Source organism: Triticum aestivum, chromosome 3B, assembly GCF_018294505.1.
Source record: "Triticum aestivum cultivar Chinese Spring chromosome 3B, IWGSC CS RefSeq v2.1, whole genome shotgun sequence".
Lineage (NCBI taxonomy): Eukaryota > Viridiplantae > Streptophyta > Magnoliopsida > Poales > Poaceae > Triticum > Triticum aestivum.
Genome location: NC_057801.1, coordinates 189345619 through 189489797, shown reverse-complemented (window position 1 = coordinate 189489797; position 144179 = coordinate 189345619). Strand labels below are relative to the sequence as shown.

General features: G+C 44.7%; 1 protein-coding gene and 1 pseudogene across 1 annotated transcript; both read right to left on the bottom strand.

Moving 5' to 3' along the window:
- Positions 1 to 30344: 30344 nt before the first annotated feature.
- LOC123067448 (cis-zeatin O-glucosyltransferase 2-like) lies at positions 30345 to 31724 on the bottom strand. The gene has a single exon (XM_044490236.1). It carries the CDS (start codon positions 31722 to 31724, stop codon positions 30345 to 30347), a length of 1380 nt encoding a protein of 459 aa, XP_044346171.1.
- An 11210-nt stretch (positions 31725 to 42934) lies between these two features.
- On the bottom strand, positions 42935 to 128989 carry LOC123067447 (uncharacterized; annotated as a pseudogene).
- Positions 128990 to 144179: the final 15190 nt, after the last annotated feature.

Genomic DNA, 144179 nt, shown 5'->3' with positions numbered 1-144179 from the left:
CAATCAAAAATTATAGATGTGTTGGAGGCGTATCAGCATCCCTAAGCTTAATTCTTGCTCGACTACGAGTAGGTAAATGATAAAAAAAGAATTGTTGAGGTGGAATGCTACATATCATATTCATCATGTAATCTCTTTTGTGGTAATAATATTAAGATCTGAATGATTCAAAGCAATAGTCTATAGTTTGATATATAGAATTCAATACTCATGCATACTAACAAACTATAATGCCTTCCAAAAATAAAAATGCTAAAGAAAGTTATCCCTACAAAATCATATAGTCTTGTGATGCTCCATCTTCTTAACACATAGTATTTATCATGCACAACCCCGATGACAAGCCGAGCGATTGGTTCATACGTTTTGACGCACTTCAGCTTTTTCAACCCCATGCAATACATGAGCGCAAGCCATGGATATAGCACTATGGGTGGAATAGAATGCGGTGGTAGAGATTGATAAGGAGAAGTCAAAAAAGTAGGATAGTCTCAAATTAACGAGGCTAATCAATGGTCTATGGAGATGCCCATCAATTGATATCAATGCAAGGAGTAGGAATTGCCATGCGACGAATGCACTAAGAGTTATAAGTGTATGAAAGCTCAAAATAAAATAGAAGTGGATGTGCATCCAACTTGCTTGCTCATGAAGACCTCGGGCATTTGAGGAAGACTATCGTTGGAATATACAAGCCAAGTTCGATATTGAAAAATTCCCACTAGTATATGAAAATGAAAGCATAGGAGACACTCTATATGAAAAACATGGTGCTACTTTGAAGCACAAGTGTGGAAAAGGATAATAACATTGCCCCTTCTCTCTCTTTCTGTCATTTTTCTTTTCTTTTCCTCTATTTCTTTTTTTCTCGCTTTCTCTTTTTTTTCTTTTTTTTTCTTTTTCTTTTTTTTCTTCAGAACTTTTGGCCTTTTTTTAATATTCCCTCACCGGATCAATGCTCTAATAATGAATAATGATGATCATCACACGTCTATTTACTTACAACTCAAAATTATAACTTGATAGTAAAACAAAATATGACTCTATATGAATGCATGTGGCAGTGTACCAGGATGTGCAATGATGCTAGCGTAACATGTACAAAAATGATGAATGGTGGCTGAGCCACAAATACTATCTCAGCTATATGATCATGCAAAGCAAACATTGATTATGTGTGTCATAAAAAGGAATAGTGGAAGTTGCATGGCAATATATCACAGAATGGCTATGGAATGCCATAATAGGTAGGCTTAGTGGCTGTTTTAAGTGAGATATAAGGAGGCTTTGTGGTAGAGTGTATCATATCACGGGTTTGGATGCACCGGCAAAGTTTGTGCCAACTCTCGAGGTGAGAAAGGGCAATGCACGGTATGGAAGAGGCTAGCAAATTGCGGAAAGGTAAGAATGTGTATAATCCATGGACTCACATTAGTCATAAAGAACACATATACTTATTGCAAAAGTTTATTAGCCCTCGAAGCAAAGTACTACTAAGCAAGCCCCTAGGGGGATAGATTGGTAGGAGAAGACCACCGGTCATCCACGACCGCCACTCATAAGGAAGACAATCAATAATAAATTGTGCTTCGACTTCTTAGTATAACGAGAGACCATACGTGCATCATTTGGGAATCACAAACCTTAACATCAATATTCTTACTAAACAACAATCCTTCACTAGTACCTCCCACACATTATCATTTTAATATTGCAAAACTATTGCAAAGAATCAAACTTATCATATTCAGCGATCTACATAATAGTTTTTATTATATCCCTCTTGAATACCTATCATATTAGGACCAATTTCATAACTCGTGCATATTGCCATTACTATTTATGAAACTCTCAAAATGATATAAGTGAAGAATGAGAGTGCAACTATTTCTTTAAAATATAACCACCACCGTGCTCTAAAAAATATAAATGAAGCACTAGAGCAACTGCCTAGCTCAAAAGATATAAGTGAAGCACAAAGAGTATTCTAAAAAGTCATGAATGAGTGTGTGTCCTTGTCAAAAGGTGTATCCAGCAAAGATGATTGTGGCAAACTAAAATCAAACAAATAAAGGACTCATATAATACACAACACTCCAAGGAAAACTCATATCACGTGATGAATAAAAATATAGCTCCAAGTAATTTACCGATGATTGGTGGATAAAAGTGGGGATGCCTTTCGGGGCATCCCCAAGCTTAGATGCTTGGGTCGCCTTGAATATTACCTTGGGGTGTCTTGGGCATCCCCAAGCTTTGCCTCTTTCCACTCTCAATTCCTTCATCATCGCGATCTCACTTAAAACTTGAAAAGTTCAGCAAACAAAACTCAACAGAAACCTTCATGAGATCCATTAGTATAACAACCAAATAACAAACTTTAGGTATTGTTATGAACCCATTCATATTTTATTATTGCATAATACCTACTGTATTCCAACTTCTCCATGACTTATAGCCCCCGATACAATCCATAGATTCATCAAAACAAGGAAACTATACAACAAAAACAGAATCTATCTAAAACATGACAATCTGTAGTAATATGAATAATGACTATACTTTTGTAACTCTATAAATTCTGAAAAACTACAAAATTGTGGAAAATTTGTATATCAATCATGTGTAAAACATTCAGATGAAAGACACATTTCAGTGAATTTAAACAATTTTGCTACAGGGCACGAAAGTTTCTGTTAATTCACAGAATTGAGTCAACTATCAACCAACTCATCCCAAAGGTTTTACTTGGCACAAACACTAACTAAACCACAAATACACAACCATAACAATAGCATAATTGTGTGCACACCAAAAAACAAGAAATGATAACTATCAGGTTGTCTCCCAAGTCCCAACAAGCTTTTTCTTTATAGCCATTAAGATAGGATTGAGATTTTATTGATGCTCACATGAAAAATAATAATTGAAACACAAAGAGAGCATCATGTGGCACATGGAAAGAACATTTAAGTCTAAAATAATTCCTATGCATAGGAATTTTATAAGCAAACAATTTATCATGACAAGAAAAATCTAGTATGTGCAAGGGAGAAGAATAAAACATTGACGATCTCAATGTGACGAGAGGTAATTTAGTAATATGAAAATTTCTACAACCATATTTTCCTCTCTCGTAATAATTACATGTAGGATCATATTCAAATTCAACAATATTGAAATCACGTAACATATTCTCTTAACATGCATGCAAAGTTGACACTCTTCCAAAATAGTGGGATTATCATCAAGTGAAGTCATGACCTCTCCAAACCCACTCTATCAAAAAAGTCACAAGATCGATAATTCTCCAAAATAGTGGGATCATTATTGCCTAAAGTTGACGCTCTTCAAAACCCACTTTCAATGTTTTTGCAAACATTATTATCAATAGCATATTCAGCATGAGGCTTAAATAAATTTTCAAGATCATAAGAAGCATCACCCCAATCATGATCATTACAAAAAGCGGTGAACATAGCAAAATCAACATCCCCAAGCTTATAGTTTTGCATATCATTAAAACAATTGACATGAATTGAATTTCTACATTGTTGCAATCATACTTTTTATTCAAGGAGCTATCATGAATCACTTTATAAATTTCTTCTTCTAAGACTTCATCACAATTTCCAAATTCATGAATTTCAAGAAAAACTTCATAAAGATAATCTAGTCCACTCAACTCACTAGCAATTGGTTCATCATAATTGGATCTTTTAAAAAGATTCGCAAGCGGATGAGGACCATATTATTTTTATGTTTTCTTTTCTGTTCTTTTCAGTGTTGACATGCAGATAATAAAAGCAAGCAAGCAAACAAGCAAACAAAAATATTTTTATGTTTTTTGTAAAACTGTTTTAGAAGTGGGGGAGATGAAAACGAGACACAAATGGCAAATTGAAGTAAATACAAGTAGATGACAGTTTGTGTGCATGTACTTGATAGGTTTGGGTGATATATCCCCTGCAACGGCACCAGAAATTCTTCCTGCTACTTGTGAGCTGCGTTGGGATTTCCTCGAAGAGGAGAGGATGAAGTAGTACAATAGATATAAGCACTTCTAACAGGTAAGAACCAATATTATCAATCCAATAGGAGAACCACACAGAACATTGTTATCAGTACCTACACACACAAAAGCAAAAACTTGCACCCAACGCAAACAAGGGGTTGTCAATCCCTTGACGGTTAATTGCAAGGATCAAATCTCGTAGTGATAGATAGATAGATTAAAACACAAAATAAAATAAGGGTAAATAAATTGCAGCAATATATTTTTGGATTTTATATATGATAAAAGTAGACCCCAAGGCCATAGTATTCACTAGAGTCTTCTCTCTTGAATAAAAGCATACGTTGGGTAGACAAATTAATGTTGGGCGATTGATAGAAAAGCGCATAGTTATGATGATATTCAAGACAATGATCATGTATATAGGTATCACATCCGAGACAAGTAGACCGACACCTTCCTACATCTACTACTATTACTCCACCCATCGACCACTATCCAGCGTGCATCTAGGGTATTAAGTTAGTAAAAACAGAGTAACGCCTTAAGCAAGATGACATGATGTTGGAAAAATAAACCCAATCAATATGAATAAACCCCATATTTTTATATTTAATGGCAACGATACAAATATGTGGCATGCCCCTTTCTGTCACTAGGATTGAGCACCGCAAGATCTAACCCGTTACAAAACACCTGTCCCATTGTAAGATAAATCAATCTAGTTGGCCAAACCAAACGGATAGATCGGAGAAAAATACAAAGCTATAATAATCATGCATATAAGAATTCCGAAAAAACTCAAATAGTATTCATGAATAATCTGATCATAAACCCACAATTCATCGAATCCCAACAAACACAGCGTAAAAAATGATTACATCGAATAGATCTCCAAGAACATTGAGGAGAACATTGTATTGAAGATGAAAGAGAGAGAAGAAAACGTCTATTTACTAGCTTTGGACCCGTAGGTCTGTGTTAAACTACTCACGCATCATCGGAATGGCAGCAAGTGATTGCTGCTAACTGCGTTGGTATTTCCTCGAAGAGGAGAGGATGATGCAGCACAACAACGGTAAGTATTTCCCTCAGTTATGAAACCAAGGTATCAATCCAGTAGGAGGATCCACCCCAACTATGTAAGTAGTACCTTCACACAAATAACAAAAACTTTCAACCCAACGTGTAAGGGGGGTTGTCTATCCCTCCTCGGTGTTGAGATAGATTAAATTGTATGCGACTGGATAAATAGATCTAAAAAAACAAAATAAAATAAGTAAAGAAAAAGTGCGACAAGGTATTTTTGGATTAATATATCTGATAACAATATGATAGGAAATAAATCAGGGGACTGTAGATTTCACTAGAGGCTTCTCTCAAGAAAATAGCATGCAGCGGGTAAACAAATTATTATTGGGCAATTGATAGAAGAGGAAATAATTATGACGATATCCAAGCAATGATCATGTATATAGGCATCACTTCCAAGATTAGTAGACAAACTCCTGCCCGCATCTAATACTATTACTCCACGCATCGACCGCTCTCCAGCATGCATATTAAGTTCATGAAGAAACAAAGTAATGTAATAAGAAGGATGACATGATGTAGATAAGATCTATTGATGTAGGAGTAGACCACATCTTTTTATCCTTAATAGCAACGATATATGCGTGCCTCACTGCCCCTTCTGTCACTTGGTGAGGACACCGCAAGATCAAACCCATCGCAAAGCACATCTTCCCATTGCAAGAAAAATGAATCTAGTTCGCGAATCCAAACCAAAGTTTCGGAGAAGAAATACGGGCCTATAAGAATCATGCATAAGAGAGTTCAATAGAGACTCAAATAATATTCATAAATAGATCTGATCATAAACTCGCAATTCATCGGATCCCAACAAACACACCGCAAAAAAGAGTTACCTCAAATAAATCTCCAAGAACATCAAGGAGAAAATTGTATCGAGAATTAAAAAGAGAGAAGAAGCCATCTTGCTACTGCCTACGGACCCGTATGTCTGTGGTAAACTACTCACACATCATCGGAGGGGCAAGGGTGTTGATGAAGAACCCCTCCATGATCATTGACCCCCCCTGACAAGGTGCCAGAAAAGTCCTTTAGATTGGATCTCGTAGTTCTGGAACTTGCGGCGGTGGAAACTCTGATCTCTCTACTCCCTAGGGTTTGGGGGATTTTGGATTATTTATAGAACTAATAGGCGGTGGAGAGGGGGCCTATAAGCCCCACTACCCACCAGGGCGCGCCATGGGCCTTTGGCGCGCCTTGGTGCCTTGCGGGCCCCATGTGCCTCCCTTCGGGCACTTCTGTGGCTCCCAAGTTGTTTTCTGTCTGAAAAAAATTCGTGGCATTTGGACTTCATTTGGTACTGATATCCTGCGAAGTAAAAAACAAGCAAAAAACAACTGGCACCGGGCACTACGTCAATAGGTTAATCCCAAAAAATGGTATGAAGTTGCTATAAAATGAGTGTAAAACATCCAAGATTGATAATATAACATCATGGAACAATAAAATTTATAGATATGTTGGAGACTTATCAACATGGTTGATGTGGAAGTCCTCTGTGATCGATTTCCCCTCTGGCATAGTTCCAGAGAAGTCCTCAAGATGGGATCATGGAAGAATAGAGGCTTGTGGCACCCCCCCCCCCCCCCCCCCCCCGGGTGCACCTGGCAGGCTTGTCGCTCCCTCGTGACTCTTCAGGTATTCTCCCAAAGCTTCTAGGATCCCTTCTGGTCTAGAAAAAATTATCAAAAAGTTTCATAGTGTTTCGACTCCGTTTGGTACTGATGTCTGAAAAGCCAGAAACAAGCAAAAATTAGCAACTGGCACTGGGCACCAGGTTAGTAGGTTAGTCCCAAAAAAGATATATACTTGCATAATAAATATCAAAGATTGATACTATAATAGCATGAAACAATCAAAAATTATAGATACATTGGAGATGTATCAGCAAATTGTCAATATTTCTTAAGACGGTGATAATAGTTTATTAGACATGCGTAAAACAATATTTTATATGATAGAACAAAAAGCTTTAGCATGTAATAACCTCTATCACCTCCAACTTGGAGGCGCTTGCTCAGCCTGCAGAGATACCAGCACCTGGCCCCATTATGACAAGGGCTCGTAATGCCGTGATGCCTGTAAAGCTGGAAGATAATCCCAAGTAGGGAAGGGGGACGCCAAAAATAGAAGGCACAGAATGATAAGAACGTTGAGGTCAAAACTAACCTAGATAAGAATTTGTAGTTTGATATGTCGGCTATGCAAAAAATAGTGAATGTGTATCTATGAACTCTAGAAAACGAAGTCTTAAATGCCTACTTGGGCGCTAATCCTATAGAATTGGCATGTCAGTACAAGCATGAGTGGAATTCCTCCTACCAGAAGACTTGAAGAAGGTATGCTCGAATTGCACGGCGTTGCAGAACTGGTTCCTCAAGAGAAAGGAAGAATTTTCGAATGAACAAGGTTTCGATGTACACTTTGAGCATCAATTTTAAACAAGCCCGGGTGCGTTCATTGCATGCTATGAAGATTTGCTCTTACACTTCAACTTCAAACCTCTTGACACGAGCCTTATGAGATGCTTTGTCTTGTAAGTATAGTCCTCATCATTTTTTGTTGAAATGCCTCTAAATGATAAATGGTGATTCCTTTGTTCTCTTAGTCTAATGGTGACTCAGGCAGAGTAAAGATTGAAATAGCGGGTTTCTTCGACCTAGTAATTACCTCGAGAAATTTTATTAACATGCAGAAGACCATTGCCTTGAAACATGTCATCAGTACGCTTCATAACCAACAATTTGTAGATTTCTCGTCATTTTCATACTTTGAATAGTAAGTTCATCACACATCTACATTATTTTGTCTCCATTAAACATACATCTTTCTAATGAAGTTATTTCTTCTTTTAGTGACCATGGAATCTTGATTGTGATTGTGTCAAAGATTAGCAGAGCCTACGACCTTGATTCTCTCAAGATCTCTATCCATCATCTAGATTGGACATTCACTCAACAATTCTTGGGAGGGTATTGACAATTTTTCCTCATAACCCGTACACATCTCCCAGTTTGTAATTAATTACACAACTGTCCGTTTTGTTTTCTAGAGCACTTGCCAAGTACAGCCAGCGCTTAGGAGCGAACTCGAGGGCCATCGATAAGAAAAAAAGGGATGCAACACATAGTTGATATTAAGGCACGTGATATACCAATAGCTGATTATACTCCTCCATTCCATAATGGAACCAGATCCTCTGACTTGCACAAGGGATGCCAGGTAAGCTACAGTACCCTGACATCCCTTCGTCAGATTTCCCCAAAATGTAATGTAACAAAGGGTCTACAAACAGTAATTATCTATAGTAATCGACATGGAGTATTGGGTCTACAATGATTCGTGAACAGTGATGCCCTCCCTGACATCCCTTCTTTGTTTTGTACACAGATTTCACTATAACTTCATGACATCCCTTATGCAAGTCAGAGGATCTGGTTCCTTCCATAATGTAATTTATATAGATTTTTTGAAAAAACAAACTTTGTGAACTTTGCCAAGTTTATACAAAAAAATTATATCTACAATATAAAATATGTAGAATATGAAATTACATCTTATGTTGAATATAATGAGATATATTTGGCATCCTATATGTAAATGTTTTTCTCTACAAACTTGGTCAAAGTTTGTGAGGTTTGACTTTCTAAAAAAAATCTATAGGCACTACATTGTGGAACGAAGGGAGTACATTGTAGTTTATTGAAACCCTTTTCGTAATGTAGTAATGTGTTGAAGTTGCTTTGCAAACACATTTTTAATTATATGATTAAGTGTCAACTTTTATTGTATGTTCTTATTAGCCATATGGCATAACTCATTTTTTGCACATAATTTCAGTGACCTTAGCAGCCAGCGGGACCAGCCATTGTGGCTACTAATTTTGAAAACATATGACTTGAGTTGCCCAAATGCGAAGACGAGGACTAGAGACAACTTAATCTCGGTATGTCCATATCTCTAGTACTTGACTACTCTTAAAGCATGCATGGAAAATCTTAACATAATAATAGATCACAGATCCTAATATCGATGGACGAGCAACCAATGCATGATGATGACATGAGGGAGATGAAGACAAATAATGCTTCATTCCTCACCAAATATGCTATCCGTGGGAAGCATTGATTTACGATGTTGAATACTTCCTAATTAATTCTATGGTTGAATGTCTGCCCCATGTGCTCCTTTGGAACGTGTGGTGTCCTTCCTACATGACAGTTTTCCATCATAATTTCATTCTATGTTCATGTGGTTGTAAAAGTACCATATCATTACGTTAATTTATTTGATTCTATATGCTAATGTGTGATGATGGTGTACTGCACATGCTTTTTGCAGAACGGTGTGCAGTGCTGATAAATTTAAATTAATGCAAAAATGAATTCAAGCAGTCGCACACTGTTTCAAATAACCAATCGTGTGCGAGAATAAACAAGGAGCACATGAATGTGACTCCGCAATCGTGTGCGATGTAGAAAACAAAGACCACAAGTAAAGGTAGAACAATCGTCTAAACTGGCAAAGTTATATCACGCAGACAACATATATAAACCGTGTTCAATAAAACCTCATTGCATACAATCAAGATTACAAACTGTGTGTAACGAATAAACATCGCACAAGTTTTAAACCAAGAAATCGTGTTTGATCACTACGGCTATCTCCAACAATTTGTTCGTGGCAAATGTGTGCGATGAGTTGAACGATTGCATACATTTACATATTTCATCAGAGGCAGTCGTCCGTGTTTAACGACCTAATCACACAGAATTGGCTGCTACCGGCTGTGGTTAATGAGCTCATCCAAGACACATGATTTTCCTTACCGTTGGTGTCTGACCCCCCCAATCCCAACCCACTCGAGCACACGGTTCAGGAAAACTGTCTACGATTGGGGTAAAAACCGTGTGGAATAGTGGTCGAATTGACTAGTGGGGTCCGGTGGCTGCAGTGAGCCGACCAGCAGAGTTGGTGCTGCAAGAGGGGGTGGTGTGTGCTGATGGCAGCTACTTGCCGGAGTTGCGTGGATGATGCATGCGCGATACGTCTCCAACGTATCTATAATTTGTTATTGTTCCGTGCTATTATATTATCTGTTTGGATGTTTTATATGCTATTTTATATTATTTTTGGGACTGACCTATTAACCTAGAGTCCAGTGTCAGTTCCTGTTTTCCCCCCTGTTTTTGAGTTTCGTAGAAAAGGAATACCAAACGGAGTCCAAACAAAATAAAACCTTCATGATGATTTTTCTTGGACCAGAAGACAACCAGGAGACTTGGAGATGAAGTCAGAAGTGCCACGAGCCAGCCACAAGGATGGAGGGCGCGCCCCCACCCTTGTGGGGCCCTCGTACAACTCCTGACCTAATTCTTTCACCTATATATCCCATATATCCACAAACCAACAGAGGCATCCACAAAAACACATTTCCACCGCTGCCAACTTCTGTACCTGTGAGATCCCATCTAGGGGCCTTCTCCGCTGTCTTACCGGAGGAGGATTCAATCATGGAGGGCTTCTACATCAACACCATTGCCCTTTCCATGAAGCATGAGTAGTTTACCATAAACCTGCGGGTCCATAGCTAGTAGCTAGATGGCTTCTTCTCTCTCTTTGATTTTCAATACCATGTTCTCCTCGATGTTCTCGGATATCTATTTGATGTAATACTTTTTTGTGGTGTGTTTGCCGAGATCCGATGAATTGTGGATTTATGATCAGGTTATCTATGAATATTATTTGAATCTTCTCTGAATTCTTATATGCATGAGTTGATATCTTTGTAATTCTCTTTGAACTATCGGTTTGGTTTGGTCACCAAGATTGGTTTTTATTGCAATGGGAGAAGTGATTAGGTTTGGGTTCAATCTTGCATTGTCCTTTCCTAGTGACAGTAGGGGCAGCAAGGCACATATTGTATTGTTGCCATCGAGGATAAAAAGATGGAGTTTTCATCATTCATCATATTGCTTTAGTTAATTCCTCTACATCATGTCATCTTACTTAATGCATTACTCTGTTCTTTATGAACTTAATACTCTAGATGCATGCTGGATATCGGTCGATATGTGGAGTAATAGTAGTAGATGTAGAATCGTTTCGGTCTACTTGACACGGACGTGATGCCTATATTCATGATCATTACCTTAGATATCGTCATAACTTTGCGCTTTTCTATCAATTGCTCGGCAGTAATTTGTTCACCCACCGTATTATTTTCTATATTGAGAGAAGCCTCTAGTGAAACCTATGGCCCCCGGGTCTCTTTTCCATCATATAAGTTCTCTTTCCATCATATAAGTTTCTGATCTACAATTTTAGTTTTCGATCTACTATCCTTGCAATCTTTTACTTTTCGATCTATAAACCAAAAATGTTTACTTTATTGTTTATCTATCTCTATCAGGTCTTACTTTTGCAAGTAACCGTGAAGGGATTGACAACCCCTTTATCACGTTGGGTGCAAGTTTGTTTGATTGTTTGTGCTGGTATTCGGTGATTTGTACGTCTTCTCCTATTGGATTGATACCTTGGTTCTCAAACTGAGGGAAATACTTAACTCTACTTTGCTGCAACACCCTTTCTTCTTCAAGGGAAAAACCAACGCAAGCTCAAGAAGTAGCAGGAAGAATTTCTGGCACCGTTGCCGGGGAGATCTACACCAAGTCAAGACATACCATTCACCTTTCGTTTTCCTCTCCCCCACTTCTAAAATGATTTTCAAAAAGATTTGCCTTTTCTTCGCCCCTCTTCCAGTCGTCTTTCTTGTTTGCTTTTTGTGTGCTCGTGTGTTGGTATACCTACTTGTCTTTATGGCTCAAGCAAAGAATGTTAATCCTCAGTTTAGGAGGTTAGAAGAAATTGAAAATAACGTTAGAAGTTTCATGTCTTTACAATTTGAGCATAATAGTTTCTTTAGAAACGAGCTTAAAGAGCAAAAAAGTTTTATGGAGTATATGAATAAAGAGCTCGATAATATGTCTAAGGAATTTTAGGGTTTGAAATCTCAGTTTTCTCATCTTCAAAATTTAGTAGGCCAAATTTCTGATAAACATGCTACCTTAGTAAATAAAATGGCCGCTAAACCGGAAGCTGAAAATAATGATGAAGATCTTAAAGTGATTGATGTGACTCCTATTGACTCTTTGTTTTCTAATATAAATCTTGATAAAGATGGGACTCGAGATGAGTCAACTTTAGTTAAAAGGCATCCCAATGATTCGAAGTTTTTAGATCTTGATGCAAAAATTGATAAAAGTGGGATTGGAGAGGTCAAGACTATAACTAGCAATGAACCCACTCTTTTAGATTTCAAGGAATTTCATTATGATAATTGTTCTTTAGTAGATTGTATTTCCTTGTTGCAATTCATTTTGAATTCTCCTCATGCTTATAATCAAAACAAAGCTTTTACTAAACATATCATTGAAGCTATGATGCAATCTTTTGAACAAAAGCTTGAATTGGAAGTTTCGATCCCTAGAAAACTTTATGATGAGTTGGAACGTACTACCAAGATTAAGATTAAAGATTATGAGTGACATGATTTGTGTGATTTGGGTGCTAGTGTTTCTACAATTCCCAAAACTTTATGTGATGTGTTAGGTTTCCGTGAATTTGATGATTGTTCTGTAAATTTGCATCTTGTGGATTCCACTATTAAGAAACCTATGGGAAGGATTAATGTTGTTCTTATTGTTGCAAATAGGAATTATGTGCCCGTAGATTTCATTGTTCTGATATAGATTGCAATCCTACATGTCCCATTATTCTTGGTAGACATTTCCTTAGAACGATTGGTGCAATTATTGATATGAAAGAAGGAAACATTAGATTTAAATTTCCGTTAAGGAAGGGCATGGAACACTTTCCTAGAAATAAAATTAAATTGCGTTATGAATCTATTATGGGAGCTACTTATGGATTGCATACCAAAGGTGACAATACCTAGATCTATTCGTGTTTTTATGCCTAGCTAAGGGCGTTAAACACGAGCACTTGTTGGGAGGCAACCCAATTTTATTTTTGTTCTTGTTTTTCTTTGAATAATTCATCTAGCGTCTGGTTAGATGTGGTTTTATGTTTTCATTAGTGTTTGTGCCAAGTAAGACCTTTGGGATAGCTTACGATGATAGTTGTTTTGATCTTGCTGAAAAATAGAAACTTTTTCGCCCAGTAAATAATTTCCTGGATTTTATTGAAATGTGCTTTTGATATGATTATTTTTGATGTGGATTGGTGAACAAATTGCCCAGGTTGTCCTAATGTTTCATAATTTTTGCAGTTACATAAGTATTCGAGAGTTACAGATTGCTAGAGACTGTTCTGTTTTTGACAGATTCTGTTTCTATGTGTTGTTTTCTTATTTTGATGAATCTATGGGTAGTATCGGGGGGTATGAACCAAGGAAAAGTTGGAATACATTAGATATTACACCAATATAAATAAAGGATGAGTTTGCAATAGTACCATAAAGTGGTGATTTATGTTCTTATACTAACGGAGCTTATGAGATTTTATATTGAGTTTTGTTTTGTGAAGTTTTCAAGTTTTGGGTAAGGATTTGATGGACTATGGAATAAGGAGTGGCAAGAGCCTAAGCTTGGGGATGCCCAAGGCACCCCAAGGTAATATTCTAGGACAACCAAGAGCTTAAGATTGGGGATGCCCCGGAAGGCATCCCCTCTTTCGTCTTCGTCTATCGGTAACTTTACTTGAGGCTATATTTTTATTCACCACATGATATGTGTTTTGCTTGGAGCGCCTTGTATGATTTGAGTCTTTGATTTTTAGTTTGCCACAATCATCCTTGCTGTACACACCTTTTGAGAGGGACACACATGAATCATGATTTATTGGAATAATATATGTGCTTCACTTACATCTTTTGAGCTAGGCAATATCGCTCTAGTGCTTCCCTTATATCTTTTTAGAGCACGACGGTAATTTCATTTTATAGAAGTTGATGAACTCTCATTCTTCACTTATATTATTTTGAGAGTCTCTAAATAGCATGGTAATTTTCTTTGGTTAAAAATGTAGTCCTAATATGATAGGCATCCAAGAGGGATATAATAAAAACTTTCATATAAAGTGCATTGAATACTACGAGTAGTTTGATTCTTTATGATTGTTTTGAGATATGAAGATGGTGATATTAGAGTCATGCTAGTGAGTAGTTGTGAATTTGATAGATACTTGTGCTAAAAGTTTGTGATTCCCGTAGCATGCACGTATGGTGAACCGTTATGTGATGAAGTTGGAGCATGATTTTTTTTTGATTGTCTTACTTATGAGTGGCGATCGGGGATGAGGGGTGGTATTTTCCTACCAATCTATCCCCCTAGGATTATGCGCGTAGTACTTCATTTTGATAACTAATAGATTTTTGCAATAAGTATGTGAGTTATTTATGACTAACGTTGAGTCCATGGATTATATGCACTCTCACCCTTCCACCATTGCTAGTCTCTCTTGTGTCGCGCAAATTTCGCCAGTACTATGCACCCACCATATACCTTCCTCAAAATAGCCACCATACCTACCTATTATGGCATTTCCATAGCCATTCCGAGATATATTACCATGAAAAATTCCTCCGTTCGTTTATTATGATACGTTTCGTCATTGTCGTATTGATTTGCATGATCATGTAGTTGACATTGTATTTGTGGAAAAGCCACCTTTCATAATTCTTTCATACATGTCTCTCTTGATTCATTGCACATCCCGGTACACCGTCGGAGGCATTCATATAGAGTCATATTTTTTTCTAAGTATCGAGTTGTAATTCTTGAGTTGTAAGTAAGTAAAAGTGTGATGATCTTCATTATTAGAGCATTGTCCCAGTGAGGAAAGGATGATGGAGACTATGATTCCCCCACAAGTCAGAATGAGACTCCGGACAAAAAATAAAAAAAGAAGCCAAAAAATGAGAAAGGCCCAAACAAAAAAATGAGAGAAAAGAGAGAAGGGGCAATGTAACTATCCTTTTTCCACACTTGTGCTTCAAAGTAGCACCATGATCTTCATGATAGATAGTCTCCTATGATATCACTTTCATATACTAGTGGGAATTTTTCATTATGGAACTTGGCTTGTATATTCCAATGATGGGCTTACTCAAATTGCCCTAGGTCTTCGTGAGCAAGCAAGTTGGATGCACACCCACTTAGTTTCTTTTTGAGCTTTCATAAACTTATAGCTCTAGTGCATCCTTTGCATGGAAATCCCTAATCACTCACATTGATATCTATTGATGGGCATCTCCATAGCCCGTTGATACGCCTAGTTGATGTGAGACTATCTCCTTCTTTTTTCTTCTTCACAACTACCATATTCTATTCCACCTATAGTGTTATATCCATGGCTCACCCTCATGTATTGCGTGAAAGTTGAAAATTTTGAGTACATCAAAAGTATGAAACAATTGGTTGGCTTGTCATCGGGGTTGTGCATGATTTATATATTTTGTGTGATGAAGATGGAGCATAGCCAGACTATATGATTTAGTAGGGATAGCTTTCTTTGGCCATGTTGTTTTGAGAAGACTTAATTGCTTTATTAGTATGCTTGAAGTATTATCGTTTTTATGTGAATATTAAACTTTTATTTTGAATCTTACGGATCTGAACATTCATGCCACAATAAATAAAATTACATGGATAAATATGGTAGGTATCATTCCACATCAAAAATTCTGTTTTTATCATTTACATACTCGAGGACGAGTAGGAATTAAGGTTGGGGATACTTGATACGTCTCCAACATATCTATAATATTTTATTATTCCATGCTATTATATTATCTATTTTGGATGTTTTATATGCATTAATATGCTATTTTATATTATTTTTGGGACTAACATATTAACCTAGAGCTAGTGCCAGTTCTTGTTTTCCCTGTTTTTGAGTTTTGCAGAAAAGGAATACCAAACGGAGTCCAAACAGAATAAAACCTTCGCGATGATTTTTCTTGGACTAGAAGACAACTAGGAGACTTGGAAATGAAGTCGGAAGAGCCACGAGGTGGCCACAAGGACGGAGGGCGCGCACAGGGGGTAGGGCATGCCCCCTACCCTTGTGGGCCCCTCATGCACCTCCTGACCTAATTCTCTTGCCTATATATTCCCATATATCCCCAAACCAACAAAGGCATCCACGAAAACACTTTTCCACCACTGCAACCTTCTGTACTCATGAGATCCCATCTAGGGGCCTTCTCCGGATCCTGCCGGATGGGGATTCGATCACGGAGGGATTCTACATCAACACCATTGCCCTTCCGATGAAGCATGAGTAGTTTACCACAGACCTATGGGTCCATAGCTAGTAGCTAGATGGCTTCATCTCTCTCTTTGGTTCTCAATACCATGTTCTCTTCGATGTTCTTGGAGATCTATTCGATGTAATACTTTTTTGCGGTGTATTTGCCGAGATCTAATGAATTGTGGATTTATGATCAGCTTATCTATGAATATTATTTGAATCTTCACTGAATTGTTATATGCATGATTTGATATCTTTGTGATTCTCTTCGAACTATCGGTTTGTTTTGGCCAATTAGATTGGTCTTTCTTGCAATGGGAGAAGTGCTTAGCTTTGGGTTCAATCTTGCGGTGTCCTTTCCCAGTGACAATAGGGGCAGCAAGGCACATATTGTATTGTTGCCATCGAGCATAAAAAGATGGAGTTTTCATCATTCATCATATTGCTTGAGTTAATTCCTCTACATCATGTCATCTTACTTAATGCGTTACTCCATTCTTTATGAACTTAATACTATAGACGCATGCTGGATAGCGGTTGATGTGTGGAGTAATAGTAGTAGATGTAGAATCATTTCGATCTACTTGACACAGACGTGATGCCTATATTCATGATCATTGCCTTAGATATCGTCATAACTTTGCACTTTTCTATAAATTGCTCAGCAGTAATTTGTTCATCCATCGTATTATTTTTAATCGTGAGAGAAGCTTCTAGTGAAACCTATGGCCCCCGGGTCTATTTTCCATCATATAAGTTCTCTTTTCCATCATAGAAGTTTCCAATCTAAAATTTTAGTTCCCGATCTACTATTCTTGCAATCTTTTACTTTCCGATCTATAAACCAAAAATACCAAAAATATTTACTTTATCGTTTATCTATCTCTATCAGATCTCACTTTTGCAAGTAAATGTGAAGGGGTTGACAACCCCTTTATCGCCTTGGGTGCAAGTTTGTTTGATTGTTTGTGCAGGTATTCGGTGATTTGTGCGTTGTCTCCTACTGGATTGATACCTTGGTTCTCAAACTAAGGGAAATACTTATCTCAACTTTGCTGCATCACCCTTTCCTCTTCAAGGGAAAAACCAACAAAAGCTCAAGAAGTAGCAATGCACCAAGGAAAAGTTGGGAAAGGTGGTGGCGATGATTGATTGGGGAGGAATCGCGTGGCTCTAATCCATCATAGCAGTGCAAATCAGAAGGCTAGGTAGCAGCTGATCCGGCAGCCGCTTATCAGCGACCTGGGCCTCTAACAAGTGCCTAGCCTAGCTCAATGCTACAAGGGACTACAAATACCTCGGAAGCATCTACACACAAATCGGCTTAGATGGATGGGCTTCGGCCTAGGCTTGGTGAGGCGTTCTATCTCTGTAGCTCGTCTTCCTCCTCTGCTCTTCTTCCTCCCAGTTCTCCTCTGAAATTCAAGAGTTGTAACCGAACCCATGGCTAATAAAGTGAATTGGTACTAAGATCCTAACAGTTGGCATCTGAGCCATATGATCCTCCTCCAAATTCCACCAATTTTTTCTTCTCTATACTTCGCTTGCAACCTGTTTGACAGAATGACAAGCCACAAATTCGCCTGCCCCATGGGGGTTCTTCATGCCTGAATCAGCGATGTTCCTCAGGCACTCATCATCGAGACGATTTGCCAGCTATTTCGTTGCTCCGGTGATGGACATGTGATCTATGCGTACGACTGGGTGGTGGACGGGATGTGCGGCATGCAGGCGTACGTCAAGTTCTAGTCTCGATGGAGGGCATCCCGAGTGCAAGATGCCCTGGATGGCCATGCTATCTACGATGGTTGCTGCATCCTTGCCATCAACCTCGTCCCGTCGGTCTACACTACCATCACCATGCCGGATGACGACATGTTGGCGCCTTCGTACTTCTATGATGACTTTCCTTACACATAGTGGGCTACAACATTGGCTGCGGTCGAGCGTCATGATGAGGCACCCACTACATGCACCGATGACCTCCAAGTCGAGGCGTCCATGGGCACCATTAGCGCGACTCTGTCCAAGCTCATAGCGCCTACAACACCAAGTCCGTCCGCGACCACCAACAACACCGTCCAAGAGCTCACTTTGAGCAACAAGGTACTCGAAGTGGACAACACCAACGATGTTGCTTCGGCGCCCACCACCTGTTCGACGGGGTTCCCAATCCGCGACACGCCCGAGGTGTCAACGCACACCCGTCTGCAACACTATCTTCATCCACGATCATCGACAACGTCGCTCATGAGCATGGACTCGACCATGACAACGATAAGGATGAACCCATGGTGGCATGCCCGGCCCTTTGGAGTGTGCCAGTCATCTCTGCATTGACCATCGTTGGTGTCGTTCTGGAGTTCGCTACACCAGTTGATAGTGATGAGGTCATTAATGTTGTCAACACTATGTCGCTGCCTGGTTGTCTTCCCTATCAATGGCAATGTCAGCATCACCAACGAGCAAGCATAAGAAACTGAATCTGATGTCAATCACAACCTTGTGTTGCTTCAAAGAAAAATTGGAGAAGGAGTAGTCAATATTCAGTTCCCTAGAAGTCAAATGAAGGGCTCTAAAGTGGAGTTGCAATTCTTTGTTATCAATGGTGCATGTGAGTCATCACCACGGGATCCTCGCCAGTGGGCAGTTAGAAACTACCACATTGGTCAGGACAACCAAGCCCCTTATTTTGGAAGGAAAATTGCTTGGGTATCTTATTTGGCATAATCCGATGGTGAAGGAGACAAGCTCAGGCTACAATTATGTCAAGAAGGCAGAGAAGGTCTTATAGTGAATGGACTGAAAGCAGCACGTGTCATTAACAACAACATCGACATCACTAAAGGGAAAGCATAAGAAATGGGTATTATTTATCTGACCAGAGATTATTTTCTTGTCAATTTAGGGCTGCCTTGGGATCGAGGGACTAGCAAGTTCAATGTTAGTGGTAAAAAATCTGATGAGAAAGTATCTGTAAATCTTGTTTTGGACAAGGAGGGTTTGAGCGATAATGATCTTCAGTAGCACGGTGGTCTTCGTTCATATCTAGAGGAGGTGCATCATCATTCCTCATTCCTCATACAAAGTAGTTGCTGATCGCATGGGTTTGGTGCAGTCTACTCAACCAAGGGCCAATCATGTGAATGGAGCAAGTCATTTTTCTGATGAAGACATGCCTGTGCACTCACATGATGAAGATGACAACGAGGTTCAGAATGAACCAACTTGGGTGGGGGTAAAGATTGAGTTATCATCTCTCTTGTACAAACCGAAGGAGTTGGTTGACTTAAGACAATTTGTTAATTAGTACTGCCCTTACTACTCCGGAATCATATATCCTGCAATTATTTTGTAGCATTATAGGCATTCCTAGATTGTTGTTCTGTTTGGATAAAGTGCTTGGAAGAATTGAGAAATGGTGGTCACATCACCAATATTGTTGGGAAACGTAGCATGCAATTTCAAAAACAATTCCTACACTCATGCAAGATCTATCTAGGAGATGCATAGCAACGAGAGGGGGAGAGTGTTTCTATGTACCCTCGTAGACCGGAAGCGGAAGTGTTTAGCAACACGGTTGATGTAGTCGAAATTCTTCTTGTTCCGACCAATCAAGTACCGAACGTACAACACCTCCGAGTTTTGCACACATTCAGCTTGATGACATCCCTTGAACTCTTGATCCAGCAGAATGTCGAGGAAGTAGATGAGTTCTATCAGCACGATGGCGTGGTGACGGTGATGGTGAAGTTATCCGCGCAGGGCTTCACCTAAGCACTACGAAGATATGACCGGAGGTGTAAACTATGGAGGGGGGCACCGCACACGGCTGACAATTGTTGGTGTGTGTTCTAGGCTCCCCCTCCCCATGTATATATAGGTAGGAGGGGAGGGGAGCAGCCTTGGGCGCCCCAAGTAGGAGGAATCCAATTCGCCCCCCGCCCTTTGCTTTTACCGGAATGGGGAAAAAGGGGAGAGGGAAGGAGGAAGGAAAGGGGGGGGTAAACTCCCTCCTCCTTCTCCTACTCGACCTCCTTCCTTAGGGGGGGTGCCACCCCTTGTGGGCTGGTGTGCTCCCCTCCTATTGCCCATATGGTCCATTATTCCCCCGGGGGGTTCCGGTAACCCCCCCGGTAGTTTGATAAATACCCGATACTACCCGGAACACTTCCGGTGTCCGAATACTATCATCCTATATATCAATATTTACCTCTCGACCATTTCTAGACTCCTCGTCATGTCCGAGATCTCATCTAGGACCCCGAACAACATTCGGTCACCAAACCACATAACTCATATAATACAAAATCGTCATCGAACGTTAAGCGTGCGGACCCTACGCGTTCGAGAACTATATAGACATGACCGAGACACCTCTCCGGTCAATAACTAATAGCGGAACCTGGATTATCAATTTTAGTCCCATATATTCTAAGAAGATCTTTATCGGTCGAACCGTTATGACAACATATGTTATTCCCTTTGTCATCGGTATGTTACTTGCCGAGATTTGATCGTTGGTATCTTCATACCTAGTTCAATCTCATTACCGGAAAGTCTCTTTAGTCGTTCCGTAATGCATCATCCTGCAACTAACTCATTAGTCACTTTGCTTGCAAGGCTTCTTATGATGTGCATTACCGAGAGGGCTCAGAGATACCTCTCCGATACTCGGAGTGACAAATCCTAATCTCGATCTATGCCAACCCAACAAATACCTTCGGAGATACCTTAGAGCATCTTTATAATCACCCAGTTACGTTGTGACGTTTGATAGCACACAAGGCATTCCTCCGGTATCCGGGAGTTGCATAATCTCATAGTTAGAGGAATATCTATTTGACATGAAGAAAGCAATAGCAATAAAACTGAACAACCATTATGCTAAGCTAATGGATGGGTCTTGTCCATCACATCATTCTCTAAGGATGTGATCTCGTTCATCAAATAACAATAAATGTCTGTGGTTAGGAAACTTAACCATCTTTGATTAACGAGCTAGTCTAGTAGAGGCTTACTAGGGACACAGTGTTTTGTCTATGTATCCACACATGTATCAAGTTTCCGGTTAATACAATTCTAGCATGAATAATAAACATTTATCATGAATAAGAAAATATAAAATAACAACTTTATTATTGCCTCTAGGGCATATTTCCTTCAAATATGTGCAACCAAACAGTGATTTTTTAGGCTTCTCCTTGGCATTGTGTTATGTTCCTGGAAATTCCTTGCAAGTGATGCTATAATTTTAGCTTGGCATTTTCTGCCTTGGGCTAACCTATAGGAAGGTGGAACTAGTGGGTTTGTAACCATGGCATTGTTGGGAAGATTTTGTTTTGGCAGAAGAGTTTAGTTTGCCACATTATATACTGGAAGGCCTTCTCGATACAGTTCTGACCAATTTCAGTTCCTGATTTCTTGGTCAATGAATTGGGAATTCTTTGTTGTTGCCAACAAGGCGAGACAAGTACTATCTGGTTCAACATTGGATTCGTTTGTTGGTTGCATTTCTGGATTGCAAACGTCATGGGATCCTGGCAAGCAACACTTGTTCTTATTTTCCACACAAGCTGAAACTAATGAGTGCTGCTAGAAGGTTGTAAGCTTCACATTTGTTGCTGCTTGGTACATGTTCAGTTCAAGATTCAGAACTGAAAATGCATATTCTTGCTGAACTCCACAAGTTTGCCATATTGTACGCAGTTCGAGCGAGCATCTACACAACCATGAACTACATATATGGTGATGCTAATGTCCAAGAGAAGGAGGCGTATCATATTGAATACAATAGTACTTTGGTTACTTTGTTGGATATAGACCAGATGCGATGGAAAATTTCTGGGAGATTGGAACTTATTTTCCACTGGACATGGTTATCAAAATGATAAAATGGGCTCTGAGTTTGCGCAATTGGAAATTGCCTGGACCATTCGTCTCAAATCAGTGAAGTCTTGGTGCCCGACTGGTTTTGGTCTTGAAAATTTCCAGTGGACCATTGCTTGGTCTTTCGGTTCCAATTCCCATATACCACAATTTTGGGGTCAAATAGCATGTGGCATGGCGCAACTCAATTTTCCATCCAACTACCAAGGCAGAAGGTGTAGGTTTTTGATGCTACTCCCTCAAGCAACAACACTGAGTTCCATGGGGAAGAACATTGCTGTTACTATACATCGGTCACTGTTCCTACCATGGAATACTAGTGGCTGTGCAATTACCCAGGGACATATGCAAGATATCCCTCTACCCATGCAACACATTAACAAGGAAGGAAGAACATTGAGCAAGGGAACAACAGTACATACTCCACATTTATGCCTACCTTAGGACCCTGGGGATTCAAAACAGGGAGTCGAAGAAGATACTCTGAAGAGTCGCGTGCGAGTCCCAGGGGATCATGGTGGTTTATCATGATGTCGGCTTGGAGGCAAGCTGAAATTTATGAGGGAGGGATTGTCAACGACCTGGGCCTCCAACCAGTGCCCAGCCCAGCCCAAAGCTACAAGGGACTACAAATACCTGGGAAGCATCTACACACTAATCGGCTTGGATGGATGGGCTTCGGCCTAGGCTTGGCGAGGTGTGCTAGTTCTTCTCTCTCTGTAGCTCGTCTTCCTCCTCGGCTCTCCTTCCTCCGAGTTCTCCTCTGAAATTCAAGAGTTGTAACCGAATCCATGGCTAAGAGAGTGAATTGGTACTGAGATCCTAACACGCCCAAAATAAATTGAGAATACACGAAAGGTTTGCCCACCATCGCACTGATAGACAGGAAGTTAATACATACACATATCATCTTAGGTATTGCAAGGTTGATATTGATGCTCTCTCTATTGTACATTGGCGATCACTTCCACACAATTTTTTGGACCATGTTCTTTGTTTTTATTTTTGTGATTGCTTGGTTGTATGCTTACTTGATGACTACACTTTTCCTTTTTCTCTTTTTGCCAATGGTATATGATAATTCTTGACATAGTGTTCCCACAGAAACCAGTTGTCCTTTATCGAAAGATCTATTGCAGTCATGGAGACATAGGAACTTACTTAGTTGTGGTCACAGTTAGATAGTATTCAAAAAAGTAGAGAAATACACAAGCGAAAAATGTTGCAGAGGAGAAAAAAATATTTAAGATTAAAATTAAGTAACAAATAACACGCTTGAATGTTACACACAGATAAAATATAGTACAAGAAAGAAATACAATAAAAACATCGACATGATTTATGGACACTTGGTAACACCCGTGGAGACAGCTGCTAGGCTCACTAGTAGAGTGACCGTGCGTTGCCACGGGCTTTTGAATATATTGCTGGAATTATATAAACATAATACATGTTAAATTTCACATGAAGAGAATAGATAGCACATGCAAAATCAGCTAATAATTAAAGTCAACTTCACTTGCAACGTAAATTGATAACAAAAAAAGGCAATCTGAAGACTTATGCATATAGAGAGATTATCTAACTAAAACCAATTACAAATTAAGATCCATTTGATGCGCTTAAGAAATTCTCGCACAATATTAAGAATATTGACTTTAGCTCCATTCGCATGAAATTTGAACAAGTATAACTAAAAAACCCTTCCTCAACTCATACCCAACCTGCACAAGCAATATATGTAATTAGCACGAAGAATTCACGTCGGAGGTCTTAAAATGTGTAATGGAGAATACTCATTGAGCAAAGTGGATGAACTAATTCTTCACCGTTCCACCAAAGTATAAAATAATATAAATAGTCACACACATCCCTACAATTTTCGAAATTAATATTATTTTGAATGTTAAGATAATGCAATATATAAATTTATTGTTCGTCTATGCTCATTGGAATACCAAGCAGAAATTAGCATGTCCACATTTTGGTAGTTGACAGGTTAGTCTGCTGGGGTGAACATTTGACATGGGCCAGGTGATAGTTGTTGGTGCGCTAGGTTCCTCAAAAATAAATTAGCATGTCCACATTTTGGTAGTTCTATTATTCATGAATGCAATCTTTGATTAACCCTTTTTTAGAAATCACGTAAGAGGGATTTCCACCACATACCCAAACACTTGTTTTTCATTTTCAATGCTCAAACGTGAAAACAGTGGAGCACGTGTCCCGTTCTACCGTCAGAGTAAGTGTCAAGTATAATCCTTGGGCAGGAATTTACTAAAGCTAGTGCTTAACCTAACATTAATAGCTTGATAGAGATTTGCCTCAAAACCTCCATGGCCAATGAACTGCATAGTCCAAAAGAACAACTTTGCTACCAATCCCGCCTAGGAGAAAAAACAATAATTTATGATCAATCAATTTATGTTATGTGATCTTTTTTGTTTGTTATTCCCTTTATTTCTAAAAATAATCCTTTTTCGATATTTCAATACGGACTGCATACGGATGGATATAGAAAAATTTTAGAGTGTAGATTCACTCATTTTGCTTCATATATACTCTATATTGAAATCTCTAAGAAGGCATATATTTAGGAACAGAAGGAGTACAAAGCATCTTCAACATAACAAACTGAAGGCTTATATTTAGGAACGGAGGGAGTACAATTGACAATCAACAGCACAAACTATGCTCCATCCTACATCCTAAAAGCAAATGAATGAAAAATTTCAGGGAGTTAGAGCAACTGCAACACACCGACCCATTTCATTTATTTGTGTCCGTGCAGACGAAAAAGTTGGCCCAATGCAGTCATCGCCGCCGCAACGCCATCGCCTCCGCTCCCCCGCGCACGTAGGAATAACAGATGCATGAGCAGCATCTACAGTCACCGCTATCGCGCAAGCAGGAACAACAGCAGCCAGTCACCGCAGCAGCAGTTGCAGTCGCCGCCGCCGTGCTCGCCCACCGCGACGGCTGTCATGCAGTTTTGCCGCTGCGCTCTGGCTCCATGGATCCCAAACTGGACCTCGCGAGCGCCGTGACAGGCAGCGCCCGCCCATGACAAGGAGTCCCTCACGAGCTCCACGACGGACAGTGCCAGGCCACAACATCCCTCTGCGGGCGTGTGATCCTGGTCGACGCAGGTGGCAGCTGCGCCTGCCTGGTGCTCGCGAGTCTGGCCCGGCCCTGCCTCGCCGTGCCGAGCCGCCTCCCACGCCCGGTCGCCCACCTCCGCGCCCCTGCGCACGCAGGAACAATAGATGTGTGAGCAGCATCTACAGTCACCGCTGCCGCGCAAGCGGGAACAACAATGTTGAAGTATAAAAACAGATGCACCACATCACATAAGCATGTCCGTGATCATAGCATAACACAGTAGCATTGCGCAACACCATATCCAAACCATTTACGCATCCAGAAGTTAGAAAACCTCACCCACAAAAATGAAATATTAGTGGCACACAGTGGGAGAACAAACCTTCTGGCGCTTGAATGTACACATATTGCAGAAACACACATGTGGAGAAAGAAGAAAAAATCTTGTATAATCAAAAAGCTGGTAAAAGCTAATTATATATCCCCATGAGCAAAGCGAACTGATAAACGACTAAAAACCAGTTATGTTTCCTAACTTGTGGCAAACATTCATTACATATGGCAAAAAAAATTAATGACCACCTGTTACAGTTTTTAGGTTTCTTGTGAAACCTTCTGACAGTGGTTTAATAAAAAAATATAGTTCCAAATAGAAACTTTGAAAAAGAGTAATGCATATTGATCATCCCAAAGGGTACAGTGCAGAGAAGCAAGAAAAAACACATGGATAAAGTGAACTGCTCTGGTTTCCGAAACAAAGCAAAAATATACAAACAAAGCTGCAAAATTTGACTTCCATGAAGGCTACAAGACTAAATGGAGAAAATCCATCGTCCTACAAGAGCACTGTAACTATTTTTGCCCCCACTCTAACCTATCATGAATTTATCTTCAAGCAACATTTCGTCACAAACCAATCTACCAATTCTTACCATATCAATAAATTCCTGGTGAAACTAAATAGGAGAGTACTTAACAGTTCATTTTGACGTCCATCCGCAAACATTTCTTTCTAGCATGCACATGAGGAAGGTATTAAATCTTTCATACAATCACCACAATCTACATTGGCTAGAAACAATAAAAACGATTGGTGCCGGTAGAAATAATGAGTTGGCCAAGCTGCGTGCCCGACTTCTCAAAATAAGGAATCCTCCAACAGTGATAAAAAGTAGAGTAATCTCCTCAACTAAAGAAGGCAAGGGATGAGACTGACGTTTTTCTGTAACTGGCTTTTAGTTATATGTATGATAAAAAGAAAGGAACAAAGAACACAATAAAAGTGGCTACAAATATATAAGTATAAAAAACGTGCAACTACAGAAGTACCAATTATCTAACAAAAGTATGATGATACTTTCCCGAGATGATTGTCGATTGATACAATGATCTAATCCTCTAATTACCAACTTGACAACTAACCTAATGTCTACAGACACAAAGCAAATACTCTTGGAAAAAAATCGACACACAGAAAAATACAAATGTTCCTGGACCATTCAAAGTGTACATGAAAGCCATACATATGAGTGGACTCCCACGTCCATATGCAAATTTTCAAGCCTAAGATGTGGCTGTACCTTCTTTGGTCAGTTTGACAGCCCCAGCTTCATTAGTCTTTGGATCAGTCTAGGAAAGGCATCTAGGTGATTGGTTCCTATAAATAAATTGGACAATATAAATTTAAACAATTTGTCTTACCCATAAATCTAACAAATCTAAGCTGGAGCTGCAAGCTACGCTGAGACAACCAAAAGTTTAAGGATGAACTGATGAAGAAAAAGTAACCACTTGAAAAGGAAAAGAAATAGGAACAAAAACGATGTCGCTCTACTATCGTATCTCCCAACTCCATTCCCCTAGCTTGCCCTCTCACCTCCCCGCATATCAACCAAAATATCTGATCGAGACCAGACAAAAGCAATGGTGGGAGAGTGATGTGACAACAATGAGCTGGGCCAATGCTCCCAAGAGAAGAGTGTGTCAGTGATGGGCGTCGTCTAGTCGATCCCAGTGGTGATACCTAGGATGTTCTATGTAACAAGTTCACTGCACATTTTTTTTGTCTAAAGCATCACATATATGTGGAAATCATTTAAGAATAATTAAACTATTATAAATATATGTATTTTACAACTTTGAGTTAGTGTCATAAACATATTTGTGCTTGAAAGGAACTGTCGTAAACCTATCGAAATTGAAGAAAGAGTAACAAGATGTGTTAGCATTACCTTGCAGTTGGACCACCATATCCGAGCACATCCTTTGACTGCCCAGCAAAGGTCCTCCCTCTCGCTCAAACAGGAGGCACACACCCAGCTACCAGGCTGTTTCGCATACACGCTGATAATTTTGCCTTGGTTGTAGGCAAGTAGGCCGGTATATTCAGCTATCATCAGGAACTCCTCTTCACAACTGTATTTTGGCGGAAAAAAAATCTACTGAGACCAGATGCATAATCAAGGAGGTAGCTTAGTTTTCAAGGCATAAGATGGGTAAGCTATCCCAAAAAATGAACAACCATCATGCATATCCATATGGGGAGGGAGTATTAATTACTAACCTTGAAGAACTTTCTTTTGGAGAAAATTACTAACCTTGAAGAACTTTTTTTTGAACCTGATGCTGCGGAACGGTCATTATGCCTGCCCAAATAAAAGGAACTGCTTATAACTTGGCAGATTATGCATAGCTAAAAGAATAATTGAGTACTGGATGTTCAAGCATCAAAAACTTTTCAACTGGATGTTCCTTACCACACATCAAGTCAATCTTAACACTTTTCTGACCCCATGTCTTCTTCATTCAGCAGCAACTTAAAAGATTGTACTTAATTATAGAATAAATAAAATGCATATCAGACTTGAGTATATATTATATAAAAGATGTGAGTCCAGAAAGAAGTCCAATTTTAGTCCATGATGTGTAAATAGTCCAATTTTAGTCCATGATGTGTAAATAGTCCATAATGTAGTCTGCTTGGCTAGCGAGCTAGTGTCACCGCACCATTTGTCAACCTCACCCTTTGAGCGTCATCGCTCTCTCGTGATGTGGCTTCCTGGATGCCTTGCCTGCCATCGACCTAGTGCTTAAGTTGTGCACGCCGGAGGAACTACGCGAAGAGGCACTAAAGGGGTGCTCTCCCTCACAAGTATTCCATGGTCAACCACCATAGCGAGCCGAACACCACAGATGCAGGGACCCCTTGACTGACACGTCAACCATGCTTGTTTCAGTAAGAAATTTGCATGCACTTTTAGCGAGTCAAGATATAATTAACTGCCAGTATGCTAGAAGAATAAGTGCAGTAACTTTCGAATGTATTAACAATTTGTATATGGTATCATATTTATGTATTTAATAGGATTTTACACATAACATATCGAGGTTTGATTGCACCTGTGTGTTAAACAAGATACAGACAGATGAATGCAGAACCAACTGATTGGATGGACAGTGAGTGCAGGGCGGTTGGAGACCTCAGAAACAGCCTCTCGAGTGGCTTCCTGCCACCGATGGTCAAGATCATCCTCTGCAACAATGCTGCGTTCATGCTTCAATAACCTAACATTCCCATTTGTAAAGCTCTCCATCCCCTCCTAAAAACAAATATCAGCAACGGTTAATTGGTAACTATGCCACAAACACATTTGTCAGATACATTACGAATAAATAAAATAAGGATAAAAATTGCAGGTAACTTTTAACTGAGATCAGAGCCAGTGAAACATAATGGACCATTGTTTTGTTACATTACATGATCCAAGATCCCTGTACACCAGTGAGGTATGTAATTTACTACGGTATACTCATGGATAAAAAAATCTAGGGACAACGCACCTACTAAACAGTGTGCTTGTTACTCCCAGATTGCGCTCACTGCCACTATGTTGGCAGCAACAGCGGCCATGCCTCCGGTCACAAGTGTACTTCCAGATACTGAAATAGTCTCCATACACAGCTTTGGCAACAAATTTCTATTTTCTGTATCAGAACCTAGAAGTATAGGTTGAATCTATTCTTCAAGACAAATCTAACCAAATTATTTCTTTTAGACTAACCAAAATAATGATACAGAATACAGTCAAAATAATTTTACTGCACGCATTCTATGATGACATCTATCCCCACATGGAGGTTTACAGTAGACAAACAAAGAGCGAAATTCTGGCCTTCACGAAGCAAATCGTGAGGCAGGGATTTCTCTCATCGAACAAGCTTCCTGCTTTACAGGTCGGACACATCGGCTGGCGACCGGCGAGGAAGAGGGCGGAGGTGAGATTGGAAAGGTAGTACTCTGGGGTGGTGGGTGTCTGACGTGTCGAAGTGGAAGGACCAGCCGCGGAGGTAGGGGAAGGCGGGGACGGCGGGGGCGGCGAGCACCTCGACGCAGGAGGCGGCGGAGGATTGGAGGGACTGCAGCCTCGACGGGGCCGACACGGCCAGGCGAGGGGAGCCGGCGTCGTCCACGCCGCCGCCACGCAACTGGAGCGCGAACGCGAGGAGGGCGAGCGCGAGCAGTTGGGCGGTGAGGAGGAGCAGGAGGTGGCACCACGCCGCGGCGCCGCTGCCGACGCGGTGGAGGACGGCGACCGGAGATCGGGCCGAGGGCGACGCGCCGACGCCAGAGAAGAGCACAACCCTAGGTGGTGGGGGCGGCCGCGACGAGAGGTGGCGGGGGCGGCAGCGATGGGCGGCGGCTTTTGAGGGAGGGAGATGGGGGAGGGGATCGGCGGCGGCTGCGAGGGCAAGGGCGGCGGCGAAGGATCTGGTGGGGCGTCGCCAGGAGTGAGGGAGGAGATGGGGGCGAGTGAAGGATCTGACAGGTGTTTTCGATACGATGACGAAAATAAACCGATGTACGATGACGAAAAAAACCCGGTGATGGGAGTATGACGAAAAAAAACCAGCAAAAATTGACCGGACGACTATTCCAAATCGTCCATTAGGAGTAGAGATTCCCCTGGTCCCTTCACCTTGTGACGTGAACAATGAACTCCTGCATATCCTGCCACGACGAGCCGCCCTTGGAAACGGCTGCACGTGCGTCTTCGGCAAGCGCCTTGGCCGTGTTGCCCATAGCGATTCCTTGGTCGGAGTTGGACCCCATTGCCCTCTTGATGACCTCTTGGATGGCCGTGGCGGGCAGCGTCTCCCGGTTCTTCTCCCACGGCCGAACGATGATGCCCTCCCGGAGATGGTTGCACACGTACTGCGCGTTCCACGGCTGATCAGAGTGCATCGGCCATCCGAGGATTGGTTTCCCGTGACTTAGGCTTTCCAGTATCGAGTTCCAGCCGCAGTGGCTCATGAAAGCAGCTGTTGCGCCGTGCGCCAGGATCTCCAACTGCGGTGCCCACCCTGTGATCACCACCCCTCTCCCTTGGATCTTATCCCTGAATGCGTGCAGGAGATGGGCATGCCGGCTCTCGCCAGCCTCTCCCATTTCGTCCGCGCGGTCGGCGTCGCGCAGCACCCAGATGAACCGCTGCTCGCTGTGGTGCAGCGCGGTCGCCAGCTCCTGGATTTGGATGCTTGACAGCGAAGAAATTGTGCCAAAGGACACGTACAACACCGACGCCGGCGGTTGCGCGTCGAGCCACTCTAGGCAATCGTGGCGTAGGTTTGGGGCTTTGCCTAGCAGCCGGTTTAGTGGTCCGATTAAGAAGACCTTCTTGCCGCCAGCACGAGCCAGGCCCTTGCGGCAGGTATCGATGAACTGGCCCTCGAGGGCGTTGAACGAGTTGAGAAGCAGTCCAGCGCCGGATACGCGGAGCCGGCGCTGCCGCTGCATCATCTCCATGAACTCCTGGGTGAAGATGGACTCAGGGGGCGGCGGAGGCAGACCGAGGGCGCTCACCAGGGGGTGCCTTGGGTCCCTCAGCACGGTGCAGAACGATTGCCCCAGGCAACAAAGGGCGTACGACTCGCCGTTGGGGAGACGCGACGCCTCCGCTGCCGGGAAGCCCACCGTAATGTCGTGCACGACCACGACCCGACGGCGCGAGGCAGCGAGCTCGTCCAGGAGGCGCCTTAGCGGGGCCGCGGCGTGGTCACAGAACACGTCGAGGGCCGACTGCAGGTGGCATGGGAACGCGTGCCAGTGGTCGGGGTCGGGCGGTGCCGTCCCGTAGGCCCGCCGGATGTCGAGGACACAGAAGTGGAGCGAGGTGAGAGTGGCCGCGTCCCAGCCCTGCACGCGCGAACGCGCCTGGAGGATGTGCGGCGCGGGCGCTGCGTAGTGGACGTCCAGCCCACGTGACGAGAGGAGCAGAGACAAGTTGAGCATTGGGTTGAGGTGCCCCTGCACCGGGAGAGGCACGGCCACGATTACCACCCCCTCTTGCGACATGCCGGTTCCTGATGATGTGCTATTTCGATGTCAAATACTGTATTTGTAGCACCAGCGATGGCACGCGGCTCTATTTGTAGCACATGCCCGTACACAAGCTGCTGGGTGGATTCCAGCGCCAGGCTAGCTCAACAATTGTATGCAAATTTGTAATGGATATACCTAGACACAGTTTAATTGGGAGAAATGATTGCAGGCTTGTCGCAATGATACATATGCTTAGTCAAACTCATTGATGATCACATTATTAGCCTATACTTTAAAAAAAGTTTTAATGAATTTCATGCGGGATTAAGTATACTCCTGTCACTTAGAAAAATGGGCTACCGTACCTGTAGGTACATAGTCAAACCCATTGATGATCACATTATTGGGAAATTTTCAAGTGTTGCGACATGATAACACACGATCACATTATTGCGGAGTACTCCCTCCTTTCCAGTTTATAGGGCTTATCTCAAAATTTTAGTTTTTTCATTTTATAAGGCTCAATTTGGTTGTTTCCCATTACATGTTCAGATGCATTAAATCATTGCATGCAAGTATTGAGAGAAAATTGACCAATGCATGTACTTTATGCATGCATGCATTTCAATTAATGCATTGGTAAACATAATTTTTTGAGAAAAAAGAGCATTAATTAGGTGCTTTTGTAAACTACAAAAAATATTCCACCACTCACCATCTACCTTGGATGGTGAGATTTTTAAATTGAGCCTTATAAACCGGAAAGGAGGGAAGAAAGTTTGGGATTAGACTATAGCTCAAGCACCAGAATAAAATTAATGGACACTAATCCGCAAAAAAGTAATAATTAATGGATACACGTTAGACGTGGTTTAATTAGGAAATATATTGACCGCTTTGTCGAAGCGATATATTTATACTCCCTCCGTTCCAAACTATAGTGCTTCCCCTATTCCCGTGTTTTAACTTTGACCATAAATTTAACCAACGAGACCGACTACGGCCGGAGCAAAAGTTATACCAGTAAATTCGTATTCAAAAGAAGTTTTCAATTATATATTTTTTTCTTCCACCGCAGTCGGTCTCGTTGGTTGTGGACATGTGGTTAAAGTTAGACCTTAGAAAATATGGGCACACTATATTTTGGAATGGAGGGAGTACATTCTATTGGGCTAAATGCAGTCCAGACAAATGATACAATGAAGGGATAATTAGATTTATGCCCCTAGTTGTGTCCCACTCGTCTGTTTTACCCCTAATTCTCAAAAGTCACCGGTTCTGTCCAACTCACTTTGCTCCTCTTATGCTTTTGCCCTTTGACCGTTTGACTGTTAGTTTGAAAACTTCGTAACTAATTCATACTAAATCAGAAAAATGCAAATAAGATATCAAAATGTTCAGAAAAACATCACCTATATGTCAGTGTCATTTGCATTCATGAAAAAGTGTTAGAAAGTGCCCATCCGAGTTTTAGCTCTTATGCTACCACCATGAATAGTGAAATCTAAAAAAGTTCAAAAAAATTCAAAAAAAATTGGTGGCAAAGAATGACAAATGTTTTAAGTGCCCGCCAAGTTTCATCAGGGAATAACATTCATGGGTGCCGCGGCAAAAAAAACAATCAACACTCCAAAATAGATTATTATTTTGCCACGACTTCCATGAATGTCGTTCCCTAATGAAACTTGGCAAGCACTTAGAACATTTGTCATACTTTGCCACCATATTTTTGTTTGAGTTTTTTTGAATTTTTTTAGAGTTTACTATTCATGGTGGTATCAAAAGAGCTAAAACTCGGATGTGCACTTTCCAACACTTTTTTAATGAATGCAAATGACACTGACATATAGGTGATGTTTTTCTGAACATTTTGGTATCTTATTTGCATTTTTCTGATTTAGTATGAATTAGTTATGAAGTTTTCAAACTGACAGTCAAACGGTCAAAGGGCAAAAGCATAAGAGGAGCAAAGTGACTTGGACAGAACTGATGACTTTTGGGAATTAGGGGTAAAACAGACGAGTGAGACACAACTAGGGGCATAAATCTAATTATCCCTACAATGAACGCCGAGTGGGATGAATTATATTACTTTGAAAATAGGCGACCAGACCTATATATCTGTCGATATGCATAGAAAGTTCCTAAAATCTAAAAAGTGGCCGCGCACAGTTTAGACGGAACGAGCGGCCGGCTCAGAGCCGCTCGATCTCGTCCCGATCGACGATGCGTACGCTCCAGGTGTTCCCTGGTCGGATAGTGGGCCGCGCCGCTCAAACCAGCGCGTGGACCGGTTGCTTGGTCCGTTTGCGCCGCGCCACGCTATAATATACTCCCCGTGGACCCACATGTCATAGGGTGATGTTAGGCAGTTCCCAGCGTGTAGTGGGCGGCGGTTTCGAATTTCGTGCCATTACCCCGTCCACCCCTCACCTGTCGTCGCCCATTCCTCCTCTTTCCCCTTGCTATCGCCGCTGTTGGTGCTTGGAGGCGGCTCCAAATCCGTCGCTGGTTGTGGTCGACGGCGGGGCGCGCCGCAAGGGTCGTCGTCCGCAGCGGCACAGGTACTGCTCCTACCATGCGTTCCCCGGTACTCGTCCCCGACCCCTCCCTTTTTCCCGGTGAGGTCGCCCGTTTTCCGATGAGGTCGAGGTAGAGGTCGAACTCGAGGTCACGGTTGGGGTTAGGTAGGTCGAAGTCATTTTCCGGCGAGGTTGAGGTCACCCGCGCGGACTACTTCGTTTGGGAAACCGCCGGATTGGCAGGGACGGGGTAGGGTCGTGCTCATCCCGTCGTTTTTGTGTTGCAATAGGGGGAGAGTTCGTGTATATACATATGGGATGAGTGGTTCAGGGAGGATGATTGGTTAGCCCTGGCCATAGGTTCGTCTGTGGATTTTAGCCTCGCGGTGGATCTGGTGTTTTTAATGAGTGTTTTCCCCCCTCGGTGTGCAACTGTGTTTCCCCTTGCGTGCAGATTAGGAGCAGTAGTAGACAATTTTTGAGACAATATAGCCAATGTGTCAGCCTTGTGGTGGTTCTCATGGGTCATGTGTTTTTCCCTACTGTGTGCAATTAGGGACCATTTTTGTGCAAATCAGCACCTATGCTTGCCAATTTCCCAACATTAACTAGCCAAGCTGCCATCCTTTGTGATTGATCTGGTGGTTCATGTGTTTTCCCGCTGCTGTGTGCAACTAGGAACCCTTGTTTGCAAAGCACCAAGGCTTGCCATTTTTTGCAATATAGTGTACCCAATCTGCCAGCCTTGTTGTGGATTTGGTGGTCCACGTGTTTTTTTATTCTACTGTGTGCAAATAGATATAATCACTTGTGCAAATTAGTACTTCCTTGACGGCACGGGGGTGGCTGGCCAGGGTCAACGTGTAGTTGGCTAGGGTACACGGTAGTCGTTAGGTAGAAGGGATGCATGCCCACGACGCCCGTTGCGATTTTAGGGCGATTTGGCTCTTTAGTTCATGTTCCGCTCAATTTTTGCAGAGGTTTGAGATCTGTTCATGATTCTTAGTCATTCTGCAAGTTGTATTAGATGCGCACAATGTTGTGTGCAGTGCATTGGCTGATTTTCCCTGATTTTGTAGTTGGTTGGTGTTCAGTAATTAAAGTGGTTAGTTGCACAAAATTCTGCTCAGTTGGCTGCGTCCATATAGTACTTGGCTGTCCATATGCTCTGCAGTTGCAGCAGTTGTTTTGGTCAGTTGGCTCACTGTCTGTACTAGTTGGTTGTCTATACGATGTTCAGTTGCACAAGTTGCCTGCTCAGTTGGCTGCATCACTTTCACTAGTTGGCTGTTCATATGTTATACACTTTGTGCTAGTTGCTATACTTAGTTGGCACAAGTTATCTTACTGAGCTTGTTGCCTTTAGTTAACTATTTTCTGCCTAGTTATTACTTGTCACAGTTGGCAAGTAATAGCTAGGCATAAAATAGTTAGTTGGCTTATATGCTGTCCAGTTTGCACAAGGTTCACTGCCCAGTTGGCTACATCATTGTAGTAGTTGGTTGTCCACATGTTTTTTGGTTTTTTGCATTTTGTGTCCTGCTTATGTGTAGATGTCTGCAGATCAAAGCAAACCTTCTATGATTTTTCTAGTTTGTTTCCGCATCTTCTAACTATGTTTTCTTTTGTTGTATTTCCTCCCGCAGGGCAAAAATGGTTATAATAGGAGGAGATGTGGATGGCAATGAAGAAGATGTATTTTTTTTCACTTTTTCTATGTTTTTGAGCTGGTTCCAACTTATGCACGTATGCTAATGTCCCATTTTTATGTTTTCTTTTTGGGTTGCTTAATCAGCATTCTGGAAGTTAGTCGCTTCGCTGGAAGTCGAAGCGTCCTGCTAATCGCCAGCCACGACCTGCGCGGAGTGTTGAGCAGGGAGAGGATGTTGAGGTAAGTGGCATGCTGATGACACAAGCCCATTTTCGGTTTTGTTTGGGTCATATAATTTTTTTTATTTTTTTTCATGCTCATGTTTTTTAATTTTTTTTCTTAGGATGCTGATCAGTTCCGTGTTGTAAAGCGGACTAGACGTGCAACACTTGGAAAGGGAGTTGAGTCATCTTCTAGGGTAAGTAAATTCGCGATTATAAGTGTTTCTCGCTTTTTAGACGCTGATGAAGTTATGCAGCAGTACTCACCACTATTTTTGTGTCCTTTTGTTTTTAGTTTGTCAATAACAACCTTGTAGTTGACATCTCTAGTCATCTTGATCTAAATACAATTGACATTAGTTGGCATCTTGTAGTTGACAAGTTGGCTTCTTTATAGTTGACATCACTGGTCATTTTTTTGTGCAGGCAGCAGTTGCTGGAGGAGCTATCGCATCTTCCGCACCAGATGCTGAGGTATGTGTTTTTTTTCTGTTTATGAGCTATTGAACAGTTCCTTGCAAACCTTTTTTTAGTTGTCGTTATCTTGTTGCAATATCATTTCTTATTGTTGCACATACGCTAGAACTTTTTGTAGTTGCCACATATCGTATATTTTCTTAGTTTTTTTTGAAGGTTGCACACTGGCAGTCTTCAGTTGTCCTCATGATCTTTATTAGTTGCACAAATACATCATATTAGTTGGCATGATCCATTTTATGAATATATAGCTTTTCCCAATACTGATCCAAATGATGATTGCTAGAATTTTTTTCATTCTTGCTTTTTCTCTTGTTTTTAATGTTTTTATATTCTCATCAGCAGGCCAGCCGTGAAGGAGTTGAGGTGGTTGCAGGGGAAGTTGTGGAGCGACCATCACAAGCGGGCAGGATAAGGGCATCACCAGTGCGGTTTCCAAATTTCAATGCCTCTCTAACCCCACCACAGAAGTCATAACTAGTTTCGAGGTTGTTCGGGGGCTATTGAACTTATCAGACACACTTCCAGCGGACCTCACTAAGTTCCTGGTGCAGTCCTACCAGCCACAGACCTCTGAAATGGTTTTCCTAGGAAGGGGAAGGATCCGTGTCGATGCTGACAGTGTTCAGAGGGTATTTGATCTCCCAAACAGGGGTCAAAAAGTCAGATATTTAGTTGACAAGGATGCCACTTGGAGATTCAGACAGGCCTTCAACATACCTGGAAATTCTCATCCCCAGATCGCTACATGGCTCAAGATGATTGAGGATATGGATGGAAGAACGAATGACACATTCATTATGGCCTGGCTTGCGGTTTCCTTTAGCACTTTTCTAGCACCAACCACGGCCTTGAAGCTCAGCCCAAAGTGCTACGGACTTGTGCTAGATCATGAAATGATCAAGAACACAAACATCTGCCTCTTCGTAGCAGAACACATTAATGAAACTTTCTGGAACATGGACCAGGAGAAGCAAATTGTCTGCTGCTGCTTGTATCACTTGATGGTTAGTGAAAACGACCACTTCCATCTGTTCTTGTTCTTTTTGTGCAGTTATAGTTTGCTTAAATACTCATAATATTAACTGAACTTGGCTTTTCTTTTGGTGGGTTTGGTGAAGATACTATACCTTGATGCGCTTGTCCATGGCATCCCAGTAAGCAACTGCGCGATATGATCGAATGCATGTGATAGTGCTCTAATTGCCAAGGTGATCAAGAAGGATACCATCTCTCCTGGTGTGTTCGGCAAATTACAAGTGAGTTCTCTTTGTTTTTTCCAACAGTTTCTTCTTTTTATGTTCTTTTGATGTCTGGTCACTTTTTTTGGAAATTGCACAAAAAACTGTCATCAGTTGGCACAACGCATGTAGTTGCACAGCTTGTAGCTTTAAGTTTGGCATCTGCATACATGTTCATTTTAAATTGGCACACCATCTTTTTTAAGTTGCACAGTTTTACTAATCTTGTTGCACAGATGTGTGGCATCAGTTGGTAGAAACTTTTTTAGGTTCCATGTGGATTGCACAGTTTTTGTTTCTTTGTTCAGTTGCATATATGTATAATCGAATTGTCTACCCCAGTATCTTGTTGTAGTTGCACATGTTATAATGTTTGGTTTCGTTCAACACACAAATCTGTTTTGATAACCTTGTTATTTTACTTTTCTCCTTTTTTATATCAGCTTAAAGAGGAGTATAGAGGCACGGAGCAGACACCACTGTTTGATGGAATTTTGGAAGCTGAAGCATTCATGGCATCCAAGTTACCAATAACCTACAATCCACAGGTTAGTGTTTTGCATACAGAAATTTGTACCACTTACCAACATTTTCTTTTCGGCTGGGATGTATGTTCAGTTGGACATGTATAACTTTTGTAGTTGCGAGAATACAGGATTCAGTTGGCTGTGATGTATGCACATATAAGCTTCTATAGTTGCACATGTTCTTTTGGACATTCAAAGTATTCATTTACAACCATTGACATCAACTTGGCAGAATGCATGTTTTTAGTTTGTGCCACAGTGCATGTGTAGTTTGCTAGAATCATGTTTTTAGTTGGCTAGAAAGTGTGTATTAGTCGGTTTTTTCTTATCACATCATGGTCAGTTACAGACATTGTACTTTTTAATTTTTTTCTAACTGAATCTTTTTTTTGTGTTGATGTAGAAAAAGGCAAATATTGCGAAAGTGGTCAATGACCTGTGCAAGGCTGTAACTGAATAGGTTGGCACCTTCATTGAAGCAGTTACCAAGATCGATGACGAGGAACCGGATATTGATCCTTACGTACAGCAACCATCAATGCAAACCGGGGCGTCACGCCATGCTCCAAGCAGAAAGAGACGGGGGTCAACTATACAAGAAGAAGAAGAGTTTGTTGATGATGAGTCAGAAGAAGATGAGGAAATGGAAGCGGCGATAGATGTTGACGATGATGGGGACACAGACGCGGATGAATCAGAGGAGGACAAGGATGAGGATGACAGTGAAGAAGATGCAAAGGAGGAGGAGGAGGAAGAGGAGGAGGAGGAGGACAAACAAGAAGAGGACAAAGGAGAGGAGGAGGAGGAGGAGGAAGAAGATAGTGAGGCAGAGGAGGAGAAAGAAGAAGGTGAGGCCGAAGAGGGGGACAGGGACAAAGGTGCAACAGTTGATGGCAGTGAGAGGGGAGAAGACAAAGGCGCAGCTGTTGATGGCAGTGAGAGGGAAGAAGACGCCAATGAAGAAGACGAGGATGGTTATGGTGATGATGTTGGGGGATCCAATGGAGGCAGCGACAGCAGCGATGATGATGATGATGATGACAATGCCCCTAGTTCTGGTGGTACAGGCGGCAACACATCCAGGAGGACTAGCACTTCTGCCACCCCAGCCAGCAGCAACAATTCATTGAGTAGCAGGAGCACACTACAGATGTTAATCGACAAAACTTGCTGGAAAGACAAGGATTTGCCGAAGTCAAAGAAAAATGACGAAGCAGAGTCTCATGGCAGCATTGATATGTTCAAACTCTGCAACTTGAAGCCAGCTTTGGCAACCACCTTTCCTGTGCCAGATTTTAGCGACCAAGATATGTGTGAGAAGGTAAACTTTGCCACTGATAAGAGCCTGTTCTTATCAAGTGTTGCTGAAAAGAATCAAGTTGACATGGAGGAAGCAGGAAAGGGTCTTGACTAGGTTCATTCAAAGGAAAAATACAAGGAATATTTGAAGCAGCTACCAGACCTAAGCTCCGGCAAGAGTAAGGAAGCATCCATGGCAAACCCTCATGTGGTCCAGAAGCGTAAAGCAGTTTCAATGAAGAAGAATCTGTAGTTGCCTCAAACCAAGGAGAAGATGGTGAGTGCAGATGCTGAAGTAAATATGGTCAAGGAAGCTATGCTTCAAACTGATACGCTAACTGTAGTAAGCAGAGAGCCAACCACCATCATAAGAGTTCAACAGATCAAGGGGAAGACTCCCCTTTCAACAGTCCCACCAAAACCACCTAAGCAGCAAAAGATTGTCAAGTATGCCAGGGGCACAAAGGGGGAACAAGCCACAAAAGGTTTGGAGTTCAGAGACAAGAGAGAACTACGAGCCGCAGCCATTGATGCAGGGGTGCCAAGTTCTGCTAGGTTGCTGCCAACTTAGACTGGAAAGATGCCAGCTACAGATACCAGTGTGCCAACTGATGTGTCAGCTAGCAGCGTGGTCACAGTCAAAACCACCACAACTGCTCAGGAAGGCACCACTGCAACTACAAGCCCCAAGGTGCCTATTCATAGAGATGCTTCAATGCCAAACACAAAAGGAGATTATCCTACTACCAAATTGCCATCCCCAAGAGCCAGCACATAGCAGCCAAGCAAGCCTGCATCACCGAGAGCTGACTTTCAGCAACCACTAACACAAGAGGAGGTGTTCAACATTATAAGTAGGTGCAAGCCTCCAAGGCCGCCAACTACAACACTATTGCGAACCAAGTCAGTGAAAGATGCACCCGTATTTGTGCCGCAAGGAGATGCCCTGGTCCTTGAACCCATACGAAGATCAAAGTCTTATCATGGTGACGGGGTCTGCGATGCACCATCTTTTGACCTCGGCATAGATGGTCATGCTTCAGCACCTGCTCCAGCAGCAGAAACAGCGGAAGCCAGTGTGATTCGTATTGATGAGTGTGAGTTGGACCCAGCAGCTGTGAATGAAGGATGCGCTGCTGCTGATGCTGGCAAGGCAATAGCTCAAGAGCTAGATGTTGGATCACCAGAGAATTGCCACACCCCGACATGCGCAGAACCAGATGCTGGCACGAGAAGTTCTTCAGGACCACCTATTGCACGAAGACAGAGGAGGGTAATAAGGCCCGCAGCATCTCAAAGGTCTCCATTCATTGACTACAACAACAAGAAGACTTTCAGCTCCAATGAGGCAGTGGACAAGCTTTACGCTGCCCTCTTGTATTGGGTCAGGCATCACGAAGGAGCAAATGATGAAGCTACTAGGTAAACTAACTCCCCACAGCCTACATACATATCTTTTTCAATTGCATAGGACCAGCCACTTAGTTGCACAGAAAGCATAGCATGTTGCGCAAAACAGGGCTTTTAGTTGCACACTGTTCTGTTTTCAATTTCATGCACATTTTTTTTGCTATTGTGACGCTTCGAGCTAACTTGTCTTTTTATTGCTTTCAAAAAAAATTCAGCCCTGAGATAATCAGGTATGGTGCTTTCTACATTTCTTTAAAGGAGTTAGTTGATTCGATGAAGCCGGTTCAATGGCTCTCAAAAATTGTTATTGACACTGGAATCTTACACATCATGGATAACTTACCAGAAGGGTCAAAGAAGGTTGTTATGCCACTGAGGTTTTCTGTAAGTTTTTCCAAAACCTTCTTTACCCTCATCTTTGTTCTGTAGCACTTTTTTTGTTGACCAATTGAGGGACGCCTTTCATCTACTAAGGAGTTTGAGCCATGCTTTATAATCTTTGCAGATGAATTTACAGCAAGGGATCCACAACGTGAATGAGATAAACAAGAAGTTTGATTACAAGAACCGTGTCGACAAGAAAGAGTTGGTGAGTGTTGGGCCAACATGATCCATCTCTTTTTAGTTGGCACCCACAGCATGTTCAGTTGCACATGACACATCTGTTAGTCGGCACATACTTCTTGCAACCTATTTTTAACTTGACCAAGTCTTTTACTGTTTTTTCTTAGCTACAGCCTGTATCTGTGTCTGAAATCGTTCATGCTTGCAGGTCATACTGCCAGTGCTCGAGTGCGATGATGTAACCGATATGGAAGGAGGGAGGCATTATTGGGTCTTCAATGTCAACTTGAGGGACGGACGCTTCGAAGTTCTTGACTCAAACAGGACGCTGGACAACATTGAGCTGATGACCACCGCCTCTACCATTGCGGGGGCAGTACGCCGACTATGGAGGAAGCATTACCCAAAGTTCAGCATCGAGCACTTCTAGATTATTGACATTGACGTGCCGAAGCAGCTCGGCAAGTAAGACAATAAGCATGGCTCTCTTCTCAATTTCTTACCATCATTTTGTAGTTTTTAAATTTTTCTACATGTGCAATCTTTAGTTTTTTAAGACACAGTACTAGTATGTAATCTGTTTATCATTTTTATGAGTTTCTAATGGATTATCTAGCCAGTTGCAGAGTGGCACATAAGTAGTTGTACACTGGCACATAAGCAGTTGCACAATGGCACATAAGCAGTTGCACAGTAGAACATAAACAGTTGCACAGTAGAACATAAGCAGTTGCACAGAGTGCATTATCTTTATTGGTTTTAATTTTATGTGACAAATTTCCTTTTTCTTGCCCATCGCAGTAATGAGTGTGGGTTGTTTGCACTGCTTAACGCCACCGAGTGGAACGGTAGCCAACTGCCCAACTACGAACCCAAGGAAGTACTCAACATCAGGAAGAAGCTGGCATATGATTGGGTCACCAGCACGCACAACACCGCCCCATGGAGGAAATTGCTGAGATACGACAAGGACTAGGTCAGTACTCTTTTTCTTTCTCTGCTCTATGGAGGAAGTTCCTGGTTTGCACAATTTTTAACCAGATTTTGTAGTTGCACACTAGTAGTAATTCCGTTTGCAAGTCAATATCATCACTTTTGTTGATACATTAGGAGCACTGGACATACAATTGTTCAACAACTAAATATTTAACCAGTTGCCAACAAAGGCACAAATAGCAACCTTTTTTACACAGTGCATGAACTAATTCAAGGAGCATAAATTAGATGAAGAGAAATCATAGATGCTGAATGTGTCCACTTGGTCCCAACATTGCTAAAAAACATCATCCTTTTCCTTCTGTTGTCTCAAAGTTACAAACGATGAAACAGAATCACAGTAGCCTGAGTGGACACACACCAGCAGTGTGATCTGTAGATTGGCACTGGCTGCATTTGTTTTTATTCTTTGGGTGTAGCTCCAGTGCCGATTTGTACCGTCGACTCTTTGCCCTACCCTTTGTAGTAGACCTTGGAGGATCCCTAGGAACAAAATCATCAGAAGCTTGTGCAGGGGATGCAGCCTCCAACGGGGCAGTAGGACCATCACGATCACCTGTGTAATAATCATATAAAAAATTTGGTATTTTTTTGTTGTGCAACCAGCACTGATGTTCTCTACAACCACACAACCCATGCTGTGCAACTAACTGGTTGTTGTGTGCAAGTTAAGTTAAAAAAATCACCTGCAGTAGCACGACCCGTCATGGTACTTGGATTGTAATCGCCTGTGGGCAGAACAGGAAAAACAAGTTAGATTTTTAGCTTGATTGTCAAACTAACACATCGCACGCAACTAGGCAGCATGTTCTGTGCAACTGGGCACTATGATATGTGCAACTGAAGTCACACACCCTAGTTTTGTTGGGAGTTGGGGAAGGTATTTTACCTGGGTGATGAGCCCCCTGACTCCTGCCTGTAGGTCCATTGGTAGTAGCACGCAGGGCACTGCTAGTTGGGCCAGGCGGGGGAGGAGGTCTTTGAGGGTTGGCATAACCTATAGCCAAAACAAGACAAACAAGTTAGTCGTGTTATCTTTGATGTTCGAACTAACACAGCGTGCACAACTAGGTAGCCTGTTTTCTATGCAACTGAGCACCATGATGTGTGCAACTGGAGTTACAGACCTAGTTTGATGGGGAGTTGTGGCAGGTAATTTACCTGGATGATGAGCCCCCTGAGTGCTGCATGTAAGGCCATTGGGAGGAGCACGCGGGGGAGGAGGTGGCAGAGGATGCCGTGTACAACCAGGAGGTGGAGGAGGTCCTTGAGGGTTGGCATCACCGATATCTAGAACAGGAAAAACAAGTTAGTTGTGTTATCTTGATGCTTGAACTAACAGAGCATGCACAACTAGGCAGCCTCTTCTATGCAACTATCCACCATGATGTGTGCAACTGGGCACAATGATGTGTGCAACTGAAGTTACACACCTAGTTAGATCAGGAGTTGGGGCAGGTAATTACCTGGATCATGAGCCCCCTGATTGCTGCCTGGAGGTGGAGGAGGTCCTCGAGGGTTGCCATCATCTGATGGCCCCGTGGCAGCAGTCAGTTTTTTCTTTTTCTTGGACTTGTTCAGGTGGCTGATCTCGGTACGTGCTGTGTGCATATGCTTGTATACAATAGCTTGTGCTGGATCAGAACCACTCGCAAACTTTGCTAGTTTCCGAAAATCTTATATCATGTTCCTCTTCCTTATCTGCTTGTTTGATTGAGGAGGCATTTTATCTGGTTGCTCATAACCAGTCCCTGGCGCACTAGGTACAGCAGTAGGTGTCCACCGTCTTAGCAGGTACCTTTCCGGTATGACATCAACTCCAATATGTGTGAACACCTTGAGGATGTGGCAACAGAGGATGCCGTCCTTGTCCATTTTACAGCACTCACACAAATAGGAACCCTCCTCCACCCTTGCCTGCACCAAGTAGTTTCGAGAACCATATTTGGCAACAAATTCCTGGTTCGGTCTGAGCTCAAATATATCAGCACCAACTTGGAATGCATTATAGCGTCCAATCAGCTCAAACTCTTCTCTGAACTTGCGGTAAAGGTCCCTAGTGTAGGTTTTGTAAGCTTGCTTCTCTATTGGGAAGTTGGACCACGGCTCAATATCAAGGTGTTCTGTCCTGTAATCATTGTAGCCTTCCTTGGCAAGGATGTGGTTCTGGATTTTTTCATATTGCTTGACGAAGTTCAGCATTGAGTTGTGTGGGTTCACATATCTTTTCAGGACAGCGTTGAACCCCTCACTACGCTGTGTAGACTGTAGGAATGGGAAGTACCTGTGTTTGAAGTAGCACGGCACCCAAGTTGACCTATATTCGTACAACTTCTCAAAGTGCATGTGCATCATATCCTCGTACTTCACCATTAAACCAGCCCAATTCTGCTCAAACTCGTCTATAATGAAGCTGAAGTCAACACACTTGTTGAAATCATCAGAGAGTCCTGGATTCCGGCATAGCAGCCAACCAACTTTTTCCTGAACCTTTTTCATGATGTGCCATCAACAACAGTGGTGCACGGTGGTTGGAAAGATGCTCTGTATTGACTGCCTCGTTGCACCATCCTGATCGGTGATGAAGTTGTCAGGAGGTTTGCCATCCATAGCCTCTAGGAATGCTCCAAAGACCCAATCAACGCTCGATGCCAACTTCTGCCTCACAAACGCGCAACCCAGCATGAAAGATTGGCCATGTCGGTTTATTCCTATGAAGGGCGCGGACGGCATATTGTACATGTTGGTCATGTAGGTGGTGTCAAATGATATGCAATCGTGGTACGCCTCCGCATAAGCTTTTCAAGGTAAGCCATCCACTCAAAATATGTTGACAACTCTGTCCTCTTCATCATATTTCACCTTATAGAAGAAGTCTGGATCGGTTTTTTGTATATCCTTGAAGTGCGCAATTGTCTCAATCAGATCACCCTCCTTTGTGTCATCTCTACGGAAACTTGTACAAAAATTTGTTATTGCCTTTGGTCCGAATGGCACCATCATCTCAGATCCATAGAACTCTGCCATTATATGCATCATACGTCCTGCATAATACAAAAACAAACATTATATCCTTTTTTTAGTTGCACGAATGTGCACACCCAGCTGCACAGTAATAGGACATGTGTTGGCACAGAAGATAATCGCAGGAAATGGACACCTAGCTACACCTTTTTAAAAACAATTTTGCACTTTTTGCATACATGACATTGTGTAGTTGCACAGTAAAGACAATCTAGTTGCACAACAAGCACCAAAAGTGATATGCAAAACAACATGGGAAGTTGGACACCAGTTGCACAGTTAAGTCATTTTAGTTGCACAGTAGTACCATAACAGTTGCACACTGGACTGCCTAGAGGAAAACTTAATTCTTTAAAGGATGGATCATGTGCACAAATGTGCACATCCAGCTGCACAGTAATAGGACATGTGTTGGCACAGAAGATAATCGCAGGAAATGGACACCTAGCTGCACCTTTTTAAAAACACTTTTGCACTTTTTGCATATAGGACATTGTGTAGTTGCACAGTAAAGACAATCTAGTTGCACAACAAGCACCAAAAGTTGTATACAAAACAACATGGGAAGTTGGACACCAGTTGCATAGTTAAGTCATTTCAGTTGCACAGTAGTACCATAACAGTTGCACACTGGACTGCCTAGAGGAAAACTTAATTCTTTAAGGGATATAGAAAAACAACACACCTGTAGTCAAGTTGCGGTTATACAAGATGCGCAGAAACTCCTTTTCATCAGGTGAGATGCCTTGGTGGGATCTCAAGTATTTGGACATTGAAGGTTTGTTCACGAGCGGATGATTGTGGTCACGAACAAAGTGCGTCACCTCTCATCGCCCATTTATCAGCTTCACCAACATTTTCGCTTTGCACTGAGTCTGCTTTATTGTCCCACGTTTGCGCTTCTTCTTCTTCTTACTAGTACCAGCATCCTCTTCAACAAATATTGGAGGTTCTTCTTCCATCTCCTCGTCACTGTCAACAGATTTTGGATCTGGAATAGGGTCCAGGATAGGAGGAGCCTCAGCTCCTCCATCATCAGCTTTGGGCTTCTTGAACTTGTTGCAGCAAAAGTATTGTTTTATCAATTCATTGGTGCAGGGTGTCCGTCTAGATGTGTTCATCTTGATAGAGAAACCCATCCGTAGTGCGTAGCTGTTGTAGTGATCATTAGCAATTTGAAGGCTGTCAAACCTCATGCCAACATAGGGTTCCATAGGTTGAGAACCAGCCTCATCCTCTCCTTCTTCTTCTTGCACAGCTCCATCAACAGCCCCAGCTCCTAACTCAGTCCTGGTTGGACCAGGAATATTTGCCTCGGTTCCTGTGTCATCTAGAGTATGGCTCTCTGACTGCAAAGACACCACTACGAGGGCACCACGGCTTGATGGCTGGCCTGCCACATTGTCATGGCCCATAGGGTTTCCACCACGACTTGCCTGCGTGTAGTAAACAGATTGCCCATTTTCTGTCCAATTTCATTGTGGTATGCTGGGTTGCTGCTGATCCATATCATGAGGAAGCTCATTGAGATCAGGAGGCAACTCATTGAGATCAATCATTTTTTTCCTTTTTTGGATGCTGCCACACACTCACTGCACATATAAAAAAGAAGAAAGTGATGTCATCAGTTGTTAATCATAGAAAAGAGTGTTTCAAACAACCTAAAAACTTAGTAAATAGGCGGTTGCACACCATTTTATGACAATCTTAGTTCCAAAAGCAACATGTCTATAGCAGAATCTTTTATTATAACATGCATGCATTTTTTTCTGCATAGAGTTGTTATGTTAGTTGCACAGTTTGCAGTAAATAGTTGGTAAGAACTTGACTTATTTTTACTACAAAGTTTTCTAACTTTTTCCTCTGCTTTTGTTGCAATGATCCGTAGGGTTTCCGTTGGCAAGGAGCTTATTCAGATTTTTCTGCACATAATTGGGACACAATTTGATGCTACTTTTGCAGATGCAAAATCCAGGTGAAAGATGAAAGAAGAATTTGATGACAGACTATAGATATATGTTTTTAGTCGCCGTTTCTATTTCTACTTCCAGTATATTTGAACATATTTTTACCCTATAACTTTGCAATAGGTGTGCTACCAGAATATATGTGTGGGACAAGCATATATGCGTGACTACTTTAATGTGGTTTTATGGCTTCAATAACCTTTGTTTATTTATCTGTTGCACATATTGCTGTAGAAGTTGCTGTACTGCAGTTTTTTGGTTTTGGCTAGAATAGATCTTTGAGTTGGCCAGGATGCATATATCAGTTGGCCAGCATGAAAGTTTAGTTGGACAGACAATGTGTTCAATTTTGCTAGAATAGATGTTTTCAATTTCCCAGGATGCATATATCAGTTGGCCAGCATGCATGTTCAGTTGCATAGTCCATGTATTCAGTTGAATAGAATAGATGTTTCAATTTCCTAGGATGCATACATCAGTTGGCTAGCATGCATGTTCAGTTGCACAACCAATGTGTTTAGTTGGCTAAAATAGATGTTTGAATTTTCATGGATCCATATATCATTTTGGCCAGGATGCATGTTCTGTTGCATAGCCAATGTATTTAGCTGGCTAGAATAGACATTTCAGTTGGCCAGGATGCATATATTAGCTTGGCCAGGATGCATGTTTTTGTTGCACAGTCAATGTGTTTAGCTGGCTAGAATAGACGTTTTAGTTGGCCAGGATGCATATATCAGTTGGCCAACATGCATGTTCCGTTGCACAGACAATGTGTTTAGCTGGCTAGAATAGACGTTTCAGTTGGCCAGGATGCATATATCCAGTTGGCAAGCATGCTTGTTCAGTTGGCTAGAATCATGTATTAGTTGGCCAGAAAATATGTCTTAGTTGACTTGTTGAACACATAAAAGGGGGCAGGGGAAACTTGCTTGGCATGCATTTTTAGAAAAGCACATTCAGTTTCGATCTGGGAACCCTAAGTTAGTGTGCAGATGCACTCATAGGGTGATGTTTCAGATCTACTCTTTTTTTGAAGTAGATTCTCCATGGATTTGATGATGGATCCATGGAGGAGGGTGTTTTTATAGATGCAGTACAAGAAAGGGGAGAACTGAAGAGGGGTAGAGAGAAAGTACTTGCCTGATGTTTGTTGCCTGGTATGGGTATGATCACCCTGCCTTTTAGATCAATTTGCTGAAGCAGATTCATCTATCTTTCTGCTCCAATGGCGGCTATACAGGAGGAGGAAGAAGGAGCTTTGGATCCCTTTCTTTCGTGCAGGTCAAGAAACAAGAATAAGGTAGCATGGGGCGTGGGAGGCATTGGGTAGGTACGTGTGGGGACGCTGCGTACATACGCTGGGGCGTGGGGACGAGCGGGCGTTGGAGGCGTGGGAGCATGGGATGCGAGGCCTATCGGGCTGGCCGCTCAATCGGGTTTGGTGGCAGCCTGTCCCCTTCCTTTTCTGTACCACGGGGGGGGGGGGGGGGACAGGGCTTACCGTTTTTGGCCGGCCGCTAGATCGCACTAGTGGGCAGCAGGCCGCCCACTAGACGCGTCCTAGAAAGTTATTGGTGTTTACAATGACGGGAAAAACTTTATGAACCCGAATAACTGGGGAACATTCCCCTGAGTGTTTACGAGCGAAATATTCTTGGGGAATGTTTGGTTCCAGCGAATGAAAACATTTGCCAAAGGGAGTCCCTCCCAGCGAACCCCTCCTCTATATGTACCTGAGCCTCCCATTCTGCCAAAGAAAATACCATTTTCCTGTGATGCTGCTGAACCATAAAAAACTTATATATTGGACTTTATTTAACAAGTTAAAACAACATAGAAAAATGCCATCATGTATAAATCAAAATGCTGTCATGTTAGAAATTGAGTATACCAGAATTTTTTTTACAAAAAGAAAATAAAAAAGAATTTGACATGCTAAACACAATAAAATGTATATAGCAAAAACTACTAGTTGAAGTGTGAAAAAATAGTATTTTAACTAAAAATGCCATCATATAAAATGATACATGGTAAATTTGAACAAATGTATAAAAGGAAATTGTCATGATCAAGGATGATTCAAAATGGATATGTTTGAAAAACAAAAAGAAATTGCAATGATCGGGATAATATAAAAGCCATGCCATTAAAAAAATAAAATGCCATGATACAAATAATAAAATTATTGTGCCTTATATTTTCTTTGTTGAAAACAAGATATCACACAGAGAACTTTACATGATTAAAAAAAATAGAAAAACGAGATGCCATTAAGAAATAATTTACCATGCAATAGATTAAAAATTGGCATGCTATTAATAAAATAAAATGGCATGGACTTAATGATAAAATTGACATGATCTTAATAATAAAAATGGCACACTCTTCAAAATAAGAATGTCATGTTCTTCGGAATAAAAATTTCCATTATATAGATATAGATCTTAATAGCAAACTTTTATGAGCTTGCCATATGAACATAGCGGGGTTTATATAAGACTTGTCATGCTAACAAACAAGGTGGTACATATGAAACAATGCATTTTTGTGTACACGCAACATTATGAATGTTGCCATGTTCTTGTTACAAAAAATGACATGGCAAATTACAAAAAAAATAATAGAAAGGTTTTCTTTTTTTTTTTTGGAGTACACAAAAGGTATGAATTTTTCCATGTTATTGGTACAAAAATATCATGGAAAATTACAAAAATTGCCAAAGGTTTTCAAACACTTTCTATCTTTTATGATATTTGCCTTTTCTTCTTCCTACATACAATTCATAAATGCCATGGGTTTCCAATGTTCTTCCTACATACAATTTTTTTTTAGAAATTATTAGTCCATTTCACACAAGATTTTTTTTAAAATTCCATAGAATTTTTTCATTTTCTGAATTCTATGAAAAAATAGCATGAGCCAACATTTATATGATGTTTGTCACCTACATTATTTCTACAAGAAAACAAATTGCCATGTAAACAATTATAAACAATTATAAAAAAAATTGCCGTGCAAACGTATCTAAAACGTTCATACTATTATCCCATAGGAAAAGAGATATATACAGTTTGCCACGCAAGTTTGCATCACAAAAATCATGAAACTACTAGTGGCAAGATTATTGTTTTGCCATGGCAACAAAAAAACAGGATTTAGACACATGGGAGTAGATAGTTTAGATTCCATTGCAACATGATACTTTACAAAAAAATACCATGTGACGGAAAACCATTTTTTTTGTAAAAACACCATGATACTTTATGAAACACTTGAAATGGCATCTTTTTGTGGGATACACACTTGAAGTTAGAACAAATCATGTAGAAATTGCCATGGCAAAATAATGTTAAAAAATGCCATGTATTGAATGTTGGGAATCGTTGCATGGAAAACAAAAACTTTCTAAGCACACACAACGATCTATCCATGTAGATGCATAACTTTGAGGGGGAGAGTGTTTTCTACGTACCCTTGTAAACCGTAAGCGGAAGCGTTTCACAACACGGTTGATGTAGTCAAACTTCTTCGCGCTTCAACCGATCAAGTACCGGACGCACGGCACCTCCGCGTTCTGCACACGTTCAGCTTAGTGACGTCCCTCGCCTTCTTGATCCAGCAAGACGTCAAGGTAGTAGATGAGTTATGTCAGCACAACGACGTGATGACAGTGGTGGTGAAGTGATCTCTGCAAAGCTTCGCCTAAGCACTACGGAAATATGACCGGGGTGTAAACGCACTACTAGGGAAAATCTTATACACAGAATCTTAGCAGCAACGTCGCACAAAAAGAAGCACTACTGCTAATTAGCAGTAGCACGGGTACAATACACTCGCTACGGATACAAATTTATCAGTAGCGTGTGCTGGCTAAACCGCACTGCTACAAAAATTGACCGACAGTACCCACCAACCTAAGTTTAGTAGCAGCGCTGTGTCACGACACGCGCTACTGCTAATGCAATAGTAGTAGCGCGCTTTTTACTCCGGTCGCTGCTGCTAATTTTGAAATTGGCCACATGGTTGGCCCCGCTTAGCAGTAGCGCGTGTGTGAAAATCACGCTACTGCTATGCTCTTACGAGTAGCGCGTTTTCCCTCTCGCGCTACTAATAAGACGTAGCACACCACCATCTTTTCCCCCAGTCCTCCCCTCCCCCATCTCCTCTCTCCCCTTTCTCCTACCTCCCACATCCTCTCTCTCGCTCTTCTTCTTCCTCAATACTTCTCCCCCCATTACTCTCCCTCTTCTACCTACCTTTCTCTCTCTTCATTACTCCTAGCTAACTACACCACCTCCATTAATGCATCTCATTTCTATTTTTCCTTCCCCCTCCACTAGTTGAAGTTGTCTCCTCCCAAATTAGCTAGCTAGGTAGATGTAGCATTTAGTTAAGTGGTCTATTTTCCCCCTAACTAGATCTATCCTTGTCAAGAAGAGCTTTGTGCACTTTTGATCTCCCTACATCATCATCTCCACCGTGTGCTCGATCTCAAGATATATAGAGGTGATTAAAATTTCATGCTTTTGCAAAATGGAAATATGTGTATGTGTGTGATATGATAATTGGGAGATATGATGGAAATTGTGTGTATGGCATGAGTTGACGCTGAATTGTGCTTTTGAGTTGCCTATGTTTTGTCGAAATGTCGATTTATTTCCGTTTCGGCAAACTCCGGGCAAACTCTAGATCTATATATGTCCTATTTTTAGGGAAGGTCATGCCGAATTTTTGTATGACTTCGATGCATGCATGCATTTTTATAATCAATTTATTTATTATTACCGTGCAGACGTTCATTATGGTCAGTGGAACGATGGTGGCCAGGTGGTTGCGGTCGGCGGTGCAGGACATGAAAGAAAATAACCTGACAGAGGTTTTATGTCCGTGTCGAAAATGCAAAGGAATAGTTTGGCTTGACCCCTATGACGATGGTCGTGTCGAAGTGCACCTGCTCAAGACTGGTTTCATGGATGACTATACTCGATGGATAATTGAAGATGAGGATTACGATGTTCAGGACGCCGACGAGGTAGGCAATGACGACACGGGGCAAGACAAAGAGATGATCGATAATGGCGGCGGGGAAGAGGCCGGACATGGCGGCGGAGAAGGGGCCGGACATGGCAGAGGAGAATGGGCTGGACATCGCGGCAGAGAGAACATGGACTCCACGCAGCAGAGTTCGTCGGTACTAAGTCCAATCGTGCGGGGCCCTCATGTTCAAGCACTGCTTCGCAAGGAGACGAGTACTGAGAGAGCTGCTTCTAGAGAGGAGGCTAAGATGCAGCAACTGGTGGTAGACTCGAACACTCCATTGTATGATGGTTGCAATCCCAAGGTGACCCGCTTGAGTTTCACGCTCCAACTCCTGAAGACGAAGGCTAAAAACAAATGGACCGACGCTAGCCTCGACGAGCATCTCAAGTACCTAAAGGATGTTCTTCTCGCAGGGAATCTATGTCCTACTAGTGTTGATGAGGCCAAGAAGATCGTGTGCCCTCTTGATCTGCCACACATTAGATACCATGCATGCATCAATGATTGCATAATTTATCGGAAGGAGAACGCGGAAAAAATAAGTTGTCCGGTGTGCAATGCTTCTTGATACAAGAAGGCCGGGAAGAAATGTCCCTAGAAAGTTGTATGGTACTTATCGATCACTCCCCGTCGCTAGCGGTATTTCGTAGATCCAAGGAAGCAAAGATAATGCGCTGGCACGCCAAGAGGAAGAAGCCCGGTGATGGAGATGATCCGAAGCTGAGACACGTCAAGGATGGAAGCCAGTGGGGAGCGTTGAACATCTTCTACGGTATTTTTCTTCCTTTTATATGCAAATTTGAAGTGGACATGTGATGTTTTGGACATGTCATATTTGGAATTTGGACATGTCATTTGGACATGATGATTATGTGTAGGGTAAATGATCCAAGTGGCCTATGTTATGCCCGAATGTTGATTCATTTCCGTTCCGGTGAATTTCAGGCGCTCGATATGTCCATTTTTTAGCAAAGGTCATGCCGAAATAGTACTGGCGGGTGAGAGTGGCAGACGACGTGATGAAGGGGGTGCAATAGTACTGGCTGATGTAATCTGTCCCGTAGAACAGAGAATGGATAATGAGACGGAGGTCGACCCAATGGCTTTCCTCAAAACAAACGCGTCTGAGTGTGACTTAGATATGATGAGTCAACCATATGACGAATCGGGCTATCAGCATGCTAATGAGGATATGGATGATCTGCCCAGGCAGGAAGGTCGTAGCGGGGATTGCAAGAAGTCTCTCTTCATGAAATCCTCACAGGACATGGCTGAAGATGCCGCCTAAACACAGGCTCAACTAGCCGGGGGTCGTACAGTGCTTAACCCAGCAACACTGGGGCAGGGGTTAAGGAAGGTTCTAGAAGGTGTGCCCAAGAAAAAGGAGAGGAAGAGACCGGGGAAGATAGCTGCCTCCAAACAAGCCAGAGCACATAGTAGCCAGACGATGGACTCTGAAGAGTGTGTACCCGTGAAAGGTGCGACCATGTTCCATCTCACGGGCGAGCCGATGCTACCACCGAAACCGCTAGAGGCACTATCAGGGGATCTCAAAAGACTGCACGACCATGTGTTGTTGACTGAGAAAAGCCTACTAGCCTCGAAGGATCCAGGATATCCGACATAAGCGGCTCGTGTGCCTGAGGGGAAGTGCTACGTTGACACACGTCCTGCGAAGGTGTTCTTCCTGCAGTTTGACCATATCTTTGAGATGTTTCTGACAAGGCAGCTCGATTTTACAGTCGTCCGCCTTTTTGCGCTACATATGAGCTCCGTCATGAAGAGAGAAGAAGTCTCGCAAATATGTCTGGCGGATCCATACAACATGCATGAGTCTTTCTTGAGTCTCTGCGACTTTGAGCGTGAAACTTCTAGGGAGTACCTCCAAAACTTCATGGTACAGAATAAGGACCAGGAAATTGTCCTCCTGCCTTATCATCCAAAGTAAGTCAGTTCCGGACAACCCTTTCGTACATTTAAATCATTCCTTCTCGCTCATATGGAGAATAATTTGAGGTGTCTTTTCCTCTCAGAAATGGGCGCGCCGTCCTTATCGTTCTTTACCCGCGAGTCTCCCACGTCGTGTATTTCGACCCTTCCAGAGACTACGAGAAGGACTACACCTACATAATGAATATTCTATATGATGCTCTCCAAGGATTCAGCATTAGAGGTGGCCACGTGCAGATCAGGAAACAAAGAAACAAGAAGATGGGTTTCGCGCATAAAACTAACTTCTGCTGCATCCATGTCCCAAAACCAAGCAAGAAAGATGGATTCTACATCCTCCATCTCCTGATTGAGTTCAGCACCGATCACCAAAAGCTTCACATGACAAACAGAAATGATGATCATATCCACAAGTGGGTAAAATCTCATGGAGAAGCGGATGATAAACTTAGAGATGACTTATTTCGCATCCAAAGGGACATTGCGACGATCATCATGAAAGAAGTCGTTGATGAGAAGGGTATGTTCCACCACGGCCCTATATCCCGAGCTGACTTCTGAACTCGCATAGGCATGCAAGGTCATGACCTCACACCATTCAAGAAGCTAGGGTCCATCCTCGATGATATGGAAGGATGGAACTTCTAGTGATTTACGATGCCTATGATGATGATATGTGTCGGTTGAACTTGTATACTTTCTGTAGTGATGAAACTTTGTGATGTCCATGGTCCCTGCCGAACTTCCGTAACACTACTTTGTTAGTTTGGGTACGATGACCTGCGTACCTCTAGTTAATTAGTTTGCGTACTATATGTTGCATCCAGTTGCTAACCCTTTCTTTTTCGTGTTGCTCTAGTATATTTTGTTGCATATGATTGTACATCCTCTTGATTAAGATGCATCTCTAACAGGTACCTAGCTTCTTGATGGCGAGATGGCACTACTATGTCGTGTACAAAGGGAAGGTTCCGGGGGTGTACAATGAGTGGCCTAAGTGTCAGGCACAAGTGAATGGGGTCTCGGGCGCCAGCCATAAAGGCTTCAAAAGCAGACAAGAAGCAGAAGCTAGTTACTTGAGGTTCACGCTAGCGTGAGAGAGGACTCGTAACCGCCGCCTCATGTACTGCATAGTTCCGCTCTCACTCATAGTGATAGCTCTTCTTGCGTATATCATTGTTTACATGGATGACGTTTTAGTTGCAAGTATTCGAGACTTGCATGTATCGCTATTTTCGAGATGATGATGAGATATCACTTTGTGTAGGATGATGATTATGATGAGACTATTTGTATGTATATGCTATGATTACATCTGTGGTCTCGCAGCCATTTGTATGTGTCAGGACCCCGACTCAATGCCACATCGATCTAGCATGTAACACCTCATATCACTTTGCGGGCTCACGCACGGTATTCCCACGGGTGTCGCCTTACCTTTGCCCGGGACCGTTTGCGCCTTTTGGCACACGTATATGACAGTGTCGCTAGCATCCATATGATAAGGAGCTCGGGCTGACATGGCTAGTCGTAAACCCAAAGTGGCACAGACTTACAGGGACAGGCATCCATGACCCAGCATCGAACATGTCGGTCATCAGCGAGTGAATCCAGGCTGTAGCACTGGGCTAGCAGGACTCCGGTGAACCGGGCTGTAGCAGGCTAACAGGACTCCGGTATTCATCGCGTGACATTTCCCTGAAGGGATAGACACAAGAACGAAGAAGGACACATGCCGGCCAGCCTAAGTGTTCCGGAGCAGTAGCAAGCTACCATGGCTCGGTGGAAACACTAGGAGACATTTCCCGGTAAGAGAGGCTACCAAAGATAAACAACTAGATGGTCAGATCCCACACATACCAAGCATTTCAATATCATACACACAATATGCTCGATATGTGCAACTACAACATGGCATCACAACATGACTCTACGACTCAAGTAGTTTATTCAGTAGGCTCCGAGGAGCGAGATATTACAAACAGGGGTCTCATGACCCAACATTCAGAGCATACAAATCAAAGCACAAGCGGAAGCTATCATGTCTGAGTACAGACATCTATAAATGAAAAAGGCTGAGAAGCCTGACTATCTACCAAATCCTGCCGAGGCACAAGATCGTAGCTGAGGTAACAAGCTAAACGTCGAAGTCCACGCGGAACTACTAGCGAGACCGAAGTCTCTCTGCAAAAACATAAAATAGGCAAACGTGAGTACAAATGTACCCAGCAAGACTTACATCAGAACTAACTACATATGCATCATTATCAACAAAGGGGATGGTGGGGTTTAACTGCAGCAAGCCAGCTTTGACTCGGTGGCTATCCTAAACTACGACTGCAAGTAACTCTTTTGAGGTGGCGCACACGAGTCCACATATTCACCAACCAATACACCACTATGGAACCGCTCCCGTCTCCCTACGAGAACGCCATCCATAGCACTCACGCTTATCTTGCGTATTTTAGAGTATCCACTTTCACTTGTCTATGAACTGATATAAGCAACCCAGAAGTCCTTTTCCGCGGACACGGCTATTCGAATAGATCATATTAACCCTGCAGGGGTGTACTTCTTCACACACGCTCTCACCACTTACCGCCGTTTACACGACATGTACTCGGCAACCTTCAAGCGGAAGCCCAACGTGGGTGTCGGCCACGGCCTGCCTAAACACTCAAGTCTCTAGTCCAGGTTTATCGCCTATTCGGGTTCCATCCATGAGGAGATCCGGCCGGAGTTTCGCTCACAGCCCCAAACGATGTGAACAGGGTTCCGTGACACCAAACGGGCGCCCGGTTTACCCGGCCACGTGCCTACCGCATCACAGCCCACCCCTACGGTCAGCGCTGCGCACGGCCTCCAGCATACTACAAACACCAGAAACTACTTGCAACTCCTGGACAGAGGACAAGGGTGATTAAGAAGCCGAGAGGGTCCATTGGTTTCGGGCCCAATGCGTGGTAGTAGCTGAATCATGGATCACAAACACAGAACTCGGTTCCTGAGGACGGCTTCAATGAGACAACCCACCATGTACTCCTACATGGCCTCTCACCGCTACCTTTACCAAATCGTGTTCACACACTTAGCTCACACACAGTAGGACATGTTCACACACCTCTGATTCATCCCCGATGAATCAGACCTGACTCAACTCTAAGCAGTAGCAGGCATGACAAACAAGCATGAATGAGTAGGCACAACAGGGCTCAAACAACTCCTACTCATGCTAGTGGGTTTCATCTATTTACTGTGGCAATGACAGGTCATGCAAAGGATAAAGGGGTTCAGCTACCGCAGCAAGTAACAGATGAATCGTTGTTGTCCTAATGCAGTAAAAGAGAGCAGGAGCGAGAGAGTGGGATTTTATCGGAATGAACAAGGGGGTTTTGCTTGCCTGGCACTTCTGAAGATAACATTGAGTCTTCATCAGTGTCAACGATCACATCATCGGTATCACGTCTATCGAGAGGGGACAAATACCGGCAACACAGAAGGGAACACAATCAATGCAATGCACAATATGATGCATGATCATGACATGGCAAAATGAATGTGTTTTGAGCTAATGCAACTAGCAACAGATTAAATGAAGTTGGTTTGAATACAAGATTCAAATTCAAACTCCATATGTGATTATTTAAATGCCCTTTAATTGATTTGTGCTAAACAGCAGCTATAAGTTGTTCTAACATGCATGAAAATGGTACAGATGGATTCCTTGAATTTTTCTGATAATTTTTCATATATAAATTATTTAATTTGGAGTTACGGTTGAATTACTATGAATTTTTGAAGTTTTGAACATTTTCTGGAATTTCCTGAATAATATAAATCCAGAAATGAATTATGGCGTCAGCACCACGTCACGGTGACGTCAGCAGGGTCAACTGGGCTGGCTCGGGTCAAACCTGACGTGTGGGGGCCACACGTCAGTGACACAGGACCTAATCCCGGTCAAACCCAGCGCTGACTGGGGTTTGACCAGGGGTGGGGCCCACAGTCAGTGGCCTAGGGGGTTGGTTAGTGCGTCATTAGTGGCTAATGACAGCGCCACGTCACTGGCCACCGGAGTTCGGCCGGCGGCGACCCGAAACGCGGCGGATGTTCACCGGGGTTGCGCTACGGGCGGCGGCTGGACGCGCGAAGGCCACCAGAAGGTAGCCCGTACACGGCCGCACCTAGCTGGCTGCACGAGGGGCCGCGGGGTGGCCGGAGACGACGGCGGCGAGCACTTCCGCGGTGGCCGGAGTTCGGGCGCGAACGGTGGCGAAGCTACGGCGCACTAGAGGAGAAAACGAGGAGGGCTACGTGCTCCTGGGGGTTCACCGAGCACGGTGACGTGCTCAGGCGCGGGCTGCGGTGGCCCTGGCCACGGCGGCGCCATGGCCGGCGGCGATGGGGTTTCGGTCTTGGTGGATAACCTAGCTACGGCGCGCGAACGACGAAACAGAGAGGGGGAAACGGACGGAGAGCTCACGTAGACCCTGTAGAGGTGGACGGCGAGCTTGAGGGAGGCCGGACGGGGACGAATTTGACGGCGGCGATCCGCGGTGGCCGAGGAGGGGAACGGCGAAGCTGGCCCCATCCAGGGCTTCCGGCGCCTTCCGTCTTGGTGAGGAGGAAGAGGGAGGACCGGCGGAGCTTTGGGAGGCGTCGGGGAGGCGAGGCGGTGGTTGTGGCCGCGGCGAACGGCGTCGGTGGCGACGGGTCCGTTCGGGCGAGTGAGGGAGAGAGGAAGCAGAGGAGGGGGGGAGAGTTCGGGAGGGTGAGGGAGTTCCAGGGGGTGGCGTGGCACGCATGGAGGCGTCCGGGGTGTCGAGGTGGAGCGGCAAGCAGGAGGTGGCCGGGGCGTGCGCCGGCGTGCGTCGGCCACGCGCCTGTGCCTACTGGCGCGAGGAGGAAGGCGACAGGGGGGGGGAGTGGAGATGGGCTGGGCCGTGCTGCTGGGCCAGGTGGGCTACCAGGTGAGCGCCAGGTAGTCCTTCTCTCTCTTTCTATTTCTGTTTTTATTTATCTATTTTGTTCTGTGTTGTTTTAGTTTAGTAAAATACTAAACCATTTTATAAAATCCTGAAAATAGTTATGTGGCTAGAGTTAAAATATACCAAACCACATAAAATGTTCCAGTAATTATTGGACATATATTATTTATATATCAAATATATATCCAATGCAAATAGCTATTTATTTAATTCAAAGGCCCAAAATAATTAACTCTGAGATACCAAAAATATTGTTTTGAGTTTTACCTCTTTGCAATATTTTCAGAGACTAAGAGGAACATTTTCTTGGACTTCTTTGAGGAGATTTTAATGTTGATCATTTTTAGAAGGTTTCTGAGGCTTTGAAAAATTCCTCAATTCAAATTTCATTTGAATTAAAACATGATGCTCACATGAGGTCTAGCCTAGTGCATAACAGGACCAGGGATGTGACAACTCACCCCCACTAAACAAAAATCTCGTCCCGAGATTCAAGCGTAGGGTAAGGTGAAGGGGGAACGCAACTAGTACAATCTTCACGATCCAGGTTGCACTTCATAGGAACGTTGATTCGATCACCATCATTGTCTTGAAGTCTTGCTGTGAGAAATCCTGTCAACATGACATGGAGGGAAGAAGGAGACTCTAGAAGGGTCGATCTTCTCGAAGATCGAACAACTCACGGAATGAGACATAGGACCATCTCTCGGGTTGAGACACGAGATACACATCAAGAGGGGTGGAAAGAAACGGATGACGAAGGTTCACTAGGTGGACAACAATTCCACACTTAAGAAGGTGGTAAACGATTGTCAACATAGCAAGGAGTTGAGTTGCCATGATACCACAACGAGGCACCTTAGGGATGGTGACTCGTAGATATATCCCCTTAAGTGGCAAAAAGAATTACCTTTGATTCAGAGATCATTGAAACTCTTTAAACCAGCCTAAGGCAATTTTCGAGCGATCGTTTGGAGGGGGTCGGTAGAATGGCATATCCAGAGTTGGATGATGTGGATTACCTTGTTGAAGACAACGTAATGGATGATTTTGCTTGCCACCGGAAATGGAAGAGACCCATGGTAGAATGGCACATTGGCGGTGCAAGCTAGGAACAAAATGCAAATGCTGGGAATGATTCTGGTAATTGGGGAAGAACCCAACAATAGAGAGTGAATTCACTGTTTGAATAGGTCATAGCATTGCCGAGGAAACTGAGAGCAAACCCAGTTAGTGCCGATCATAACACGTAGCGCTTGTGCGTGCTCTCAAGAACTTGAGCATTTCCACATTCATCAAGGTTTTACCAATATCCGTGTCAAGGATCCTGGCAACAAAACTTGCTACCACGATGAATGATGATGGATGATGCAGATGCAAAGGAAGATAACACTTCTCAGATTTCATCTTAGCGAGGCCAAGGAAATAAAATCTGGATGATCGAGCAAGAGACATTTAGCACTCCGCTTCTAATGTTCTTCTTGATGTGCTAGTGTAACCCATTCATAGATATGGTTTGATATCTAGAACATCAAGTAAAGGTCGGACTTCGGGAGCACAAGAATCCATAAGGAACAACTAGGGAGGTAAATCCTACGAAATCCTTATGGGGAGGTGGCCAACTTCTCCAATCAAAATACTACAATATTAGGTCTCCTGGCGGGGTGTGTTGGCCATGACATCCACTTTACCGGTTTCCGAGGGACCGATATTATAGTTCTTGGGAAATGTTCCAAACCATCATATCTGCGTGAGATTCAGATCTGGTTGGTGTCAGGATATTCCAGACTCATCGAGTTCTAGGAAGAAAAACAAAATTTTGCAACACAAATCGACGAGATGACGTTGCGAGATTATCAGGGAATGAACTACGATAGTAAGCTCCAAAACATGAGCTGGTTCTGCTACAAACATGTGAACACGTTGTCCCAGACAAGCATGACCACGTGGTAGTCTTATAATAAAACACTGCCGAGTTCAGGTTGGGAACCATCAACGAGGGTATCGAAATCCCTACATAAGTCCGGATTAGCTCTTATGAAGGAACTCCTTCTCCTTGAACAAATCAATCAGTGGCTTGGTGTGCTCGGGACACCTATGGAATGGAGGTTGCAAGTCTCCGAACCACAGAATACTTCGCACGTATGCATGACTGATTTGGGATGATTCCAGAGGAAGCAAAACTAACTTTCTCAAATTCACGGTGGCAACTTTCACCAAATGCACGTGTATAAGAGGAAGTCACTCCTTACAACCGACATGCTTCATGAGCTAGCATGAAGAAATGCTTTCAAAAGTTTCCAACACTAGCTTAATGTTCAACAAAATCATGGAGGAGACAATGATGTTGTCGATGGGCTCAACAGCAATTCATCTGGGTTTCCTTATCACTGGACTTCCACCATCATGCGAACACGGTGATAGCATTGGTCAGACCCAAAAGATATAATGGTGTATGCTCGAGGGATCAACCACGAGTAAGACAACATTACGAGCATCGTTGGTACTGATTTGACTTGACGATAGCCCACACCCAAATCAAAGGTTGGACAAGATGATAGGTCCATTAACTGATCACAGGGACCAATCGATGAAGATATCATCTTTCCTCAACACACACTACACAAGAATATCCCTTTGGAACGAACTAAGTTAGGCAAGCTTTTATCTTCCAACTCTCCAAGTTGTTGTCTAGCTTAACCAACTAGTTCAGGGATATCTAACACCGATTCTTGGAGAGAAGGTGGTTCACAAGAAACCAACTTGATCACGAGCTCAACATAACAGTCAGGTGACAACTGGTGATACTTTCGAGAAGATATTCGGAAAATCACGAACCACCGATATGTTACTAAGCTCGAGAACAATCTTGCTTTTCAGGGCAAGACGATATAATCAAATGAGCGAGGACTTGACAAAATCCTAACTCATCAATCGAAATGTGCACCAGGAAGATGAACAAGGTAGCACGATCAATCTTAGAATGATGATTCAAGAACCAACACGTTAAGAATGAGGTTATTGTCCATTTAACTACCAAGCAACAAGGTTGCTAGGAGTATTGATTTCACACATCACGATTCACTTGTCGACATTCCAGTTATAACCACACGGAACCGAGGAATGAGTAATGATGGCGAGAAGTATCACTGTACCAAGAGTTCATAGGATGGTGTGCAATTCCTATAACAATCCCGATATAAAGATGGTAATACTCCAAGGTAGAACAGAGCAAAAGCTGGATTAGCAATTTGTTCTGCGGAGCACAACTTCTTTGACCCAATCCTGGATATGGAAGAGGTACTGGAGTTTGTTTCTCCTAGTCATTCCGGATAGAATGGCTTGACGGACCACAAGAATAATAGGCATCGATGAATGAATGCATACATACTCTTGACTATCAATTGATAGACGAAGGTCAGAAGGCAACTAAAGGGGGACAACTCAAAGGAACATATAATTTTCTGAGTTGTGGATGCATAGATTAGTATGTCGAGCGAGATCAACATTTCTTCCAGATAACCCATGCAGAGAGGTAGGACTGGCAGAGTCACGATTTATGAATGGAGATCTCCTCAAGAGTACTCTAATTGTGATCTTTTGATCCAATAAACATCTGCCATAAGCGGTTCATAGTATTTGGAAGAAGGAAATACCACAGACCTCGAGGACTATCGCAAAGTTACTAATATCCTGAAGGAACTAGCAAACACTATCAACATGAAGTAAGTAGAGTGAATCTCGGGTTCAAAACCCAGAAATAGAATGCCTACTAACTAATAACATCACGGGATGCTTTCAAAAATAATGGCCAGAATCATCACACTGGGGATACAAAAACATTGCTAAATTGCTAGGTGACTTCCTAAACACCTAAGGTCATAATAATAGCTCCAACATCTACGCCGAGGTAACAAAGTACCTCAACCTACCGATTAGTGTGCTTATTCCGACCAAAAGGGACATCGGAGACGGAAGGAAAGGATTTGCAAATGCATCAGACTGTTTAGAGACCTGGGATGACTCGGACAGCATAACGGCTGTAAATGCTCAAAAATATTTGAGACAATCACAAAATGGTGGCATAACCACTCAACATCACAGTATCAAGGTTCCGAGATCAACAGTAATCATACAGAAGTAGTAGGAACTGAAACGAGGCTTAAGTCCAACAATCTTATAAGTCTACAGATTAGTAACACGTGATCCTGATAGAAAGAAGAGATAGCCTAGTTCTTAATCCCCGTAGAAGAGAAGATGATGACTCAGATCAGAAGGCCATGAGGTATAAGGAGTAAAAAGAGCCTTACGTTCCATCCCACAATCAATTCCCTTATATAACTAAGAATTTCTAGACTCAACTTCGACCAGTTTGGCTTGGTAATCCTACAGGCAGTCAGGCTCTGATACCAACGCTGTCAGGACCCCGACTCAATGCCACATCGATCTAGCATGTAACACCTCATATCACTTTGCGGCCTCACGCACGGTATACCCACGGGTGTCACCTTACCTTTGCCCGGGACCGTTTGCGCCTTTTGGCACACGTATATGACAGTGTCGCTAGCATCCATATGATAAGGAGCCCGGGCTGACATGGCTAGTCGTAAACCCAAAGTGGCACAGACTTACAGGGACAGGCATCCATGACCCAGCATCGAACGTGTCGGTCATCAGCGAGTGAATCCAGGCTGTAGCACTGGGCTAGCAGGACTCCGGTGAACCGGGCTGTAGCGGGCTAACAGGACTCCGGTATTCATCGCGTGACATTTCCCCGAAGGGACAGACACAGGAACGAAGAAGGACACATGCCGGCCAGCCTAAGTGTTCCGGAGCAGTAGCAAGCTACCATGGCTCGGTGGAAACACTAGGAGACATTTCCCGGTAAGAGAGGCTACTAAAGATAAACAACTAGATGGTCAGATCCCACACATACCAAGCATTTCAATAACATACACACAATATGCTCGATATGTGCAAATACAACATGGCATCACAACATGACTCTACGACTCAAGTAATTTATTCAATAGGCTCCGAGGAGCGAGATATTACAAACAGGGGTCTCACGACCCAACATTCAGAGCATACAAATCAAAGCACAAGCGGAAGCTATCATGTCTGAGTACAGACATCTATAAATGAAAAAGGCTGAGAAGCCTGACTATCTACCAGATCCTGCCGAGGGCACAAGATCGTAGCTGAGGTAACAAGCTAAACGTCGAAGTCCACGCGGAACTACTAGCGAGACCGAAGTCTCTCTGCAAAAACATAAAATAGGCAAACGTGAGTACAAATGTACCCAGCAAGACTTACATCAGAACTAACTACATATGCATCATTATCAACAAAGGGGATGGTGGGGTTTAACTGCAGCAAGCCAGCTTTGACTCGGTGGCTATCCTGAACTACGACTGCAAGTAACTCTTTTGAGGTGGCGCACACGAGTCCACATATTCACCATATCAATACACCACTATGGATCCGCTCCCGTCTCCCTACGAGAACGCCATCCATAGCACTCACGCTTATCTTGCGTATTTTAGAGTATCCACTTTCACTTGTCTATGAACTGATATAAGCAACCCAGAAGTCCTTTTCCGCGGACACGGCTATTCGAATAGATCATATTAACCCTGCAGGGGTGTACTTCTTCACACACGCTCTCACCACTTACCGCCGTTTACACGACATGTACTCGGCAACCTTCAAGCGGAAGCCCAACGTGGGTGTCGGCCACGGCCTGCCTAAACACTCGAGTCTCTAGTCCAGGTTTATCGCCTATTCGGGTTCCATCCATGAGGAGATCCGGCCGGAGTTTCGCTCACAGCCCCAAACGATGTGAACAGGGTTCCGTGACACCAAACGGGCGCCCGGTTACCCGGCCACGTGCCTACCGCATCACAGCCCACCCCTCCGGTCAGCGCTGCGCACGGCCTCCAGCATACTACAAACACCAGAAACTACTTGCAACTCCTGGACAGAGGACAAGGGTGATCAAGAAGCCGAGAGGGTCCATTGGTTTCAGGGCCCAATGCGTGGTAGTAGCTGAATCATGGATCACAAACACAGAACTCAGTTCCTGAGGACGGCTGCAATGAGACAACCCACCATGTACTCCTACATGGCCTCTCACCGCTACCTTTACCAAATCGTATTCACACACTTAGCTCACACACAGTAGGACATGTTCACACGCCTCTGATTCATCCCCGATGAATCAGACCTGACTCAACTCTAAGCAGTAGCAGGCATGACAAACAAGCATGAATGAGTAGGCACAACAGGGCTCAAACAACTCCTACTCATGCTAGTGGGTTTCATCTATTTACTGTGGCAATGACAGGTCATGCAAAGGATAAAGGGGTTCAGCTACCGCAGCAAGTAACAGATGAATCGTTGTTGCCCTAATGCATTAAAAGAGAGCAGGAGCGAGAGAGTAGGATTGTATCGGAATGAACAAGGGGGTTTTGCTTGCCTGGCACTTCTGAAGATAACATTGAGTCTTCATCAGTGTCAACGATCACATCATCGGTATCACGTCTATCGAGAGGGGACAAATACCGGCAACACAGAAGGGAACACAATCAATGCAATGCACAATATGATGCATGATCATGACATGGCAAATGAATGTGTTTTGGGCTAATGCAACTAGCAACAGATTAAATGAAGTTGGTTTGAATACAAGATTCAAATTCAAACTCCATATGTGATTATTCAAATGCCATTTAATTGATTTGTGCTAAACAGCAGCTATAAGTTGTTCTAACATGCATGAAAATGGTACAGATGGATTCCTTGAATTTTTCTGATAATTTTTCATATATAAATTATTTAATTTGGAGTTACGGTTGAATTTCTATGATTTTTAGAAGTTTTTACAATTTTCTGGAATTTCCTGAATAATATAAATCCAGAAATGAATTATGGCGTCAGCACCACGTCATGGTGACATCAGCAGGGTCAACTCGGCTGGCTTGGGTCAAACCTGACGTGTGGGGGCCACACGTCAGTGACACAGCACCTAATCCCGGTCAAACCCAGCGCTGACTGGGGTTTGACCAGGGGTGGGGCCCACAGTCAGTGGCCTAGGGGGTTGGTTAGTGCGTCATTAGTGGCTAATGACAGCGCCACGTCACTGGCCACCGGAGTTCGGCCGGCGGCGACCCGAAACGCGGCGGATGTTCACCGGGGTTGCGCTACGGGCGGCGGCTGGACGCGCGAAGGCCACCAGAAGGTAGCCCGTACACGGCCGCACCTAGCTGGCTGCACGAGGGGCCGCGGGGTGGCCGGAGACGACGGCGGCGAGCACTTCCGCGGTGGCCGGAGTTCGGGCGCGAACGGTGGCGAAGCTACGGCGCACTAGAGGAGTAAACGAGGAGGGCTACGTGCTCCTGGGGGTTCACCGAGCACGGTGACGTGCTCAGGCGCGGGCTGCGGTGGCCCTGGCCACGGCGGCGCCATGGCCGGCGGCGATGGGGTTTCGGTCTTGGTGGATAACCTAGCTACGGCGCGCGAACGACGAAACAGAGAGGGGGAAACGGACGGAGAGCTCACGTAGACCCTGTAGAGGTGGACGGCGAGCTTGAGGGAGGCCGGACGGGGACGAATTTGACGGCGGCGATCCGCGGTGGCCGAGGAGGGGAACGGCGAAGCTGGCCCCATCCAGGGCTTCCGGCGCCGTCCGTCTTGGTGAGGAGGAAGAGGGAGGACCGGCGGAGCTTTGGGAGGCGTCGGGGAGGTGAGGCGGTGGTTGTGGCCGCGGCGAACGGCGTCGGTGGCGACGGGTCCGTTCGGGCGAGTGAGGGAGAGAGGAAGCAGAGGAGGGGGGGAGAGTTCGGGAGAGTGAGGGAGTTCCAGGGGGGTGGCGTGGCACGCATGGAGGCGTCCGGGGTGTCGAGGTGGAGCGGCAAGCAGGAGGTGGCCGGGGCGTGCGCCGGCGTGCGTCGGCCACGCGCCTGTGCCTACTGGCGCGAGGAGGAAGGCGACAGGGGGAGAGTGGAGATGGGCTGGGCCGTGCTGGGCCAGGTGGGCTACCAGGTGAGCGCCAGGTAGTCCTTCTCTCTCTTTCTATTTTGTTTTTATTTATCTATTTTGTTCTGTGTTGTTTTAGTTTAGTAAAATACTAAACCATTTTACAAAATCCTGAAAATAGTTATGTGGCTAGAGTTAAAATATACCAAACCACATAAAATGTTCCAGTAATTATTGGACATATATTATTTATATATCAAATATATATCCAATGCAAATAGCTATTTATTTAATTCAAAGGCCCAAAATAATTAACTCTGAGATACCAAAAATATTGTTTTGAGTTTTACCTCTTTGCAATATTTTCAGAGACTAAGAGGAACATTTTCTTGGACTTCTTTGAGGAGATTTTAATGTTGATCATTTTTAGAAGGTTTCTGAGGCTTTGAAAAATTCCTCAATTCAAATTTCATTTGAATTAAAACATGATGCTCACATGAGGTCTAGCCTAGTCCATAACAGGACCAGGGATGTGACAATATGTGTATGATGATGAAATTTGTATGTGCTAAAGATTCTTGTATAAAGCCTGTTCAAATACAAAAAAAATATGCAGAAAAAAACAAAAACTACTAAAATTAGCGGTAGCGAGTAGAGAAAAGTTAGCAGCAGCGTGACAGTAGTAGTAGCGCGTCCCAGAAAAGCGCGCTAGAGCTATTAGCAGTAGTTAGCTTCCATACAACACGCTGCTGCTACACTTGTATAGCAGTAGCGCGGGCATATACGTGCTGCTGCTACGGGTTAGCTGTAGGGCCTTATCAGTAGCGCCGGCCCCTGCGCTACTGATATACCTAGAACCCGCGCTGCTCCTAGGCTTTTCCCTAGTAGTGATGGTGGAGGGGCGCCGCACACGGCTAGGAAATTGTTTGTGGTGTGCTAGGGCGCCCCCCACATATATGTAGGTGGGAGGGAGAGGGGAGGCTGCCAGGAGGCACCCCAGGTAGGCCGAATCCTACTTGGGGTCCTCCCCAAGTGGCGCCCCTGCCATATTTAACCGAGGGAGAAGGAAAGAGGGGGGGAGGGAAGGAAGTGGGAATCCTAATCCACACTTTCCTTTCCCTTCTCCCCTTTCCTCCCCCTCCTTACACCGGCCCATATGGGGGGCGAACCAGCCCCTTATGGCTGGTGCGTTTCCCCTCTTGGCCCATAAGGCCCATATCTTTTGCCGGGGGTGCTCGGAACCCCTTCCGGTGACCCGATATGTACCCGGTACCCTCCGGAACACTTCTGTTGTCCGAATACCATCGTCCTATATATCAATCTTTACCTCTCAACCATTTCTAGACTCCTCGTCATGTCCGTGATCTCATTTGGGACTCCGAACAACATTCGGTCACCAAATCACACAACTCATATAATACTATATCGTCATCGAACGTTAAGCGTGCGGACATTACGGGTTCGAGAACTATGTAGACATGACCGAGACACCTCTCCGGTCAATAACCAATAGCGGGACCTGGATACCCATATTGGCTCATACATATTCTACGAATATCTTCATCGGTTGAACCGTTATGACAACATACGTAATTCCATTTGTCCATCGGTATGTTACTTGCCCGAGATTCAATCGACGGTATCTTCATACCTAGTTCAATCTTGTTACTGGCAAGTCTCCTTACTCGTTCCATAATAAATCACCTCGTGACTAACTCCTTAGTTATTTGCTTGCAAGCTTATGATGTGTATTACCGAGAGGGCCCAGAGATACCTCTCCGATACTCGGAGTGACAAATCCTAATCTCTATCTATGCCAACTCAACAAACACCTTCGGATATTCTTGTAGAGCATATTTATAATCACCCATTTACGTTGTGACATTTGATAGCACATATAACGCATTCCTCTAGTATCCGGGACTTGCATAATCTCATAGTCGAAGGAATATGAATTTGACATGAAGAAAGCAATAGCAATAAAACTGAACGATCATTATGCTAAGCTAACAGATGGGTCTTGTCCATCACATCATTATCTTAATGATATGATCCCATTATCAAATGACAACTCATGTCTATGGTTAGGAAACCTTAACCATCTTTGATCAATGAGCTAGTCTAGTAGAGGCTCACTAGGGACACATTGTTTGTTTATGTATTCACACATGTATTAAGGTTTCCGATCAATACAATTCTAGCATGAAGAATAAACCTTTATCAAGAATAAGGAAATATAAAATAACAACTTTATTATTGCCTCTAGGACATATTCCTTCACTGAATTTTGCCATCTCACCCAATAAAAAATGCTATCCCACTAACTAACAAAATGCCATTTTTAGAACAAAATGATGTAGAAATTTCCATTGCAAAAGTAATGTAAAAAATTCCTTGTTCAGGTAGTGTTTGCACCTACTTTGTTATCTATTAAAAAGCTAAAAGTTGCGATGGAAAAGTATATTTAGTTGACAATTCCCATGGTTTCTGCAATATAATTTGAATGTGGACACATGTTAAACTGCCATGGGAACAAATAGCTAAAATGCCATGTGGAAATTTAGAAAACAAATGTATAACATCAAGTAAAATACCATGGCGAGTTAGTTGTGTACATCATGGCAAAAAACGACAAAAACTACTTACATTAGGAGGCCCCGACGCCTGCATCCCCAACCAGCATCGGTGGACTTGTGGAGATGAGCCTTGGACGCCTTGGGCTGCCGCCTAGCCGATCTTGTACAACACCAAATCCGAGATCACTGGTGCTGCACGACACGACGAGGATGTAGTGTTGGGACGACCACCACAACTTACCGCTCCCGACTACATCTTGGCCCGAGCCCAAACCTCACCTACCCGGAGAACCACCTCGATCCACCTTGGGCCAAAATCTGGCATGTCCAAGCACAAACCCTAGGTCAGGGGAGCCGTCATCGTCCGCATAGCCGACCAGCCCCGCACGCCATCGACTTCAACCCAGGAGAAGGGAGACCTCCATGCCACCAGCCAGACCACAGTCGCCGCGCCGCCGAAGCCCACACTTCCGTCCTTGATGGCCCACAAGTATAAGGGATAATGACACAGTTCGAGGGTAGTATTTCACCCAAATTTATTGGTTCGACACAAGGGAAGCCAAAGAATATTTATAAGCCTTAGCAGTTGAGTTGTCAATTTAACCACACATGAGAATTACTTTCTCAGCAACAAATTATTAGTAGCAAAGTGAGATGATAGTTTTTATAGCAGTAGTAATGATAGCAATGGTAACAATAACAGTTTGTAGCAGTTGGAATAGTAGTAGCAATTGTAGTAACTTAGCAAAGACAATATGAGCAAAGAGTAGGCATGGAGTAGTGATGGATATTTGGATAACATTCGTCATGTGACAATCACAATCTAGAGCAATACACAATAGCTCCAATTCATCAATCACATGTAGGCACATATTTTGTATATAGTTATACGCGCTTATAATAAGGACTTGCATAACATCTTTTGTCCTACCCTCCCGTGGCATTGGGATCCTAATGGAAAGTAAGGTTAATTAAGGCGCTCCTTTTAATAGAGAACCGGAACAAAGCATTAACACATAGTGAATACATGAACTCCTCAAATTATAGTCCTCCCTAGAGAGTATCCTAGTTATTGTCACCTTGAGGTCTATTGTTCAGAACAATAACATGTGCATATAACTTGCATGTAGGATCAAGAGCTCAAATATATTCATGTAAATATAATAGGTTTAGATCTGAGATCATGACACTCAGCCGCTAGTGACAAGCATTAAGCATAGCAAAGTCATCGCAACATCAATCTCAGAACATAGTGGGTAGTAGGGATAGAGCCCTAAAAAATTACTTGATTACATGACGAATCTCATCCATCTCCATCTACCTCCAGTATGCCTACGAAGAAATTACTGACTCCCGGTGGTGAGCATCATGAGGTTGTTGACGGAGAAGGGTTGTTGATGACGATGACAAAGAATTGCCCCCTCCAAGGCCCCGAACGGTCTCCAGATCAGGCCTCTCGATGAAGAACAGGACGTGGTAGAGGCTCCATATCGTAAAACATGATGAAACTTTCTCTCTATTTTTTTTCTCAGGAAGAGGTACTTATGGACTTGGAGGTAGGGTAAACGGAGCCTTGTGGGGACCACAAGCTCACGTGGCGCGCCCTAGTGAGGTGGGGGGTGTGCCACCTGAGTTTGTTGCTCCATGGTGGCTCCCCTCTAGCAATTTCTTGCATCGGTATTTTTTATATAATCCAAAATAATTCTCCGTAAAATTTCACCCGATTCCGAGAATATTTTATTTCTGCAAAAAAACACCAAGGTTGTTCTGTTGAAAACAATGTTAGTCTAGGTTAGTTTCATTCAAATCATGAAAATTAGATTTCAAAACAAGAGCTACACATCACAATGGGTTGTGTGAATGAGAGAGGAAGGGGTCGCATGAGACGATTGGGGCTGGTCATCTTGCTGTGCGGCGGGTCTTGAATCCATTCCTCGCTGGCAAGGAGGACGATGCACACTGGTGTTCGCTGATGCCAAGCACCTTCCATGCATTGAGCTTCCATTAGCCCCACTCCACACCCCTGCCGCGGTTCCCTATTATACAAGGTCGGGGCATACACCTAGACATAGACCTAGATAGAGTTTAATCAAAAGAAACATTGGAAGCCTTGTCGAAGTGATATAGTGTTTTATTAGCCTTAATGCTATTTTAATCATTCTTATATTGAATTCCAAGTGGGGTATATTACTTAGTGATGAGGCCATGGGTGCCAATGCAAGTAGGCCCACGGAGGCTATGTGTGGCCCACTGGCCACACGGTAGAAAAGCACAAGGGTTCGTAACCTAGGCGGGGGCCTCAATGCACAATCTTGGAGTACAAGCCATGCCAAGATTGTTGAATGCGGATTCCAAGAGATATTCCTGATAACCGGTCAAGACCAGATCTAGTTTATCATGTTAGGGTTTAGTGCTATCTCAACCATCATGTAAAATGACTCAGCCTCCTTGTAATTAAGCCTAATTCCCGAAAAGTATATATGGGATAATAGGGGGCTATTGAGATGTACGGTTTAACACAACACATCCATCACCCTCAGTCATCATCCACCACCAAAGGCAGATCGAGCATACCTCTAGATTCCCAAGAGCACCGAAAGATAATACAAGACGCCACAAACATGAAGTAGGCTATTATCGGATGTTGTTTGTGAGGCCATAAGTTGTTTAGACCACTGTCTCATGTTGCTACCATCCCGATCTCGGAGTGCGAAGCCCGCATCCTAAACATATCAAATTTTACTTGTTTCATAATACATCCAATCATTTTGGCATAGTTTTTCTATCATTTTTTTAATTTTTCTAGACTAACCTATAACTCCGCCTATATTGTCTCAACATAGCCGGTCCCAAGCCCGGGTAAAGGAGGATGGCTGTGATAGGCTTGGCGAGCCCGCGTCAAAACTCATCCACTGTTATGGAGACGAAACCCAGAAGAACATTGTTGCGGTGTAACCCTCTTAGCGATGCGCCATATCAGTACCCGGGTGTGGTTTCAAATGCGTAAGGGCCGGGCCATCATCCCCTTGGTGGCATGCTGTATTTTGATCTGGATAAGGTGACAACTGAGCAAGGATTGATTCCACGTCCTTAGTGGCATGTTACATCGACGTTGTAACATCCCAAAATTTCAATTTGGAATGTTATATATTAGATCATTATTGCATATCATATTTCATGAATTTTGGTTGATCCTAGAAATTCTAAGCAACTCAAGGACCCGCGGAGAGAGTTAGGGATTTCGTTATTTTCATATTTTAGTTTTCTCACATTTTTAAAAGAGAATCATTTGGTTTTAATTATTTTTCTCTCTATATATTTCCATTATAAAAATAAAAGAGAGAAGATAAAATGAATTCTCCAAAATAAAGAAATATTGGAGGAAAAATATTAAAATCAAATAAGAATTTTATTTGGAGTTTTGTTGCTATTTTATTTGAATTAGGAAACAAATGCTTTTTTCAAAATTGCATTAGAGTCCCAAATAAAAGTTCACCTTGCCGGCCTTATTTTTAGAGGATGGTGAAAATTTATTTCAGGATTTTTGGAGTCCGTTTAGTATTTCTTTTAATTGTTTTTCTGTGCGGAATTATAAAAAACGAACCGACCTACCGGGCCGTGTCCGCCCCGGACTCCTGGCCTGGCCATCCTTAAAAGCCGAGAGGCCCGAGCCGCCAGCCCCCCACCCAAACACCACATCCCTGCTCAATCCACGCCGCCGCCGCCGGATCTGCCGCCACCGCGTCTCGCGTCGCCGTCGGCGGCCCGTCCTGCTGCCACCGCCCCGTAACCTTGCCGCCGACCCTGCCGACCCCGCTGCCGAGGTAGACGCCGTTGCCGGTTTTCGTGAGAAAATCGAATGTTTTTTTAGAAAAACTCTGTTTTTTATCGGTTTTATGTTTTTTCCCGGTTTAGTTAAATAGCGGACGTTCATCCGTACGTTCGTTTTTGACGAATGTTGTTCGTCAGTTAGCCGCAGAGAGCGAACGTTCGTTAGTTAGCCTGTTCGTCAGTTTTTCTTTTATCAACATTTTTCCGCGATTATTTTCGATCGCGATTTCTGCCCTGGTCTTAGTTTTAGTTTTTCTTTTCGCTCGTTTGTCAGAATCAGGTGATTCAAGCGCGTAGATCTTTGTCTCGATGCCCTCTTTCTTTTTAACCAACTTGAACAAGATTTCGGTACTATAAAAATTGACTTTAGTCCAGATTAGTAAACGGATCTTGTTTCTTTCATAGTTTGAGTTTTGTTTCTCCGTTTGATTTGATTCTTTTTGCAAACTGGAGTTCTTTAGTTGAACTTTCTGGTTAGATCTTCTTATTTGAGTTTTATCTATGCATTTAGTTGAGTGCTTATGTATGTTATTGTTTGTTTGCGATAGAATTCCCACAGTGTGAAGCGTGCTACTACGAGTCTCTAAGTTTTGCGGATCATCAGCAAGGCAAGTAACACTTTGATCATACCTCTCTACTACCCAGTTTTTATGCATTAGATCAACCCCTCAAACATTTGCATGGCTAGTATCTGAATAATAAGTTGGTTTTGGGAAGTAGATGATGAGGTAGAACCTATTGCCCTATTTATTATCAAACCTTTGGGAGTTACTTCTACGTTATGCTTAGGATTGCTATGCTATGCTCATAGACGTGGATTGGGTGAGTGTATTCCATGACAGATGTGAGTTTTGTTAATTAATGGTTAACTTAAGGTGGCTACTTAAAATCACATCTGGGTGGATTGCTTGTGGGCACCTGGAGAATCCAGTGTTGTCCTAGGATATCCCGGGGTTCCGTGTGATCATCCTAAGGTCCGCCACCCAAGCTCAAAGGGATCATAAGATTATTCATGCTAGAAACTTCCTTGTGCAGCCACAAGCTATTATGGGCTCTAGCATAGTTGAGTATGTTGTGTGACCTCTTTCAGTGGTAGACTAGCAGATGTAGGGGATGTAGGTTCGTACTGTCTACCCAGAGTAAAGAGTTAATGCTTCTGAAAGACTATGTCTCGGTCATCCGTTTTCACAAACATCATGAATTGCGAGAAATTCAACGGAGGAGATCAAGTCTTGTGGGGAAAAGTGCGCAAACCTCTGCAGAGTGTACACACTAATCATGGTTAGCCGTGTCCCCGGTTATGGACATCTTGAGTATCTGGTTCTTGGATTATCATGATTGATCTCATCACTCTAATTTAATTTGATTGGGTTTAATGATGATTCTTAATTGGGATTTGAGTTGGAGGAATCTTCTCAATGTTTAACAACCACCATGATAGTTAAATGAAATTTATTCCTTTGTTGTAGGAAAAAATTAGCTTTATGCAAACATTGTAACCATAGAGCTTTCCACCAGCCATATATGCATGTAGTGATAGCATTTATTCTGTTCATTACTCTATGTGTTATATTGCTAGCATATTCCATGTGCTGTCCCATTTCGGGCTGCAACATATCATGTTGCAGACTTTTCAGACGACGAGTAAGGTGCCATAGGTCATTGTCGTTCACTCAGCTGTGCCGTTGGAGTTGATGGACTCACTTTATCTTCCAAGCCTTCCGTTGTTATCGTATTTAGATGGCCTTAAGCCTTATTATTGTAATAATTTCTGTTTTGAGACATTCGTTGTAATAAGTGTGTGTGATTGCAACTCTGTTATAAATCCTTGAGTACTGTGCGTGTCAGCATTACCAATCCAGGGATGACATTGATGCACAGAGACTGGACTGTTTGAGGTATGGTTGATACAAGATGGTATCAGAGTACACGCTGACTGTAGGACACGACCACTAAGCTAAGACCATAGTACACTCTTCTCTACTCATTTCTGACTCCTCTCCCTTTTCTACTCTATAGGATGGCGGATGCAAGGAACAAGTTTGCACAACCGCAGAAGATACACCTATTGGACGACACTTGAAGGAAGTCACTAGGTACCTGAACATAGGAATACCAAGCTTCACTGGGACCTACATCGCCACTTTACCAGAAGAGGAGCGTTGGATGATTCAAGTCCAAGTTCCAGGAAGACATTCGTGCCAGTCACTGAGCCCATAGAGTTTTCCTTGATGCACCAACCTGCACTACTAGGAAAAGGGCTATAGATAGGATTGATTCTAATGGCGCACCGTGGAAGCAGTGCACCACTACTATATACTAATGGCGCACCTGTTTGTGATACGCCATTAGTGTGGAAGACACTAATGGCGCACCGTAAACAGGGTGCGCCACTAGTATGAATTATTTTTTTTTCCATTTTCCCATACATACTAATGGCGCATCGGGTCCATAATGCGCCATTACTATCTATAAGTACTAATGGCGCACCAAGCAGGCAGTGCGCCATTACTGTAAATTTTGTTTTATTCTTTTTTTTGCAAAACTACTAATGGCGCATCGTGGCACAGTGCGCCATTACTAGTTTAAACTAGTAATGGCGCACTCAGAGGAGATGCGCCATTAGTATATATACTTATTATTTTTACTTTTTTGCAAAACTACTAATGGCGCACCGTAGGCTGATGCGCCATTAGTAACCAGGGTTACTAATGGCGCATTTTCCTACGGTGCGCCATTAGTAACCTGGGACCAACAAGATATTTTGGACATCCCACACCTACCCACTCACTTTCCCCACTTCATTCCATCCACCTCCTTCTCCAAGCTTTCGGCCATCTCCTCCTCCTTACCTCATTTCCACCATAGATTCAACAAAATTAAGTGGTGAAATTACCTTTTTTTGATAGGTAAGTAAGGGAAAGCTATCTTCATGATATAGATCTACTTTTTTTCCCTAGCTCGCTCCAACAACGTGCACATGCACTTTTTGTGGCCTAGCTAGATCTATGTATGTTTGTGGTGTTTCATGTGTTTGTGGTGTTGCATATATGTTTGTGTTTGAAGGTACCGGTATTTGAAATATGCGATAGTTGCCAATATTTTGCCGGAATGTTTTGATTCATTTCCGTTTCGGCGAGAATTTTGGCACTATGCATTCTTTTTGGTCCTATTTTTAGGGAAGGTCATGCCAAATTTTTTCTTGGTTCTAACATATCGTTTTTCTCTACCCGCAGGCGACCATGGTCCGCACGATGACCGAAGGCATCGTGAATAGGTTTTTGAGCTCCGCGAAGGCCAAGATGCTTCAAAAGAACGAGACGGAGATAAGATGTCCATGTTGAAGATGCAAGCTGAAGAGCCTTATTGCGGACCCGGATTCCGGGCAGGTGCGGGACCACCTGCTCTTGCGTGGTTTCATGGATGGCTATCGGTGGCAAGGTGATGAAGATGACTATCAAGTCGTCCATGGCCGGGGCCGGGCAAGAAATGAGGATGGGAAACAAGACAAGTACCACCGCGGCGAGGGCGGGCGAGAAGACGAAGAATCTCCAGGACATGATCACGACGGTGATGCTGTACACAGTCATCATGTAGAAGATGTCGTACATGATGATGAGGAAGATCAAGACGAAGGGAATGATCATGAAGATGAAGATGCCGGAGCAGACGACGATGGAGGCTGGGTGCAGGACCCTCATATTCAAGAGCTGCTTCTCAAGCGGACGGATAACGCAAGAGCTGCCGCCCGAGAGAAAGCCAAGCTGGATCAACTGGAGATAGACGCGGTTACTCCATTGTATGAAGGATGCAGGCCCGAGGATACCCGCCTGAAAGTAATGCTCATGGCTCTGGAGATGAAGGTAAAACACAAAATGACCGACGCATGCTTCGACGAGAACATGTCATTCTGGCACGAACGTCTTCCCAAGGGGAACAAGTGCCCGACCAGTTTCGAGGAGGCGAAGAAAATCGTGTGTCCTCTGGATTTACCGCACGTGAAATACCATGTGTGCATGAACAATTGCATCATTTATCGGGACGAGCACGCGGAGTCTACCATATGTCCGGTGTGCGGCGTCACTCGATACAAGAAGAGGAAGAAAGCTCCTCGAAAATCGGTGTGGTACTTTCCGATCACTCCTCGTCTGCAGCGGTATTTCGCGGACCCTAAGGTAGCAAAGCTCTTGCGTTGGCACGCGGCTAGGGAGGAGAAGAAGCGAGAAGATGACGCAAATGATCCGGAGATAGATAAAAAAGACAAGATGCTGAGTCACCCTAAGGATGCGAGCCAGTGGCAAGCGTTGAACTTCGAATACCCAGAATTTGGGAACGATCCAAGGAACATCGTGCTGGGCGCGAGCACCGATGGAGTCAATCCGTTTGGCAGCCAGAGAAGCACACATAGCACCTGGCCTGTGTTTGTGTGGATGTACAACCTTCCCCCCTGGTTGTGCATGAAGAGGAAGTACATTCACATGAGTATGCTAATTGAAGGGCCGAAACAACCAGGGAACGACATCAATCTGTATCTGGGGCTGCTGAAAGAGGAGCTTGACACACTGTGGAAAACGCCAGCCAATACGTGGGACGCCGCAGAGAAAGAATATTTCCCTATGAGAGCCGCACTGCTCACGACGGTGCACGACTATCTCGGTTATGGATATCTCGCGGGGCAGGTAGTCCACGGATTTTCTGGATGCGTAAGGTGCATGGATGACACAATGTATCGCCAGCTAGATAGAGATCCCGGGTCTTCGAAAACCGTGTTCATGGGACATCGAAGGTGGCTTCGCGACGATGACCCGTGGAGGAAACGCAAGGATCTGTTCGATGGTGAAACCGAACCCCGAAAACGCCCGTGTACGAGGAGCGGCGAGGAAATAGACAAGCTGTTGAAAAATTGGAAAGACTGCCCACTGCCGGGAAAGAAGCGAAAGGCGCCAGAGCCGCTGCTGAAGGTATGGAAAACGAGGTCTGTTGTCTGGGACTTGCCATACTGGAAGATCCACCGTGTGCCTCACAGCCTTGATGTCATGCATATCACGAAGAATGTGTGCGAGAGTCTGCTTGGTACCCTGCTCAACATGCCAGAGAGGACCAAAGATGGGCCGAAAGCAAGGGCAGACTTGAAATCAATGGGCATCAGGCAGGAGCTTCACGCTAATGATGATGATGATGATGATGATGATGAGGCGAAGCAGGACACGAAAAGTCGTCGCAAAGGCAAAAAGGCCAAGAAGACCGGAAATGACTACCCTCCCGCGTGCTTCACTCTAAGTCAGGAGGAGATCGAGCAGTTTTTCACCTGCCTCCTAGGAGTAAAACTTCCTTACGGTTACGCGGGGAAGATAATCAGATACCTAGACCCAGCGAAGCAGAAGTTCAGCGGGATGAAGTCTCACGACTGTCACGTGCTGATGACGCAGATACTTCTAGTTGCAATCCGTGGGATCATGGACGCGCACATCCGTGAAACGCTATTTGGCCTATGCAACTTTTTCGACGTCATCTCTCGGAAGTCGATTGGCGTGAGGCAACTCAGAAGGCTACAGGAAGAGATCGTGGTGATACTATGCGAGCTTGAGATGTACTTCCCGCCCGCATTCTTCGACGTTATGGTGCATCTGCTGGTCCATATAGTGGAGGATATCATCCAACTCGGGCCGACGTTCCTGCACAGCATGATGCCGTTCGAAAGGATGAATGGTGTCATCAAAGGATACGTTCGCAACATGTCACGTCCAGAGGGAAGCATAGGCAGGGGCTTTCTGACCGAAGAGTGCATCTCCTACTACACAAATTATCTAGGCATCGAGAACCCCGTTGGTCTGCCCGTCAACAGGCACCTCGGCAGGCTCGCTGGATGGGGTCACCATGAGGGTCGCCGCGAAATGCATGTCAACTTCGAGGGTCGACTCGCCGACTTTGAAAGAGCAAACCTAGTCGCGCTACAACACATAGACGTGGTCGATCCTTGGGTGGTAGAGCACAAAACCTTTATTAAGAAGACGTACAATGACCGAGGCCAACAGAGGACGGACGGAGATATACTCAAAGAGCACAACTCATGTTTCACGCGTTGGTTCAAGCAGAAGCTTCTGTCGTACCCTTTACATGAGGATTCTTCCGCGGAAGAACAACTCATATTCGCCTTGTCACAGGGCGCCGAGCACAACCTGATGACCTATGAGGCGTACGATATCAACGGCTACACATTCTACACCGAGGACAAGGACATGAAGAGCGATGGTTATCAGAACTCCGGGGTAACGATGGAATCCTACACCGGTAACGACAAGGACAGATACTACGGAAGGATCGAGGAGATCTGGGAGCTGAGCTACGCTGGAGAGAAGGTCCCGATGTTCCGTGTCAGATGGGCCAAAAATGTCATAAAAGAAGACCGGTATTTCACCACAATGGTTATACCCAAAGCCAAATCCAAGACCGCGGGCGCAAACGTCACCGCGAAAAATGAGCCATGGGTACTGGCTTCCCAAGTGGACCAATGCTTCTTCATTACCGACCCGCCAAAGCCCAGTCGTGTTGTCGTGAGGAGAGGCAAAAGGAAGATCATCGGAATGGATGGAGTAGCCAATGAGCAAGACTTCGACAAGTACGGCGACCCGAAGATCGAACATGACGACGACGATGAAGTAGCAGCACACACCACAAGAAGAAGCAGGACCACCCTACCTAAAGGACGTCCGTTCCACAGAAGAACTCTGTTTGCGAAAAAGAAGGGCAAGAAGATTGTGAACAGATAGCTAGCTAAGACCGATTGTATTTAAATCGTAGTCTTCATTTCTCGATTGTATTTCATGGGCACTTTTTGATATCATGAATATTTTTAAATTTCATGGGCACTTTTTGAATTCATGAGGACACTTGATCTCGATTCCCCCTCCATCTCGATCTCGATCCCCCTCCATCTCGATCGCACCCGCACCCTCCCCCGCTAGCTCCACCCATCGCAACCCTCCCCCGCACCCGGCCCCCCGCACCCGCACTTTTTGAACATATTTTTTAATTTTTTTTACTATTTTTATAAAAATCATTACTGTTATAATTTAAACAAGTTTGAACATATTTAAACACAAATAAATATAAAAAACAGCATTTAAAATGCATAAAAAAATTTACTGATATGATTTAAACAAGTTTGAACATATTTAAACACAAATAAATATAAAAAACACCATTTAAAATGCATAAAAAATATTGGGGATCCTGGGAATCAAACCCAGGACCTCCTGGTGTGTGTGCTGCGTGCTGACCAGTCGGGCTAGTGGGTGGGTTCTGTTGTAGATAGGGTTGGGCTGTAGATATGGCTACTGGGCTAGATTAAAACAAAATTCTAATGGCGCACCGAGGGGTGGTGCGCCATTAGAACAGTCGTACTTATGGCGCACCGGCGTGTGGTGCGCCATTAGAAAGCTTCCCTGCACCTATTCCCCTCTGGCCTCTCTCCCTCCCTCGCCAGATCCCCCCCCCCACTCGACCTAACTTTGCCCCCGCGCCGTCGCCCCCCGAGCCAGAGGAGATGACGACCGCCTCTACCTTAGCTCAGCCAGGCCACGCGACGCCGAGCCGAGCGCCGCCTACCTCGCCGTCCCCACTCCGCCCGCACCCGCGCCCTCGATGTCCTCCGCCCAAGCCGAGACGCAGAGACAGGTGAGTGGAGGAGCCCACCGCGTGTCACCGGAGCTTCAACGCCCAGCCGCTGCCGGAGCTTCAACGCCGGCGTCTTCCTCCATTCCTTCATCCCCTCCCCCAGGTTATTCCTCCCTTCTCCTCCATCCCCTCACCTGCAAACCCTAGGGTAGGCCTGGCTTTCCGGTGCTGTTAGCCAACCAATCGCTTGATGCCTGCGTACCATGCTGTGTTTTGAGTTTAAGATTTATATAATTGCAGACCCCTGCAAAACTGCAACAACCAAATATAGGTAAATAAAAGACAAAGTGGGTGATCTCAACACTGGAAAAAAGGTATATTATATCAGGCAAGCAAACCGATTTAGTACTCTAGTACACACCACGTTTGTGTCCAGATACATTCTGGACTGGATTCATGTGAAATGAAAATTGATTTGATATTGAATTGGACTTAGAAATACAATTGCATTGGCCAAAGAAAAGTAGGTCACCTCTTTTAACCGAAGAAAACACCAGTTCATTATAAGCTGACGAAACTTCCAAAGGCTTTGGTCTGACAGTAACTGCAATTTTCAAATAGAAGTGTATGACAGAAAGATTTCCAAACCAGTGTCTTCTCCCTTCTCTAAGAAGGGAATCCATGTAGAAGAGGAGAAAAGCAAAACAATCAAGGATCTGGAGTCTGACTATAGTTGCATATATAAGATATAACTTAGAACTTGGTGTTTTCATCTAAAATTATTGAAACTATCGGGAAAAATGCAGATAGGTAGCAATAAAGTGATATATCCAAAAGCTCAATTTGTAATATTAGGTATGAAGACCTCTATGCGGATGCTAACAAACAACGACTGAAATAGCAAAACTGTAATGCCATGCAAGTTCTGGGCAGGACAGTATACAGATTTGTAAAATGCAAGTGGATTTTGGTGCCAGCGTTCGTGTAGTACTCTGCATTAATAAATCTAACTATATGAGCTCTCAATACTTGTGTAATATGATTGCTTTTGGGCTGTTTGAAGACATGTTGAATCGGGTTTATGTGTTATTTAGGATGAACTCCTTGCACTGCTGTTAAAGCCTAACTATATTGCTGCTGTTACTTTTATGTATACATATTGTTTTTGTTAATACAGATGGCAGCCAACCGAAGAAGCAAAGGAAGGACCGGCGCCCGAATGCGCTCCGCACCGTCAAGCATGAATTCACTCAAGTGGACTCCGACGGGAATCCAACGGAGCCCAAACATATAGTCAAGGGGTACTCGGTTCAGCTCGGGTGCATTCTCCGGAGCACCGTCTCGATCAACACCGAGAACCTTAGGCATAAGGACCGAGGGCATTTGCGCAACCTCCTCTTCACGAAGCTGCACGAATGATACAAGTTCCCCGCCGAATTTGAAAACACACGCCTCTCAGGGAATAAAGTGAACAATGCCGATGATTGATAAAGGTGATAGTTATGACAAGATCAAGGCGAAATATCCTTTGATGAGCGAAGATGAGTACAAGGAGTTCAAGATCAAGTGCCAGAGCCCCGCAACCTCTGAATCAAGTCAGTGGGGGAAAGAAATGCGGGAGTTGAACTTAGGGGAACACAAACTCGGTCCCGGCGGTTATAGAGTGGCGGAGCCTATATGGGACAAGGAGGACGCGGAGCGTGCCGAGCAAGGCCTACCGCCCCGCTTCGAGAAATACAGCGGTGACAAGCAGACCAGGAACTATGTCAGGGCCCGGTACAAGGAGGACCCGATAACAAAGGATCTTACCACAGATCCGAAGACCAGGGCGCTTGAGCTTGTTCTGGTAAGGAATACACCCCCGCATAATTAGCTCCATATGGTTGCACTCTAATTAATCCCCAATATTTCTAAATGGTTCATGTTCCTTTCGCAGGACAATGAAAGCAGTAGCGCGGGGTCGTCTAAGAGCTCCCCTTTCGACACCCCTTTAAATAGGGCGTTGAACGTAATGACAAAGAAGGATAAGCTCGATAAGCCGACGTCAGCTGGTCGTGTGGCCGGCAAAGGCTTGTCCACAAAATGGGGGTCATACTATACCGCTGGTGTGCGGAAGGAGAAAAAGACCAGCTCGGAAAGCCAGATGCGCGAGGTTGAAGAACTCAAGGCACAAGTGGCGCGGATTCCGGAGCTTGTCCATGAGCAAGTGCAACAACAACTTGGAACGATGCTCAACGCCATGGTGCCTACGTTGATTCATGGGCTGACGACGTGGATTGCGGGCGGCCAAAAGGGGCCTCCCCCGGTTCCCAGCTTCACGGCCAGCAACTCGCACAGCGCGGCGGCGGCACCATTGGTGTCTCCGGCGGCTGCGCCATTGGTGTCTCCGGCGGCGGCGCCATTGGTGTCTCCGGCGGCGGCGCCATTGGTGTCTCCGGCGGCGGCGCCATTGGTGTCTCCGGCACCGGCACGGGCATTGGAGCTTAATGCACCCAGGTGTACGCCGACCGGCACCTCGCCAGCAAGCGCCCCCTCCGTCAGTTGCACGCCCGCCGTTGGCGGTGCCTCCACATTAGCCGAGCTCGACGGCATCACGGTAACTAAGCCTCTCGGCCGATGACTTCATCTCCTTGCCTTTGACTGGGCATCCCTGACGCCCTATACATGTTTTTCCAGGGCACCGCTGACGTTCCTTGCACTCTTCTGCACTTCGTGGGCGCCGAGTTGGTCGATGTCGCCAAGGGCAGAATCGTTCAACCGGGCAACCCCATGTTCCACGGTAATCCGATGCCAACCACAATGTATAGGGTTGAAGTGGTCCGGGTGCTGCCAGGCTGCGACGAGCTATTACCTCCGATTCAACCCGCTGGGGCCGACGAAAAAGATGAGATGACCCTCGGCACCTGCGTAAACTGGCCCCTGCTATGGCCGAAGAGCCAGATTCGTTTGGGGGCGGGGGACACCACCCCACAGACAAGACCGCCAGTCGTGCCGGCGCCAAGCCATGGCAAGAACGCCGCAACACTACCGGACCTGCCGGACATCCCTATGGCACAGGATCCGGATAGCCCTATGGCACAGGATCCGGACGGCGACGACAACGACGACGGTACATTAACCAAAGTTGATAAGTACTTTGCCGAACATGGGTACGCTGACGAGTTCTGCGGGCCTCTTTCTCAATAACCCAACCAAGACCACCACGATCTAGCTGGTACGGCGGAGAAATCCAATTGCAACAAGCGTTGTCTGGCGTTCAGTTCTCAGGACACGCCTCCATCTCCCGCCTTCACCGAGCCTCAGATAGCTGAGGTGCGAAATATTATCAGCCCCAACACGCTGAAGAAGGCGGTCTGTGAGTAGAACTCGGTCCCATTACAGGAGATCAAGAAGAAGGGCCGGAAACGAAAGACTAACAAGGGCGCCGGTGCGAGTCAGCCGGCACCGAGTTCGATCCGTGCTTAGGACGGGCCACCTTCACCTAAGGATATCTCGAGGAGGGTGCATGTGGCGGGTAGGGCGATGCTACCGCCAAATATGCTGAATGCTGCAACCGATGCTATGCGGAGTCTGCACAACAGTGTTCTGATTTTGGAGAAGCGGCGTCTCAGAGAGAAGGATGTGGCATACCCGGTTTTCGTGGCCAAGGTGCCAGAGAGCAAGGGCTTTGTGGATGGCGACATCGGGGGTATGATCGTCCTGCGGTTTGATGACATCTTTGCTATGTTTAACCTTCATCCGTTGCACTACACCTTCGTTCGGCTGTTTTCGCTGAGCATGCAGATGCGGATCATTAGAGACAATACCCCGGACATCGTGATAGTCGACCCCTTCTACATGCGTGCCAAGCACTTGAGCAGCGCTGGGGACCGCCAAGTTGCGAGTTCACACCTCGAAGGCGTCATTCTGGCAAACGCAGATAAGGATAACTTCCTTGTGCCTTACTTTCCCGAGTAAGTCATCCCTTAACCGCCCTGTAACATATGATTTCTTAGATTTCGATCGTTATTTTTTTTCTAACATTCCGTGTTCTGTGTAGTGACACACATTGCACACTCATCCTCTTAAGCCCGAAATATTCCATGGCCACGTATTTCGACCCGAACCGTAACTCCATGATAGACTACACAAATGTGAAGAAAGTTCTTGATGATGTTCTCCCCGGCTACGCCCAATCTGGAGGCACCTTCACCAGGCCAGTTCGTAAGTACGACAAGCACATCTTCTCACACAATACGAAGTTCTGCTGCGTCAAGCAGCTGCCTGGCGGTCAGAAGGATGCCTACTACGCCCTCCATCACATGCGGGCGATCGTAAGGGACCATCATCACCTTCTGCTACCAGATAATCTCAAAGATTGGGCCGCGAGCTTGTCGGCAGTCCAGGACGCGGACCTCAGACAAGAATTCTTTCGCATCCAGTCGGAGTTTGCGGACATCATCCATCAAGATGTCCTTCATACCGCAGGGCAGTTCTTCCTCAGATATCAACCGTCCAACAGTGAGATAGATGAAATGCTACAAATGCAGGGTGACAACGACCGTGATTTCATGACCATCACGACAGACGGCGGCTTCACCCACGCTCCTGTCCGATGAGTTGAGTCGAAAGTAGTGATGTGTAGTTCTGAAACATTGATTGGCTCATGTTGTAATTAAACTTTAATGAATTCGGATGTCTCTTTGGTTTGGACGGTTGTTCAACTTAGATGTAATCGATGCTATTTATTAGTAGGACCATGAATCGTGCTATTAATGTCTTGCTTTTCTCTTCCGATCCTTTTGTTGCATACTTACACATTGCTTATGTATTGTCTGTTGTTTGGCTTGTGCATAGAGATGCCGTCGTATGTCGTGTACAAGGGTAAGGTTCCCGGAGTCTACGATGACTGGGAGGAGCGTCGGAGACAGGTTCACCATTTCAGCGGTAACAGTTACAAAGGGTACACCACTAGGGCGGAGGCCGAATCTAGATACGCCCGCTATCTAGAGGGAGAGAGGAGGGAGCGTTGGAGGAACCAGATGAAGACCAGTTTTATCGCGATGATGCTCATCGTGATGACCACAGCTCTCTTCTATGTGATGGTAGTTTAGATGATCGATATCGACTTGTAATGTGAAGGCAAACTCGATACTCGCGGTCTTGAGACTTGTAATGTTTTATCTTTGTCCGGTCTTTTGAATCCGGAGACTAATATGATGAATTGTATTCGGAGACTAATCTTCTATTGTATTTGATGAATCTGATGTTGCTGTGTGCTGCTGTCTATATTCTATGCAATAATATATTTTGTAAGCTGTGCAAAAATCAGAAAAGCAAAAAAAATAAAACCTAATATTCATACTAATGGCACACCACACAAGACACTAATGGCGCACTGTGATCATCACACTAATGGCGCATTAGCTGCTGGTGCGCCATTAGAATGCCAAAGCACATTTGTACATATGGCCCCTGGGAGGCATTCTAATGGCGCACTACAGGCTATACTAATGGCGCACTACGCGGTGCGCCATTAGAACACCAGATACTAATGGCGCACCAGTAGTGCGCCATTAGAATTTAATTCTAATGGCGTGATGCCAGTGGCGCACCAGTAGTGCGCCATTAGAAGGCAAATTCGGTGCGCCACTAGCATGCCTTTTCCTAGTAGTGCTGGAGTCCAGGAAAGAGCATGGTAGCCCACATTGCCATGGGACGCATAGGTGAAGTTTACCACAAGGATCTCAAGGATACTATCTACCAAATTTGTGGGCACCGAGATGAGCAATGGGAGATGATCAGCACCAGGAGGGATAGGTACATTGCAGCTTTCATCCAGGAGTTAAACCATCACATTCATCGCCAGGAGAACCAGATGTGCGCAGGCATGATAGATCTAAAGAAAGCAATGATCAAGAATTCGGAGCTAGAAGAGGAACTCAAGTCTACACGTGATGGATATGAGGAGGAAATGACGATACTAGTGGAGAAGAATGACGACCTGACGAGGAAACTAGTAGTGTTCATGGGAGACCCCGCGCTAGGAGGAGATGACGACGAATCCAAGGACTACATCATCATCGGCGACACCGACTCAGACCCCTACGATAGCGACGATGACTATGTTGATGAAGCTGGATCCGATATCATGGAGTCTTCCACCGATCAAACCTTCTAGTCGACCATCATACCAGTAGTAGTAATCCCCCATGTATATAGTATAGTTCGAGCATTTTTGTAACTATAGTTAGACTGATTGTATGCCGTTGTTTGAATTGATTGAAGTGATACTGATTGTGTTTGTCTCATGTGCATATGGGTAGTGTTTTCCCTCTAGACCTCATTCTATTATATTTTCTCATCCTTTCTACCTATCAGATGCCTCCGAGACGTGACAATGGATTTGCTTTCCCATCGGAGCTCACCCTGTTGATCCAGCAGCAGAATACCCTGATGCAGCTGCTAGTCCAGAATCAGAACCAAGGCAACAACAACAACAACCCACCACCACCACCACCGGTCGACCACTTAGCCCGTTTCTTAAGGCTGAATCCACCGGTCTTCTCCAGCAGCACCGAGCCGATTGTTGCAGATGACTGGCTCCGCAAGATAGGAAGGGAGCTGACCAGTATAGGATGCACAGATGCGGAAAGAGTGCGTTTTGTCGCACACCAGCTTGATGGACCCGCAACATCATTGTGGGAGAATTTCACAGCCACTTACCCCATTGACACTGTTACATGGGATCAGTTCCAGCAGGCTTTCCGCACTGCCCATGTTTCAGCAGGAGCTATGGCCATGAAGAAGCGCGAGTTTTGTAACTTGCGTCAAGGAGGACACACAGTGGGCTAGTATGTGGATGACTTTAGTAAGTTAGCACATTATGCCCCGGATGACGTTGCTACAGATGCTGCTAAGCAGGAGAAGTTTCTGGAAGGACTGAATGATGAGCTGAGCATGCAGTTGATGGTGGCAACCTTCAACAACTACCAGGAGTTGGTAGATAGAGCTCTCGTGATTGAAGGGAAGCAGCAGCAGATTGACAACCGCAAAAGGAAGTATGGACAAGGGAAGTACAATTCTGGAGCTCAGCAGAGACCCCGTTTTACCCCGAACTCGGGTGGACACCTTCACCATAACCATGGAGGCCATAATTCTAATGGAGGGATTCTGCATAATAAATAGTGGCCCCAAGAATGGGAATGGGAATGGAGGAAGCAACAGCCAGAACCGTTCCAACCCAGCAACACCTGCCAAGAAGGATCGAAGTCACATTACTTGTTTAAAGTGCAGGAAGAATAGACACTACACAACGGAGTGTTCTCAAGGAAAGAACGGAAATGGCAATGGAAGCGCTGGGAAGAAGCCTAACCCTTTCAACAGGGGACAGGTGAACCACGTTAGCACGGAGGAGGTTGAAGCTCAGCCAGATGAAGTAATAGGTAAGTTCTTGGTTAAGTCATTTACTACACTCGTTCTTTTTGATACTGGTGCATCACATTCATACATTTCAAGGGGATTTGAGGATAAGTATAAGTTGCCAACCCAAGCCCTTAGGTCACCCATGTTAGTAACCTCGCTAGGAGCAGAGTATATGGCCGGCCTATGGTGTGATCGATTACCTTTAAGGATTGGTAACTATGTGTTCCCCTCAGACCTAATAATATTGGAGTCACAAGGCCTGGATGTAATGTTAGGCATGGATTGGTTATTGAAGTATGGAGGGAACATTGACTGCGCCAGTAAGTCGATTATGCTCACCACCCCAGAAGGAAGAAAGATTAAGTATGTATCCCGGCATGTCCCGAAGAGGACACAAGTGAATTCCTTATCAGGTGTTGTACATGAGGAAGTACCAGTGGTGAAGGATTACCCAGACGTATTTCCGGAGGAGTTGCCAGGCATGCCACCGGATAGAGACATTGAGTTTTTGATTGAACTTTTGCCAAGCACAAGGCCAATATCTAAGAGACCGTATAGGATGCCCGCACAGGATTTGGAGGAGATTAAGAAGAAGATTAAGGAGTTATTGGATAAAGGTTTTATTCGACCAAGCTCATCACCTTGGGGATGCCCAGTACTTGTAGTGGAGAAGAAGGATGGATCATTAAGGATGGTTGTTGATTATTGTGCGTTGAATGAAGTGACGATCAAGAATAAGTACCCACTGCCGATGATCAATGATTTGTTTGATCAGTTACAATGAGCTAAAGTATTTTCCATGATCAATCTACGATCAGTATACCATCAGCTGAAGATTTGAGAGCAGGATATACCTAAGACAACTTTTACCACAAGGTATGGGCTATATGAGTATACCGTTATGTCATTTGGTCTGACTAACGCGCCTGCCTATTTCATGAACATGATGAACAAGGTGTTTATGGAGTTTTTGGATAAGTTTTTTGTGGTGTTCATTAACGATATATTGGTCTACTCGAAGAATGAAGAAGAGCATAAGGAGAATTTGCGTTTGGTTCTTGAGAAACTCAGGGAACATCAGTTATACGCCAAGTTCAGCAAGTGTGAGTTTTGGCTAAAAGAAGTTGGATTTCTCAGACATGTTATATCCAGAGAAGGAATAGCAATAGACCCCACCAAGGTTGTCACTGTAACTAAATGGGAAGCACCCACAACCGTTGGAGAGATCCGGAGTTTTCTTGGACTCGCAAGATACTACCGCAGGTTCATTGAGAATTTTTCCAAGATTGCAAAACCCATGACGGAGCTGTTGAAAAAGGACACTAAGTTTAAATGGACTGAGGAGTGTGAAGCCAGTTTTCAGGAATTGAAGAAGCGTTTGGTTACAGCCCCAGTACTGATTCTTCCAGACCAACGAAAGGATTATCAAGTGTACTGTGACGCTTCACGTCGAGGACTTGGAGCAGTGCTTATGCAAGAGGGGAGAGTTGTTTCATATGCCTCACGACAGCTTAAACCTCATGAGTTGAATTATGCTACACACGATTTGGAACTGGCAGCCGTAGTGCATGCAATGAAGACATGGAGACATTTTCTCATCAGAAATCAGTATGAGGTGTACACGGATCACAAGAGTCTGAAGTATATCTTCACGCAAAAGGAGTTGAATCTAAGGCAAAGGAGATGGCTGGAGCTCATCAAGGATTATGTTATGAAGTTACACTATCATGCCGGAAAGGCTAACGTAGTAGCTGATGCGTTGAGTCGCAAGAGTCATGTCAATACACTCATAACCGGAGAAAAACCCAAGGAGTTAGCAGAAGATCTTCGCGAGCTATGTTTGGAAATACACTACAAAAAAAGACACATCCGTGAAATTTTGGGCCGAACAAAAAAATTTCTGTCATACATATGACACTTCTATGATGATAATTGTGACAAAACCCAGTATCATCATAGATGTGGTGGGCTCCTACTTCTATGACAAAAAAATCATGACAGAAAATGGGCTTTTTGTCCTAGACGGGCCGAAGATGCAGCTGCATGACATTCTTTGGGCCGTCCATGACGGAAAAAACCATGGTAGAAGCGAGGGCGAGGAAAGTTTCGGGGAGTTCCAGGTTACGATGGGTGGTCAGGGGCCGAGCGATGCGCGTTTCTGTCATACACGTACGCGCGTGTGTGCGAGGCGTTGGCTCTAACTGAACCCGAGCGATGCATTGGGCTCTAACTGAACCCGAGCGATTGCACTGCAGGCTACGCTTTACTGAACCCGAGCGATTGATCGATGGCTGTTAACTGAACCCGATCGAGCGATTCCTTCGCTACTGCTGCTCACTGAAGCCGATCAATGCTGCCTCTCTGCATGAATAGTGAGCATTACGGGGGGGGGAGGGAGGGGGGGTTGGATGAACATTGAGCGGTGGGAGTGGATGAACAAGACCCATGACGTTGCCTCTGGATGAACAGGACCCCGACCAATCGAGCCGGTTGGGGCTGGATGAACAGGACCCCGTGGAGGGCTGGATGAACAGGACGACCCCGTGGAGGGCTGGATGAATAGGAGACGGTGGAGGGGTGGATGAACAGTAACCCGTGGAGGGGTGGTTGAACAGGAGCCCGTGGAGAGGGGTGGTTGAACAGTAGCTAGTGGAGTAGCGCGTGGTGGAGGCTGGATGAACAGGAGCCCGTGGATGAACAGTCGTTGGTGGAGGCTGGAGGAGGTCGACAGTGGATGACCAGTAGCCCGTGGAGGCTGGAGGAGGTCGACGGTGAAGATGAACAGTATCCCGTGGAGTCCCGTTTTGTGGTACACCACACCCCTCCCGATGAACAGGACCCCCATTTCGACCGTAGCGCTCCAACACAAGTCCGTTTCGTCCGTTTTGCGGTACGCCACACCCCTCCCGATTAACAGGACCCCCGTTTCGACCGTAGGAGGTCCGTTTCGTCTGTTTTGCGGTACGCCCCACCCCTCCCGATCAACAGGACCCCTGTTTCGACCATAGGAGGTCCGTTTCCTCCGATTTGCGGTACGCCAGACCCCTCCCAATGAACAGGATCCCGTTTCGAACGTGGCCAGTCGAACACAAGGTCGTTTCCTCCGTTCTGCAGTACGCTAGGCCTTATTTCCATCGCTTGTTCCGTCCAAGCCCCCACCGATGAACACGACGACACATTCCGTTCCGACCTAGCCGGTTGGCTCCCCATGAACACGATGACAACGCTATTTCTCCGTTCCGACCCAACCATGTACACGAGCCCTGGCCATACGTATATATGCGCGAGTAGGCATTCAAGACCCCACCCATATGTACGTACGTGGCCGTATTTTCTTTCTTGCACCCTGGCCGCTGTACGTACGTGTACATGCTACGTGCGCGCCTCTACTACGACACGTGCGCGCCTCTACTATGATACGTGCACGCCTCTACATCCACGAGTATGTACGTACACGTTCGCGACCAGAATGACAACGCTACGTATGCTTCGACCAGGTGGGTCCCGACTGTCAGGCACTTCCTTGCATGCGAAGATGTAGCGGGTGGGTCCCAGCAGTCAGGGGGAGAATCATTTTTTTTCTCTAGACGCACTTCCTTGCATGCAAAGATGTAGCTAGTGGGTCCCAGCAGTCAGGGGGAGAATCGTTTTTTTGCCCGGACGCACTTCCTTGCGTGCGAAGATGTAGCTGGTGGGTCCCAGCAGTCAGGGGGGAAACAATTTTTTGCAAAGTACAGTGGCCCGTCCGGTGTGTCCCAGCTGTCAGGTGGAGGAATCATTATTTTCCGCGTAATAAGGAGGCACTTCCTTGCTGCGGCCGTGGACCCAGCTGTCAGCCTCTCCACGTACAGTCCACTTCAGATGCATGTCGGTCGTTGACCACGTTGACCAGGCCGCGCCGAGAGCACCAGGGCGGTGGACGATGGCGAGGCCTAGGAAGGGAACAAGACGGAGGCTGGGAAGACTCGTCAGTTGTTTCCCACGCGGAGGGGAGTACGACTGTACGAGGGTTTACTGGTTCGTCTGCCATCGCCGGAGAATAACAGAAGGTGTGGGTGAGTAGAGGGATGGCTAGGCCAGCGATGGGAGTACGGTGAGGTGGTGAGGCCTGCGCGGCAGCACAGCCGGCCGTGGGGAGGAGGGAGCAGGCAGTCCCGCCGGTGCTTGTTTGAGCGGCTGGAGCAGGAAGAGCAGAGATTGAAGAAGCACGACGACCATTGCATGGACATCCAACAGTCACTGCTTGTGCGTCAACCTTTCTTTAGGAAAGCCTCAAATTTGTGGAAAACAGCATACAACCCATCTGCCATTATTTTTAATAATTTACAACCCATTTGCTAATTCTTAAGGTTTTTTTGGGGCCCGTATTCTTTTTGTTAGCATTACAGCCCATATTGTGGCCACGGTTAAAAAATTATACGAAAATTTCCATATTTCGGTGCAGTCCGAACTATTTTTAATCCCGAAATTCCGACTCACATTCAAACTGATTTTTAAAATAAATGTATATCAATATAAAATCCATAAAATTCTCCATGCATAAAAATTAATGTAATTTAAAATCTCGAAATGAAAAAAAAAGATATTTGAAACTAATTGCCGGTTTGATGTGTTTTAAAAATGTACAACCCATTTCTCATTACTGATGGGTCATTTTCTCGGTCAGCCGAATGAAAGCTCTCCTCGTCTTGAAAGATTTGCAGCCCAACAGGCCTGACAAAGCGACTTACTTGGCAAATCACAAAAAAACTGGGCTGTGGCCATGGACCTAGCTGTCAGCCTCTCCACGTACAATACTGTTCTGATGGAATGTCATTGACCACATTGACCACGCCGCGCCGAGAGCACAAAGGCGGCGGACGATGGCGAGGCCTAGGAAGGGGATGACACGGAGCCGGGGATGCCCACGTGGAGAGGAGTACAATGGTTCACTAGTTCGGCTGTGGTGTGAGGCTGCCGTCGCCTCAGGGCCTAGCTAGCGGTGGGAGTAGTAGGGGGCGATGAGGCCTCAACGGCAGCACAGCCGGCCGCTGGAGGTAGGAGCAGGCGGTCTCCCCGGCGCTGGTTTGGGCGGCTGGTGCAGGAAGAGCGGCGATTGAAGAAGCAGCAGGACCGTTTGATTCAAATCCAACGGTTACTGCTGCTAGAATCGTCTGTTGACTAAGTTGACAAGCCCTGCGTACGTGTCAACTTAGTAGGCCCACAGGTCAGCCTCACAATCGGTGCACCCCAGATGTCAGTGGGAGGAATCATTTTTTCGCATAATAAGGAGGCAGTTGATTGCGTGCCGCCAGGCCAACGAAGGTAGTAGGGTGGGCTGGGGAAGCCTACGCTGCATCACAGCGGGCCACAAGAGGAGGGCGCATGCATTCCCTCCGGCGCTAGTTTAGGCAGCTGGAGCAGGAAGGTCAGAGATTGAAGAAGCACGTCGGCCATTGGATGGACATCCAGCAGTCACTGCTGCTAGAATCGTGTGTTCACTGACAAAGCCTTGCGTAAACAAGTCAGCCTCGAAATCTGTGGCGTGTACAGCCCATTTGCTATTATTTTTATAATTTTTACTCATTTTCTAATTCATATGGAATTTATTGCAGCCCGTTTTCCATTTTTAGAATTGCTGGCCATTTTCTGGTCAGTACCAGGGTCAAAAAATTAACTAAATATGTTGGAAATTTTGAAAATTCGCAAATTTTTGCTGGGGAACGAAATATTCTTAATCCAAAAATTAGTTGCCATACTAAAACAAATTTAAAAATAAATTAGTACTATGTCATGTTAAATCCAATGAAATACATATAAGATATCAGTGAAGAACAAAAACAAAAAAAGAAACTAATATCCCATTTGCTAAAAAATTTCTGGAATTTTCAACCCCTTTTGATATTACTTTTAACAGACATTGACCATACTCTTTGGCCAGGTCGGAATGCATCCCTCCTCGTCTTGAAAGATTTGCAGCCCAGTAATTCGGAGAAAACAAATAGGCCTAGCTTGGGTATTCTTCGAAAAGAAATACTGGGCTACCTATTTTCCCAAAGAACTGGTGCATGAGTATTTAGCTTTATTTATTTATTTACTTATTTATGTTTAGGGGACCATGAGCATGTACTTGGTCTGGATTCATGTGAGATCCTCCCTTCCAGTTAATTATGGGCTTCTCTATTGGGCCTTCATCAGTGGGCTGCATATTATCAACAAGTGGAAAATGTGTTCCATACGAAAAATAGTATGAGCTACGTACGGTACGGGGCACTAAAGGATAGAACCGTGCAACGACTTCCAAAACATTGTGTTTGTCGTTCTAACAACACATTTATTCAACCAACAGACGAAATATACTACTGATTGTACATTGACAACAGCAGTAGTAGCAAGCAGGGCTGGGGGTGCAACAGAAGCAGTAAGCAGGCCAGAAGAGTGAAGACGCATCTCTCTCTTCCAAACCAAAAATCAGCCATCATTACAAAAGGGCTACCAAAAAAGAACAAGTGTATGCATCAAACTAAATAAAGATCCTACTACACCAAGTGTACACATCTAACTAACTGGCTCAGTTAGACGTTACTATTTATTAAGCTGTGGAGATTGGCTGACGGCTTGAACCAGATGGGTGCCTGACGGGGGAAACTCCAGCCAGCAGGTCAAAGTCTGATACTTGCGACACTCTCTCCTACTTTGGGATGCAAAGTGTGGTGGCACATATCAGGGTATGGTGCATGCAAAGACACATGGTACAATGTGTACACATAGCTTTGCCTGATGAACGAAACCGCGCTACCATCGTGATCCTTGCCGTCGGTTATCTCCTGGTTAATCAGATAATTCAGTCCGACAAACAGAGAGCATGTACCAAGGCTACTTACCAGCCTCCAGTCAAATATTCCTGAAGGCCCAGAGAAGCTGGGATCCTGCTCAAAGACCTTGCAGTGACTGTGACTGTATTCCGTGAAACAACACGTCCGGTACGTGTGAACGATCATCAATCTTTCTCCATCGTCTGATCGAGCCAGGAACCACCTGCAACTGCCATGCCGCTTTTCTTTGAAAGGTTTTGGGATTAGGAAGGGTAGGGACACCAGGCGGCCTACAACATCATATCAAGTTGGAGACAAATAAAAAGGGATCTTGATTTAGTCAATCTTAAGAACATCATGTTATGAGCATGAATATTTTTTCAGTAAATGTTGACAGTAATATAAGCAAGCCATCATGATATCATAAGAAAGTAACATACTCCTGTAACAACCGTTTGTAGCAATGACTGGAGTAGGCCAGCAATACGTCCAGCCATAGAAGGAGTCGACAGCGTAAATGAAGCCCTTGTGTTCAATGGCATCAGAGAACCATGGAGGATGTATGATCATCCTGCGATGGATGTGTAGATTTATCCACTTACCGCAGTGACCTATCAGATAGGCAAGACCGCGGTTGAAGAACGCAATTAACCTAAAGTCTTTATAATTTGCAGATCTTGTGGGCACTTGGCAGATTACAACCTTGAGCAAATCAAACTTGGTATCATGTTGGCTACTACAAGATTCTGAGTATTTTGGGCCGCGGTGCCAAAGCAGTGCAGTGTTAATCGAAGGAAGGGGGGTCAATCGCCGGGTCTAGACCTCCATGAGCATCCAGCTGCCGCATCCGCCGACGAGCACCATCCAAGACGTGTTCATGCTGACCCAGTACATACCGCTAATGTAGCTGAGGTTGACGGGGATCGGATCGCAGTCAAGGGGGTTGATGCTCACCACCCTACGATCGTTATGCTGCGTGACACGCCATTTCTGAAGATCAGGCGGCATCAGCAAGCAAGGAGCTGGCTTAAAAAGCTCCGGCTTGAGGGCTTTGAGCAAATGGTACAGCCCCAACGAGCACGCGGCGAGCGGCATGGTACTGAGATTGTCCACATGCGAAACAATGAGCTTGATTACCTCTGTGGGGAGCGAATTCCAGCTACTCTTTCGGCGGACGCTGCTCGGTTCTGCCATTGTTAGTGCTTGGGTTTCGGACGAGGGGGGGAGGCGCCTTAGCGGGGATGGAAGATTGGACGAGATTATGTGTGGAAAAAGATGGAGAAGTGAATATGTGCTGGGAGAAGTGGACATGTGATGATGACTACAGCACGCCGCTTGACTTACGAGACACATACCAGCAGCATAGGGTCATATCGATGCCAGACAACTTGCTTGAGTGATCATAGTACTGGTACTCCCTACAGTACTATGCCCTAACTTGCTTGAGTAGAGTAGTAGAGTAGGACTCTGCTCTACTACTAGCACCAGAGGAGTAGTATATTCTAATCTAAATTTGTTACAAACTTCAATGCCCGAGCGTGGAACGACTACGAACCATGCTCCAAGACTGTGTCTACGTGGTGTTTGGACTTATATGCAAAAAAAAAGCAAGATGCCCGTGCATTGCACGGCACACCATCACCACCAACTCGGTTTTTTCTCTACTCCTACTCCTATAAAAGACTCAGTTGGTGATGATGAAGGCGAGGAGGTATGTTCAGCCGGGCGTGCAGCGGATGGCGCGGCACTATTCGATTTGTTATAAAAAACAAAGAAGAGTAGTAGAGATAGAGACTTAAGGGAGGAGCACGAGGTTGTGGGAGATAAGGATGAACGAGGCAAGGCCTTATCTGTAAATGTGGAGAGAGGTGTGGGTATCTTTTGTAAAATTGTCATAGTTGGCTTTCTATCCATCAGATATAGATCGGGCAGTCTATATTACAAGATGGCAGGCATACCATCATCACCAACTCGGTTTTCTATCTCTACTCTTATAAAAAATAGAGTTGGTGATGATGGTGTGCCTGCCATCCTGCAATATAAGCCGTCCGATTTATATCTCACGGATAGGAAGGAAAAATGGAAATTTTGCAAAAAGACACCCACACCAACTCAACATTTGCAAATAAGGCCTTCCTTCATTCATCCTTTTCTCCCACAAGATAAACTACTCATACAAATGCATCTTGATGTTCCGTGCAACGCATGGGCATCTTGCTAGTAAGAGTAGATATAGATAGATAGAGACTAGGGAGTACTAGTAAGGACACCATCTACTGTTTCATGTGCTACTCCTGCGCTCCATTCGGCAGCCGCAATGTCCCGTACAGCCACTCCCTCGCGCGCTCCATTCGGCGGGCACTGTTGACATTGGGGAGCACACTCTCGCGACTGCTGGCAGCCATGACTTCACCGACGACGACTTCTTCCCCGACCTCGGCAACCTCTTCCTCAACGACATGGGCGACAACCTCAACACCAATAGTGCTGCTCCTGTTGCACCATATGTGTTTCTGTCCTTCCTATTCGAAATCGTGGTAGAATTCATGTTTCTTCTCTGTATCCAACTACTATGCTAGTCCACATGATTAGTTTCATCTCTATTATAGCGGTCATGATTTATTTTGTGCTTATTCGGATTAAATCTCGTAGTAACTTGCTCATATATTCAACTGGCGCAACACCCCCTACAGCCATTCCCGTTTCATGGACGGCCTGGTCGATGCCTCCAAGGAGCCCTTCGTCCACTGCTATGAGTGCCCGATGCCGTTTTGGGGCTCGCCAGCGGACATGGTGCATCACCTCACGGATGCGTGCATCCGTCACTGCTGGCCCTTGGCGGAGAACATCAAGTACGAGACATGCTACCCGTTCACCATGTCGGAGTCACTGGAGGATCACCGCCGCCTGCTAGTCTCGGAGGAGGATGATAGCATCTTCCTCTTGATCGTGGGCACCGGCGAGGCCCGCGCAGGCTGCCGCCCCATCTCTGTAGTGTGCGTCAGGGGCGACACCGCTGACGCTGACACTGACATGAGGCCGATGTACGGGTGTGTGGTCAGTGTTACTACCCCTCTGGGTCACATGGGCAGCGACACCGGCCTCATCGAACAGACTTGGACTCTGGGGAGCTGGGACTATCCCGCCGATGTGGACTTGGAAAACCCATGGCATCCTTTACCCGCTGACGCGGTGCACGGGGACTCCAAGGAGGTTCACCTGGACATACGCATTATCAAGTTAAATGTTGATCATTAGTCTTCGCTCAACGTAACCCGCTGTCTAAGCATGTGGAGACTTCCATGCAGGATCTTGCTCTATTGGAGTATCGCACATGAATAAAAGTGTATCCGTTTGTGGTTTAGTCTAGAATCTTCCATGTATGAATTTTTACTATCGTACTAGTGAAAGACTTACATGAACCATTTCTTACATCTCCTCTGCCCCCTTGCAAGTCATCCTGATTTAATCCCTCCGTCTAGGTGTATAAGGGCATAGTTAATATTACTTAATAGTATAGCCAACTGTTGACTATAAGAAAGTGCCATGTCATATGTAGCCAACATGTATAACAATTGATACTCACAAACTAATTCTTAAAGATCATTTCTTGCAAAGCACAATAAGTGTTATTTCTTCACAAGTTTTGGATGCAGGTTGAACAATTGAACACTTTTGTTTGCAAAAGATACCTTTTTATCTATTTCACCCGGATGTTTGTGAGCTCTAGAGATGAAATAATATCCAAAGAAACCTATCGATACCCGTTACACATGAGATGAACCCTACATCCTTTGTCAAAGTAAACAACTCCCCGATCAATGCATTTCACTCTTCGGTGCACCGCACGGGCACCTTACTACTATAGATTAGTACGAACAAAAATTTAACTAACATTATATATAGTACGATAAATGCTGATTCATGTCACCTAAAATTATATCATTCAAAACTATGTTCAAATACGAATCCAATGATATAGTTTTTGTTGACATGCACTAACATTTTGTCAGTTAAATCTTTAGTCAAATTCAATGGGGAAATAATAAACCACGACCGATGTAGTACAAGTGTAGAGGGTGGCGCTGCAAGGGAGTCTCACCTCTCACGCCGCTCGTGGCACGGCAGTAAAGCCGTCATATCACAAAACCCAACCACTCCCAGTAATAAGTGGCCTGGTAAAATAAACGGACAAGCAACCATCACATCCCTCCATCTTTTTTGCATTTCATCTCTCTGCATTTACTTTCTCTGGTTCATCTCGCACACTCGATCCCTAGCTACTACTCCTAGGGCCAGTTCTTTTGGCAGCTTCCCTAGCTTTTCCCATAAGACTACTCACAGTGGAGAGTAATAATAAGGCGCCTCACTCATTTATTTAGGCTTCTAAACTACTACTCCATCCTGGTTTATTCCTCACCATTGTAATTTGTGCTAAATTTTGACCAAAAATTTAACTGATAAAATGTTACTCCCTCCGTCTAGGTGTGTAAGTCATCTTACGAAAACCAAATAATCCCAAAACACTTAGGCGCGGTGCATTAACTTCTACCTCGTTTCTTGTTTCTTGACATATCAACCAATCAGAGATAAAGAGTGTGCATGCTTTTAATGACTTGAGATATCAAACACGACATGCAGTGGTTAGTTCATTGCATGCAATACTATTAATTAGCAAATAAACATTAATGTTTCTCATTTTCTCCTCCTCCTTGGTCACGGTGCACAGCCTAAGATGACTTACTCACCTAGACGGATGGAGTAGTGCATGTGACATGCACTAACATTTCATTAGTTAAATTTATGATCAAAATTTGACACAGATTACAATGGGGACCACTAAACCAGGACGGAGGTAGTAGTTATGGGATTACTAATCTAGAAGCCTAAAAGAACTGGCCCCTGGTACTCCTACTAGTAGTAGTACTCAAGTGGGAATTCCAATTGCACGACACAACTTGTTAGGCAAAAAAATCGATACAGGGTGTAGGAAGCGGTTTGGGAATTTGCATGCCTTTCCAACCAGTGAGATACTCCATACAAAGTACGACAGAGAAATAACCACAGAGAAGGAAGCTAAAAGTAAACAATCAAACGAGCATTTTTGCATTTGTTTTGCATTGAATCATTTCACAAGCTTGACTAGTGCTGTTTTTCTACTTTTACAAAAAACCGCATCGTAATGTTAAAATGTGCATTTGCACATACATAAGTAATAGTAGTACTCCCTTCGTCTAGGTGTATAAGTCTTCCCTCCTTCTTGGTCACGGTGCGCAACCAAAGATAACTTATTGACCTGGACGGAGGGAGTAGCACAGTCTGCAAGCCTATATCGAGAGACACGTGTAGTGCGATAGTATATAGTAAAGTTTGTGCTATATGCACGTACTTGCAAAATGTGTACGAATACACAAGGCTTCCAAACTTTCCCTTTTACATACTTAATTAAGGACGCTAAAAATTCCTGAACGTTCGGGATTGATCATTTCGTCCCAAAACTAATGAGATCGCCTTACGAAACAAAAATTATACTCCTCCTAAAAGCCATGGCGCTCGTAGGAGCGCTTGCGGCGCGCCACGAGTGCCCTGGTGCGCGGCCATTTCCCAGCGCGCCGACACAACGCCTCTTCCTCAGCCTCACAACTCGCAAGGTCCTGATTGGTCGCTTGCCGGCGGGCAAGCGCGATCTCACCGGTGTCGTGATCCGGCGTCAACAGGTACTCCTCCTCGCTGGAAGCGTGCACCCGGTCCACGTACCGCTGATACGTCTCCATCGTATCTATAATTTCTGATTGTTCCATGCCAATATTATTCAACTTTCATATACTTTTGGCAACTTTTTATACTATTTTTGGGGACTAACATTGATCCAGTGCCCAGTGCCAGTTCCTGTTTGTTGCATGTTTTATGTTTCGCAGAAACCCAATATCAAACGGAACCCAAACGGGATAAAAACGGACGGAGAATTACTTTGGAATATTTGGGATTTTCCGGAGGAAGAATCAACGCGAAACGGTGCCCGAGGTGGCCAGGAGATAAGGGGGCACGCCCTCCCCCCTGGGCGTGCCTGGCACTCTCCTGGTCCACATGTAAGAAAAGCTAATATTATGAGAAAAATCTGGGCGAAAGATTCACCCCAATCGGAGTTACGGATCTCCGGATATAAAAGAAACGGTGAAGGGGAATGATCTGAGAACGCAGAAACAGAGAGGGACACAGAGATAGATCCAATCTCGGAGGGGCTCTCGCCCCTCCCAAGCCATGGGAGCCAAGGACCAGAGGGGAAACCCTTCTTCCGAAGAAGAAGAAGGGGGGCTCTCTCCCCCTTGCTTCTAGTGGCACCGGAACACCGCCGGGGGCCATCATCGTCACCGCGATCTACACCAACACCTCTGCCATATTCACCAACATTTCCATCACCTTCCCCCTCTATCTACAGCGGTCCACTCTCCCGCAACCCGTTGTACCCTCTACTTGAACATGCTGCTTTATGCTTCATATTATTATCCAATGATGTGTTGCCATCCTATGATGTCTGAGTAGATTTTCGTTGCCCTATCGGTGATTGATGAATTGCTATGATTGCTTTAATTTGCTTGTGGTTATGTTGTTGTCCTTTGGTGCCCATCATATGAGCGCGCGCATGGATCACACCATAGGGTTAGTTGTACGTTGATAGGACTATGTATTGGAGGGCAAGAGTGACATAAGCTTCAACCTAGCATAGAAATTGATGCATACGAGATTGAAGCGGGACCAATATATCTTAATGCTATGGTTGGGTTTTACCTTAATGAATGTAGTAGTTGCAGATGCTTGCTAATAGTTCCAATCATAAGTGCATAGAATTCCAATTAAGGGATGACATGCTAGCAGTGGCCTCTCCCACATAAAACTTGCTATCAGTCTAGTAAAGTAGTCAATTGCTTAGGGACAATTCCACAACTCCTACCACCACTTTTCCACACTCGCTATATTTACTTTATTGCTTCTTTACCTAAACAGCCCCTAGCTTTTATTTACTTGCTCTTTATTATCTTGCAAACCTATCCAACAACATCTACAAAGTACTTCTAGTTTCATACTTGTTCTAGGTAAAGCGAACACTAAGCATGCGTAGAGTCGTATCAGCGGAAGATAGGGCTTGAGAGAGTATTTGTTCTACCTTTAGCTCCTTGTTGGGCTCGACACTCTTACTTATCGAAAGAGGCTACAATTATCCCGTATACTTGCGGGTCATCAAGACCTTTTTCTGGCGCCGTTGCCAGGGAGTCATAGCGTGGGATGAATATTCTCATGTGTGCTTGCTTGCTTTATCACTAAGTAATTTTTATTTTCTGTTCTAAGTTGTTTTCTATCTTTAGTTATGGGTAGGAAACGCAAAATACCAAAAAAATTAGTTGTACCTACTACACCAATGGTTGAAGAACCACTCAAAATCTATCACACTCCTGAAGTTTTTTACTTGGATCATCTTGGATCCCTTTGTGCTCGTGCTGAAACCCCAACTAGCTTAGTTGAGGGTAAATCTTTTGATGAGCATGCTTGTTATGTGCGACACCGTATATCTTAAAAAGGGAAACTATTATGGGATCAAATTCAGCGTTTGCAATTCTATGCTTGGAATTTATGTGAAATATATGAGTTTACTTGTTGTTCTGAAGACCCTAAGAAACACCTACCCTATCAATGCTTCTAATGCCTATGTTAAACCATATATCGAGGACTTCTCCGCTGTCCAAGAAGAGACTAATATTTTGCAGGAGTCTATGGAAGAAGAAATTGATGAAACTGTGAGCTCATTGGATGAAAAAGACGATGAGGAGAGCGAAGAACAAATGGAGGAAGAGAGGATTGATCACCCGTGCCCACCTTGTAATGAGAGTAACTCTTCAACTCATACATTGTTTAATTACCCTTCGTGCTTACCGAAGGATGATTGCTATGATGATTGCTATGATCCCGTTGATTCTCTTGAAATATCCCTTTTTGATGATGCTTGTTGTGCTTGTGGCCAAGATGCCAATATGAATTATGCTTATGGAGATGAACTTGCTATAGTTCCTTATGTTAAACATGAAATTTTTGCTATTGCACCCACGCATGTTATTCCTATTATCTTTTTGAATTCTCCCAACCACACTATATCGGAGAAATTTGCGCTTAGTAAGGATTATATTGATGGGTTGCCTTTTACCATTGCACATGATGATTTCGATGAACGTAATATGCATGTGCTTGCTGCTCCTACTTGCAATTATTATGAGAGAGGAACTACATCTCCGCCTCTTTATGTTTCCAACACGATAGAATTGCAAGAAACTGCTTATACTATGCATTGGCCTTTACTATGTGTGCATGAATTGTTCTTTTATGACATGTCGATGCATAGGAAGAGAGTTAGAATTCGTTGTTTCTTGATATATGTTACTTTGTGCTCACTACTAAATTACAAATCATTCTTAATTAAAATTGGCTTTGATATACCTTGGGATCCGGGTGGATCCATTACTTGAGCACTATATGCCTAGCTTAATGGCTTCAAAGAAAGCGCTGCCAGGGAGACAACCCGGAAGTTTTAGAGAGTCATTTATTTCTGTTGAGTGCTTTTATATAGTCTAAAAACAAAATAAAAATAAAGAGGGGAACCTAAAAACTTTTCAAAAAGGAAAGTGAAAGTGAGAAAGACAAGCATTGTTGAAGTGCGAGCTAGCCTTGAACTTTGTTCATGCTCACGGAAACTTTGTGAATCTTGATTACAGAAACTTTTCAACAAAAATAAATTATCCCCTTGTACAATTCCATTGTATTATAAAAATAATGTGCCAAGGTTTACCTTTAGGATGTTTACAATGCTTGTTGGTTTGTACGGTGCAGGACATAAACTTTGGCTGTAGTGCTTGATTTTAAATTTTTTGTTGGAACGTCAAATGGTTCTGATTATTTTTGCACTGTCTTTTTGTACAAATTTCTTAGTTTTTTATAATTTTGGTAGAATTTTTGGGGTACCATAAGTAAGGTTAATGTTCAGATTGCTACAGACTGTTCTGTTTTTGACAGATTCTGTTTTTGATGCATAGTTTACTTATTTTGATGAAACTATCCATTTATATTAGTGGATTAAGCCATGAAGAAGTTATATTACAGTAGACACAATGAAAAAATAAAATATGAATTGGTTTGCTACAGTACTTAGAGTGGTGATTTGCTTTATTATACTAACGGATCTTACCGAGTTTTTTGTTGAAGTTTTGTGTGGATGAAGTGTCTAATCGAGGAGGTCTCGATATGAGGAAAAGGAAGAGAGGTAAGAGCTCAAGCTTGGGGATGCCCGAGGCACCCCAAGTAAATATTCAAGGAGACTCAAGCGTCTAAGATTGGGGATGCCCCAGAAGGCATCCCCTCTTTCTTCAACAAGTATCGGTATGTTTTCGTATTCGTTTCGTTCATGCGATATGTGCAAATCTTGGAGCGTCTTTTGCATTTAGTTTTTACTTTTATTTTATGCACCATGCTGGTATGAGATAGTCCTTGGTTGATTTATAGAATGCTCATTGCACTTCGCTTAAATCTTTTGAGTATGGCTTTATAGAATGCTTCATGTGCTTCACTTATATCATTTGAAGTTTGGATTGCATGTTTCTCTTCACATAGAAAACCGCCATTTGTAGAATGCTCTTTTGCTTCACTTATAAGTGTTAGAGCATGGGCATATCTTTTTTAGAAAGAATTAAACTCTCTTGATTCACTTATATCTATTTAGAGAGATGACAAGAATTGGTCATTCACATGGTTCGTCATAAAATCCTACATAAAACTTGTAGATCACTGAATATGATGTGTTTGATTCCTTGCAATAGTTTTGCGATATAAAGGTGGAGATATTAGAGTCGTGCTAGTTGATTAATTGTGAAATTGAGAAATACTTGTGTTGAGGTTTGCAAGTCCCATAGCATGCACGTATGGTGAACCGTTATGTAACGAAGTTGAAGCATGAGGTGTTTTTTGATTGTCTTCCTTATGAGTGGCAGTCCGGGACGAGCGATGGTATTTTCCTATCAATCTATCCCTCTAGGGGCATGCATAATAGTACTTTGCTTCGAGGGCTAAGTAGACTTTTGCAATAAGTATATGAGTTCTTTATGACTAATGTGAGTCCATGGATATACGCACACTCACCCTTCCACTTTGATAGCCTCTATTGTGCCGTGCAACTTTCGCCGGTATCATGAACCCATTATTTACCTTCCTCAAAACAGCCACCAAACCTACCTATTATGGCATTTCCATAGCCATTCTGAGATATATTGTCATGCAACTTTCCACCGTTCTGTTATTATGACACGTTCCATCATTGTCATATTGCTTTGCATGATCGTAAGATAGCTAGCATGATGTTTTCATGGCTTGTCCGTTTTTTGATGTCATTGCTATGCTAGATCATTGCACATCCCGGTACACTGACGGAAGCATTCATATAGAGTCATCTCTTTGTTCGAGATATCGAGTTGTAATATTGAGTTGTAAGTAAATAAAAGATGTGATGATCATCATTATTAGAGCATTGCCCCAGTGAGGAAAGGATGAAGGAGACTATGATTCCCCCACAAGTCGGGATGAGACTCCGGCCTTTATGGAAAATAAAAGAGGCCAAAGAAGCCCAAATAAAAAAGGCCAAAGAAGCCCACCAAAAAATATAAAATTAAAATTAAAAAAAATAAAATAAAAAAATGAGAGAAAAAGAGAGAAGGGGCAATTTTACTATCCTTTTACCACACTTGTGCTTCAGAGTAGCACCATGTTCTTCATAGAGAGAGTCTCCTATGCTTTCACTTTCATATACTAGTGGGAATTTTTCATTATAGAACTTGGCTTGTATATTCCAATTATGAGCTTCCTCAAAATGCCCTAGGTCTTTGTGAGCAAGCAAGTTGGATGCACACCCACTTAGTTTATTTTGTTGAGCTTTCATATATTTATAGCTCTAGTGCATCCGTTGCATGGCAATCCCTACTCACTCACATTGATATATATTGATGGGCATCTCCATAGCCCGTTGATACGCCTAGTTGATGTGAGACTATCTTCTCCCTTTTTGTCCTCACAACCACCACCATATACCACCATAGTGCTATGTCCATGGCTTGTGCTCATGTATTGTGTAAGAGTTGAAAAAGCTGAAGCGCGTTAAAAAGTATGAATCAATTGCTCGGCTCGTCATCGGGGTTGTGCATGATTTGAATGCTTTGTGTGATGAAGATGGAGCATAGCAAGACTATATGATTTTGTAGGGATGAGCTTTCTTTGGCTAGGTTATTTCGATAAGACATAATTGCCTGGTTGGTATGCTTGAAGTATTATTGTTTTTATGTCAAATGATAGACTATTGCCTTGAATCACTCGTGTCTTAATATTCATGCCATGATTAGACTTATGATCAAGATTATGCTAGGTAGCATTCCACATCAAAAATTATCTTTTTTATCATTTACCTACTCGAGGATGAGCAGGAATTAAGCTTGGGGATGCTGATACGTCTCCGTCGTATTTATAATTTTTGATTGTTCCATGCCAATATTATTCAACTTTCATATACTTTTGGCAAGTTTTTATACTATTTTTTGGGACTAACATATTGATCCAGTGCCCAGTGCTAGTTCCTGTTTGTTGCATGTTTTATGTTTCGCAGAAACCCAATATCAAACGGAATCCAAACGGGATAAAAATAGACAGAGAATTATTTTGGAATATTTGGGATTTTCCGGAGGAAGAATCAACGCGAAATGGTGGCCAAGGTGGCCAGGAGATAGGGGTGCGCCCTCCCCCTGGGCGCTCCTGGCACTCTCCTGGGCCACCCGTATGGCGGTTGATGCTCTTCTTTTGCTGCAAGAAAGCTAATTTTAGGAGAAAAATCTAGGCGAAAGATTCACCCCAATCGGAGTTACAGATCTCCGGATATAAAAGAAACGATGAAGGGGAAGGATCTGAGAACGTAGAAACAGAGAGGGACAGAGAGATAGATCCAATCTCGGAGGGGCTCTCGCCCCTCCCAAGCCATGCGAGCCAAGGACCAGAGGGGAAACCCTTCTCCCATATAGGGAGAAGGTCAAGGAAGAAGAAGAAGAAGGGGGGATCTCTCCCCCTTGCTTCCGGTGGCGCCGGAACGCCGCCGGGGGCCATCATCATCACTGCGATCTACACCAACACCTCTCCCATCTTCACCAACATCTCCATCACCTTCCCCCCTCTATCTATAGCGGTCTACTCTCCCACAACCCGCTGTACCCTCTACTTGAACATGGTGCTTTATGCTTCATATTATTATCCAATGATGTGTTGCCCTCCTTTGATGTCTGAGTAGATTTTCGTTATCCTATCGGTGATTGATGAGTTGCTATGATTGGTTTAATTTGCTTGTGGTTATGTTGCTGTCCTTTGGTGCCCATCATGTGAGCCCACGCGTGGATCACACCATAGGGTTAGTTGTATGTTGATAGGACTATGTATTGGAGGGCAAGAGTGACAGAAGCTTCAACCTAGCATAGAAATTGATGCATACGGGATTGAAGGGGGACCAATATATCTTAATGCTATGGTTGGGTTTTACCTTAATGAATGTTAGTAGTTGTGGATGCTTGCTAATAGTTCCAATATAAGTGCATAGAATTCCAAGTCAGGGATGACATGCTAGCAGTGGCCTCTCCCACATAAAACTTGCTATCGGTCTAGTAAAGTAGTCAATTGCTTAGGGACAATTCCACAACTCCTACCACCACTTTTCAACACTCGCTATATTTACCTTTTTACTTCTTTACCTAAACAGCCCCTAGCTTTTATTTACTTGCTATTTATTATCTTGCAAACCTATCCAACAACACGTACAAAGTACTTCTAGTTTCATACTTGTTCTAGGTAAAGGGAACACTAAGCGTGCGTAGAGTCGTATCAGTGGCAGATAGGGCTTGAGAGAGTATTTGTTCTACCTTTAGCTCCTCGTTGGGTTGGACACTGTTACTTATCGAAAGAGGCTAAAATTATCCCGTATACTTGCGGGTCATCAGCCGCCAAGCGTAGATGAGGCGCTTGGGCCCGACTGCACTCAGGGCGTCGTCACGGGCGTCCTCCGCCACCCTCACGGCCCTCGCACGAGCCTTCTGCCAAAGATCCAATTGCCTGACTCCCTCAGACACGACATAGACCTGCCAGGCATCTTGCCCCGCGGTGCGCTTCTCTTCCTCGGCCTTCTTCCTCCGCCTTCTTCTCCGCAAAGCCTCCCACATGGCGACATCCATTTCTTTCCAAAGCTCCTCAAGGCTGGGGGGCTCGGCGGGCGGCGCGGCGTTCTCCTCGTAGCAGGGAGCCGACGCGTCCTCTGACGCGTGTGCTGGCGAGATTGGGAACACCGACGCGTCCACCTCGACGCGTCGCGGCAAGGAGTGGAATGCCGATGCGTCCAACTCGACTAGTGGCAGCGAGGAATGGAACGGCGACGCGTGACCGTCCGAGCGGTGTAGCGAGGGGCGCTTAGGGCTTGGGAGGGGCGATGCCATGGTGGTCGACGTGAGAGGGAGGGGGAGGAGATAGCGATGAACGTGAGCGTTCTTCCGAGTGCCGTGGGAGGCGCAGTATTTATAGCGAGCAATGGCACACCTATGTAAGATATGGACTGAGCTGTACTGACTTAAGTGCAGGTCCAGTTGCGTCACTGACATGTGGGCCAGACCCTTGTTGGGCCCATATGTCAGTGACCCAATGCACCTGCAGTTAAGTAACGGAAGCAGCGTCCCGAAAGATATGTTGTGTGATTAACATAACAGCTACGTGGGCATATTTGTTGGAGTAAATTACAAGGGGAGGGAAGGGGTGGAAATATTGCTGGTCACAACGGATTGGACGAGCGTGGGGGGAGGAGAGTCATGCATGCAGATTTTTTCCACACGGGGTGGAGTGGTGGGACCGCCGGAGGGAGAAGGAGAGTGTGGCAGGCATATTGTTTCCACACATGGAGAGGAAAATATTTGGAGATGAACGGGCTTCCTACAGGTATGGGGAACGGTGCATAATAATTCATCTTGCATGCCGGGCTAGGTATAGTCTCAAGTCATTAAAAACATACACACCCCGCACATGTTCATATTTCAAGGTGCACTAAATTATTGCATGCGATGATTAAGGCTGGCCATAATGGTGGTGTCTTAGCTGGTAGTATCAGGCTGGTTGTAATGAGAAGTATCATATACTAATATCATGCATATGATACTACCTCCCTAATGCATAATATCATATACTAATATCATGTAGTACTTTATTTATTACCATGCATGACACATATTAGTATAGCATTTATTACGATACAATATCATGGTATGATACTCAACTCTCTTTTTCTTCATTTAATTTTATGACACCTCATCAAAATTGCCTACTCCCTCCTTTCTGGTTTATAAGGCTCAATTCAAAAATCTCACCAACCAAGGTAGATGGTGAGAGGTGGAATACTTTTTGTAGTTTGCAAAAGCACCTAATTAATGCTCTTGTTTTTCTCAAAAAATTATGTTTATCAATGCATTAATTACAATGCATGCATGCATAAAGTACATGCATTGGTCAATTTTCTCTCAATACTTGCATGCAATGATTTAATGCACCTTGGAATCTGAACATGTGATGGGAAACAACCAAATTGAGCCTTATAAAATGGGAAAACTAAAATTTTGAGATAAGCCCTATAAACCGGAAAGGAGGGAGTAGTTGACATGCATGATACTAGCTATGATACTACCATTACAACTACCCTCATGCACACAGGAATCGCAAACATGCTGATGTGGCAAAGAATTAAAGAAGAGAGGGGGGTTAGAGTAACTAGTGTTCATGCGTGCATCGGTAATCACAATTTTTTTGTGAAGAATGATAGCATTAGTTGAGTACTTTTGTAGACTTCAAAAACTATTCCACTGCCTCTGCTATCTTGCTAAGAGTAGGTGAAATTTTTGAATCGAGCCCTTTAAACTAGAAGGGAGGTAGTAGTACTCTAATACCTAACCTTGTTGTGATGACAAAATAGGACATGGCACGCACCTGGACGGAAGAACTAGTTTGCATTGTGCATTTAAGTTTTGTTTAAAGTCAATGTACCTCTACTTTGACCAAACTTATAGAAAAATGTATCAACATTCACAATGTCAAATCAATATTTTTACACTCATTATAAAACATAGTTCTTATACTCATTATAATCAGTATTGTAGTATTGATATTTTTAGTATAAATTTGGTAAAACACTTCGCCGCTGAGTACCAGGTTAGAGCCATCACCGGTAATGAGTTCATCGTCATCTACACACGTGGATCCGCGACAGTGAAAGCATGCCTTTCTCGTTTCCTACGCATGTTCAACAGTTCAACGGATGAGTGGGTTGCTGGGCTAGATGTTGAGTACACCAAAGTCCTGGAAAGAGAGAAGATTCTAAAGGAGGTAGAGAGGAAGAAGCCCGTTGTGATCCAGGTTTGCGTACATAACGTTTGCTTGGTCTACAACATATGCCATGCCGACGTTGAGTGCCAGGATTTTAAGAACTTCCTCAAGGACAAAAGAGTGAAATTCGTTACTGTAGGCTTTAGGAACGACAGTGATGTCCTGCATCGGATAGGTCTTGTTGTAGGCCAGCCCTTCGATCTCCAGAAGGCAAGGCTAGTGTCCTCCTCTCAACCTTCAATGCTGACCCTGGCAGCAGCCATGATCGATCCTTCGTACGCTAAACTGAAGAAACCCCATCACGAGTTTCATCATGCATGGGAGTCGAAGACATTAGATGAAGATCACATCCTGTACACAGGAATGGATGCCTACCTTTGTTTAAATATCTACAAGGGTTGGATAAAGAAGCAGAGCCCAGTGTCCGGTTCAAGCAAAGAAGCGTCGGCGAAGAGGAAGAGGAAGAGGGACGAGGACGAAGTCGAGGACGTAGACTCGGACTCCGAGTAGGTGGCAGTGCCGTCGGTCATGCTGGTTCTACTGCAGTGTCAAGCGGACTAGTTGCTTAGTTTATTTTCAAGGGTGTGTTGTGCTGAGGCCCTAGCAGAACTATGTTTATGTTCTTTCTCATTATTTGAACTCTTTAGTACGTACAGTAGTACTAGTACTATGTCTTACTACTATTCTTCTTACAGTTGGTACTACTGCTCGTATCTTCGTGTTCCTACTGTACTTAATACGTTCATAATAGTAGTATAATTTGGGTCAGTCGATTTGTGAAAGAAGTTCGACGGAGCGAAGGAAGAAGACGGCAGAAGAGGTGGAAGAAGCCTTTCTAGCCACCATGTTGCATCAAACGGCTCACAAGAGTTGACTGGCCCAAATTGCTCCTTCAGTTTGCAGGATCCACGTGGAATTCAAGGTCTCGAAGGTAGATTCCGTGTCCGCACCCAGTTTGCGGGCTCGACGCGCGCGCGACCGGCTTCCGCCGCGACAGCCACCATGCGCGCCTCCTCCGCGCGGGTGGAGACGACAATGACACGCTAGTTCCTCCTCGCCGGCGTGCTGGAGCACGCGCTCGTCCTCCTCTTCGTATGCTGCGTGCATAGACGTGGCTCCACCAGCTGCTCGCGTGCTTCGCAGTGTGGCGGCATCGCGAGGAGGGACTGCAGACGATGTGAGCGGGCGAGCCTTCGGCTTCATGGCACAGGGATGGCGGCGACACGGCGGTGATGGGCGAGAAATTGTTTGCCAGAGCAGGCGGGTGCCGGCATGCGCAATGGCGGCGGCGGCATATTGATGAGTGTGTGTATGGGAGCTTACTTTAGTTTTATATAAGGTTGGTCAGACATAAAAGAAAACCGTACTAGTACACGTAAACATTAGACTTAGGCAGCGCTTTTATTAGTTAGTACCACATCCACGATACAGAATCCCTTGCAAGCACGTGAACCGCGGTCACGCGGTCGATCGAATGGTGCGTCACCGTGTCGCGCTCGAAGGACATCCACCGAACCTTTTTGTGTGTGTGAAAACAATCCCCAAATATTACTCAACTTTTTTTCCTAGAAAAGTTCTTGACGCTGCAATATTTCCATATATTTGAATTTAGCTCCAGTTCGTGTTTATTTGGATTTGGACGTTTTAGGTGTGCCCTAGTTTTTTTTAATACTGATTTTGTGTGTCTGACTGAGAGAGAACGTGTGTATGTGTCCATATGTGTGTTGTGGCGGAAGGGCAATGTGGAGACAGTGTGTGTGTGATACAGACATAGATCTCCCCCTGTCTCGTTAGGTTTGTCTCCTGCTCTCTCGTCCACATACATACTATCTTTCCCGCCCTATCTGCTCCATCTTCGCAAGCTCTCTCTGCACGTTTCATTCACACATTGGGATATGTTCAAAATGTTGCTTCTATAATGGCTGATGTAGAGTCATGGTTGGTTTTGTTGCATCCTACAAAGTAATAACTATGAAATGCATTTAGATTCTCATTTGACTAGGATTATGTGAGTTTGAGCATGTTGTGAAGTACTATAGACCTTGTATACATATTGGGATTCGACAATGATTGTAACTATTGAATTGTATAGCCTAATATATTTATTTCACAATTTCAACAAATGATTAGTTCACTACAAACTAAGAAAACAAATGTGTACTCCCTCCGTTTTTATTTAAGTCCGCGTATTAGCATTGGTCAAAGTCAACTTTTGTAAACTCTCAAAAAGCTTATAACAAAACAATTAACATATACCATAACAAATAAATACCATTAGATTCATTATTGAATGTACTTTCACATCATACATATTTGTTATGGTAAATGTTTATATTTTTCTATAAACTTGGTCAAACTTTAGGAAGTTTGACTTCGGTCAAACCTAATATGCTGAGTTTACTAGTACTACTCGCTAGTTGCTTAGGTGGTGTTTGGTTCTCTAGTCCTAGGACTTTTTCTAGTCCCTGTGACTTTTTAAAAAAGACTCTCAAGGAGGTGCTTCTAAGGACTTTTAGCAAAAAGTCCCAAAAACGTCCCCCCCTGTTTGGTTTTCTAGGGAATTTTTTTAGTCCCAACACAAAAAAGTCCCTGGAACCAAACACCCCCTTATAGCCGAATCACTCAACACGCCACACGAGGAGTTCAGTGTCACAAAATTTTGAGGTTGGCGGGAAAATCTCCCGCGTCCCTGATTCGAGCAGTGGGAAGTTACCAGCATAGCCATCGGAACAGGCCTACGGATGACGATTGGTAGGGGGCTGTTTTCATAAATTCAGGTTCACCCTACCCAGCCAACCCACCCCGGCACCCAGAGTAGTACACCTAAATACTCCCCATTTTCTATCCCCACCGCAAAATAGACTTCTCCACGGCACTGCAGCCTTCGTGCTCATCCCCTTTACATCAGCGCACTCGTCCACCGCAGCGCATGTGCCTCATCGACGACCTCGTACACCGCACTGGAGACGGTCCACCGTCGTTGTTGTACACGGAGCCTCTTCCCCGACATCGTATTCCACGGTCTCGGATCTGCTCCCCGGAAGCCGACGCCAAGGGCAGAAGCACCACCGTCGTGGACAATGAACTGACTCCCGTTGCTGACCATGACTCACAAAGGCCACCGCGACCATCTTTCCCCTCCTCGATTGGTAATGTGTGTATTGAATCACTTAGCAATACATGTGCAGTTCCAATTTTGTTCATACCTACCCTTCAAATTCCCTGGGTGCTATTGTTCCCGTAAAAGTATTTGGTTATAGCCTCCATTGTCCAACAGAATATCAGCTTGTAATTGCGCGTCGCTCCTGTATCGCGCTGTGCTAGTTTTGGCATGCGGCATCCGGCGCGCCCTCCCACCGCTCTGTGCCTTGCCACCGCTCTCTCCCCGCTCTGTGCCTCGCTACCGCTCTCTCCCCGCTCTTTCTCGCCTCGCCGCCGCCGCGCCACCATGCCACCGCGTCACCGGGAAACTTGGGGATACCGCGGCATCCGCGCGCGCCCCTCTGGCGGCTTCTCCGCCGAGATCCAGTTCCGCGTGATGCGCCTTGGCCTCGGAAATTTCGAAACCTCCAACGAGGCCGCTCGCGCGTACGACGCAGCGGCATGGCGCCTCCGGTGGCCTCATAGAACATTGAACTTCCCCAATGTGCTGACGTGGGAGCGGGCGCAGGAGCTCGCACCTCTGTCGTGGCTTAGCACCGACGAGGATCGTCGCGACAACCGGAGGCGGGAGCACCATCTCGGCATCACCGAGATCAATGAGGAATCCATGGCGCTGTGGCGCCAACACTTCCCGCAGGACATCATCAATGAGCACGAGTTCTATGCGCAAAGGAGGGCGGAGAGGGATAAGAGGAGGGCGGAATGAGCCGCCTATCACGAGGACAAGCGTAGGCGAAAAGCGGACGCTCAATTCAACATGAGGCTAGGAGCAGCGTCGCCCTGGGAATCCGACGATGATCGGTATCTTCACGCCTACAGTCAGACGTCGGAGGAGGATATCACCGAGGAGGAGTTGGACGATGAGGAGTAGTTGAATTATCTATTATATTTTATCTATCAATGCTGAGAACTATCCTCTACTCTCTAGTCTATCTACTTCTCGATCTCAGCACTGTAAATGCTTTTTTAAAGTGCCGCGCATTGCGATTCTGTTGGAGATGCTCTAAGATGGAAGACGAGTGCTTTAATGTTGCCCACAAGATGCGCGAGTATTACTAGTAGTATATTTTTCTTGTCATGTTGAGATTTTAAAACCACGAGTGCGAACATGCAGAGTCGCAATAAAGACCAAACACAGGATATTGGGGACATCTTCAAGGAGCATGGCAAGTTAAAGAGGAGCTGCACCGAACCTGTAAAACAAGCTTTGGTAAATAACACCCTTTCAATTACTTTTGTTTAGCCTCGTGTTCGTTGATGTGTATATGTTGTAGTTTCTGTTTCTCTTAAGCCTGGTGTTCTTCGACGTGTAATAAGAAGAGTCTTAATCGTCCTAATGCTTTCGTTTTTAGCTTCATGTAGGAAGTGGGTGTTCTCACCTTGTAGTCTGTTTTTATATTTTTTTTCCTTTCGAATTCACTTCTCCGAGTTCTGTTTATCTGGCTTCTACTAAATGGATCTGGGTTGCTCTGAGTATTGATCTAAAAAGAAGTAACTTCATGTCAGGATGTAGTTCCTGCGAGGAGGGAAGTATGGTCAACCTCGAGATCATGCTTCCAAAATGAGGCTGGATTACACACAAGGTGCCAGTTCCCTAATGATGCTGGATTAGACACAAGGTGCAAATTCCCAGATGATGCTGGATTACACACAATCCAGGTGGAGTCGTCAGCTGTTCGTGTCCTCGTGGCTCTAGTAAAGGCTGATAGAAAGCGTGCAGCAGCCCTTGAGAATGTAGCTAAGTTCCAGAAGAAGCGAAAAGAGCAATCAGATGCTCTCTTCACCCAAGCCAAAGAAAAGATGGATCAAGCCAGAAATAAGCTAGCAGAGGCAGAGCAGGCTAGGCGTCTCCTATTATCTAAAACTATTGTCAATACAAAATTTCCTTCATAATAGCTAGGTTCAAATGTTTATCCAGTCAGCATGCCTGTTGTGATGTCCGTGCATCTACTGATGTGGCACAAAATATATTTTTTGGGTCATGTAAAAACAACAATTACTTTCCAAACAATAACAGACGAAGCAGTCTTAAGCTAGTTGCACGCGGCGAGGAGGCATGCTCAGCCGGGCCTACAGCAAGTGGGGCCCTCTTGGCCGGCGCGCCGGTTCAATGCCTGCGCTATGAGAGGTCGCGTCTGTGTTAGAGCAATCACCCCGTCGAGTCCTTTTTTTGTTTGGGTATAACAAAATCTCGTTTTCCATTCACATTTTACAAGTAAAATTCATGGACAAACTTTGACCCAAAATACGAGGGGGGCTAGTAACCAGAATGGAGGTAGTAGTTTTTTTAAAAATTAAAGAAGGGTTTCCCCTTCCGATTTTCATTACTGAAAACCAGCATCTAAATATAAACCATAGTATTTGCCCTAGAACTACCAGGTTCAACATCTCGCAACATAAACCCATACAACCATACACCAAGGAGGTACGTAGTAATATGAATCCATTTTCGCTCCATACCAATCGTTCTAAAAACTACTTAGTACTTATAACGCGCCATTGAAAATCGAAACTCTTAACCCCGCTAAAAAATAATATTTTAAATGTGGCTACTCGATCTTTGGCAACTGGCGAGCCACCGCCTCCAAGTCGTTCACCTGTGGTCCCGACCATCAACTCCTACGGATCAAATTATCACGCGAGCTGACTATTCCTACAAAGGTGCTCCACCACGTACCCGGTACCCGCAAATGAAGCAATCGTGCCCCTAGGGTTTTAGGGTTTATTTGTTAACATCGCCTTTACGTAACACTATGTGTGCGAGACAGCAAGAGGCTGACTGCGTGCGGTGCGCCTCTTCTCTTCGTCTATGTACTCCACTGTTTGTCTAGTGTCCAAAAAATTATAATAACTACTAGCAATGTGCCAATGCGTTGCCACACGATCAAAGTAGAATAATACATATTCACCAATTTGATAGGAAAAAAAGTCTAGTTTTGAAATACGTATATCACTAAAAAATATGTTATGTTTCACTCAAAATATATTCCTTTGGCGGTTTTGATGAGATAAGGGAGGAATGTTGTTGGTTTCAAGATTTGAGAAGTGGTATATGTCTAATTTCTACTCTTACTAGCAAGATGCCCGTGCGTTGCACGGAACATCAAGATCTCGTGGGAGAAAAGGATGAACGAGGGAAGGCCTTATCTGCAAATGTGGTGATGAGTGCGGGTAAATTGCATATTTTCCTTCCTATCCATCAGATATAAATCGGGTGACCTACATTGCAGGATGGCAGGCCCACCATCATCACCAACTCTGTTTTTATCCCTACTCTTATGAAAAGCATTGTCGGTGATGATGGTGTGCCTGCCATCCTACAATATAGCCCATCCGATCTATATCTGATAGACAGGAAGGAAACTGTGGCAATTTTGCAAAAAGATACCCACACCCCTCTCCACATTTGCAAATAAGGCCTTCCCTCGTTCATCCTTTCCCCCCACAAGATAAACTGCTCATACAAATGCATCTTGATGTTCCATGCAACGCATAGGCATCTTGCTAGTTGTTGCAAAAAGCCCATGTGTTTGTGACAGAGAGGGAAAGTGGAGGAGGACGGAGTGCATGTGTGACAAAGACACAAGGAGTGTGTGTGTGATAGGTATCAGCTTAAAATGAGGCGATAGTGAGTGTGTGCATGACCGAGAGGGCGTGTCTCAAGAAGGGAAGAAAAATCTACATAGATACAAGGAGCGGGAGAGAGACATGTATGCGATAGTGGAAGCATGAGTGTGCGGGTGTACAAACCTATCTAGAGGCTAGTCGATAAATGTTTGTGAGAGAAATACGAGTCGGGGTGCGAAAGCGAGAGTTTTGTGTGTGTGAGAGAGAGAGAGACGATAGTCAGGAAGGGGAGTGGAAGCACGAGTGTGCGGGTGTATAAACCTATCTAGAGGCTAGTCGATAAATGTTTGTGAGAGAAATAGGAGTCGGGGTGCGAAAGCAAGAGTTTTGTGTGTGTGAGAGGGAGACGGTAGTCGGGAAGGGGAGTGGAAGCACGAGTGTGCGGGTGTATAAACCTATCTAGAGGCTAGTCGATAAATATTTGTGAGAGAAATACGAGTCGGGGTGCGAAAGCGAGAATTTTGTGTGTGAGAGAGAGAGACGGTAGTCGGGAAGGGGAGTGGAAGCATGAGTGTGCGGGTGTATAAACCTATCTAGAGGCTAGTCGGCAAATGTTCGTGAGAGAAATACGAGTCGGGGTGTGAAAGCGAGAGTTTTGTGTGTGTGTGAGAGAGAGATGGTAGTCGGGAAGGGGAGTGGAACCAGGAGTTGCGTGTGTGTGTCTATGAGAGAGAGAGAGATGGGGGGGTTGTCTGATCGGTAAAGAAATGAATAATGTCAGTCTGTGATGGAGACGAAAAGGAGACCACACCAATTGTTGTGTCTACATGAGAGAGAGAGAGAGTAATTTTAGTGGTATGAGTCATATCTAGAGACATATAGGGTGTGTGAGAGAATCCCATAGAGAGAAAGACAAAGTGAAAGATGAGTGGAGACTGTGTGTGTGGCGGTGAAAAAGAAAGCTTAGGTACCGAGTGATACCAGAGAACAATAGAGACGTGAGAGATAATGAAAACCGTGTAATGTATAATGATAGGGAGAGTGTGACACTTCTCAAGGCAGACGTCGAGAGACCATGTTTGCGAGGATAGGAGAAACATGAAGTGAGCGCGTGGGTGAGCTGGAGAAAAGAGAGTGATATCTACATCAAGGAGCATGCATGCGAGAGAGATGGGCGTGAAAGGAGTGAACATAAAAGGGATTCAAATATTTGAATTCGAGACGATGATACATGTAATCCATACTCAAACCAAAATTTATCTATCAAACATGCATACTCATATGAATTCACGCACATCTATGTTATTTAATATGTAGATATTACTGATCCATACATTTTAGTAGAACATAATTTGGTTATTTTTTTAATTCAACCTTAAGATTTTGAGATCATTGTTTTTGTAAATCATATTATACCTATAAAGGAGCAGAATTCTTTGTTGCACTTTTGAAAGTATATATAAAAAATGATGTATATAGAATGTAATTCCAATTGAAAATGGATCCTGCCCGAAAAAATAGAATACAAACGGGATTCGAATTGAGTTGGCACGGTAAACGTGCACTCTGCAAAATTTGAACGAAGCGGGGAAAGTCGCAGTAACCGCGCGAAACCAAAATCTGCGAGATGGAAATTACTACTGCCTATCCCTGCCATGCAAAGCCTATCTGTTGGATTTCTATAGGTTTTGATAGGGGTAGGTTTGTAATTTCACCCAAACGTGACGTAACCGCCTCTCACCCGGATTCATACACGGTGGGCGCCAAAACATGGTGTGTCCTCGGCCGAAATCGACTCCCTCCCCAATTCATATTCATACACGGTGGGCGCCAAAAACAAACTCTCGTCAGCAAATATTCGGTGTATGCGAGATTACCGTCCCATCCCCAACCGACTAATATTGCTGTGATGTAGTAGGAAATTTGAAACGGGGGCTAAGTTTGTAAATTTCCTCGCATTTGAGACAAGCGCGCCCTGAATACATGGTTCCCCCTTCCTCTATACCTCCCTTTTCCCCGTTCGTACTCCGTGGGCGCCAAAACACCCTCTCCACCCCAGCCTCCTCCGTCCGCCGACGTCCGCCACCCCATCCACCGTCGTCCTCCTCTACCATGCCGGAGCTGATACCCCGACGCCGTCGTCCATTACAAGAGATCGACCTCTCTCATCCACGGCTTCGGACCGGTATCCTTGCATCCCGTCCTCTCGCTTCATCCCCGCCATCGTCCACCTTGCCGGCGCTGCTCCTATGACCGTCTCGTCCACCGCGCCCTGCCGCCACCATCTACCCTCCTAGATCTGCTTCCACGTCTCTGACAACCATCGCTACCGCAGCACCGTCAAATTCTCAGCAGATGCATACACGGCGCCGCACCAGAGGCGGTACTCTTTCGTATCTGCTCAACTTATTTATCGCAACAACAAAATAGATCGCCACTGCTTTACTCTGATTGCTTGTCTTGGTTGCGAAGTTGCCTTTGTCCAGTTTGCACCTTCAGATCCGCCATGGCACGCTCAACACTACACTCCCAATGCTTATGGTTTTCCCCTTTTATATTCCACACTAGTTAAATCATAGTAGACTAAATTTCAAAATTGGGTCAGTCGATTTTATAGAGCTCGTCGGAGTTGGCCGGTGCGAACGAAGGGGCTCGGGTGGTTGTGGGGCCTCGCCGAATGAAGAAAACTCGACGCGGGTGGGGGGTGGGGTGGCGGAGGAACACAAGCAGTGGGGGCCGATGGTCCGGCCGGCGTCCCGTGCGGTGTTTTGTATGGGAAGAATCAGAGACGAGGAAGAATAAGGGTTAGGAGACGTAGGATCTTCATCCAACCGCCTGAAATGGTCGAGAGACAGCTGGGAGTTGCGTTCTTAATGCGCTCTGGTTCATCATGTGTGGGCACTACGCAACCAACATTTTATTATCCAAAATCTGCTTGCTCTTCTTTACCATGTTCCTCTTTCGTTCTTCTTTAATATGCACTCTCTCCGTTCCTAAATACAAGTATTTGTATAGATTCCACCATGGACTACATATGGAGCAAAATGAGTGAATCTACACTCTAAAATGTATCTGGATACATCTGTATGTGATCCATAGTGGAAATCTCTACCAGGACCTATATTTTGGAACGGAGGGAGTATGATAGTAGTACAGTATGTTCCTTGTACTGAAGATGAGCAGCGACATTTGCAGTGTAGAGGTCTATAGGGTCGGTTGTGATGGACACTTTGAGCCTCTTTGATTCGTAGGATTTTGTAAACATAGGAATAGGATTTGTAGTGGCCTTCCCACTTGAATCCTATAAGAATAGCAAGGAAATGCGGGGAGCTGTGTCTCCTTTGAGAGTTACACTGATATTAACAGTACGACACCTTCACTTGAAGAGAGCTGGTATCCGAAGCCTTTCTAGCCGTACCGGCAATACTAGCACATATATTCCAGCAAGTTCCACTTTGCTGATTTTACTCTGATGCTTAAGGTTTTCCCGTTATATCTACACTATGATCTGTGTAGCTGCTTTGTGTCGCACTAGCAGCAGTCCACTCTTGAAGCTAAACACTGCAATGACATACAAAATTGGCACCAAGGCATTGAGTGCCATTCTGGATGCAATGAAACTCATATGCTCCCCACCTGTTGACTCTTGTTCAGAATATGATCCTAATGACTCTTGTTCAAAATTGCCACATATAGAGAGACAACATGGAATTGCATTTCTTTGGGCGTTGTGATTCATCATGAGTGGGCAACCAATATTGTATGCAATGAAGCGGCACCTCAAGAATATGCTTCCTCTTTTGTTATTTAACATGTTCCTCTTTGTTTATTCTATATTTAGTACGTACAGTATGTTCCTTGTCAGGAAGGGGTGCAGGGACATTTGTAGTCAACAGCTGATAGAGCTGGCCTGTACGTGATCGATAGGCTTTCAATTACTAGTGGCAATACAACACCGTATTTTCAAGCCAGTTCCACTTTCCCGATTTATATATCGTGGTTATGGTGTACCCCTGTTATGTACACTATGATCTACCTAGTTGTTGTGTGCTCTTGTTATCATGGTTTGGCAATAAACTCTCTATACAGTATATTATGAACCTATAATCTGCCAACTATCCTTACTTCTAGAGCCTATTTTTTGTGTACTTGTGCCAGATTATATAAATGCACGCACCATATTACAGCACATATGAGCTCTCTCATCATAATCCAGTGATAGCACACAAGTGTTTACAGGGGCGCCCCCATATTAGAATATCATCTGCATTACAAAGATAATCTCATAACTATTTATGTTTTCATGGTTCTCAGATATTATACACAATTACAGTGAAAATTAGAATCCGCGCATCAGAAGAATATTGTGGTACACTGCAATGACTTACAAAATTGGCACCAAGGCATTGAGTGCCATTCTTGATGCAATGAAACTCATACGCTCCCCACCTCTTGATTCTTGTTCAGAATATCATCCTAATGACTATTCTAACCTCGAGGAGTCAAAGGCAGATGGCCTGTCTTGTTCACCCATCAAGGTGCCTATTCTAATTTGGCAAGGTTTTATTGATTGCGTGTATCTTGCATATGTTGTCTTGCATTTCTTCTACTTCGTTGCACCGCCATTTGCTTAGTTTACTCATCATATATGTCGAGATGCCATGCCCATCCATTATCAATACATATTCCATCTGTCATCATACCATGTTTTTTCACTCAAATGATGTTCTTGTGCATCAGACATCAAAAAGGAAGAGGGTGATTGCCGAACCTGAAGGAGCACCAGCAAAGTCCTTGAAAAACGTGGTGGTGCCGGAGAAATCAGACAGCACCCCACTTATATTGGTTGTACAACCAGTGACACAAAACGTAGGACCGACTCCAGCAGACTGTACCCATACTTCACTGGCCACACCACTAGCCCCACCACACAGGACCTGCACTCCAGCAAAAGGTATACCAATTTCATTTTCCATAGCACCAGCCATACCACAGAAAAATCCCACTCCAGCAAAAACTACAGCAAGTCCACCGGCCGAAGACCTATCCCAATTGCAGAGAGGGCCAATTCCTATAGATTGGAACCCCGTTCCATTTATTCCCAATTTAAAAGACAATGATTTCAATGTTGTTAGGGACTACGTGCATATATTCCCATCATGGGAATATTATAGTGAAGACAAACACCATTTTCACATCTTCCTATCCAACTTACGTGTAAGTGCTATTATTCATGGTTATTATTTTCCTGTTTTCTGCTGATTGAACACATAAATGATTTACATTACATTGTTGTAACTAGGCGAGGGTCAATCTGGATAGTCATGACGAGCAAAGCTTGCTTCTGCTTTTCAAGGAAGCATTGCAGCAGTATCAGTGTTACCTGAGGAAATCACACTTTGATGGCAAGTCTATAAACGAATTTCCAATGAAGTCTCATGTGCTAAATTTAGAAGACATTGAATGGAAAAACCTTGTTATGCACTGGTCTCGTTCCCAGGATGAGGTACTATCTATGAAATCACATGACAATTTGAACTTCTACTTTTCCGCATGTGCCTTACGGATCTTTTTTGCAGGAAATCTGCTCGAAGAAGAATAATTCCGGTTTGAAAAGAACGACAGGATATCGCAAATATGATGTCCGCTGCTTTGCTCTTGTTAGTACCTGTTGTCCTGTATCACTGTACTTGCATACATACCTGGTTCATTATGTGACAACAGTATGCATGATAGATTGCATATCAATTGTTCGCTCCAAATTATCTGATCTGTATGAATGGTTACATTAGTGTAGAATATATCCAATGCCAATGAATTTTTTTAGCTCTGCATTGTTCTTGTAAGTACATGCTGTCCTTTATCAGTGTACTTATAGTGACAGGTAGTTGTTCATGTATCATCACTCTGCAACTTATTTTCCTTTGCCCTCCATTTTCTACACATCAGATCTATATTTACTCTTACCATAAGGTTGGTACTGAAGAAGTTTAGCTATGCATTGCTCTGGGCTGTGCCTTTTGCCTGTATTGTTGCACATATATTTATAGCTACTTGGTTATGTAGCATCACTCTTCATCTTATCTTAAATATTCTCCATTTTTTCGTATATTATCACATGTATATTTACTCTTAACAAAATGTAGAATAAAGGCAATGCTTATGAAGAAGATTCTGTGGTAAACTTCTTGAATTGCCCCCCCCCCCATCAGCATGGACAAGGGCTTTATAGAGCCTGTCTTCACCAGTAATGTAAGTTTGTCCTTCTCAAGCCTTCAAACTTTGTTGTGTATATTTGGTTAGGCATGACTGCAATAGCAGTTTATTTTTGGTGTTTGCATCAAATTGCATGTTTAACTTTATTATGTAGTTCATAAACAAAAGTTTGTCCTTGTCAATTTAAGTTTTCAGTTGTACAACCAAGTTCCTTCTTCATACCATGTAAATTAAACTATACAAATCAAGTGATCTTCTTTTGCACTACATGTATGCTTATGTTCTTCATCCGTAATCCAATAGTGTGGTGAACCTACCCACAATAGCACAATGTCATATTCTGCAATGTCTTAACTATGAACAATGTCATATCGTTCTACTATTATTTAAACCGTCTCTTTATTTGCCATTCTGAAATGGGATAAATTGACAGCACACTAACCATTGATACTTATGAGTTCTTGATCTGTAATCCAGTGGTGTCGTGAAGCTGCCAACTCATTCACAATGTCATTTCCTGCCATGTCTTGACCTGAACAATACCATATTGTGTTAATGCAATTTTAAACTATGTCACTTTATTCGTCAGTAAGAAATGTGATGAATTGTCAGCACTGATACTTTTATGTGCAAAACATGTCATCTGTCTGCTTGTTTATCTTTCAGAGTGAGGAAGATATAAGTGTTGAACAAGCACAGTCTCATCATCTTGCTCAGTTGCTTGCGCTGTAGCTTCCCAGCAGTGCTAACCTTTCTTGAACTCTATTGAAGTGCTGTCGGTTTTTTATATTATTTTGTCGGCGTGTTTATTTGCACTGGTGGCGATCTTTGATGCCCAGTGTATGTAATCTGCTGTCTGTTTGTGCTTTATTATCATAGTGGCGAACTTTGATGCCCAGTGGATGTAATATGACGTAATTTCTTTATTGTATAGTCTAGGTTTTTTTTTCACGATGTTGCAGTTATTTTACTGTATATATATCATGTCTTTGCAGTAAACCGGCCAAACCATAAAATTACGGTACATAATCGGGCCATCATGCAATCACGATGTATGATCCGCATCATGGGCCCCGTCATCTTGGTCCGTTAAACGACCAAAAGTAAACTGGCCCACTAGTAGATAACGGCCTTTAATAGGCCGAGTAAACCCCGACCCTCTTTTTGCAAGAAAACTCAATGGGCTTTTAGGTGGCTGAGAAGTAGGTTGGGCCTGAAACATGCCGAACAGCTCATGGGCCGGCAGCAGCCCGAAATGGACCCCAGCCCATGAATGTGCGAATCAAATCACGGGCTTTTAACATGCCAAAATTGTCTCGGTCCTTGTTTGGCCCAATCAGATATCAGCTGCGAGCAGGCCGGATGCAAACCGGGCCGTAGTTTGGCCCAACTATATGACGGGCTTTTAACAGGCCGAAATTAATATAGGGACAAAATGTTAAACGGGCCCTTAACAGGCCGAAACTAATATCAGGCCGATTTACTAAATGGGCCTTTAGCAAGTGGGCCCAAAAGCATAGCGTCCAGTTGACGGGCCGAATCTGATATGGCCATAATTTATCCCAAAGCCTCTTAAAGGGCCGGACCTGATCTGGGCCGTAATTTGGCCCAGAACGTGGTAGGATATTAACGGGCCGGATCTCATATGGGCCATTATTAGGCCCGGAACATGGTAGGCCATTAATGGACTGGATCAAATATGGGTCGGCATTTGGCCCAAAACATGACAGCCAGTTAATGGGTCGGCCTACTAGGGTCGTCAAAATCTTGTGGGCCTATAGCTGGGCCGGCCCTTTAATGTCAGAAAATCTCGTGGGCCTTTAGCTAGGCCGGCCGATTATGATCCGCAAGAATCTTGTGGGCCTTTACCTGGGCCGGCCCATTATGGCACACAAAAATCTTGTGGGCCTTTACCTGGGCCGGCCCATTATGGCCCGCAAAATCTTGTGGGCCTTTAGCTCGGCCAGCCCATTATCGTCCGCAAAATCTCGCGGGCCTTTAGCTGGGCCGGCCCATTATGGTCCTCAAAATCTTGTGGGCCTTTAGTTGGGCTGGCCCATTTAAACTTGATGGGACGGTCCACGTGTCAACATATCATAGGTATGTCTGGCCCATTGGATGAGTGACACATGTGCCAATGCGGAGCTGACACATGTCTCCTCCAGCCAATGATGATTTTACACGTGGAAAATCCCCATTGGTCGGGGCTGTTAACGGGTTATCGGATCCAAAACCCGACCCGATAGCTTAAGGCATTCCGTTACGGTGGATGCCATGTGTCAGTCACCCTTGACGAAAGCACTTCTGTGACACGCGATTTATCGTCATGGAAGTGGACACTTCCGTGATGATAATTTTGGTAATGTCATGGAACACTTCTACGACAGCACAGGTATGACTATCTTGATTCTGTCATAAAATCATCATGGATGTACATGCATGATAGAAAACGCGACCTACTGTGACAAACACATATCATCACGGAAGTGTATTTTTTTTGTAGTGATAGTTCCAAGAGGTTATGTAGCAGCACTGGAAATTCAATCTACCTTGATGGATAAAATCAGGGAAGCTCGGAAGTCTGACAAGGAGATTGCCGAGATAAAGGGAAAAATGAGCAAAGGAAAGGCCAAAGGATTTCGTGAGGATGAGCACGATACTTTATGATTTGAGGATCGCGTATACATGCCTAATGACCCCGAGATCAGGAAGTTGATTCTGCAAGAGGCCCATGATTCACCGTATTCGATTGACCCAGGAAACACCAAGATGTATCTGGATTTGAAGTAAAGTTTCTGGTGGACCGGAATGAAGAAGTATATTGCGGAGTATGTAGCAGTATGTGATGTATGTCAGAGAGTGAAGGCAGAGCACCAGAAGCCAGTAGGATTGTTAAAACCATTTCCGATACCCGAAACGAAGTGGGACAAGCTAGGCATGGACTTTATCACGGGATTGCCCAGGACTCGTTCAGGCTATGACTCGATATGGGTTGTAGTCGATAGCCTGACGAAAGTAGCTCATTTCATCCCAGTGAAGACCACCTATACAAGTGCGAAATTGGCAAAGATATACATGACCAAGATCGTATGTCTGCATGGAGTTCCGAGGACCATTTTATCAGATAGAGGAACCCAATTTACCTCAATGTTTTGGAATCAGTTGCATGAGACTTTGGGTACTAGGCTAGAGTTCAGTACAACCTTTTATCCACAGACAGATGGACAGACCGAGAGAGTCAATCAGATTCTGGAGGACATGTTGAGAGCTTGTGCACTAGATTATGGATCTAGTTGAGACGACAATTTGCCGTATGCAGAGTTCTCTTACAACAACAATTATCAAGCTAGTTTGAGGATGGCCCTTTTCGAAGCCTTGTACGGAAGGAGGTGTAGGACACCGTTGTTGTGGGATGAAGTTGGAGACCGTTAGTTGTTTGGACCAGATTTGATTAAGGAGTCTGAAGAGAAGGTTAAGTTGATTCGTGATAGGCTCAAGGTAGCCCAGTCCAGGCAGAAGAGCTATGCGGAAACGCAAGGAGACAGTTTACGAAGTCGGAGACAGAGTATATCTTCGTGTGTCCCCACTTCCAGGAGTTAAGCGTTTTGGAGTTAAGGGAAAGTTAGCATCACGTTTGGTGGGACCAGACAAAGTTTTGAAACGTATGGGAGAAGTTGCTTATATGCTGGAATTGCCAGAAGGATTGTCAGGAGTTTATGATGTGTTTCACGTTTCCCAGTTGAAGAAGTGCCACGCAGATATGGCTGATATTCCTCTGAGAGATAAAGTGCCACTGGAAGCGATTCAGCTGGATAGTGATTTGACTTATGAGGAGAAACCAGTGAAGATTCTCGAGTTTGCCAGCCGAGTCACACGCAACAGAGTTATCAAGTTTTGCAAAGTTCAGTGGAGCCACCATACTGAGGAGGAAGCAACCTGGGAACGAGAGGAAGACCTACGAAAGGACCACCCACATCTATTTTCTAGCTAACCCGAATCTCGAGGGCGAGATACATCTTAAGGGGGTAGGTTTGTCACGTCCTTAGTGGCATGTTACATCGATGTTGTAACATCCCAAAATTTCAATTTGGAATATTATATATTAGATCATCATTGCATATCATATTTCATGCATTTTGGTTGATCCTAGAAATTCTAAGCAACTCAAGGACCCGCGGAGAGAGTTGGGGATTTCGTTATTTTCATATTTGAGTTTTCTCAAATTTTGAAAAGAGGATCATTTGGTTTTAATTATTTTTCTCTCCGTATATTTCCATTATAAAAATAAAAGGGAGGAGATAAAATGACTTATCCAAAATAATGAAATATTGGAGGAAAAGTATTAAAATCAAATAAGAATTTTATTTGGAGTTTTATTGCTATTTTATTTGAATTAGTAAAAAAATGCGTTTTTCAGAATTCCAAATAAAAGTTCACCTTGTTCATCTTATTTTCAGAGGACGGTGAAAATTTATTTCAGGATTTTTGGAGTCCGTTTAGTATTTCTTTTAATTGTTTTTCTGTGCGGAATTATTTAAAAAAAAAGAAGAAAAAACGAACCGACCTACCGGGCCGTGTCCGCCCCGGACTCCTGGCCCGGCCGGCCTTAAAAGCCGGGAGGCCCGAGCCGCCAGCCCTCGCACCCGAAAACCCTAGCCCCACCCGATCCGCGTCGCCGCCGCCGGATCCGTCGCCGCCGCCGACGCGTCTCGCGCCGCCGACGCGCCGTCGCATCGTCTCCCCGTCGCCCTGTCCCGCCACCGCCGCCCCGTCGCCTCGCTGCCGACCCCGCCGCATGTCGCCGCTGCCACCTAACGCCGGAGCCGCCGCCGACCTCGCCGCCGGTTTTCGTGAGAAAACCGAATGTTTTTTTAGAAAAACCATAGGTTTTTTGATCGGTTTTATGTTTTTTCCCGGTTTAGTTAAATAGCGGACGTTCGTCCGTATGTTCATTTTTAACAAACGTTATTCGTCAGTTAGCCGCAGACAGCGTACGTTCGTTCCTTAGCCTGTTCGTCAGTTTTTCTTTTTCCAGGGTTTTTTCATGATTATTTTCGATCGAGATTTCTGCCCTGATCTTAGTTTTAGTTTTCCTTTTCGCTCATTTATCGGAATCAGGCGATTCAAGCGCCTAGATCTTCATCTCGAAGCCCTCTTTCTGTTTAACCAACTTGAATAAGATTCGGTACTGTAAAAATTGACTTTAGTCCAGATTAGTAAACGGATCTTGTTTCTTTTGTAGTTTGAGTTTTATTTCTCCGTTTGATGTGATTCTTTTTTGCAAACCGGAGTTCTTCAGTTGAACTTTCTGGTTAGATCTTCTTGTTTGAGTTTTACCTATGCATTTAGTTGAGTGCTTATGTATGTTATTGTTTGTTTGTGATAGAATTTCCAGAGTGCGAAGCGTGCTACTACGAGTCTCTAGGTTTTGCGGATCATCAGCAAGGCAAGTAAGACTTTGATCATACCTCTCTACTACCCAGTTTTTATGCATTAGATCAACCCCTCAAACGTTTGCATGGTTAGGATCTGAATAATATGTTGGTTTTGGGAAGTAGATGATGAGGTAGAACCTATTGCCCTGTTTATTATCAAACCTTTGGGAGTTACTTCCACGTTATGCTTAGGATTGTTATGCTATGCTCGTAGATGTGGATTGGGTGAGTGTATTCCATGACAGATGTGAGTTTTGTTAATTAATGGTTAACTTAAGGTGGCTACTTAAAATCATATCTAGGTGGATTGCTTGTGGGCACCTGGAGAATCCAGTGTTGTCCTAGGATATCCCGGGGTTCCGTGTGATCATCCTAAGGTCCGCCACCCAGGCTCAAAGGGATCATAAGATTATTCATGCTAGAAACTTCCGTGTGCAGCCACAAGCTATTATGGGCTGTAGCATAGTTGAGTATGTTGTGTGCCCTCTTTCAGTGGTAGACTAGCAGATGTAGGGGATGTAGGCCGGTACTGTCTACCTAGAGTAAAGTGTTAATGCTTCTGAAAGACTGTGCCTCGGTCATCCGTTTCTCAAACATCATGAAGTGCGAGAAATTCAACGGGGGAGATCGAGTCTTGTGGGGAAAAGTGTGTAAACCTCTGCAGAGTGTACAAACTAATCATGGTTAGCCATGTCCCCAGTTATGGACATCTTGAGTATCTGGTTCTTGGATTGTCATGATTGATCTCATCACTCTAATTTAATTTGATTGGGTTTAATGACGATGCTTAATTGGGATTTGAGTTGGAGGAACCTTCTCAATGTTTAACAACCACCATGATAGTTAAATAAAATTTATTCCTTTGTTGTAGGGAAAAATTGGCTTTATGCAAACACTTTAACCATAGAGCTTTCCACCAGCCATATATGCATGTAGTGATAGAAATTATTCTGTTCATTACTCTATGTGTTAAATTGCCAGCATATTCCATGTGCTGACCCGTTTCGGGCTGCAACATATCATGTTGCAGACTTTTCAGACAACGAGTAAGGTGCCATAGGTCATTGTCGTCCACTCAGCTATGCCGTTGGAGTTGATGAACTCACTTTATATTCCAAGCCTTCCGTTGTTATCGTATTTTGATGGCCTCAAGCCATATTATTGTAATAAGTTCTCTTTTGAGACATTCATTGTAATAAGTGTGTGATTGCAACTCTGTTATAAATCCTCGAGTACTATGCGTGTCAGCATTACCGATCCAGGGATGACACTGATGCACAGAGACTGGACTGTTTGAGGTCTGGTCGCTACAGACACCCGGGTGTGGTGAAAAATGAGCAAGGGCCTTCACATTTGACTCGACGAGTGTGAATGGTAAGAAAGCTAGCCGAGCTTAGGAGGATCTTCTTAGGTAGATGGAACGTAGGGTCCCTAACAACTAAGCTACTGGAGCTAGTTGGTACAATGGTGAGGAGGGGTGTTGATATCCTTTGTGCCCAAGAAACCAAATGAAGAGGACAGAAGGCGAAGGAGGTGGGGGATACCGGCTTCAAGCTGTGGTACACGGAGACAACTGCAAACAAAAATGTAGTGACCATCTTGATAAACAAGAGACTCAAGTGTGGAGTGGTAGACATCGAGAGGCGTGGGCGGCAGATTATCCTTGTCAAGCTAGTAGTTGGGGACTTAGTTCTCAATGTTATTAGCATGTATGCCCCGCAAGTAGGCCATAATGAGAGCACCGATAGGGATTCTTGGGGAGGCCTGGAGGACATGGTTAGGAGTGTACCTATTAATAGAAGCTCTTCATAGGAGGACACATAAAGGCATGAACCTTTTAGATCATGCGAAGGCATGAATAACTGATGATCACATGCATTGTTGGCGATGCAGGGCATATTGCGGTTATCTTATGAGATAGTGATATTTTTGTTTGTCACACTACATAACCGTTTGAGTTTGAGTTGATGTTAGTGATGTTCTTGTTGTGCTTCATATAGTCTTCCTAGTGTGATGTGAGGTGTGATGTTGCACCAAGTTATACATCTTAAGTATGTAACTCATGGCTGACATCTTTTTGCCTAATGTGTATATGATCTTCTATTGGAAGATGCATGTATATGTGATATTCTCTTACAACATGTTATGTAATTGTTTATGTGATCTTCTATGCACCTGGGTGCTATGTAGAACCCAACTGTTACTTTTTTGTGGCCTTCACAACACATCAGTGACCAGCCATTTGGTCAGTCAGTGGTGAGACATTGACCGACCAGATTCTAGTCACTAATGATATGATTTGGTCTGTCGGTGATATTTGATTCTTCAGTAGTGAAACTTAGTTTGGATACAAACATACTTTGACTACAAACTACTTAGAGAGTGTCCCTGTCAATATCGGAGCACGACTAGTCATCCTCGCTCTTCACCTCGTCCTCCATCTCCTTCACCTTCTTCTTCAATGACTTGTTCCGCTGCGCCAAGTACTCATACCCCGCCTACATGAGGTGCGGATTTTCCATCACAAACCTTGCCATGGAAGCCTTATCCCGCTGATGAACGTCACACTGATTCCAGATGATCCGAGTCTCCTTCTTCTCCGTGGGGGTCCTATCTCAGGACCAATGAACTCCGCCTTGCCTTAAGATTTGATCTCTGGAAAGTTCAATTCCCGCTTTGGTCGGCCGAGCAGCCAACATGCGATTTCGATGGCGCGGGTGGTGATGTCCGGCGTGTTGAACATGTCAAGCCAATAGCACCAGCCATCGTGCATGAGCTCGGAAGAGTAACGACCAGATTACTACTGATGAACTCCGTGGAAGGCCGTCTAGAGACTTGGTTAGCGGCGCGGCAGCATCACCACAGACCCAGATGACGGGAGGTGCTAGCGACCGGAGATATGAGGGGCAGCGGTGGCTCTGCGGCAGTGGTGCAACGGGGTCCGGTTTGGGTCAGCAGTGGTGTGGCCAGCCGGATTTAGTTGAGCCGGAGGACGATGAGCTACATGTTTGGTGGTGGCGGAGGCGGTGGGTTGTGGTGGTGCTGACTGGCTGAGAGGGGAGGGGAGTGGTGGATCTATGGTGGGCGGTTCAATGTCCACAAGCTTATCGAATTGATGGTTGCCACCCGCGGGAGGGGAAGCGGACGCATGCGTGTTGCACCATCTGGAAGTTTTAATTGGCGGTTCGCTTGCATGGGGTTGTGGGTGGCTTTAGTTTTTGCATTTAGGCAGCTGCGCGCGTAATGTATGTTTCATTACTTGGGGCTGGTTTTTGGGCAGTGGGAAAACATGACACAAAAATGTGTGTTGGGTAGGTTGGAAGCTTGTTTTTTTGCCCAAGTGATGCAAGCAAAGGTTTTTTTAGCAGTTGCTCTGTTTTTGGAGGTGCTTCCACTTCAGTTTCTGTTGGGAGTTGTCTCAAATATAGTGTACAAGATAGGTTACAGTTGGACTTTGAGTTGTATTGTGTTTAGATAGGATATGGAGTCATGTCCTAATAGGACACTTGTATCCTAGGACCCTCTTATATAGCGAGGGTAGACACACGATGTAACATATGCCAACATAATAGCACCGAAATGCAGGGGAAGCCGGCGACATGTGCCGTTGTCCAGGGCGATCGGGTGCGGTATTGTAGCGGTGTCATGGGGAGGAGTGCCCATAGTCAGGCACCGGGGATGTAGCCATAACGGTGAACCTCGTTAACAAATCTCGGTGTCGTGCTCGTGTGATTGCTTGGTTCTTGGATGATCAACGGTGACCTCAGATTTATTTTAACAAGTGGTATCATGAGCTAGGTTGTTCGAAGGTCGTGAAACATTTATCTAGAGGATGAAAAAGCAATCGCGTGGTTGAATGCCTAGGCGGTGGCGAGTTGCAGCAGTAGGTCGTGAGATCGGCGACTCGACAAGATGCAGCGGTGTGTCGCGCGCGGACAGACCGGCAGCAGGCCGGGACCCTGGCTGCGAAGCGCAAGGCGTGTGCGGCCGAGGAGAAGCCGTACGACTGCAGGCAGGCAGGCAAGTCATGGGCCAAGTGACAGCTGGTGAGGGTGTGTACGCGTGCATACGGAGGAGCGCAAGACCAGATTCGTGTACATCTAGGTATCAATCGAGATTTGTTTGGAGACCAAAAGGAGGACCGAGTCCTCGTGTAACATAGAGAGGCAAACATCAGATTGATTCGGCGGAAGGAATAAATCCATTGAGAGTCGAGCCACGACAGAAATCCATTGGAAAGGATGAGGCGAGGCAAAGCAATTAGCTTAGCAAGCAAGTGTTGAGCCAAGACAGGAGCACAACACGTGATGACCAGAAGGATTTTTTTGGTTGGAATTGCTAGTAGTACCCAGAGGACCGGAGGTTCTGTTCGTGTACTTGGGGCATCACGTGCAACGCTCGGATAAGTTTTTGCGGGGTCAGCCATATAAAGGACCATGGCGCCAACGGGTACCATGTTTGAGGTCGAGAAGTTCACTGGAATTGAAAACCTTGGGTTATGGCAGACAAGGGTGAAAGATTCGTTGGCATAACAGGGATGCTTGAAGGTGTTGCAGGAAGTCATGTCAGCTGAGATAGAGTTATCATGTGATGGATGGAAATTCGCGAAGATGGTTTGGGAGCCTTGAGTGTGTCGTGCAGCCGAATAAAATCGGCTTGGTCGGACTGGACAGTCTGACGGATCAACGTGAGTCGGTTGGTACAGAAGACGGTGGTGAGATCGGCGATGACGCCATAGGAGTGTGATGCTGATGGTGACCGACTTCTGGGCGTGAAAACACGTGGCGCAGGCCCCGAGGGTTTGTGTGGCTTCGACAAGACTATGGCGCGGGGTTGATTCAATACGGTGCACACGAGAGCTTGGAGTCGACGAGGCGCGGGGTGGCAAGTACAACCACCATGGAGTCATGTTGAAGGTGGAGCTGGATTGAGGGGCTACGTTGTAAGGATCCAGAGAATCGAAGCCTATTCAGTGGGGAAAAGCGAGGGACGCGTAGTTCGGACTGGAGCCCAGTGGCCTGATGGAAGCGTGAAACTCGTCATCGGTCGGTGATGATCGGTGGTACTCTGTAGTGGGGGTTGAGTGGTGTGGGTTCGCGACCCTTGAGACCCGACTGGGACAGCGGAGGCTCGACGCGGTAATAGCAGCGAGGCGTGCGGTACGCACGGGACATGAAGACGGGCCAGGGCTCTAGTGGTCATACATATGGTGAGACAACTGCGAATTTGACTCGGGATGATTAGAAGCAATGGTGAAATTCCTTCGAGTTTCAGATAGGCCGTCAAGAAAGGAGCGCTGATGTTGAGTTCAGGTAACTCTTATGTGTGACCCCCAATATGTGAGTTGTTCTTCACGCAGGTCATTGATCAGTGTGTGATGGCGTTGGACGGATACTCTGGGAGTTGGGAGCACAAACTAGAGTAACAAGGAACTTAATTTTGCTCGAGTGTTGACCGTGGTCAAGAAAAGAAGGGACTACAAGTTGCAGGTGGAGTCATATGGAGTCTTTAGACTAGCACCGGAACTCACGGGATAAGCTCAAGTGCAATGTACATGGAAGTTTGACACATTGACGAATCCAAGGTGATGGAGAATATTCGCCAAGGTGGAGTTTGTTGAAGTTGTGTCGAATATAGTGTACAAGATATGTTACAGTTGGACTTGTAGTTGTATTGTGTTTAGATAGGATATGGAGTCGTGTCCTAATAGGACACTTGTATCCTAGGCCCCTTTTATATAGCGGGGGTAGACACACGATGTAACATATGCTAACATAATAGCACCCGAACGCAGGGGAAGCCGGCAGCATGTGCCAGTGTCCAGGGCGACCGGGTGCGGTATTGTAGCGGTGTCATGGGGAGGAGCGCCCATAGTCAGGCCTCAGGGATGTAGCCGTAACGGTGAACCTCGTTAACAAATCTCGGTGTCGTGCTCGTGTGATTGCTTGGTCCTCGAATGATCAACGGTGGCCTCGGATTTATTCTAACAGTTTCTATAGGGGCGGGAAGATGGACTTGTACAGGATGATAGTGCGAAAGGTGCACAAAGAATCTTGGCACATTGTACACCGTGGATAATTACGGTAGAGACGCCCAAGGCGCATTGGGATGAAGTAAGAGTAGTGGCACCAGTAGCTTGAAATGAAAATTGATGAGTGCGACTGTGGGGAAATCCCAACCGCCGCCGCTGACGGGATGCCCTTTCTCCGCCCGCCACTAGGACTGGACGTACGAGTGAGCTTTTCGGCATGGCCCGAAGCTCGCTCCAGCTCAGCCCGTTACAGCTCGGCTCGATAGGATAATCGAGCGGGCCGAGGTCTGAAAACAGGCCCGTTTCACGACCGAGCTGAGCCGAGTTTCGGCCGGTCCAGCTCGGTGATTCGCTTGTGACCCAGCCCAATTCTACCGTCCATCGCAATGGCTAGCGCAGCATTAGGGCACGAGCAACACACAGCCAGTCTCTCGTCTCTCCCTTTCTCTCCTTTACGCCGCCTCGCCCCTCTCTCACCACGCCGCAGATCTGGATCGACGGCGACGAGCGACGCCGCGTTTCCTCGCCACACCGACAACAACGGACTCGACACCGATGACGACGGGCGGCGCGACCGTTCCTCATCACACCGGACGCAGTCGGACGCGCCTCCCCTGGTTTCTCGCGGAACATGACGAGCCGAAGCAGGTACCTCCTTCCTTCCCATTCCCTAGCCGTAGCTCTCTAAACTTCAGTAGTACGCATGCGATGGGTCAATGGATGGATGGATCGATGCATGTAGTTATGTAGTTCGAACTTTCAGTACAGATCTGATGGATGGATCGATGGATCGATGGACGTAGTCAGGTAGATGTATACAGACGGGTAGATGGATGGATAGATGTAGGGCCGAACTCCCACATCTACGTAGGGCTAGATGGATGGATGTATTATAGCCTGTACGGGTAGATGTAGCGGCGACGGATGGATGGATGGAGTTGTAGGGCAGAATGGATGGATAGATCAAAATTTTCAACGATTCCATGTGTAATATGTTTGTGCAAGCTCACGTATGTGATGTTTTTGCTATCGAAAAGTCAAATATATATTTGTGCAAACTCATGTGTGTGCTGTTTTTCTTTTTGAGAGTCAAATTTATGTGTGCCCAAGCTCATATGTGCTGTTTTTGGTACCTAAATGTCGAATATATGTTTATGCAAGCTCATGTGTGTGCTTTTTTTGGTATAAAAATGTCAAATATATGTTTGTGCAAGCTCACGTATGTGTTATTTTTGCTATCGAGAAGTCAGATATATATTTGTGCAAGCTCATGTGTGTGCTGTTTTTGCTATCCAAAAGTCAAATAAATGTGTGTCCAACCTCATGTGTGTGTGTGTGTGTGTGTTGTTTTGGTGTGCTAGGCAATGGAACATGATAAGCAAGCGGAGGAGGATCATGAATAGGTGGAAGAGGATGAGTGTCCAAGCTCATGTGTGTGTTGTTTTGATGTGTTATGCTATACAAAATTTCTTTTTTTGGCTTTCAATATTTGATGTTTTGCTGTGTAAAGATCAAAGGAAGTTCTGTCCAAAATACAGTTGAAATGCTGCCCAATTCTTTCTCTAATCTGTTACATTGTTACAATTTTCGTAGAAGAACTCATAGAAGAAAGCTTATTTTTCGTTACTATGACCATTTCTTAAAACAATAGATTCTTGGATGTTTCATTTTTAGCAATCTAAACTGTTTGTTTTCCAAAATATGGATTTAATTGCTGCAAAAGAATCAAGATTGTGGAGTATATACTGATATACATAGGTACAAAGGCTCTGGGGCAGCTGGCTTATGAGCCGGCTCGGTCTGAGCCGAGCCACACCTAAAACGAGCCGAGCCGCCTGAACTAGGCTCGTTGGCTGAGCGAGCCGAGCCGAGCCGAGCCGCTTCAGAGCGAGCCAAAGCCAGGCTCGGATCAAGCTCAGCTCGGCTCGGCTTGTGTCCAGCCCTACCCGCCACCATTGCGCGGCTTGCGCCCCTGGTTGGTGGCGGCGAGATGGATCTGTCCCCCTCGTGCATCCCCACCCTGCCCCGCATCCCCGCAATCCAGTAGCCGCCGCCCCCGCTTCCGCTGCGACGCCGCCCGCCGGCGAGGCCGCACCATGCTCCGAGATGGTGGTGGCAGGGTGCATCCGTCCCTCAAGCGCTCCACCCATCCCCCACTCTCCCTGCCCCGCATCCCCGAGTTCCTCCTTCTCACATCGCCGACACACATACACCTCCCAGCTGTTGCATATTCCTGCCAGTTCATAGATGGGTGCGGCATGCATTGCCACGGCCATGGACGCCCTCGCCTGCAGTCCTCTCCTTCCCCGGCTCAACCATGCTGGTGTTGCTGTCGGCCGTGGGTGGGGCACTAGGGCGTGGGACCTGGGGCTGGTCGCAGGGGTGTTTGTGGCCCGCTTTCCGTGTGCAGGCGACCCCCCTCGTCTCCGGCGGCCCTTCCCCCCCCCCCCCCCCCCCCCCCCCCCGAGCCACGGTGATGGCTCTCGCGGAGGCGACGAGGCTACAGTGCTAGTGGCACTCACAGAGCTCCTCAAGGTGGGTACTTGCTGGCACTGCTAAGGACCAGGCGACCTCGGGCTCGCCGCTCGCATCTCTCGGGTGTCCATCTATGAAGCACCGATACGGCAGCACTGATACGGCGATACGGGTATGGCGATACGAGATACGGCAATTTCTAAAAACAGCAATACGGCAATACGGGGAGTATATATAAATAATAATACTAGAATGACATGTAATAAAAGAAAACATAATAAAATGTGTGAGATGAGACCAAAATATTATAGGCAGTAGGCACATTAGCAAGCTGTAGGCATCAGTCAAGTATTCTGCAGTTCATTGGATGTCTTCAGAGTCATTAGTATATCTGCATACAGTCAAATAACCTACCTTAGGAAACACGACATGTTTCTATAGCTATAGATAGTACATGTACTTTGAGAGCCTCACTACTGAAGGATTTTATTGGCTACAGAGAAGACTTACGGAGTTTAGCATTTTGGCACAATTCTTCAGGTGTTCTCTGTCAGCAATTCATGCTTCTTTTCTTTGCGAGCCAGCGAGCACGACAGAGTTAACACATTAGCGTATGGCTAATCATTAGCAAAGCAGTAAGATTAGCAAGCAACTACAATCCCTACAACGTACAACCTACTGAATCAAGTAATCTACAACTACAAGCTGCCAACCTACTGAATCAACTACCGGCGGGTTGTGAGTTGACAGGTCAGGGAGCCGACTCCAGCCGGTGGAGGCGACCACTCCAGGCGGCGAGCGACTCCAGCCGGCGGCAGCGGCGAGGCGAGCCCAGGCGCCGCCGGCGGCTCGCTTGTGCCGTTGTGCGCCTCTCCCCTGCCGTGCGCGTGTGAAGCGAACAGAGTGAAAGGAGTACACGAGTTAGGGTTAATATATTGGGCTTGTACTTTGCCGACCATATCCCAGCCGTGTCATGAAAGGTGAACAGCATGTATCGGCGTTTTTTCCATCTTTTTTTAATAAAAAACACGATACTCCGGCGATACGTGTATCGCAGCCGTATCTGCCATATCGGCGTATCGACAACATACAGGACGGTGATACACAGGTTTTGCACGTATCGGTGCTTCGTAGGTGTCCATGGCTTCTGGCGTCCTATGTCAGGTGGCTCCGGCCTTTGCAACCCAACAGTTGCATCTCTTCCAACCTGCCTGGTCACCGACGTCCCGACTGCTTTGGCAACGTCAGCTCGGATCTTTGTCCCTGTAGTCCTAGCTTGCCGATGTTGCTGATCGCCGTCACCCCACCTTCTCGTGGATTGCTTCACCGCCTGCCCTACCCTGTACACCATAAAGCCCCTCTTTTGCCGGATCCAATGTGCGTGGGTCGGTGGCCGTGCCACCCTCCAATCGTAGGTGCATCCCTGTCAACTCCCTTCCGACATGGTGGCTCTGACCAGCGTTGACTTCCTCATTTACGGTTCCATATACGGAGGCTATGATATTGCTCAGCCTTAGTCTTTGGAGAAATCCCTGCTCAGCTTGTCGATGCTGCTAACGATGGTTTCTACGGATGTCGTTCCTTCTTGGAGGCGTTATCAAGGCCCTCAGTTGCGCCCATCTTCGAGCTCAGTGGAAATCCTAGGTCTGCTTCCTCCGGACTGGGTGGCGACGGTGTCATCTTGCTCGTCCGCAGTGTCCCTGGTTTTTAGTTTTGGCAATGTTGGAATTCTTTTTGGTTTGGCATTGCCGCTCTTGTTCGGGCTTGGTTGGTTTAGCTTTAATGTATTCTCTGTTTTGGCAGGGCATTCCTTGTCTCCGTGCTCCGGGCATCATGCACACATTTGCCTTCATTCGTGTCATGTGTTGTATCCCTCTCTGTACTCATTATATTCCTTTTATCAATGCAATAATATATGCAAGCTTTGCGTATTTACAAAAAGTGAGTGCAACCTGATCCAATGATACATCCATTTGAGCAATACATGAGACAAACGACAGTACACAGGCAGCCTGCAGTAAACAGTACTTTTTCATCGGCGGCGGTTGCTGTTCTGGGGTGCTGATCCTATGGGGCCTTAGCACGACGACTTCCCGACTGTCTACTACAAGAAGTTGTGCCCGGCTCCGGCGATGGAGGGGCGATGACGGCGGCGCGCCTTCGGCTCGCTTCGGTGCTTGTAGTCGTCGCTAGGTGGTCTATGATTCTGGATGTAATTTTTATTTCTCGTATTCATTGTACTGCCATGATTGAAGATGAGTAGATTGGATATTTTTCCGCAAAAACAAAATAAAATAAAATTCTAGACATCAGGATTAGAGCATCTCCAATAGACGGTCCATATGTAAAAACAACCAATTTTTTGATCTTCTCATGCAAAAAAAACAACTCTCCAATATATGGTCCATATGCAAAAAAAAATAAAAAAATACATCTCCGCCTCGCGGAGATGTAATATACAACACCTCGCGGTGCAAATTTACTTCTCCGGAGGTAGGAGATGTAAAAATCACGGCCGCACGCCAACGCCCAACCGGCCTTCAGTTCATCTCCCCCCTTCTTCCTCCCGCGTGCCGCCGCCCCGCCGCAGCTCCCCACTCGCCCGCCACCCCGCCGTAGCTCCCTGATGCCGCTCCGCCGCATAGCCGGCCCCGCCCCTACCCCCGCCGTCGATTCCACCCCGCCTGGGCTGCTACCAGCCATCGTACGGGCGGATCGGGCCATCGCAGCACCGCGCTGCCCCGGCCCCGTCTGCTTCTGCTCCGGTCGCCTCCGCCCAGCCCCGGCCCCGTCCGCCTCAACCCCGCCCCGGCCCCCGCCCGCATGCGCCCTTACCTGGCCCGTCCTCCTCCGCCCGCCCTCGCCCTCACCGCACACCGCCGCCGCCCACCCTCACCCGCACCGCACGCCGCTGCCCCGCTCCGTCCGCCTCCGCCCCCCGCCGCACGCCGCCACCCTCTCCCCGCTCGGCCATCGCCCCTACATCTCTCCACCCGTCACCGCCCCGACTCGCTCCGGTCGCCGCCGCCACCCGATGGGGCCAAAGAAGACGCCGAAGGGCATATCGGGTTTCTTCGGTGTGAGGGCGAAGCCCTTTGGGAACTTCGGAGTGGAGTTCTCCGACGCCTGGCGGCGTTGGTGGCTTGGCACGTATCCCACCACCGACAAGGTCGCTTGTGCCTACGACGTGGCGGTGGCGCGTGTCGGACGGCCGAAGACGGACCTCAACTTCCCGGAGATCGAGACCCGAGCGGTGGCGGCGTGGCTCTTGCCGCTGGGCATCCGAATGGAGGAGATGCCGACAAAGAAGAAGAAGAAGAAGAATAAGAATAAGAAGAAGAAGAAGAAGAAGAAGAAGAAGAAGAGACCGGTGGTTGTCGTCACTCCCGGCGAGAGCGACGAGGTGGCGATGGCTCGGTTTGCGCGGGGGCATCCCGAGTATGTCCAGGCCGAGGAGGAGTTCTACTGGAAGCGTGATGCCGAGGAGAAGAAGAAGGAGGAGGACGAGGCTGGCCCGTCGACGGTGATCCCCATTGAGTCATCGTCGGAGGAGGACGAGGAGTTCTAGGGGCTCTCAGATGACTCTAAAGAGTCGTACTGGATGCCCTTGGATGACGGGTAGTTCTGCTAGGTTAAATTTATGTCATCTATGTTTGAACTATGTTTGAATTTGATGTTTGAACTATGTTGAGATGAAGTAGTACTTGGTCGTTTTCAGAATTTTACATCTTTGTGTTTGGACCATCTGTTGGAGTTGCTCTTTTACATCTCCATTTTGGACCATCTGTTGAAGCCGAGGCTTTTTCAAAGATGTAAAAATCACTTTTTGGTGATTTAAATTTTTTACATCACCGGTTTGGAGCACCAAAATATACATCATCTATTAAAGATGCTATTAGTATTCTTTGGTCTTTATCGTCATTTTGGTGTTGTTCCATCACTCATGCAAGGGCCCTCATTGTGGCGGTAGGCCGTTGTTTCTTTTTCTCACAACCCTCGACCCTTCATGCGTTGCCACAGCGTGGGCTGTGGCCACAAGTGATTTTTTTTCTAATTTTTGTTTCTTTTTCTTCTTTTTTATTAATTGTTCCAAATTTGTTAAATTTCAAAATTCATGAATTTATATATATCTTTTATCTTTTCCAATTTTTTTTCATTTTTTGAAATTCGTGAACTGTTTTCATCATTGTTAGTTGAGTGTCAATCACCAAATAGAAGTTGTCTTGTTGCATGTCTACCTTCAACTTGCAACTAGGACCTGGCTTTTTTGTCACAGTTGCAACCCCATCCTCAACTCGCAGCTAGGCTTTGACATGTTTTTGTCTCCCTCAACTCGTGATTGGGGCTCAATTTTTTTTCCCCAGTTGTAAGTCCACCCTTGACTTACAACTCGGGACAACTTTTTAGTTTTTGTTGCAAGTTCACCCTCGAGTCGCAACTGAAGCATGGTCTTTTTTAGTCCCAATTGCAAGTCCATCGTCGACTCGCAAATGGAGCCCGACTTTTTTTGTTCCGGTTGCAAGTACACCATCGACTCACAGTTGTGACCCGAGATTTTTTCCGAGTTGATAGTCCAACCTCGACTCACAACTAGGGTTAACCCTTTTTTTCCTAGTTGCAAGGCTATCGTTGACTCGCAACTAGGCCCAACATGTGTCAGTTGCAAGTCCATCCTTGACTCGCAACTAGGGCCCGACCTTTCTTCTGTCTTGGTTGTAAGTCCATCCTTGACTTGCAGCTGGGCCCAATATTTTTTTGTCCTAGTTGCAAGTCCATCCTCGACTTGCAACTGGTGTGCCCCCTTTTTTTGTACCAATTGCAAGTCCACCCTTACTCGCAACTGGACCCCGACCATTTTTTGTCCTAGTTGCAAGTCCATCCTTAACTCGCAATTGGGACCCGACCTTTTTAGTAGTTGCAAGCCCACCCTCGCCTCGCAACCGGGGCCTGACTTTTTCTATCTCAGTTGCAATACCACCCTCGACTCGCAACTAGGTCCTGGTCTTCTTTTTATCACAGTTCAAGTCCATCCTCAACTCACAACTGGGGTTCAACTTTTTTGTCCCAATTGCAAGTCCACCCTCGACTCACAACTGGGGTCCGACCATTTTTGTCTGAGTTGCGATATAGCGGGTGCGTGACTTTTTCATGGGCACAAACAAAAAAAAGGTATCAATACGAAACAAACAATATCATGGCGGGGCTTTATTTATCTACTGATGTGGGATGATGTCATAGTTAGATGTGAGGATCTCACATCTAGATGACACGTGAATGGATTTGCTATTTCAAAGGGAAATGTTGATCTGTTTGAGATCGGTGTGTTGATCCAGGAGGCCAGGAGCTACTTTATCATGTCTTTTCAATGTTTTAAATTCACTTTCTGTCATCGCAACTGTAATAAGGTAGCACACAAACTAGCAAAATATGGGTATGGCCTGACTCAATGCCCTGTTACCTGGGGTGAGGAGGTGTTGGGGTTTGTCTCAATTCTGGTAGCCAGCGATATTTCTGCGCACAGTAGTTAATGGAATCCTAATTTCCATAGTAAAGAAAAAGGTGCCCCAAAAAAACATTTTCATCAGTCACTTTATTTCCTGATCATCGGATCACAATCCAATAGCCTCGATCATGCTACAGACTGTTCATCTTCTTCGTCTTGATGGCAGTTCCTCCTCACCCGTAGCCTACCCCGACCCATCTGCCTACCTCCACCCCGTGCGGCGGGCGGGAGCTACCGTGCACCGCCTCGCCACCCCACCCTTCTCTTACCCCCCCCCCCACCGCCGTTGCTAGCCACAACCTTGGCCATCCCTCTAAGTTTCACACCATCGGAGAAAATCTCCGACGATCCCTGCACCCCACCCCTAAGATAGATAATGAGGTTGTGACTCGCCCTAGGGAGGCCATGGCAACAACCCTAAGATAGATGGTGGGGCTATGGCTTTCTCCAGCGAGCTCGATGTGAACTAGAATAGGTGACTGACGCGAATAAAATTTCCAGGCACCTGAGATATAGCAAAACCGAACATTGTTTCCTTGATAG

Excerpts from the sequence above, each read along its gene's own strand:
- LOC123067448 (XM_044490236.1), bottom strand. The coding sequence starts at position 31,724 with ATGTCGCAAGAGGGGGTGGTAATCGTGGCCGTGCCTCTCCCGGTGCAG.